The 144,179-nt window shown below is 42.8% G+C and overlaps 1 protein-coding gene, 1 long non-coding RNA gene and 1 pseudogene across 8 annotated transcripts; 2 read left to right on the plus strand and 1 right to left on the minus strand.

Annotated features, from left to right (window-relative positions):
* Positions 1–5,339: 5,339 nt before the first annotated feature.
* Positions 5,340–79,436, plus strand: LOC100733578 (carcinoembryonic antigen-related cell adhesion molecule 1-like). Of its 7 annotated transcripts, XM_063252827.1 has the most exons (17): positions 5,354–5,543; positions 6,554–6,913; positions 10,284–10,562; positions 11,049–11,303; positions 12,761–13,036; positions 22,490–22,768; positions 23,256–23,510; positions 24,963–25,238; positions 30,361–30,639; positions 31,112–31,366; positions 65,883–66,161; positions 66,660–66,914; positions 68,341–68,616; positions 75,047–75,164; positions 75,958–76,010; positions 76,654–76,685; positions 77,520–79,436. In XM_063252827.1, exons 1-17 carry the CDS (start codon positions 5,480–5,482, stop codon positions 77,637–77,639), a joined length of 3,711 nt encoding a protein of 1,236 aa, XP_063108897.1. In that variant the 5' UTR covers positions 5,354–5,479; the 3' UTR covers positions 77,640–79,436. The 7 variants fall into 7 exon arrangements, 5 of the variants coding, with proteins under 5 accessions (XP_013002288.1, XP_063108895.1, XP_063108897.1 ...); XR_010048638.1 differs by lacking the exons at positions 65,883–66,161; positions 66,660–66,914; positions 68,341–68,616; ... (2 more) ...; positions 76,654–76,685; positions 77,520–79,436 and adding exons at positions 32,826–33,107; positions 39,348–39,465; positions 39,724–39,784; positions 40,941–40,972; positions 41,779–43,736 and having other exon boundaries at positions 5,340–5,543; XM_013146834.2 differs by lacking the exons at positions 65,883–66,161; positions 66,660–66,914; positions 68,341–68,616; ... (2 more) ...; positions 76,654–76,685; positions 77,520–79,436 and adding exons at positions 32,826–33,107; positions 39,348–39,465; positions 40,941–40,972; positions 41,779–43,736 and having other exon boundaries at positions 5,340–5,543.
* LOC100733860 (male-specific lethal 3 homolog) lies at positions 44,232–46,790 on the plus strand (annotated as a pseudogene).
* Positions 79,437–86,407: 6,971 nt separating the features above from the next.
* LOC134476859 (uncharacterized) lies at positions 86,408–104,157 on the minus strand. Its single transcript, XR_010048642.1, has 7 exons — positions 103,114–104,157; positions 96,682–96,832; positions 95,115–95,162; positions 90,904–91,253; positions 90,426–90,551; positions 88,672–88,793; positions 86,408–88,419 (listed from the first exon to the last, which is right to left on the minus strand). It is a non-coding gene; the product is annotated as an uncharacterized LOC134476859 (long non-coding RNA).
* Positions 104,158–144,179: the final 40,022 nt, after the last annotated feature.

Here is a 144,179-nt window from a genome sequence, read left to right on the forward strand (position 1 = left end):
TTCACACTGTCTTGATATATTTGATGCTATAGTATACGAAGTTATATTCAAATATTTCAAAGAAAGAGAGACTCCATGGTAACTACTATTAAGTCAGGTTATTTTGTGGTGAAGCACTAGGTTGCTGAAATTGTCATGCTTTGACCTGTATTGTTATGTTGTTATGTCCTCTTTTATCTCAATCTCCCTTATTCATAAAAAATGTATTATTTATTTTTTATTATTTTTTAATTAAGGGAAAAAATCAAAAAATTAGCAGGATATATTATAGTAACTTTTTTTGATTTTCTATTAACTTGATTTGAAGCCCTGTATTACTCCCACTATCTTGTTTTGACTGATTAGACTCTGTTCCATTCTGTTTGATAGTATCTAGTTTGAGGGTATAGGCAACTACTTTGAAGGCAATAAGATTCACTATGATGCCCATTCTGGTTTGACTATTATCTTCTTTTGAAGTCCTGTAATGTTTCCAATGTTTAGGTTTTATTGGTCTTGTTCTGTACTGTTTGTTCAATTTTATTATACCTAATGATATAGGCAATTCACTTTAAGGAAGCAAGAGGCATTATGGTAACTATTGTTGATAACATTGTATTCTGTTTTTACATCATGTGCTATGTCTATCCTTTGTTTTGACTGACTGCTTTGGTTTGTCATATTTGGTTTTATTCTTTTCCAAAAAAATAAGTAATAAGAACTATGGGAGTAATAAAACCCAAAATGTATAAATCTTGTTGTAAAAAATAGAGGAAAAAAAGTGCTCTAAAGGATACAACTGCAAGGGTATTTAGGTATGTTAAGACAGATGACCATATTACTGAGTTGTTGGATCGCTGAACACAACTGTTTGCAGTCTCACTGTTTGAATGTCCACTTTGTATGCTTTAATCCTGTAACTTGAACAACTATTTTTAAGATGACAAATGTAATCTATTAACTAGTGATTTCTTACTGTTTTTTTTTTTTTTTTGTGGTAATTCTGTATTACTTGTACTCTTATACTGTTTTGGTTTTTTTCCTTTAAATAAAAAAAAATAGTATCCCATGTGGTAACATTGCCTTCACCACAGGCAACTTGGGGAAACACCCTAAGTGTCCCTAAATGAATGAATACCTAAGTAAATGTGACGCATAAATGCATTTAAATGTTAGTCATGAAAAACAAAGTTCCAATGCCAGCTCCAACATGGGGAAACCTGAAAAGAAGCAAGAACCAAAATGAAAGCACTTGGGAGGCTGAGGCAGGAGGATCGTCGCGAGTTCGAGACCAGCCTAGGCTACAAAGTGAGCTCAAGATCAGCCTGAAGTGCATAGCAAGACCCTGTCTCAATAAGACAAAAAAAAAAAAAAAAAAGAACCACAATGGCACCTGTTTAAATAGTTTAATTTATATGAAATACCTAGAATAGGGCAATTCCTAGAGGCAAATTCAGTAGCTTAGAGCCTACTATGGGCTGGGGGGGAAGGGGTGAGGAGTTACTTATTAATGGCTAGACTTCCAGTTCGGATATGAGAAATTCTGGGTATTGGAGCAATTGTTATAATCATGAATGTAGTTAGGGGCACTTATTTATATTCTTTTTTATTTTAAAGATAATAAAATTCAACAAAACAAGACAGAACAAAGCCAGTCAAGGCAAAGCAGAGAAACTGGTATAGAACTTCAGAGAAGTATACTGGGATAACAATAATAGCTACCATAGTATATTTCGTTATCTTCACTATAATGTCCATTCAATCAGATATAGAAAAATCAAACCAAAAACAGAACACTATAAGACAACTCAAAACTATTGAAGAGAGCAAATAATGCATATTGAATATTGAATAGAGGAAAATAATTAATTAGAACAAAGCAAAATAGTGAAAATTATATTGGACTTCAAAAACAAGATAGAAGGAAATCCTCCACAATTGCTATATTGCACCCTGTCATCCTCCCAAGAGATGTTCACATCTCTGGCCCCAGCTCAGCATAATCAACCAAACAATACAAGCATTTAGTTGCTTTATGAACCTTAGTAAATATCAACTCTGGTTGACCTCGAAACCATCCAGGGGTGCTTGATTCTTAGCCCATGCACTGGTAGGCTCACGGGAGACACTGACTTGTTCTCTTCCTGGAGTGCCTGCCGCTCACACTGCTTACCAGGAGAGCTGGCTCCTTGCTTTCTTGGTTGGTCCCCCAAGTTCCAGCATGGCTGATCCTCAGGAGATGCTGATGTGTTCTCTCCCTAGCATGCCTGGGGCTCACATCATTTACCAGGGAGGCTGCCTCATTGCATTCTACTTATATTCTTAAAATTTTTAAGACAGAACATTTTATCATCTATCATTTGCAGCAATTTTTCAAACTCTCTTCAAGGCCAGGTGGTATAACCTGTAATCCCAGCACTGTAGAAGGCCAAGGCAGGAGGACCCTTAAGTTGGAGCTGAGCCTAAGAAACATAGGGTAACTGTGTCTCAAAATTTAGAATGGGCTGGAGATACAGCTCAATGCAAAAGCTCTGGGTTCAATCTCTGGTACCACCCAATACTTTTTTAAAAACACTTACAAGGTGGCTAGGTGAGGTGGTGCACCCCATCAGCCACCACCGGAAGGCTGAGGCACAAGGATCACTGCAGTTTCCAGGTCAGCCTGAACAGCAGAGAAATGCTGTCTCAAAAGGACAAACAAAAAACAAAAACAATAATTCTCTTCAAATATTCAAATATTAATCTATACTTACAGTGTAGACCCTTCAGGTCCAAGGATTTAGAGACAGGGAAAGACTGAGGTGTTAGATCAGGTGACTGCGGGCAATGCCATCATGGGGGAAGGTTTCAGGGACCCCTGAAGGGGTCTTTATGTGCAAGGACTGAACCGCAGGGTAGGCCTGCCTAAGTCTTCGCTGGATGGCCGCTTCTTGCTGTCTTACTGTCTCTACTGTGTTCAGCCCTGATATGGGAGATGGCAGAAGTGTACAGCCTATGCAAACACCCCTGAAAACCCAGGGTCCTCAGACACGCAGGAAGGAGTAGGTGGGACATGGGAGGTTCCGGGCAGGGTTTCTGGGGCAAGGGATGGAAATCAGGCTGCATCTCCACCTCCTGAGTGCAAGCTAAGCTCACATTGAGGGAAGTCCGTTCCTGAGTGTGGACTGTGTGTTGCAGAGTTGCCCTAGAGGCCATGAGGAGACCTGCCACAGTGACTGCCCCATTACTCCTGATTCTTCCAGTTGATGGGAGACCGTGTGCCTGGGAAAATCTGCGGAAGATGCAGACTAGATGAGTCCACAGCAGCCCTGCCGAGGCCCACAGACACAGGTCCTAGTGAGACATCCTTTAAGGAAAGCAGCTTATAACCACTGCCCTTTGTGGTCACACTGGGACTTCTTAGCCCTAGGAGCCCAGCCAATGTGCCAAGAGTCTTCCCTTGCACAGTGATGGGCAGGAGACCTTGGCATTGGTCCACCAGTCCACGCCCCAACCTCCTCCAGCAAACTTCCTCCCCGAGTTCCTGGTGCCTGACTCAGAGGTCTCAGCCTGGAGCCTTCCTGAGGTCTGGGGCTGGGCACCTGTCTTTGCCTCTGGGAAGGCCAGGGTCACAGGAGTTTAGGGGAAAGCATTGAGCCCTCTAGTGACCCCACCCTTCCAGAGACAGAAAGAGGCCAGGGAGGGGAGAGGCAAAGTTGAGCTTGGGCAGAGGGCAGGTGCAGAGGATACAAGTGAAATGAGGGGAAGCGGCTGGGGTAAGTGGGCAAAGGGAAGAATGGGAAGAAGCGGGGTGAGGGGAGGATCTAGGTAGGCAGGGGAAGGGTGCGGGGCAGGGTTCAATTTCCACTGACACTTGTGACTGCTGATTTTTGTGGGGTTACCTGCACCTTGTGGGGTGTTTAGCAACAAGGAGGCTCTGCCCAGTAAGTGCCAGGAGCACTCCCTCCCTCAGGTGTGACAATCACAGCTGTCTCCAGACACTGCCAAATTCCCCTGGATGGCAAAACCCAGCCTGGCTCGGACTCACTAATGCCCTGCAGCCTGATGGGGGTGGGAGGGGAGATTATCTGACACCAGGAGTTCTAGACAAGGAGCATAGGGTGACCTCACTATTTTAGAAATCAATTGATTTTACTATGAATTTCAACAGAAATGTTAACCAGAGGAGCTTATGACTCTTGTACAGAAAAACAAAATTAGCTATTCATCTTTTCCTCTTTAAGAATTTACTTCAGTACTGCAGTAATAAAATAATATGCGACTCCCATAATGACTCACAGATTGATTTTATAGAATAAGCCCTGACAATATTGGTCATATGCCCTCTGACAAGTGTATCAAAAGAGCTTAATAGCTTAATAGCTTAGTAGAAGAAAAGTCTTTTAATATCCAGTGAGAGCCAGTATGAGCCTGGTCAGCATCCCTGCCACAGCCCCTGACACTGGCCACCAGTTCCCTCATGACCTCCATAGAGCAACATCAGCACACACAGTCCACACTCAGGAAAACAGTTCCTGGAAACTGAATTTAGCTTAGGCTTGGGAGCAGATGCAGGCTGATTGCCATCCCTGGTCAGGGGCACTTATGGGTGTCTCCTACATATCTGCTTTGTCCCAACCGCCCCTTCCTGGAATGCTGAGGTCCCATTAATGTCAAGAGTCTCAGCATGGCCCCTCATTCCTGGCAGCACCCGAGGATAAGAGAAGGTGTGAGCACAGGTGACTCAACAAGACAGAGGACAGAGGCAATGAAACTCACTCAGGGAGGATACGGGTCACACATCAGCACAGACTTGCAGAAAGGTTGCTGTCTCGGAAAACTGCCACCGAGCCGGTGTTGTCCACGGCCACTTACGGCGCCCACCACATGCCTTCCTCCCTAGGACAGGCAACTCATTTCCACCCCTGGCCACCCAGAACTTCAGCTCCCCTTGAAACATTTGATCAGAGACCAACTGGGGACACCAGAGATACAGGTCAAGTCCTCAACAGTCATCAATCAGCTGGCCCCTTTCTATTCCCTAGAGCCACCTCAGTTTCCTGTCTCTGGCACTAAATTCTACCTTCTCAGAGTGCACAAAACCCCAGAGAAGGACTGAGTGCCCAGGTGGATTTCTATGTGTCAAAGGGAAACACAACTCTGAATTTGTGAACCCCAGGAACTCCCTAAGATGTCAACATCCTCAAGGCCAGGACAGTGCAAAGGTCAGTGACAGAGTCCTCAATAGTCTTGGATTAAAAGTAATGTCTGTGGTAATGAAATTTCATACAGAAAAGGGAGAATTCACAGGGAAGGCAGAGCTCAGAGGGTAGGAGAGAGCCAGGCTTCCTAGACACAGACTCCACGCCCACATCACATGACCCTGGGATGTGCCCTTTCCCTGGGAAGAGGCTCAGCTCAGAGGGAGACAGCACAGCAGAGCTGACCCTCCTAAGCAGCCTGCTTGGGAGCCTGTGTTGAGCCAAATTTTTCTCCACAGACGGAGGACAGAGTCCAGACCATGGAGCGCCGCACAGCCACTTCCTACAGAGGATTTGTTCCCTGGCAGGGGCTCTTGCTTACAGGTGAGAGGGGACAGTCTCTGGGAGGCTATACCAGAGGGTGAACCCCTAAACACTGACTGGGTCTGCTGAGAAGCCAGGAGTCTGAGAGACAGAGGTTTCTGTTTGGAGCAGGAGGGGAGAGAACACAAAAGAGGATCAGAAGGCTGAGGAACAGGAAATGCATAGAGCATGGGTACTAAAAAGGGAGGAGGAAAAGCTCTACTTTTCTCTGTTATAAGTTAATCATCACTAGCCACGACATTTCTATTTTACTTGGAGACAGCGTCTCACTATGCAGTTCAGGCTGGTTTGAACGGTCTGTGTAGCCCAAGCTGGACTTGAACTCACATCCATCCCTGCCTCAGCCTCCCAAGTGCTAAGATTAAGGACATCTGCCACAAAATCTGTCAGGTCACTATATTTTGAATATTGATGACAACAACAAAGTCAGGGTGACTTCAAAGAAAAGCACACTGGGGTATGAAGGGTGAAACTGGCCAACAAACCCCTGTGTACGCAAGGCTCTGGGAGCCCTCACTCCTTCCCCCACGGTATCTGAGGTGTTCCACACCCTGGGCTCCAACAGAATCAGACAGCTCCCTGTGCTCAGCGAGCTCTTGTGCTAACGGGAAGAAAACCGATCAGGAAGGTCATCTAGTAGGGGAAGTCAGGTGTTGTCAAGAGCCACAGAGGGAAGAAAGCAGGAAAAGATGAGAAACTGAAGAACCAGATCCCTATGTGAGGGGTCAGGAAGGCCTCTCTGCAAGCTGCCCTGCATGTAAGAAGGACCTCAGGGCACCGAGTGGTGAGCCATGCAGACCCCTGGGGGAGAGTGCTCCAAACAGAGGGAATGACAAGTTCAGGGGCAAGGAAGGAGTGAAGTCCCATTGCTGACCTCAGCCTAGTAAGAGACACACGCGTGCCTGCAGCAGTCACACTAAGCAATGAAAACATCTCAGGACTCAGGGCTCCATCTCTCCATCCAATAGAGTTTCTACTTTGATGAATTTCTCTCTGTCTCTCTCTTCTAGCATCACTGTTGACCTTCTGGAGCCCACCCACCACTGCTCAACTGACTATTGAATCGGTGCCTTTCGATGCTGTTGAAGGGGCAGATGTTCTTCTAGTTGCCCACAATTTGCCAGAGAACGTTTTAGGCTATTCATGGTTCAAGGGGAATACGACTGCTTCTGACAATATGATTATACGGTATGTGACAAACAATAATATCAATGTAACAGGGAAGGCATACAGCAATCGAGAGACAATATACCGCAATGGATCCCTGCTGATCCAGAACGTCACTCTACAGGACTCAGGATTCTACACCCTACGAATCACAGATGAAACTTTAGACACTAAAGACACATATGGACAGTTCCACGTACACCGTAAGTTATTCTCAATGATTTGTGGGTGTGGGATGGGGTCAATCCACTTCCTGTACACACAAAACTGTCAGTCTCGGACAGTGCACACATACACACCCCCACCCCCACCATGTTACACCCTATGTTGGGCTTTGAACATAGAGTGCAGGACACATACAGTGCCAATGAACTTTGATAGACTGGAATCCTTTACCTGAATCTCCCTTGCAGAGGGAAGGAGAGTTGGATGGAGTAACCTGACCCAGGAAGAAACTCTCAGTCCAGCCCCCAAGTGGCCTCATTTTTACATGACCCTGAGTGACTCTGAGGAAGTCTTGTATCCCCTGCTTCAGACCTCTGTCCCAGGCTCCTCACTCCAAGTGGTCCTGGGCTTTATGCTCAGGTGAGACTTGGACCCACTGTTTAGGGATGATCGGGAACAATAACTGACTGGCTGTCTGAATCTCATAGTTTCTTCGAGCTGGTCCCTAGAGCAGCCAAGGCACAACCCCAAGAAACACATCTCAGTAAGGGGACCTGGCAGTTCTCTGACATGTGGCATAGATAGCACAGAGGGACAGGTGCCTTAGGCCACAGCTAAGGTAACTGACTCATGAGAACCCACAAGAGGCCCAGGTGCCCAAGGGGAAGAACAGAGGAGAATGAAACTTTTGGAAGTTCCGTGTTCACTGGGATCGGTTCCAATTTACTTTGTGTGGAGGCAAGTAATTACATGCTGCTCATTTAGGCAACTACTCTAGGCCAATGGCAGGTAACTGTGAGTATTTCAGATTAATTTACTGACAATGGGGCAAAACAGGTATCATTTCCTATGTATCATATATTAAGGAGAAAAAGGCACAAGAAAATACAGTTGCTGGACCAGGGTCACACACACCATGGATAGCAGCTCAGATGCATTATCCACTTGCATATAAACACAGCCCTGTCCTCTCTACCCTGGAAGGTTTAGTAAGTGTCTGTGAATCAGAGTGTAGTTACTGATTCATGTCTTTTATTCTTAATCATCACCAGCTCAGAGAGGGTCTCATTGGACCAATGAGATAAAATGTAGAATTAATAAATTTTTACTCTAGAATTAAATCACCTACTTCAATGTAATGTTTAAGGCTTCTTGCTCAGGAGACCAAAATAGCCTCCCTCACTAGACAAAGTCCTAACTTCCTGATGTGGTGAGGATCACTTCCCTGGAGTATAAAAGAAATTGCTTTGCTCTCTCACTTCCCATAAGACCATGAAGCCAACATGCTCAATTTATAGCCAATTCAATAGTTTTGAGATGAATGAGGGAAAAGAATAAGCAGTAAATGAGTGAATGACCTAGATCCTTTCAGAGCCTGGGACTTGCACGCAGCATCCTGAAAGGTTCTAGCCACGGTAGCTGCCTGTCCTGCTCACAGGCTGAGATACTTTTCCTCTTCCTCTGATCACCTGCTCCTCATGCCACCCCAGGTGCCACCTCACATAATGATGCTGGAGCTGCTGGGCTGGGGAAGCCTTACAAGAGTGCTCTGATTGGTTCTGACGTAGCAGAGGATCTCTTGGTCTCTGGTATCTGTGAAGTCACTGAAACTTCACTGCTCCCCGCCTTGGGCATTTCCGGCTATCTCAGCTCTATCCCTGTCCCTCATCTTCCTCCCCATCATTCAAGCCCTGCCCTGCTCAGCTTGCTGCATCCTTCATCCCAGGCTCATGGCTGATGATCCTGCTTCCTCTCACTAACACCTGGGGCCAGGCCCACCCTTCTGGACAACAGTAAAGGCCACAAACCAGTAATAGGAGCTCACCTTTTAAGGCTCTGTCATAAGGAAATGTTCCTAGCCATGTCTGAGCCTCCACTGTGCCCTGAACCGTGCCCTGCACTGGGGCTCTCTCCTTCTTTAGAACCAGTGGGTAGTATAGACCACAAGATAGGGCCTAGCATGTCGTCTGTCTATACTGACTCAGCCCGGGGGTCAGAGGCAGAGGGACAGAACTGCAAGGACCAAATCCCTAGGCTTGTTCCACCCATCTGACTCCTGACTCCATCCTGCTCCCCACGTGGGGCTCATACTCCTTCGAAGTCCCTCCCCCACCTGCTTCAGAGGATGCTGCCCTGACAAGCACTGTTTGAAAGGTTTGATGCCTGGGTCACTGACACTGCTTTCCCCATGAAAGTACAGTACCCATCACAGGTGGGTACTGTAGCACGGTAAGATGCATCGTCATATTCATTAGAATCTGTCTGATCTGGAAGAATTTAAAAAAAAACTTAGTGGGGATTCCTGGGGTCTTAAGAAAGGACAGAAAGATTTTACATGCCTAGTTGGACTCCTACCTACTTTGCCTCATTCTGAGAAGCAACTTGCTATAAAGTCTTCTAATGCTACTACTACCATGTGTCACATCTTGAAAGTTGCTATCATCCCTCATTTTATATTAGGGATTCCTCAGACTTCCACTCTTACTAGATCTGTTCTCCCAATAAGGCTCACGGGGCTCAACATCAAGGAGTAGCAGTTTCAAACTAGCCAGTTTGAAACTATCTGATAGGACCCAAAAAGTCTTTAGAGCTGGATCTAAGATCCTGTGGTTCTCCTAGAGAAATTTTTTTTCAGGAATTTGGCTTAGATTCATGGGTAGAAATAAAACTTTTCCCAGAGCAATAATTTAATATCTGAAATTTCTGTCCAAACATTTCAGAGCCCACAGGTTCCTCATCTTCCACCTGTAGTGGAAAGAGCAACACTAAACACCAAGGACAAGAAACTGATTCAGCTAACATTTGTCTGTCCCCCTCTAGATCATTCATTAGACTCAGGTTCATGTCAGCCATCATCAAATCCCTGAGAAGAATCCCGCCACATTTTTCCCTCAGCCTGAAACCAGTGCTCAATGCCAGGCTTGGTATTGCTCCTCTTGTGTGTGATTGCTGCATACAACCATCCTCAGTCCAGGCTGTGGGATCTTCTGTAGCTTTAACCTCAATGGCAGATCCCATCAGGAAACATCTCAAAAACAGCCTTGCAGAACAAAGCCTCACAGGAAACACCCAAAGCTGAGCAATGGAGGGAAGCAGCACACACATGACCCAAGGCAAACCAGGTGGCTGGTGGTGAGGACAGGAGAGGAACTAGGGCTCCATCCATGACCAAATATTGCAGCTTGGTTTCCACGTGAAAGGCCTGTGCTGTTCCCAGACAATATGTAGCTGGTCTCATGTCCTCTGAGTGCTCAGGTCCTCATGCACCTGCCTGTGAGATGCATTCCTGTCTGGTCCTTTAAAGACTCAAGTTGCCTAAGAAGTAAGACAGCTCCACTCTGGGGTGAAATGCCTTTGCCCAGATCAAAGGCACCACCTGAGGCAATCTTCTCTCTGTTTTCTGCACAGCAATCTTACCCAAACCCTACATCACAGTCAACAACTCCAGCCCTGTGGAGGGTGAAGAAGCCATCGCACTGACATGTGAACCCGAGACTCAGAACACAGCCTACCTGTGGTGGATAAATGGTCAGAGCCTTCAAGAAGGTGATAGGCTGAAACTATCTGATGGCAACAGGAGTCTCATTTTGTTGAATGTCATGAGGAATGACACAGGACCCTATGAGTGTGAAACCCGGAATCCAGTGAGTTTCAACCGAAGTGACCCAGCCTTCCTGAATATTTCCTGTAAGTAACTTATATTCTATGTGATCCCAACTAATCACCCAGTAAGCGGAGCCAGAGACAGAGCCAGCCCAGTCAGTCTCTCTGTCAAGTCCAGAAAACAGGTCTTACTCTTGGACACGGGCTTGCCACAGCATCCTGACCCTGCCATCCACACTGGCTGAACATTCACAGAGGACAGGGGCTCCAACTGTCTGCATAGATTCATTTTACCACTTGATATGTAAAAACAGGGTGATGACTCAGGCTCAAGCAGCACAGAGGGATATGACCGGGACATTTTTCTGTATACATAATGCTGTGGATGGAACCAGGGCCTGATGCACCCTAGGCAGGTGCTGAACCATGAAGCTTCACCCTCTCATCTGGTTGGGATGTTTTCATACCAAGGTTGTGACATGGCTCAGAAGGACACGTAGCATTCTACAAGCTAGGAACTTCCCTTTCCCTCTGATAAAGTCTTATTCAATGTTATTCTGTTTATTCCAGATGGTCCAGATGCTCCCATCATATCACCCCCAGAGTCATATTTCCGTCGAGGGACAAACCTCAGCCTCTCCTGCCATGCAGACTCTAACCCACCCGTACAGTATTCCTGGCTTGTCAACGGGAGCCTCCTGCAATCCACGCAGGAGCTTTCTATCCCAAACATCTCTGTAGATGATAGTGGATCTTACACCTGCCTCGTCTCTAACCCTGCCACTGGCCTCAATACGAGCACAGTCAAGGATATTACAGTCATTGGTAAGTGGATCATAGAGGGCCAGCACCAAGCTCTGGAATAGTGTTTTGGTTTTCTGGAAATAGTGGGAAAGAAATCACTTCCCAGCCTGTGTCCACAGATACAGGCAAATATCTATCCTCCCTGAGCATTCTGCCCCATCCTCGAGACTCTCCTCCCCTTGCCTGCCTGATTCCTCAAGGCTGAGCTGCGGTTCAACCTGGAATGGGTGACGGTTCTGCTCATAGAAGAAAGCCCCAGAGAGGGTAGAAATTCACAGAATCGGTGGGTAGCATTAAGGTCAAGGAGCTTCTTTCACTAACTCCTTCCTTCCATCATCTCTGTTTCTTTAACCTCCATGAGCTATAAGGAACCTAGAAGCTAAAAGAGCTTGGAAACATCTTTGCACTGTTTTTCTCCAATAAGAGGAGGAAATCCCTCTTGGACAGGGCACAGCGGCTCACAGCTCTGCTCCAGCTCTGTTCCAGTCTCACCCAGGGACTGGCTCTACCCTGACTCTCTCTGGGGTGGGACAGGACAGGTGGAAAATGGATCTGGGTGGCCTGTCCTTGGTCTGCTATATCATGTCCCCAGTGGACATCTGAAGCACCCAGATGGATAAGGAAATGAAAAAAATGTACCTTGGGACCAGTGCCTTTGAGCTGGGTCCTGGCTCTGAAGTCCCAGGTGTCGCACGCTGAGGACACAATTGCAGGTCGTGCACCATGGAGAGCAGGCAGTGTCGCATACTTGGAAACAGGGGAGCATCACTGTGGAGTCCTATATGGAGGGAAGGACAGGGCCAAGGGCTATATGTGCCCAGAAGGATGCCAGCCTTTTGTGAACACCATGACAATTTAACTCTGCTGATTTCCTTCACTGTGGTATTTATTCCACAGGTCAGGGAATAAAAGTTCTTTTCAAACTGAGATGTTCTTCAGACTGCAGGTAGCTCAGCTGTTACTATCACAGAAAGCACTGACATAACATCATGAAAAAGTCAGTGTGAGGCTATGATGGCTTTCTCTCATGAAAACCCAACCTGCCTTCCCTAGAGTGGTCTTTATTTTATTTCATCATTTACTGAGCCCAAGCTAGCTCTGCAGAGTCAACTGGCCCTTCTCCACTGTTCATTTTCACTTTCTCAAATTTAAAACAAGAAAGAAAAGGTGGATGGGAAAAATGCAAACTTCCATGGAGATTTCCAGACATGTTGCTTAATAACAGGTTACTAACATGGATCCTTCAAAGAGGTCTAGGGAAGCTGATGGGCCTCCCTGGGTGTGCTGGGTGCAGACTGAGGGATAGCCTGCTCCTTACTGTCACCTGAGCCAAGGCATGCACCATCTGGAGAGAGTCACAGCTGTCCTGTGAGTCACGGGACAGCACTCACAGTGGCCAGGAGTTGGCTGAATATCTGAGGGAAGGGCACAGCTAGGCGCCCCGCCCAGTCTCAGGCTATTCCTTCCTCTGTCCACAGCACCTGTGATGCAACCCTTCATCCAGGCCAGCAACACCATCATCACAGAAAATGATTCTGTGGTCCTCACCTGCCTCTCAAATGACACTGGCATCTCCATCCAGTGGATCATCAATAACCAGGATCTGCAGCTCTCAGAGGGGATGAAGCTGTCTGAGAAAGACAGCATACTCACCATCCACCCTGTCAAGATTGAGGATGCCGGGGAGTATCAGTGTGAGGTCTCCAACCCGGTCAGTTCCTACAGGAGCCACCCCCTCAGACTGGATGTTTTCCGTGAGTGACTTCTCCCCTCCTACTTCTTCTGGAGAGAATTTCTCACCCAGTAATATGCAAGATGGATAAAAGTCACAGGGAATGTATCAGTTGAGACACAAATGTAGTAAAAAGACTTGCAAATTGGTTCAGAGCTTTGGCTCTGACTCCAGTCACCCCCAGTCTTCACAGGGAGTTTGTTCCAGGAGCCCCACAGACACCAGCATCTGTGGATACTCTAATGCCTTATGTTCAAAAGTCACATTTACGTGTGACTGTGAGAATTCTCCCATATATTCTTTTTAGGTATATTTTTGGACTAGTATTCAAGCCTAGAGCATTCCAACCGAGCTACCTCCCTACACTTTTTTATTTCTCTCTTTTTTTGATATTTTTGGGTGTTGTTGTTGTTGTTGTTGTTGTTGTTGTTGTTTTTAGTATCAGGGATGGAACTCACAACTTGAAGCCTGCCAGGCAGGCACTGTGCTACTGAGTTGAATCCCCAGACTATTTCTTTAGCTTTTTCATTATCGTTGTTTATTTTGAGACAGTCTTATTAGGTCACTAAGTTGCCAAGATTGCTAAAAATCTTGTGATTTTTTGGCCTCAGCCCCACAGAATGCCAGCTCTATAGATAGAAGCCACCAGACTCAGTTCTCCACATACTTTAAATCACCACTAGATTATTTCCAATACCCAATACAATGTAAATAATTCTTGTGCTCCATTATTTAAACAATAATAACAAGAAAAGTATCTGTGCATTTTCCATGTGGACCCATTTTTTTCTGAGGAGTTTCAAACCTCAATAGTTACTCAAATCCATGGATGGCAGAAAGCCAACCATAATGAGTTTCTTATCCTGAGTTTGGCATTTGTTGTGTCACTTTGCAAAAGATTTTTTTTGGTCTATTATTCTGTAAACATTGCTTTTCTGTGTGGTAAAATATACGTAAGACTCATTATTTTAACCATTTTGAAATGCATGGTTTCTAACATTCCATACATTCATCTTGCTATGTGACATTGTCACTATCCATTTCCAGAACTTTTGCATCCTGCTACACTAACACTTTATACTCAGTATACAGCAACTCCCCATTCCACCACTGCCCCAACCTAGGGTAACCGCATCTAATACTGTGATAGTCTATAGTACGGATATACTGCTTTATGAGGTGTACCTCATTTGGCTTATTCATTCAACCATCAATAGAATTTAGTGTTGTTCCCATCTTTGGTTTGTTAATAATTCTACTATGAAAAAATATGCAAACATCTGCTCAAATACTTCATATCTTTCAGGTATATACCCACCTGTAGAATTATCAGATGAGAAACGTTTTGTTTGTTTTGTTTTGTTTTGTTTTGTTTTGTTTTGGTGAGGAAGCCCTATACTGACTTTCACAGTGACTGCCCCATTTCACAGTCCAAACTACCCACATGCACACAGTCCTGATTTCTCTACAGCCTCACAAACACTTGTGTTTTCATGAGAGATATCCTATTGTGTATTAGGTGGCTTTGATTTGCACTTCCCTAATAACTAATGACATGGTGAAACTTTTCATAGACTTACTGGTCATTTTTAGATCTTTTTGGAGAAATGGCTGCTCAAGCCTGTTGCCAATGTTTTACTTGGATTGTCTGGTGTTTTTTTTTTATTTTATTTAAGGAGAAAAAGAAAAAAAAAGAAAAAGTGTACAAGTTATACAGAATTTCAGAAAAAATAAACAGTAGGAAATCACTTGTTAATAGATTACATATTGTTATCTTAGAAATAGTTGTTCAAGTTACAAAATTAAAGCATATAAAGTAGACTTTCAAACAGTGAGACTGCAGACAGTTCTGTTCAATGATCCAACAAAACTCAGTAATATGGTTATCTATCTTATACATTTAAATATACATGTAGTTATATCCTTTAGAGCACTTTCTTTTCCTCTCTTTTGTACAATGACAATTACACATTTTGGTTTTTATTACTCCCACAGTTCTTGTTACTTTTTTTTGAAGAGAATAAAACCAAATGTGACGTAACAAAACAGAGTCAGTCAAATCAAAAGGATGGACATAACACATAATGTAAAAACAAAATACAAGGTGATCAACAATGGTTACCATACTGCCTCTTGCTATCCTAAAAAGAATTGCCTATAATAAAATTGAACAAAACAGTAAAGATCAAAACCAATAAAACCAAAACACTGGAGACATTACAGGACTTCATAAGAAGATAATAATCAACCAGAATGGGTGTCATAATGAATGTTACTGTCTTCACAGTTGTTGCCTATACTTTTGAACTTGGTACTATCAAGCAAAGCAGAATAGAGGAAAATCAGTCAAAACAAGATGGTGAGAGCAATACAGGGTTTCAAATCAAGCTAATAGGAAATTAAAGTGGGTTACTATAATATAACCTGCTATTTTTTATTTATTTTTCCCTTAATTAAAAAGATAAAAATAAAAAGGGAGATTGAGATAAAAGAGGGCATAACAACAAAACAGTGCATGTCAAAACATAACCATTTAAGCAAAATAGTGTTTCAACACAAGATATCCTGACATAAAAGTAGTTACCATAGTGTCTCTTTCCTTGAAATCTTTGAGTATAACTTCGTATACTGTAGCACCAAACATATCAAGACAATGCAAAACCATTCAAGAGAATGACAGTATTACAGTATTACAGAATCAACTAACAAAAAATGAACAATGGCTTCTGTATAATCTCCTTGTCTATAAAAGTTTTTGTTTATATCATCACATATAATAAAATCCAATAAGATACAATATGTTAAGACCAATGGAGACAGAAGAACAAAAGCTGGATGGGACTTCAAAACAAGATGATATTAAATCAGCATTAGCTATTATGATGTCTTGTTTTCTCCAAAATAGCTGCCATCCAACCTTCTCTGCCTCATTTCTGTTGAGCTCTTTTTCTGTCATTAGTTGTCAGATTGTCTTCTTCATTTTGCTTTCTGCTCCATTCATTGTGGCCTCTCTGCCACTGTTTCTGGAATCCTGATATTTTTCTTTTTATAGAATGTCCTGAGTATTCTCTGTAGAGTTGAATTGGTGGTTGCAAATTCCCCTAGTTCCTCTTTATCCTGAAAGCACCTTGCTTTTCCATCAATTTCTAGGGATAGTTGTGTAGGATACATCAATCTTGGCTGGAGGTTATTATCTTTCAAAGCTTGAATTATTTCCCCCCACACTCTTCGTGATTTGATGGTTTGTGCCGAGAAGTCTGCTGTAATTCTGATGGGTGTTCCCTTGTAAATGGTCTGTTTCTTATCTCTGATGGCTTTTAATATTCTTTTCTTATATTGGATTTCTGGAATTTTGATTATTATATGCCTGGGTATAGTTCTGTTTGGGTTGTAGGTGGCTGAGGTCTGTATGCCTCATACATCTGAGTATCTTTACCTTTTGCTAAATTAGGGAAATTCTCCTGGATTATTTCTGTGAATAGCTTTTGTAGTCCATTTGTTTGTTTCCCTACTTCTTCTTTTATGTCCTTAATTCTTAAGTTATAGATCATCTTATCATCTTCTAGCCTTTGTACTATTGCTGTTTGTTTTCTTGTTATTTTTAAGAAGTTTTTCATTTCATGCTCCCACCTTACAAATCTGCCCTTTAGTTCAGATAATCTATCCTTAGTTTCTTTCAAGCTGTTATGCCAGTTTTTGATAGAGTTTTTAGTTTCCTGGTAATCTCTTTGAACCTGCTTCATGTATTCTGTTTTCTCTATTTTCTCCATCAAGCAATTGTCCCCTTTTTTTCTGTTCTTCCATTCCATCATCTGTTTTTTCTTGGGTGGTGCTTAGCATTTCTCTATCCTTTTATATCTTGCTTTATTTCATTAAATTTCACTTTTGAACTCATCTGTGAGGCTCCGGAGATATCACTTTATGTCTATTGGTGCCGTGTCTGATATTGCATGTTTGTTTTTTGTCCTCATTCTCCTTTGCACTTACCTTTCCTGGATCAGTGTTCTCAGGATTGGGGACTGAGGACCCTTTCTTGTTGCTCCCTCTTCCCATACTTTTTGTTCCTTCCATACAAGCATATATGTAGGAGGCCCAGTTTTTTTCTTTGTGGGTTACAGTTTGTCTGAATCTGCCAGCTAGGTGTTCCCGTCCACTGCAGTATACTAGGGAGACACAGACCTAGGCAGTCTTTGCTGGGCCCGCCCCTCCAGGTCAACCTAGTGAAGGCTCCACTGCTAGGGTGCACCGTGAGGCACTGGGACCTGGTTTGGGCTAGCCTACTGGGTCTTAGTCAATGGCGTCGTCCAGGCCAAATGCTCCACACCAATCCTGCTTGAGAGGGGAATATGTGATTAAAGTCACTGCAGTGTCCTGTTCCAGCTAGTCTGCCCAGTCCCAGAATGTCCTCTGTTGGAGCCTCCCAGTCTGCAGAAGGGTTCCCCTTCCTCTCACTCACTGCAGGTCAATACAGGGCTCCCACCAGTCCCACTCTCAACTCCGTTCACCGATTCCCACTCTCAGACCTTTCTCACATCTCTCTCCCTGCTATGCCAATTATGATTTTCAGAGGCGCGGGTTCCAGCTTCCGCGCTGGGATTTTATCTGTTCTGGTTATAGCACTGGGATTGCATTTCCAGTTGGTTTCTCTCAACATAGTTCGCTCCTGGGTTGGCAGGGTATATCTCCCCTTGCTTAGGAGTCCTCACATTGCACCATTCCTGGATTCTAAGCTGGGTATCTCAGAGAGCCACTGTAGCTGCTGTTATCTATCCGCCAGGTTCTCCCCTGGTATTTTTCTTTTGTTAACCTGTAATAATTTTGTCATTTCATTTTTTGAGATAAGGTCTCATTATGAACTCCAGGCTGGCCTTGAACTTACAATAATCCTCTGCCTCAGACTCCGCAGTTCTAGGAGGACAACTAGCCACCAAGTTTGATAGTACTACAAACAGAGTTGTGTGATGTTTACAATGTGATTTTCTGTTATTTCTCCATGATGGAAAATGACTGAACCAATATGGTAATGCATCACACTCTTATCTATGATTTGTACAGGAAAATATTTGATAAGCTCTATGCTACTACTTTGAAACATACATTATCATATACTGTAACCAATCTGCTGTACAAAATATCTCAAAACATGTTCCTCTCGTCCATCTGAAACTTTGAAGCACTGACCAACTTCCCATTCACCTCCCCCACTACTGCCCAAACGCTCCCAGCCGTCACTCTGCTCTACATTTCATTATTTCAGTATGTTTTAGATTCCACATATGGGATAGCTCATGCATTATTTCTCTTCCTGGGTTTGCCTTAGTTCACTCAACCAGGTTTATCCATGCTACCGGAATCACAGACTCCCTTTTCCAGGCTCAACATATTCCACTGTGTGCACAGACCACATACTCTTTATTCCTTCATGCAAGATGGACACTTAGTTTGCATATTTCAGCATTGTAAATATTACTGCATTTAAACAGCAGTGTAGTTATGTCTCCAAAAGATGACTTCAAATGCTTTGTACATGTATCCAAATAACAGTTTCTGGGTCATAGGTAGATAACATCCTTGCACGCAAAGAAACTTCTAATCTTCATGAGGTACAACCTATCTATTTTTTTCTTAGTGCTGTTGCCTATGCTTTTGCTATAGAGCCAAGAAATCATAGCCCAGTCCAACATCATGAAGCTTTGCTCTGTATCTGCTGTTAAGAATAGTACAGGTTGCCGGGTGTGGTGGCGCGTGCCTGTAGTCCCAGCTACTCGAGAGGCTGAGGTGGGAGGATCGCTTGAGTCCAGGAGTTCTGGGCTGCAGTGCGCTATGCGGATCGGGTTTCCGCACTAAGTTCGGCATCAATATGGTGACCTCCCGGGAGCGGGGGACCACCAGGTTGCCTAAGGAGGGGTGAACCGGCCCAGGTCGAAAACGGAGCAGGTCAAAACTCCCGATCGCGCCTGTGAATAGCCACTGCACTCCAGCCTGGGCAATATAGTGAGACCCTGTCTCTTAAAAAAAAAATAAAATAAAATAAAGAATAGTACAGGTTGAGCTGTCACATTTAGGTGTTTGATCCTTTTGGAATTAATTGGCCTATATAATGTTAGGTAAAGATTCTGCTTCTTTCATTTGCATGGATATTCTGCTTTCTCAACATCTTTGTCAAAAAGAGAAAACCTTCCTTTCTGCATGGAACAGTACAATTCCTCATCAAAAATAGCTCGTGACTTATTCATTATGTTGTACAGGTAGCCATAGTGCTTCCACTTCACCCCTTGTAAATTTGGCTTTGAAAGTTGTGGCAGAACTTTTTTGTTTTTGTTTTTTCAAATATCCCTCATTACTTTCTCCCTTACTAACATATTTTAGGTAGGGGACTGTCTGTGTGATTAACTGAAAGCCTTCTTTTCTAGCATTCCTTTCCAAGACTCGGTTACTTGACTGATGTGGCTAATGAGGCCTTATGAGAAGTTGCTATATGGTGAAAGCTTGCTAAAATAGTGTTGACCCTGCCGGGCATGGTGGCACACCTGTAATCCCTAACACCCTGGCAGGCTGAAGCTAGAAGATCAGAAGTTTGAGACCAGCCTAGGCAACTTTTCGATTTAGGAGGCCCTGCAGTTTTATAAGTAAGCAATTTGTAAAGCCTAATATGTGATTTAATAGCTCAGTGGGAATTATTATGCATCATAAAAACTAATTCTTTCAGAACAGCTGAGATAGATACTTTTTCCCCTATTTAGGAGGATATAGATACTTATTTTCTCTTTTGCTTTTTATTAGTAAAGGTTATGGAGCAATTTTGTGCTAATGGAGTCACACTAATGAAGCATATTTTCAATATATTACCAAGGATGAGGCATTAGTTTAATTTTTGTAAAGCTCTTGTACAGAAAAGGCAATCCTTTTAAAAATTTCATTAGGTTTTTGGCATATACAAAGGATTTATTTATATTACTCTGCATCTCTTGTTTACCTTGAAATTATAATACACTTTTATGCCTTTCCTGTACATGACTGATGTTTCTTAATGAGTGAAAGAAACTAAAATAAACAGAATACTCAACAAAAAAAAAAATAGCTCGGATACTGGAGTACAGTTGAATAAACACAATAGCTTCTAGTATCCTTTAGCACAGCAGGATAACTAAATTAGACCGTGTTTACTTCTGCATTGCAAAATAAGTAGTAAAAACAATTTTCAATGTTCCCAACACAAGGCTGGATAAACGTTGAGGTGAAAGAGCTGCCACTTGCCCTGACCTGGTTGTCACACATTGTATACATGCAGTAAGTGCACATTGTACCCCACACTGAGGTGTTCTTCTTACAAAGCAATTGACATTTTTAAATACTTTAAAGTCATTTGGCCAATCATTGGAGCGTTCATTAGTGGGACTTGCAATGTGTTTAACTGATAATGTATGTTTATTCATGCTGGTAGCACACTGTTTGGATTACTGTAGATTTGTACTAAATTTTGAAATTAGGCAGTGTGAGTGCAAATTACCTCTTCACTTTGAGAGTCATCTTACATATTTGGGGTCTCTTGAGATTACACAGGAATTTTAGGATGCATTTTTCAATTTCTGCAAAAAGTATCCCTGGGTTTTCTTTGTTTAACTAATGGTATTTAAACTGAGGGACTTCACACTGAGCTACATCCCCAGCAACTACCATCATCCTCTATTTTACTCAGGGTCTCACAGAGTTGTTAAATTGCCTAAGCTCAGCTTAAATTTGTCATCATCCTGGTTCACCCTCCCACAGTGCTTGATTTACAGGATGCACCATGACAACCATCTGAAAATGTCACTGAGCTTTCCATAGCACTCACGTTGAATCTATAAATCATTTCCAGTAATATTTTCATCTTAACAACATTGAGTCTTCCAATACCTAAACACTGGTAAGGTATGGGGACACAAACCTGTAATCCCAGCACTTCCAGACAGGAATCAAAGCAACACCAACCTCAACTACACAGTAAGACCCTGATTCAAAAAAATAAAAAGAATAACATCCTTTTACACACTGTTTAATATTTTCAGCAGAGTTTTGTAGTTTTGTTGGTACAGGTCATTCAACTCCTTGATAACACTGAGTACTAAGGACTGAACACAGGGTCCTTTCGTTAAGGTAGATCACCAATGTTTTTGTTTTAGTTTTGTTTTGCTTTGGACACTGGCTGACAAGCACATTTTGAAGGGCTTGCTGCCTGGTTTCCCCATGAAGACACCATCATCACAGGCAGGTCCTTCAACACAGTGAAATGCACCAGCCATCAACATTTTCATTACTATCTGTCTGATCTGGAAGAATTTAATAAAACCCTAGAGGGGATCCCTTGGGTCAAAAAAAAGATAGAAAGATTTTACAGGCCTAGCTGGGCTCCTGCCTACTTTGCATCATTCCCAGAAGCAACTGAGAATATGGACTTCTAACGTTACTAATGCGATGTGCCACTTCTGGGAAGTTGCTATCATGCCTCCTTTTACACCAGAGATGCCTCCAAATTCCCCTCTGATTAGCTCTGTCCACCCAACAAGGGCACAGGGCTCCTCATCAGGGAATGGCCAGTTTCAAACTAGCTTCAAGAACTATCTGATGTGACCCAAAAAGTCTTCAGAACTTCATCTAAGAGCCTGTGGTTCTCCTAGACAAATACTTTGCTCGGGAATTGTGCTTAGATTCATGGGTAAAAATGAAATTTTTTCACAGAGCAGTAGTTTATTATCTGAAATTGTTGTTCAAATCTGTCAAACCCCACAGGATCTTAATCTTCCATCTCCAGTGGAAAGAGGGACATTAAACACCAAGGACAAGAAGTTGATTCACCTCTCTAAAATTTCTCTGTCCCTTTCTGACTCTCCGAAAACATTCATTAGACTTGTGCTCATGTCAGTCCCCATCAAACACCTGGAGAGAATCTCGCCACATTTTGCCCTCAGCCTTAACCTAAAGCTGAATGCCAGGCTTGGTATTGCTCTCCTTGTGTGTGATTTCTGCACACAACAATCCTCAGTCCGGTTGGTAGGGTCTTCTGTAGGTTTAAGCACACTGGCAGATCCCATCATGACCCAACTCAAGCACAGCCTTGCAAAACAAAGCCTCACAGGAAACACCCAAAGCTGAGCAGTGGAGGTCTCCGCAGCTAGCCGATCTCAGTTCACATAACACAAGGCCACCAGGTGGCTGGTGTCAAGGACAGGAGAGAAACTAGGGTTCGATCCATGCCAAAATACTGCAGCTTGCTTCCCACGTGAAAGGCCTGTGCTGTTCCAGTGACTATGTAGCTGGTCTCATGTCCCCTGAGTGCTCAGGTCCTCATGAGCTACCTGTGAGATACACTCCTGTTTGGTCCTTTAAGGACTCAAGTTTCCTGAGAGGAGAGAGAGCTCCAGTCTGGTGGAAAATGCCTTTGCCCAGATGAAAGGCACTACATGAGGCAATCTTCTCTCTGCTTTCTGCACAGGGATCCTACCCAAACCCTACATCACAGTCAACAACTCCAGCCCTCTGGAGGGTGAGGAAGCCGTAGCACTGACATGTGAACCCGAGACTCAGAACACAACCTACATGTGGTGGATAAATGGTCAGAGCCTTCAAGAAGGTGATAGGCTGAAACTGTCTGATGGCAACAGGAGTCTCATTTTACTGAATGTCACAAGGAATGACACAGGACCCTATGAGTGTGAAACCCGGAATCCAGTGGCTTTCAACCGAAGTGACCCAGTCTCCCTGAATATTTCCTGTGAGTAACTTGTATTCTACTGTGGTCCCAACTAATCACCCAGTATGGGGAGACAGAGACAGAGGCCAGCCCAGTCAGTCTCTCTGTCAAGTCCAGAAAACAGGTCTCACTCTTGGATGCTTGGGCTGGCCATAACATCCTGACCCTGCCTTCCATACTGGCTGAATACTCACAGAGGACAGGGGCTTCTCCTGTCTGCATAGATTCACTTTATCACCTGATGTGTAAAAATAGGGTGAGACTCAGGATCAGGCAACACAGAGGATAGGACCAGGATGTTTTTCTGTGTCCCTAGTACTGGTGATGGAACCAGGATCTGATGCACCCTACACAGGTGTTGAGCACCAGAGCTGCACACCTCATCTGGTTGGGATATATTCTTGTCAAGGTTGTGACATGCCTCAGAAGGATACTCAGCCTTATACAAGCCAGGAGCTTCCCCTTCCCTCAGATGAAGTCACGTATGGCTTTAATCTGTTTATTCCAGATGGCCCAGATGCTCCCATCATATCACCGCAAGAGTCACATTTCCGTCAAGGGACAAACCTCAGCCTCTCCTGCCACGCAGACTCCAACCCACCTGCACAGTATTTCTGGCTTGTCAACGGGAGCCTCCTGCAATCCACGCAGGAGCTCTCTATCCCTAACATCTCTGCAGATGATAGCGGATCTTACACCTGCCTCGTCTCTAACCCTGCCACTGGCCTCAATAGGAGCACAGTCAAGGATGTTACAGTCATTGGTAAGTGGATCATAGAGAGACAGAGCAAGCTCTGGAATAGTGTTTTGGTTGTCTGGAAGCAACAGGATAAAACTCACTTCCCAGCCTGTGTCCACAGACATAAGAAAATCTCCATCCTCCCTGAACATTCTGTCCCATCCCCAAGACTGTCCACCTCTTGCTTGTCTGACTCCTCATGGCTGAGCTGGAATTCAGCCTGGAATATGGAGAGGTGGTTCTGCTCATAGCAGAAAGCCCCATGAAGTGGATAGAGATTCACAGAATCGGTGGGTATCATTGAGCTCAAATAGAATCTTTCACTAATTAACTCCCTCCTTCTGTCATCTCTGTTTGTTAAACTCTTCCATGAGCAATAAGAAACCCACAGGGCGTGGAAACACCTTTGCACTGTTTTTCTCCAATGAGTGGCGGAAATCCCTCTTGGACAGGGCACAGCGGCTCACAGCTCTGCTCCAGCTCTGTTCCAGTCTCACCCAGGGACTGGCTCTACCCTGACTCTCTCTGGGGTGGGACAGGACAGGTGGAAAATGGATCTGGGTGGCCTTTCTTCGGTCTGCTATATCATATCCCCAGTGGACAACTGAAGCACCCAGGCAGGTAAGGAACTGAAAAAGTGTACTGCAGGACCAGTGTCTCTGAGCTGGGTCCTGGCTCTGAAGTCCCGGGTGTCTCACGCTGAGGACACAAGTGCAGGTCATGCACCATGGAGAGCAGGCAGTGTCGCATACTTGGAGACACGGGAGCATCACTGTGCAGTCCTGTATGGAGGGAAGGACAGGGTCAGGCTATACATACTCAGAATGATGACAGCCTTTTGAGAACACCATGATAATTTATCTCTGCTGATTTCCTTCACTGTCCACAGGTCAGGGAATAAAAGTCCTTTTCAAACTGAGATGTTCTTCAGGCTACAGGTGACTCAGGTTTTACTGTCACAGGAAACACTGGCCAAACATCCTACTAAAGTCAGTGGGAGGCTGTGGTTGCTTTCTCTCATGAAAACCCACCCTGCCTTCCCCAGACTGGTCTTTAGCTTGTTATTTCATCGATTACTCAGCCCAAGCTTGCTCTGCAGAGTCACCTTGCCCATCTCCACTGTTCACTTTTACTTTCTGAAATTTAAAACAAGAAAGAAAAGGTTAATGGGAAAAACTATTCAAACTTCCATGGAGATTTCCAGACATGTTTCCTAATAACAGGTTCCTAACATGGATCCTTCAGAGAGGTCTAGGGAAGCTGATGTGCCTCCCATGTGTGTGAGTTCAGAGGGAGGGAGAGCCTGCTCCTTACTGTCACCTGAGCCAAGGCATGCAACCTCTGGGGAAGGTCACAGCTGTCCTCCGAGTCACCATACAGCACTCACAGTGGCCCAGGGAGTTGGTTGAATATCAGAGGAAAGGGCACAGCTAAGTGCCAGGCCCAGGCTCAGTCTGTTCCCTCCTCTGTCCATAGCACCTGTGACAAAACCCTACATCCATGCCAGCAACACCATCATCACAGAAGATGATTCTGTGGTCCTCAACTGCCTCTCTAATGACACTGGCGTCTCCATCCAGTGGATCTTCAATAACCAGGATCTGCAGCTCTCAGAGGGGATGAATCTCTCCGAGAACAACAGCACCCTCACCATCGACCCTGTCAAGATTGAGGATGCCGGGCAGTATCAGTGTGAGGTCTCCAGCTCGGTCAGTTCCAACAGGAGCGACACCCTCTGGCTGCAAGTTTTCAGTGAGTGACTTCTCTCCTACTCTTCTGGAGAGAATTTCTCACCCAGTAATGTGCAACATGGATACAAGTCACAGGGAATGTATCAGTTGAGACACAAAAGTAGTAAAGGGACTTGCAAAATTGTTCAGAGCTTTGCCTCTGACCCCACAGTCATCCCTCAGTCTTCACAGGGAGTTTGTAACAGGGGCCCCACAGATACCAGTGTCTGTGGATACTCTCATGCCTTAATTTAAAAGTTTTTTTTAATTTAAGTTAAACTTAAGTTTTTTTAACACATTTGCATGTGACTGTGAGAATTCTCCCACATATTTTTCTTGTTTATTTTTAGGACTAGGATTTAAGCCTAGAGCCTTCCAACTGAGCTACCTTCCTACACTTTTTTATTTCTCTCTCTTTTGGGAGCTTGTTTGTTTGTTTGTTTGTTTGTTTTGTTATCAGGAATCCAACTCACAACCTGAAGCCTGCCAGGCAGGCACTGTGCTACTGAGCTGAATCCTGAGCCTATTTCTTTCTCTTTCTCTTTCTCTTTGTTTATTTTGAGACAATTTTATTAGGTTACTAAGTTTCCAAGACTGTGCTAAAAAGCTTGTGATTCTCCTGCCCCAGCCCCACAGAGTGCCAGGTCTACAGACATGAGCTTCCACACTCAGTTCCCTCATATACTTTAAATCATCGCTAGATTGTTTCCAACACTCAATACAATCTAAATAATTCTTGTGCTGCATTATTTAAACAATAATGACAAGAAAAGTGTCTGTACATTTTCCATGTGGTCCCATTTGTTTCTGAGGAGTTTCAAACCTCAATAGTTGCTCAAATCCACGGATGGCAGAAAGCCAACCATATTGATTTCCTTATCCTGAGTTTGGCATTTGCTGTGTCACTTTGCAAAAGATTTTTTGGTCTATTTTTTTGTAAGCATTGCTTTTCTATGTGGTAAAATATACATAAGACTTATTATTTTAACCATTTTGAAATGCACGGTTCCTCGAAATTCAGTACATCCATCTTGCTATGTAACATTGCCTACTATCCATTTCCAGAACTTTTTCATCCTACTACACTAACACTTTATACTCAGTTTACAATAACTCCCTATTCCACCACTTCCCCAGCCTCCAGTAATCCCTTTTAAGACAGTGATAGTCTACAGTATTGATATACTGCTTTATGGGGTGTGTCTCATTCGGCTTATTCATTCATACACCAATAGAATTTAGAGTTGTTCCCATGTTGATCTAATAATAACTATGCTATAAAAAAAATATGCCAACATCTGCTCAAATCCTTGACTTCAGTTCTTTCAGGTACATTCCCCTGCTGTCGAATTACCAAATGAGAAACATTTTTTTGGTGAGGAAGCCCTATACTGAGTTTCACAGTAACTGCCCCATTTCACAGTCCCACCTACCCATAGGCACACAGTCCAGAATTCTCTACAGCCTCACAAACACTCGTGTTTTCATGGAGGTATCCTATTTATTGTGTGTGAGGTGGTTTTGATTTGCACTTCCCTAGTAACTAATGACATTGTGAAACTTCGGATTCCCTTACTGGTCATTTTTATATCTTTTTGGAGAAATGGCTGCTCAAGCTGATTTTTTTACTTGGATTGTCTAGTGTTTTTTCTTGTTATTAAACTGGAATAGTTTGCCTTTTCATTTTATTTTTTGAGGTAAGGTCTCATTACATAGTCCAGGCTGGCCTTGACTCACAATGATCCTCTGCCTCAGCCTCCCCAGTGCTAGGATGACAACTAGCCACCAAGCTTGATCATACTACAACAAGATTTGTGTGATGTTTACAATGTGATTTTTTGATATTTCTCCACGATGCAAAATGACTGAACCAATATCATAATGCGTCACCCTCTTATTTATCATTTGTATAGGAAGATATTTGAAAAGCTCTGTGCTACTACTTTGAAACATACATTATCATATACTGTAATCAATCTGCTGTACAAAATATCTCAAAACATGTTCCTCTCGTCCATCTGAAACTTTGAAGCACCGTCCAACTTCCCATTCGCCTCTTGCCCTACTGCCCAATCGCTCCCAGCAGTCACTCTGCTCTTTATTTTATTATTTCAGTATGTTTTAGACTCCACGTATGGGTTAGCTCATGCATTATTTCTCTTCCTGGGTTTGCCTTAGTTCACTTAACCAGATTTATCCATGCTGCCGGAATCACAAACAGACTCCCTTTTCCAGGCTCAACATATTCCACTGTGTGCACAGACCACATCCTCTTTATTCCTTCATGCAAGATGGACACTTAGGTTGCATATTTCAGCATTGTAAATATTACTGCATTTAAACAGCAGTGTAGTTATCTCTCCAAAAGATGACTTCAAATGCTTTGTACATGTATCCAAATAACAGTTTCTGGGTCATAGGTAGATAACATCCTTGCACACACAGAAACTTCTAATCTTCGTGAGGTACAACCTATCTATTTTTTTCTTGGTGCTGTTGCCTATGCTTTTGTTATTAGAGCCAAGAAATCATTGCCCAGTCCAACATCATGAAGCTTTGCTCTGTATCTGCTGTTAAGAATAGTACAGGTTGAGCTGTCACATTTAGGTGTTTGATCCTTTTGGAATTAATTGGCCTATATAATGTTAGGTAAAGATTCTGCTTCTTTCATTTGCATGGATATTCTGCTTTCTCAACATCTTTGTCAAAAAAAGAAAACCTTCCTTTCTTCATGGAACAGTACTATTCCTCATCAAAAAAAGCTCAGATACTGGAGTACAGTTGAATAAACACAATAGCTTCTAGTATCCTGTAGCACAGCAGGATAACTAAGTTAGACCATGTTTACTTCTGTATTTCAAAATAAGTGGTAAAAATAATTTTGAATGTTTCCGACACAAAACTGGATAACGCTAATATTACGGAATTGCCACTTGCCCATATGGTTGTCACACCTAGCAAGTGCCATGTTGTACTCTACACATAACTGTGCTTACATGGAAATTAATATTTTTAAATACTTTAAAACCACTTGACTATATGGGAGCATTCATGTGTGGTCTTTTCATTCTGTTTCACTGATTATATATCTTTATTGATGCCTCTAGCACAACATTTTGACTACTGCAGCTTTGTACTAAATTTTGAAATCAGACAGCGTGAGTCCAAGTTCTTCTTTACTTTCAGAGTCATCTTATGTATTTGGAGTCTCTTGAGATTACACAGGAATTTTAGGATACATTTTTCAATTTCTGAAAGAAGTGTCCCTGCATTTTGTTTTATTAATGGTGGTTAAAATCAGAGCTTTCACACTGAGCTACATCCCCAGCAACTACTTCCATCATGCCCTTTTTTGCTCAGGATATCACTAATTTGCCAATTTTCCTGAGCTGGGCTTAAATTTGTGATCATCCTACCTAAGGCTCTCACAGTGCTAGATTTACAAGATGTACCATGACAACCATCTAAAAATGTCACTGAGCTTTCGATAACACTCACGTTGAATCTATAGATCATTTCTAGTAGTATTGTCATCTTACCAACATTGAGTCTTCCAATACCTAAACATAGATAAGCTATGAAGGCACAATCCTGTAATCCTAGCACTTCCATAGAGGAATCAAATGAGTGCAACACAAATTACAAGTAAGACCCAGATTGAAACAAAAAAAAGAATAAATTTCATTTATACATTGTTTAATATTTTCAACAAATTTTTGTAGTTTTGTTGGGTACAGGTCATTCAACTCCTTGATAAAACTGAGTATTAAGAACTCAACACACCTTTACATCAAGGTAGATCAACAGTGTTTTTGTTGTTTTTGTTTTGCTTTGGATGCTGGCTGACAAGCACATTTTGAAGGATTTGCTGCTTGGGTCACTCACACTGGTTTCCCCATGAAGACACCATCATCACAGGCAGGTCCTCCAACACAGTGAAATGCATCAGCCATCATCATTTTTGTTAGAATCTGTTTGATCTGGAAGAATTTAATAAAACCCTAGTGGGCATTCCTTGGGTCAAAAAAAAAAAGATAGAAAGATTTTACAGGCCTAGCTGGGCTCCTGCCTACTTTGCATCATTCCCAGAAGCAACTGGGAATATGGACTTCTAACGTTACTAATGTGATGTGCCACTTCTGGGAAGTTGCTATCATGCCTCCTTTTACACCAGGGATGCCTCCGACTTCCCCTCTGACTAGCTCTGTCCACCCAACAAGGGCACAGGGCTCCTCATCAGGGAGTGGCCAGTTTCAAACTAGCTTCAAGAACTATCTGACGTGATCCAAAAAGTCTTCAGACCTTCTTCTAAGAGCCTGTGGTTCTCCTAGACAAATACTTTGTTCAGGAATTGTGCTTAGATTCACGTGTAAAAATGAAATTTTTCCCAGAGCAATCATTTATTATCTGAAATTGTTGTTCAAATCTATCAAAGCCCACAGGATCTTAATCTTCCACCTCCAGTGGAAAGAGGAACATTAAACACCAAGGACAAGAAGTTGATTCAGCTTTCTAATGTTTGTCTGTCCCCCTCTCACTGTCCTAGATCATGCATTAGACTCATGTTCCTGTCAGTCACCATCAAACCCAGAGGGAGAATCTCCCCACGATTTGCCCTCAGCCTAAACCCAGAGCTGAATGTCAGGCTTGGTATTGCTCCCCTTGTGTGTGATTTCTGCACACAACCATCCTCAATCCGGGCTGTGTGGTCTGCAATATGTACAAGCCCAATGACAGATTTCATCATGGCCCAATTTGAGCACAGCCTTGCATACAAAGCCTCAAAGGAAACACCCAAGACTGATCAGTGGAGGTCTCTGCAGCTAGACAGTCTCAGTACACACATAACCCACGGCAAACCAGGTGGCTGCTGGTGAGGCCAGGAGAGGCACTAGGGGTCTATCCATGACCAAAGACTGTAGCATGGTTCCCACATGAAAGGCCTGTGCTGTTCCAGACAATATGTAGCTGGTCTCATGTCCTCTGAGTGCTCAGGTCCTCATGAGCTACCTGTGAGATGCATTCCTGTTTGGTCCTTTAAGGACTCAAGTTTCCTGAGAGGAGAGAGAGCTCCAGTCTGGTGGAAAATACCTTTGCCCAGATGAAAGGCACTACATGAGGCAATCTCTCTGCTTTCTGCACAGGGATCCTACCCAAACCCTACATCACAGTCAACAACTCCAGCCCTCTGGAGGGTGAGGAAGCCGTAGCACTGACATGTGAACCCGAGACTCAGGACACAACCTACCTGTGGTGGATAAATGGTCAGAGCCTTCAAGAAGGTGATAGGCTGAAACTGTCTGATGGCAACAGGAGTCTCATTTTACTGAATGTCACAAGGAATGACACAGGACCCTATGAGTGTGAAACCCAGAATCCAGTGGCTTTCAACCGAAGTGACCCAGTCTCCCTGAATATTTCCTGTGAGTAACTTGAGTTCTACTGTGGTCCCAACTAATCACTCAGTAAGGGGAGCCAGAGACAGAGGCCAGCCCAGTCAGTCTCTCTGTCAAGTCCACAAAACCGGCCTCACTCTTGGACACATGGGCGGGCCACACCATTCTGACCCTGCCATTCAGGCTGTCCTGACCTTTACCTTAGATAAGAAAGAGATGGGTTTCTCCTGCCTGTAGGGATTCACTCACCTAACCACCTGTTATCTACAACAGGGTGATGACTGAGGCTCAGCCTGCACAGAGAGATATGACCAGAACTTTTTTCTGTATACATACCACCAGGCATGGTACCAGGGCCTGATGAACCCACTGATCTGGTTGGGATGTTTTCATACCAAGATTGTGACATGGCTCAGAAGGATACTCAGCCTTCTTACAAGCCAGGAGGTTCCCCTTCCCTCTGATGAAGTCACGTATGGGTTTATTCTGTTTATTCCAGATGGCCCGGATATCCCCATCATATCACCCCCAGAGTCATATTTCCGTCAAGGGACAAACCTCAGCCTCTCCTGCCATGCAGACTCTAACCCACCCGTACAGTATTCCTGGCTTGTCAATGGGAGCCTCCTGCAATCCACGCAGGAGCTTTCTATCCCAAACATCTCTGCAGATGATAGCGGATCTTACACCTGCCTCGTCTCTAACCCTGCCACTGGCCTCAATAGGAGCACAGTCAAGGATGTTACAGTCATTGGTAAGTGGATCATAGAGAGACAGAGCAAGCTCTGGAATAGTGTTTTGGTTGTCTGGAAGCAGCGGGATGAAACTCACTTCCCAGCCTGTGTCCACAGACATAAGAAAATCTCCATCCTACCTGAGCATTTTGCCCCACCCCCGAGACTGTCCACCCCTTGCTTATCTGATTCCTCATGGCTGAGCTGGAATTCAGCCTGGAATATGGAGAGGTGGTTCTGCTCATAGCAGAAGGCCCCATGGAGTGGATAGAGATTCACAGAATCGGTGGGTATCTTTGAGCTCAAATAGTATCTTTCACTGACTGACTCCCTCCTTCTGTCATCTGTTTTCTTTAACCTCTTGCATGAGTTTTAAGGAATCCACAGGGCTTTGAAACACCTTTACACGGTTTTTCCCGATGAGAGGAGGAAATCCCTCCTATTTAGGACACCCTAGTTCCCAAATCTGCTCCAACTCTGTTCCAGTCTCACGCAGGGACTGACTCAGCCCTGACTCTCTCTGGGCTGAGACAGAACAGGTGGAAAAGTTGTCCGTGTGTCCTGTCCTCATTCTGCTATATCATGTCCCCAGTGTGCATCCGAGTCACCCCCAGGTAAGGAACTGAAAAAGTGCGTCTGGCACATGCCTCTGAGCTGGGCCCTGGCTCTGAAGTCCTGGCTGTCTGAGCTGAGGATACAAGTGCAGGTCGTGCACCAATGAAGAGCAGTGAGTGCTGCACACTGGAGCGCAGGAGCATCACTGTGCAGTCCTGCGTGGAAGGAAGGGCAGGGCCAAGGGCTACATTTGCAGAGAGTGATCCCAGCCTTCCTTGGATCCCGTGGCCATTTATCTCTGCTGATCTCCTTCACTGTAGTATTTATTCTACAGGTCAGGGAATAAAAGTCCTTTTCCAAACTGAGATGTTCTTCATAATGCAGGTGGCTCAGCTTTTACTGTCAAAGAGAGCACTGGGAAAACATCCTGCAAAAGTCAGTAGGAGGCTATGGTGGCTTTCCCTCATGAGAGCCCACCCTGCCTTCCCCAGGCTGGTCTTTATCTTGCTTTTTCTTCTTTTACTCAGCCCAAGCTTGCTCTGCAGAATCAGTCTCCCTACTCCCACCCTTCACTTTTACTTTCTGGAATTTAAAACAAGAAAGAAAAGGTCAATGGGAAAAAGTATTCAAACTTCCATGGAGATTTCCAGACATGTTTCCTAATAACAGGTTCCTGTCCTGGATCCTTCAGAGAGGTCTAGGGAAGCGGATGGGCCTCCCTGGGTGTGCTGGGTTGCGAGGGAGGGAGAGCCTGCTCCTTACTGTCACTGAGCCAAGGCATGCAACCTCTGTAGTAGGGTCAGGACTGTCCTCTGAGTCACTGGACAGCACTCACAGTGGCCCAGAGAGTTGATTGAGTATCAGAGGAAAAGGCACAGCTAGGCGCCCTGCTCAGGCTCAGGCTGTTCCCTCCTCTGTCCACAGCACCTGTGATGCAACCCTCCATCCAGGCCAGCAACACCACTGTCACAGAAGATGATTCTGTGGTCCTCACCTGCCTCTCAAATGACACTGACATCTATATCCAATGGATCTTCAGTAACCAGGGTCTGCAGCTCTCAGAGAGGATGAAGCTGTCCGAGAACAACAGCATCCTCACCATCTACCCTGTCAAGATTGAGGATGCCGGGGAGTATCAGTGTGAGGTCTCCAACCTGGTCAGTTCCAGAAAGAGTGAGCCCTTCAGGCTAAGTGTGACCATGACTGGTGAGTGGCTTCTCCTCTCCTACCTCTTCTGGAGAGTATTTCTCGCCCAGTAATGTGCAAGATGGATACAAGTCACAGGGAATGTATCAGTTGAGATACAAATATAGTAAAGAGACTTGCAAAGTGGTTAAGATCTTTGGGTCTGACTCCACAGTCACCCTCAGTCTTCACAGGGAGTTTGTTCCAGGAGCCCCACAGACACCACTACCTGAGGATACTCTAATGCCTTATGTTAAAGTGGGATAGCATTTACATGTGACTGTGAGAATTTTCCCACATATTTTTCTTTTTTGTTGTTGTTTCTTTTTACGACTAGGATTTAAGCCTAGAGCCTTCTAGCTGAGCTACCTCCCTACACTTTTTCATTTCTCTCTCCCTTTGGGGGGGGGGCATTGTTGTGGTCATTGTTGTTGTTTTTTTTTTGGTATCAGGGATTGAACTCACAACCTGAAGCCTGCCAGGCAAGGGCAGTACTTCTGAACTGAATACTCAGCCTATTTCTTTCTCTTTCTCTTTATCGTTGTTTATTTTGAGACAATCTTATTAGGTTACTAAGTTACCAAGACTGTGCTTTAGCACAGAATCTTGTGATTCTCTGGCCTCAGCCCCGCAGAGTGCCAGGTCTGCCAACATGAGCCACCACACTCAGTTCTCCCATATACTTTAAATCATCACTAGATTATTTCCAATACCCAATACAATGTAAGTAATTCTTGTACTGCATTATTTAAAGAATAATGACAAGAAAAGTTTCTGTACATTTTCCACGTGGACCCATTTTTTTCTGAGGAGTTTCAAACCTCAATAGTTGCTCAAATCCAGGGATGCAAGAAAGCCAACCATACTGAGTTTCTCATCCTAAGTTTGGCATTTGTTGTGTCACTTTGCAGAAGACTTTTTTCTTGTTCTATTTTTGTGTGAACTTTTCTTTGCGATGTGGTAAAATATACACAACACTTATTATTTTAACCACTTTGATATGCACAGTTCCTTGAATTTGGTACATTCATATTGTTATGTAACATTCCCACTACCCATTTCTGGAACTTTTTCATCTTACCACACTAACACTTTATACCCAGTATACAACAACTCCCCATTCCACCACTGCCCAGCCTCCAGTAACCCCTTTTAAGACAGTGATAGTCTATTGTAGGGATATACTGCTTTATGAGGTGTACCTCATTTGGCTTATTCATTCAACCATCAATAAAATTTAGGGTTGTTCCCATATTTGGCCTATTAATAATTCTGCTATGAAATAAATATGCTCAAATCTCTTATTTCAGTTCTTTAGATATATACCCAGCTGTAGAATTGCCAAATGAGAAAATAAATTTTTTTTGAGAAAGCCCTATACTGAGTTTCACAGTGACTGTCCCATTTCACATTCCCACCTACCCACTTGCACACAAGTCCCGATTTCTCTACAGCCTCACAGACACTCATGTTTTCATGAGAGATATCCTATTGGGTGTGAGGTGGTTTCGCTTTTAACCTCCCTAATAACTAATGGTATTGCACATCTTTTTATATGCTTATTGATCATTTTTATATCTTCTTTGCAGAAATGGCTGCTCAAACCTGCTAGTTACTTGGATTGTTTGGAGATTGTTGTGGTTGTTAAACTGTGATAGTCTTGCTTTGTCATTTTGTTTTTTAAGACAGGGTCTCCTTCAATATGTAACTTATCAACTGGTGATTTCTTACCTTTTATTTTTCTGTAATTCTGTATTATTTCTTCTTTTTATCTCCATGTATTTTTTTTTTACTTCTTTCTCTTTAAATTAAAAAAAACTAAAATAAAAAAGACAGGGTCTCATTATGTAGTCGGGCCAGCCTTGAACTCACAATGATCATCTGCCTCAGTCTTCCCAGTGCTAGGATGACAGGAATGTGCTCCAAGCTTGATTGCATAGAGAGACACATTCGTGTGATGTTTACAATGTGATTTTTTAATAGTTATCTATAATTTCTATGGTATTTGAAATATACTGTGTTAGTACTTTGAAATATACAGTATCATATACTAGGGCCAGGGATTTGGCTTGGCATCATTAACAACTGCCTGGCAAGTGCGAGGTTGAGAGCTCAATCCCTGGTTCCAAAAAAAAAGAAAAACGAGGAAGAGAAAAGAAAAAAATCCTATCATATACTGTAACCATTTCATTGTGAAATACATCTCAAAACACATTCCTCTTGTCCAGCTGAAACTTTGAACCCTTTGACCAACTTCCCATTCCCTCCTCCCCTACTCCCCAATCTCTTGCAGCCATTACTCTGCTCTTTATTTCAGTAAATTCGGTGTTTTTTGCATTCTACATATGAGCTAGATTACACACTATTTCTCTTCCTGTTCCTGGATTATTTCACTAAACCAGTGAAATATCCGTGCTGCCGGAATCACAGAAGAGCCTTCCTTTTCCAGGCTAAACAGTCTTGTCTTTATCTGCTCATCCACTAATGGACGCTTAGTTTCCATATCTCAGCATTGTAAAAATTACCATGTTTAAAACAGCAGATTAGTTATCTCTCCAAAAGATGATTTCAAATGCTTTATACACATATCCAAAAGAGGAATTTCTGGGTCATGGGTGGATAACATCCTTGCACGCACAGAAACTTCTAACCTTCATGAGGTCCAACTTATCTATTTTTTATTTAGTGTTGCTGCCCATGATTTTGCCGAGAAATTGTCACCCAATCCAACATCGTGAAGCTTTGTTCTGTATTTGCTGCTAAGAATTGCACAGTTTGAGCTGTTACATTTAGGTGGCCCATTTGGAATTAATTTACATATATAATGTTAGACAAAAGTTCTGCTTCTTTCATTTGCATGAATATTGAGGTTTCTGAATATCTCTGATGAAAAAAACCTTTGTCTCTGCATGGAACAGTACTAAAAGTCTCATCAAAAATAGCTTGGACACTGGAGTACAGTTGGATGGAAACAATAGCTTCTAGTATCCTGTAGCAGAGCAGGATCACTAAGTTAGATCATATTTAATTCTGTATTTCAAAATAAGGAGTAAGAATAATTTTGAATGTTCCCAACACAAAGCTGGATAAACGCTGAGGTGAAGGAGCCGCCACTTGCCCTGATCTGGTTGTCACACATTGTAGACATACAGTAAGTGCACATTGTACCCCATGCATGTATGTTCTTCTTACATGGCAATTGACATATCTAAGTAGTTTAAAGTCATGTGGCCATCCATGGGAGCATTCATTAGTGGGCTTTTCATTCTGTTTCACTGATTTTATACCTTTATTTGTGCTGATAGCACACTGTTTTGATTACTGTAGTTTTGTACTAAATTTTGAAATCAGGCAGTGTGAGTCCAAGTTAGTTCTTCACTTTCAGAGTCATTTTAAGTATTTGGGGTCTCTTGAGATTACATAGGAATTGAGGATGCATTTTTCAATTTCTGCAAAAAAGTGTCCCTGCATTTTGTTTTATTAATGGTGGTTGAAACTGGGGCCTTCACACTGAGCTACATCCTCAGCTACTACTACCATCATCCCCTTTTTTGCTCAGGGTCTCACTAATTTGCTAACTGGCCTGAGCTGGGCTTAAATTTGTGATCATCCTACCTCAGCCTCCCATAGTGCTAGATTTACAGGATGCATCATGACAACCAACTGAAAATGTCACTGGGCTTTCGATAGCACTCACACTGAATCCATTGATCATTTCCAGTAGTATTGTCATCTTAACATTGAGTCTTCCAATACCTAAACACAGGCAAGGTATAGTGGTGCGAACCTGTAATCCCAGTTCTTTAAGAAGGGAGTCAAGAAAAGGCCAACCCGAACTATATAGCAAGATCATGATTCAAAAAAAAAAAAGAATAACTTCCATTTATGTATTTTTTAATATTTTCAGCAAAGTTTTGTAAATTTGTTGAGTACAACTTTTTCACCTGCTTTAAAAAACAGATTGGTTTGCAGTACTGAAGACTGAACCCATGGCCTTTACACTGAGGTAGCTCACCAGTATTTTGATCATTGTTGTTTTTGTTTTGTTTCATTGAGTTAAAGTATTACCAAATTGCTAAATTGTCCAGGTTAGACTTGACTTTGTGATCCTTCTACCTCAGTTTTCTAGAACATTAGATTTATAGCCATGGACCACCATGGCCAACTTGAAGTTTACTTCTAAATACTTTATTATTATGGATGCTCTTATACATCAATTTTTTCTTAATTTCCTTTGATATTGCTCATGGTTAGTGTATAGAATACAACTGAATTTTCCATTTGATTTCATTAGTCTGTAATTGTTGAATTTGCTTATTAATGAAAGTAGTTTTGGTGTAGGATTTTCTATCGACAAGTTGTCATTTGGAAATGGAGATAAGTTTACTTCTTTCTAATTTGAAATCTTTCATTTCTTTTTCTTGCTTTGCTCTTGCTAGAGTGTCTAATTCTATACTGAACAGAAGTGAATGTAGCCCCCTGAATTGTTCCTAATCTTAGAAGGAAAACCTTCAGTCTTTCACCACTGAGTCTGATGTTAACTGTGGGTTTTTCATACATGGTCTTTTAGGTTTTTTTCTATTCCCAGTTGTGTTGTTCTTTTTGTTTCGTTTTGTTTGTTTTGTTTTGTTTTCCTGTACTGAGGATAGGACCCAAAGTGTGCTCTACCACTGAACTAAATTCCCAGCCCTTTTAATTTTTTTTTATTTTTATTTTAGAGAGGGTCTTGTTAAGTTGTCAGCAATAGCCTTGCATTTACAATCTTCCTGCTTCAGATTACAGGTATTTGCTATGGAATTTAGCCTGGTTTGAGCAGGGGGTTTTCTGTGTTTCTTTTTTTTTTTCCAAGAAAATGACTTGTAACAGTGCTTTTACTAATTCAGATCTATTCATATTTTTTTATTTCTTCACAATTCTTTGTATTTCTAGGAAACTCTCCACCCCACTTACGTTAACCAATGATTGTTATAAAATTATTCACAGCATTCTTCAAATATTTACTATTCTGAAGAACTGACAGTAATGTCTATTTCACTTCTAATTTTAGTAATTCGAATCTTCCTTTTCCTTAGATAATCAGATAAAAGTTGTCAGTTTTGTTCATCTTACTTGAAGAACCAACTTCTGGTATCATTGATTTTTGTAGACTATTTTTCTATTCTGTTTTATTTATCTTTATTCTGAGCTTTATTTCCTTCCTTCCACTAGGTTTCAATTTAGTTTATTCTTTTTCTATATCACTAATTCCTATTAGAGTATTAAATTGAAATCATGATTTTTAAATGTAGGCATCTACATCTATGAGTATCTTGCATATGATTCTCAATTTAGTTGAGCCTCAGATAACCCAACTACAAATTGTAATAAAAAAAAATACCTGCTTCGGGGTATTGTTCTAAATACTTCATGTAATAACCAACCCTTCAGGAAAATGCCACACATAGAGAAAAGGCCCCAGAAGTGTTATCTGCTATTACTACTGCAATTATTATGATTGAAATCAGACAGCCAGATATATTTCGTGTTAGCCATATGAAGGTAAGTAAGCTTTTCAGCAGTCTAAGCCCAGTGTGTCATCCATAAAACAGACATAATGACTACCTCACAGGGAGCCCGGGAGAACCCTCAGATCACAGTGCAGATCTCACCTGTGTGTAGAGGAAAGTGTGTAAACGGCAGCTTTAGACTGCAGTGCAGTTAGGCCTCAGAGAGTTTGTGTAAGACTGAGGGAGAGTTCTCAAGACAAAGTCTCCCAGCAGAGGAAAGCTGTGTCCAGCAGACCTGGGCTTCTTTATGCTCCTACTAACCACAGTGAGAAGCGAGGTCTCTATGCAAAGGAGGTGATGAATTCTGAGTGTGCTATAACCTGCGCCTGCTGTCAAGCAAGCCCTTGCCACAAGAGAGCTGATAAGCACATATTCGTGGCCAGCTCAAACAGAACCCTGTGAAAACAGATGGAACCACAAAGGATAGGAAGTTACAACATACAGAAATAACAATCAGCCTTCCTCATATTTCCAAAGCCTTCAGATACCTGCACAAAGGCCAGGATGGAATTGTGGGAAGATAAATCACCAGTGAGGGGATGCAGATTACAAAACCTGCAAATCACCTCACCGAAACCCTTTCCATAAGATGTGTACTTGTCGAAGGAAAAAATAGAGCTACATCATGTTAAGAACTGTGTCTCAAGACACCTCAATGCAAAGCAGTTTCAATTTCATTACCTTTTCTCTTTTCTTTCCATGGCCAATAATCCAGAAAAAGAAAGTTCTGGTCTCTCCGTGGGGGCCATTGTCGGCATCGTGATTGCAGCTGTAGCTGTGGTGGCTCTGATAGCCGGCCTGGCATATTTCCTGTTTTTCAGCAACACTGGCAGGTATGCTGTGCTTTCCACTTCTTCCATTTCCTCCAAGGCTCTCTGCCATGCTCGGGAGAGGGACAGCACTTTTACCCCTCCGTCTTGGGGCTGGATCTCTTTTTCACCTTCCTAAACGCCACTTCTCAGTCTTAAGTCCAGTGGGTCTTCCTGCTCCTGCCCTCGTGCTCCCTGTATTCCGCTGCCTCTTGGGTATGGTTTTCTCACCCCTGTATAGTTCGAGGAACAGAACCAGTTATGCTCCTCTATCCCCCCCAGTTAGGAAGCCAAGGTCCGAGAAGGTGGACAAATGAGGAAATGAAAGGAGCAGCAGGAGAAAGTAAGTGACTACTCTGTTGGCCACAGTAGCAGGAGGAGGGAGGAAGGGGGTTCAAGAGAAAGGAGAAACCACCAGAATCCCCTTGGACAATAAGCAAAATAAGGGGGAAGAAACAAACTCCTCCTATACAAACAAAATAGGAGGGGCCCGAAGGTAAGGGAGGCACAGAAGGGTCAGCAAAGACTAAATCTACGTGGTGGGGGATGTAGCTGAGCAGCAGCTTTTGGCTTGAATTTGACTTCAGCACCAGGAAAAAAGAAATGTAAATGTGGACATCTAGCAAACAGGAAGGGAGGAAGCAGGAACTGTGGGGAACTTGAAGAAAGAGGACTAAGAGGAAAAACAATTCATAAAATGAATTGACATCAAGGAGTGTCAAGGAATTATCTGCTAACATGTCCTTCCTAAGCCAGGGACCAAAGGTCCTGCACTTGGGAATAGCAGAATAGTGTCTGATATCTATTTAGAGCAAGAGACCAGCACAATCTCACAGAGCACAAACCCTCAGTCTCCCATTGCAGTAAATAAAGCCACTCACCCAGTGAGAACGGGTGTGTTCGACCATGTGCCCTACACTGGCAGAGAACCCTAGATTCACCAACTACGCTGCCCAGTCTGAATTGTTCTGCACTTGCCAGCCCTAAAATGACACATGTCCTTAAACCCTTCCTACTCACAAGAGTCCCCTGAGACATAGCCTGAGGAGAAGCTCACTCCACTGGACCTTTGCAAGCCATTTCATCACCTTTACTCCTTCCCTGTTGCCTCTATTATGCATGTGGGCCCTCTCCTTGGTGAGAATTTCCTTGGCTGGTGGGTGCTGTGGGTGCTATGGGCCTTCATTGGCCCTCCTTCCCTTGGAGCATGTTGCTAGGAAATACGTGTTGGGGGAGGGGATCGAGGCCTTACATACCAGTCGAAATCTTCAGAAGTGGCCTGAAGCCTCTTGTGACTCTATTCCTCACCCCTCATCTGGTTCTAATGCCCTCAGTCTGAGCCACAGATTCTGAGGGAAGCCAACTCCCTAAGTGATCATGGAGTTTGTCCCCTAGGCCCCCCCAGCAGCCACCATCTGCTACCTCCTCTGGCTAAATCCCAAAGCCATAAATCAGCTTTGTACTTCCATGGAGTTGTAATTCTGCTTTTGCTTCCCCAGGACCGGCCCCCTCTGATAACTTCCCTGACAAGGTAAGCACAGCCAGGCTCCCTGGCTGATTTTCTCATGGAAATGTTCCCGGAGAGAATGGGTTGTTCCCGAAGACACAGATGTGAGATCAAGTTTGGACCTAAGATCCTCAGTACAGCACCAAAGAAGGATTGGTTTATCACTTCCATGAGTCCACCTCACAGCAAGGATGTAGACTTTGGAATTACCCACACCGAGGCTGTGTGTAACTCTTAGCTGTGAAGACAGCTCTGTGACCCTTAACACATAACATCATCCTTTAATCCTCAGTTTTGTTCACAAGGAGATTAAAGTGTTGATATGAGATAACATGTGTTTACATCATAAGTATAATTTTACAGGGTGTGAACATTCACAAGATTATCACACACGTGAAAACAGCACCCAATCAAGACACTCTATGTCTACCCACCAAAAAGAATCTTTCCAGTCTCCTCACTACAAGACATGACCATGGTCCTAACAGCACACCCTTTAGGCACCTGTCTTCTTTCAGTCAGTGTTGTTTTATGAGATTTGCCCATGTTGCATGTGTCTGTGATTTGCTCCTTCTCACGGCTCTATTACCATATTCCACTGTATCACATCATCACCATAATTTATCCCTTCAAAGGGCCATTCAGCACCATGTCAGCAAGTAGAGAACAGCCCTTTTCCAAAGCTAAATGTTTCTAAGAGGTGACAGCACAGAGGTTGGAATCATGCCAGGCACAGTGAGGTTCCATGACAATACTTTAATTTGAGCTTAATTTAATTTAATTTAATTTAATTTAATTTAATTTAATTGAAGGATGCTTGTATTTTACAGGTGGATGAAATTGGATATTCTTTCCTGAGCTTCAATAACCTGCAAACAAAGCAACCAGCTTTACACTCCCCGGTCCCCACAGTATCAGAAACAGCATATTGAGAAGTGAAAAAGAACTGACCCAACCTATCCTGTCACAGCACTGCTAACCTACTCCATGGCCTCCCTGGAGATTTCTTTAAACTCTGAGCAAAAGGAAAACCAGCCCTCTATTCTGTTCTCCCACATGCAGCATCTCCTGGCTCAAGGGCTCCCTCCAATGTCAATAGATGAAAAAGTACATCAGGGAGTCTGTAGAGAACCCAACTTCATGGTCATTGGCAAAGCCAATTTTGGGAGACAGTTGCCAGCATTCCCTGCTGCCCCCTTTTCCCAGTCTAGGTTTGTTTGTTTGTTTGTTTGTTTTTTGTCTTTTTCTTTTTCTTTTTTATCGGTACCAGGGATCAAACTCATGACCACACACTTGCAAGGCAGGCACTTATTCTGCTGAGCTAAATCCCCAGCCCCTAGATTTGTTTTAAAGTTATTTATCCAGAGCATACGCACTTCTTCCTGTCCCATTCTGTCCTACCAGAATGTAACTTGAATTTGCCATCCTTTAAGGGTTTTTTCCTTTTCTAGTTAAGTGCATGTGCCAAAAAAAAAGAGAGAGAGAGAAAGTAAAATCAATAGTGACTTTTCCTTTCTCTCCAAATTCTCATGTGAACCTGCCATACTCAAGAAAGTCAGATATGGAACCAGTAGTGTCCTTGGTAATTCTATATTTTTGTCTCCTGTCACGGGGTCTAAACACCTTGCTGATTTGCTAGTATACCATCTAAGCCCTTTGGCAAGCCTATCAACAACTGGGGACATGATTTGCAAAGCCTCACAGGTAACTCCTAATGGAAAATGCAAAAGTGCACATATATCTTTAATAAGTAAGAGGGCTTTATTCAAGGAAGTGCCTGGAAAAGGGGAAACTGCAGCTTTACAAGGAAATTCAACTTTGAAGAGAGGCAATCTACTAGAAAATTAGGAAAAGGACAGAGTTACCCTTCATTCATTATTTAAAGTTATTGGTAAAGAATTCACAACTGGAGGCACGTGATCTTTCCCTTTTCTGAGACATTCTACCATTATAAATTGGGTAACTTCTTACTTCTGTAAAAAGAGTTATTTTTACTTATCTGTGTAAGCTGATCTGGCCACTTTGGTATATAGAAAGCCACCAAAATCCCCTTGGCCAGGAGCCTCTCGAGGCTTTCTTCTCAAAGAAAAAATAAGAAGAGGCTTTGCTCATTTATGGCAGAAACAGACCTGGCTCAGTTTCCAGCCACATCACACCAGCTGCCTTTCTATCCCTTGTTGCTGCCTGTCAGTTTTCTATGTGTCTGCCCTAGTGTCTCAGGAAACCTTGGCCTCTGCCAGGGTGTGTTGGAGCCCTGAAAAGTGGGAGCCCCTAAAGGGAACCACAGGCTCCTGCTGATGGCTTTGTTTACAACCTGGGAAACTGCATGGTGCTGATGCCCCTTAGGAATCAGGACCACAAGAGGCTGTGTGGGCATGAGGGTTACCCTACCCTGGTTTTCCTTATCGGCCTCTGAAAGTTACCTTTTCTCTCAAGGGCTCTATGAGTCCAAATGGGACTTAGAATAAAAACGGAGAAGAGAAGGAAGGCAAATGTACTCCACAAGGAGCCTTTCGCAAAGACGAAACATCTTTGGGGCTGTACAGAAAGGTTTTATTTGATGTTCACTGATCGCGTGCTATGCCTAACAGGTCTCCTCTAAGAGAATTCACTGGGAGTTCTCCTACTCAGGTACCTCTTCCAGGGATTTCTAGCCCTGACACTGACTGTGTACACTTTCCCTCCTCCAAGCTGTGCTGAATTATTTAATTTAGCCTGGCTAAAGCCACTTCTGATTCTTTGTAAAATTTTCTCTATATTTATAATAAAAATATATATCAGACATCGATATGCTGCTTCATGTTAACACTGCATTAGACAGTGTCTTCCTTACAGATAAAAGAAAAAATGGCTTAGTGAGGAGTCAAAGGAAGCCCAGTTTGAAATCTGTAGGTATGGATGCAGAGATCAGAGAATTGACTAAATCCGTTTGCACCTCCACTGCCACAGTGAGGGCAGCTGGGAGGAACCTGCTGGAAGGAACTGCTTGTCTTCCTCTGGGAAAGAAGGTGACTTAAAAGTGAGAGACTTCTTAGCCTCTTCATGAGGGGCGGAAACACCTCCCACACAGGTGACTAGTGAAGCAGAGGCAGCCACACAACTGTCGCTCTCAAGCATCTCCACAGATGGTCCTGTGGAGTCTCCAGTACCCTTCCACGTCTCCCTCCTTATGAGTTCCCGTGTTGTGCCCTCTTAATTATCCTGAACAGCTTTCATTTATTCCACTTTAACCTATTGTCTCATTTTCAACTCCTGGAAGCAGCTGAAATGTGGGTGATGTCTTTTCCTGCTTCATCCCCTGTTTCTCCTGACCTAAGACCCTAGAAGCAGAAAAAAGTAAGTCTCCATCCCTTGATCAAACTCAGAGGTAGTTTCATGCTTTCACATCATCTAAGTCCACAGGTAACCTTCCTTTCTGGGGCTTCTCCCTGCAACCTAAATATTCCTCCTCACACCACAGCCAGGGCCAGGCCCTTCAGGTCTCCCTCCACCCTGCCCTCCCCTGGGCTTCACAGCCCTCCCTGCGGGGGGCTCCTTCATCTACTTCCTACTGCTTCCCTGAACTCCTGGCTGCCACGTCCAAATGCAGTCTACACAACTCCTGTAAACCGGCTTCCCCTCGGCTCACTCCTTTATCTGAGTGACTCCCCCGAAGATCTAAAACAGTGGTGGCCAACCCATAGCACAGGTGTTTTTTTCTTTTAAAACAAAAGAGAATAATGCATGAGGTGATCTTTCCAAATTAAATTCATAGCATTCAGGTTTAATTGCAGTGTTGGTGCTTTTCCATACATAAATGGGCTTGAGGTTGCAGTTGGGCACTGGTCTCTAAGACATTTGCCATCACTGATCTAAAATGTCCCCAAAAGGCACAGGTGTTCAGCAGAGGGTGGAGCTTTGGGAAACGTGTTGGATTATGAAAGCTCTGACTTCATGTGGATCAGTGTATAAATAAGTTCAGAAACTGAGTGGGTTCACTAGGGGAGGTGTGTAATTGGATAGAGAAGGTCATTAGGAGCATGGCTTTGAACATTACATGTTGTCCTGGCCCCTTCTTTTCTGGCTCCTTCATTCTCTCCCTTTCTGGCTGCTGAGGGAAGAACAGCTCTTCCCTGCCACACTCCTCCATTTCTGCCTTTCTGCTTCCAGCCAGCTGTTAGGAAATGCTTAGGAAACTGTAGCATGAAGCACAGGTGACATGGAGAAAAACAAAAAGTTGTTGGAAGAGCATGCAGTGTGATGGATGTGAGATAAACTCTTCTGCCAGTCGCAGAGACATAATCCAAAAAAATTGTTGAAAAATTGCTGAACTTTCAAGGACTGACAGTAGCAAATGTTGAGTGCTGCTGGAAATAAAAATGGACAACCACACTATAAAACAGTTTGGAATGCCACTGTGCTCTCTCTGGCTTCAGTGGCCTGCTCTCACCCTGGAGCATATTTTTCTTCCTACCTTTAGCAAATGTAAACCCTCGCTTTAAAAAAAGTGTGACAGTTTTCTTATAAAGTTACAGATATACATCTATAATCTCACAAACCCCCTCCTATATACCCAAGAGAAATTGAGACATATATCCACATGAAGAGTGATGTATGAATGTTTACAGCACCATTAATTTATAAATAAAAAAGAATAGAAATAATCCAAATGTCTACTGGCAGATGAATGAATAAACTAATTGTGGTGTGGACACAAGATGGACACTAACCTGCAATGAAAGGGCCAATTGCAGCTCAGGAACTGCAAACAAAAAAAATAAGAAAGAAATGGAAGAAAGAATAATAACTGTAGACATCCCTGAAGTTCTAAGGAGACAACCTGAAGATGATGGTTACAACACTAACAGGAGGAAGCGGTTAGTGAACTCCCATGCAGGCCCACATGCTAACTCCTTTGCAGTCCTGTGGGAAGCATTTTGCCATCAGTGCAGCCTTGTCAGCCAAGGAGAGGCCTTGGCTCCAGCACACAGAGGCGGGTGCCAATGTGAACACACATTATATTATGGCAGGAAACAATGTTGCCCTGAGTAAGGAGGTGGTGGGTGGGCTGAGGGTAACCTTGGATCACACTCTCCCATTGCTCCTTCTCGTCCCATATGAACAGGCACCATATAAACAGGTGACTTCAATTAAGCCTTTTGTTTCAATTAAGCAAAGTGCCACAAACACTGATAGCAGCCAGGAAGGGCTCTCTCTCAACCAGCATTTGTTGACTCCATCCACACTGCAGTCCACAGACTGTGATGAGCCTGCACCTTCAAGAGGCGAAACACCAAGCCAGAAGCACTGCAATCCCTGAGGTGGTCCCCGTGTCATAGCACCCACTGGCACAGGCTGTCCTAGAGCAGCGCCTGGCCCCAGCCCATGTGCGCACAGCAGGACACACCAGCCAACAAGCCCAGGCTGTGCCTGCATCTGGAAAAGAAGACGCCTGTGAACAGCAGATCACCTTCCTGCACCCCTAATGAGGAAGGGAGGGCTGTGTTTGCTGGCTTTGAATGGAGAAATGAAATACAGGAGGTGTTCTCCTAGAAGCTTGTACCTGACAATTGTACCCTCATAAGTCATGACATATGTGGATATATGTTTATATATCCACCCTCTTACATTTATGGTGCACAGCATTTGCTACAATTGCTTATAAAACTTCCAGAAATTCTGGGAAAGGCATCCTTTTCTGAGAAGTATCCCAAGACTTTACTGAGGCACTTGAATCTTCCCACGGTTCTTAGCAGAATACCATGCCTACCTCTTTCCAAAGACAGCCTATGTCACTGCCTGCAGGGGGCGCTGTGGCCTCAAGAGCCTCAGGGCCGCTGGTTACAGCCTGGTGGTACTGTAGGACTGCTGCTCTGCTGGCACCCAGGATTCAGAATTCACAAATCTCAGGCCTGCCCGGGGGCCTCCAGCAGAGGTGGGCTCTGTGATTTTTGATTTGTCCACATATTGTAGCATTTCTGTTAAGAATTACTTTCTGGGTTCCCAAATGTTCTCTGACTTAACTCTTGCTATTGCACAGGACATTTGTGATGACAGGCAATGCATTTATCATGAAATGCCCACAACATGGGCTATCCTGGTTGTCACTGAAATTCTTACTGAGAATCATAGTGTTTAGTTAGTTGTTAGCATAAAAGTATTTTTGAGATAGCATCTGGCCAGTTGAGGCTGGCCTTGAATTCATTGCAGCCCAGACTGGCTTCGAACACAGGGCAACCCTCCTTCCTCAGCCTCCCAAGTGCTGGGATTGCACATATGCATCAGCACACCTCGCTAAACAAAACCCTTTTGCAGCCTGTTTTCGTTCTTGTGGTGAGGATGAATGACTCTGTGCAATCTATTTTAGTTTGTACATGGAAACCACCAGGAAATCCCAAAGTCTTCTAGAAGCCATTGCTATCAATGGAAAAGAAAAAGTGCAGCTGTACATTTAGATTCCCTCTATGAAATGTTATTTTCAGCACTTAATGTAGCATTGCCTGTCTTGTTTAAGATTTTATAGTCATACTTTGTTGAGTAACGTCATGGTTCACTTTCTAGAAAATGTTATTTTTGGTGATCTAAATAAAAAATATTTCTGTTTGAAAAAACAAATAAATAAACAAAAGGAAAAATAGAGTCCTGCCCTTGGACCCCAGATGTCTAGCGTGGAGGAGAGGTTACTTCCATGCCCACCCACCCACTCACCCTCAGGGACACCCCCCACACACCTGCTAGACCTAATATTGCTGTTGATCTTCTGCTGCCACTCCTCCTCCCAGAATCTTAGACTGCAGTGAATTGGCTGTGCTGGTGAATGGGAGACTCAGTGGCCCCCTGTCCAGACAGGAGAACTCAGTGGGCTTCCGTCAGTGTGGTGAGTTTGCCCCTAGACATAAGGTCTTCATTGGGTAGAAAGGATCAGTGGTGGGGTTCCTCCCAGCTATAGGACTTTGGCGAGCTTTGGCAAGAGTGTGGGTGAATACTTCCTCCATACAGAGAACATCAAGTGGGTTCAGGGGGTGACAATAAGGCCTCCCTCAACCTGGAGAGAATTAAAAGGGCTTATGAGTCACCCAGTGATACAGTAGGTTCCCAGCCAAGACAAACACTACAGATAGGGAGATCTGGTGACCTGGAACAACCTAAAGACATAGTAACAGTGGAAACTAAGGGTTGACTTACATCAATACTCCTAGGTTAGTCAGCCTAGGAAAAATATAGGACTCACCCAACAGGCCCTGCAGGAAGAATTCAGATGAATGGCTCTCCTCTTCACTATGGTACCCAGCAATTGGACAAACATCAACCATACAGTAGGACCCTAAGTTACACTACCAATACTTGAGACTAGTGGGATTGAAAGACCAAATATTAGACCAAAAGGTGAAAATGACAAAACAAAAAAGCAAAATGCAATCTCAGACATCTAGACCATCAGGAACAAGTATAGGAAACATTGAAATAGAGGACTTTAAAAGTCATACATCTGAAATCCATGAAATAATAGCAAGTGAAGTAAAGAAACAAATCCTTGAGGCTATAGAGGAAATCAAATTAGAAATAGTTTCTCATGTAAAGACAGAAATGACAACCTTAATAAAGGAGTTGCATAGCATAGCTAGAGACACATAGATTTTTTTAAAAAGTACAGAAGCATGAGAATCTGATTGAAATATTGAATGAACAATGTAGAAAACAAGCAGAATGCATGAAACAAATTCAAAGAGACATCCAACAAAGAACAGTTCTATTGAAAACTGACAAAACTGTTTAAATGAAGCTGAGGATAGAATTTCAGACCTTGAGCACAGTCACAGCTAGCAATCATGAAAGGATAGAAACTTTTAAAATAACAAAGCAGCGGACTTCCAGGAGAACATGGCAGACAAATAACAGCAGCCACAGAGGCTCTCTGAGATTACCAGCTTAGAATCCAGGAGCGGTGCCATGTGAGGAGTCCTAAGCGAGGGGAGATACACCCTGCTGACCCAGGAATGAACTAAGCTGAGAGAAACCAACTAGAAATGCAATCCTGATGCTATAACAGGAACAGATAAAATCTCACCGCTGAAGCTGGATCCCGTGCCATTGGAAGCCGCAATTTGAATTTCCTGCTGACACTACTGCATCCCAATCGGCATGGCAGGGAGACAGACGCACAAAAGCTCTGAGAGCAGTAATCAGTGAACCAAACAGCATTGAGAGCAGGACTGGCAGGGAGCCCTGCATCATCCTGCGGTGAGTGAGAGAAATGGGGACCCTTTCATAGACTAGGAGGCTGCAACAGAGGACATTCTAGGAACAGGCAGACTAGCCGGAACAGGGCCCTGCAGTGACTTTAGTCACATATTCCCCTCTCAAGTGGGATTGGTGGGGAGCGCTTGGCCTGGTGACTCTGCTGACTAAGACCCAGTAGGCTAGGCTAAATCAGGTCCCTGCGTCTGGCGGTGCACCCTAGCGGTGAAGCCTTCACTAGGTTGATCTGGAGGGATGGGCCCAGCAGAGGCTGCCCAGATCTGTGTCTCCCTAGTACACTGCAGTGGGTGGGAACACCTAGTCAGCAAATTCAAACAAACTGTAACAGACAAAGAGAAAAGAAAACTGGGCCTCCTACATACGCTTGTATGGAAGGAACAAAAAGTATGGGGAGAGGGAGCAATAAGAAAGGGTCCTCAGTCCCCAATCCTGAGAACACTGATCCAGGAAAGGTAAGTGCAAAGGAGAATGAGGACAGAAAACATGCAATATCAGACACGGCACCAATAGACCGGTATCTCCGGAGCCTCATAGATGAGTTCAAAAATGAAGCCTTTAATGAAATAAAGCAAGAAATAAGTAGAATAGTTAGAGAAATGCTAAGCACCGCCCAAGAAAAAACAGATGGTGCAATGGAAGAACAGGAAAAAAAGGGGAGAATTGTTTGACAGAGAAAATAGAGAAAACATAGAATACGTGAAGCAGGTTCAAAGAGATTACCAGGAAACTAAAAACTCTATTGAAAGCTGGCATAACAGCTTGAAAGAAACTAAGGATAGATTATCTGAACTAAAGGGCAGATTTGTAAGGTGGGAGCATGAAATGAAAAACTTCTTTAAAATAACAAGAAAAACAGCAATAATACAAAGGCTAGAAGATGATAAGATGATCTATAACTTAAGAATTAAGAACATAAAAGAAGAAGTAGGGACACAAACAAATGAACTACAAAAGCTATTCACAGAAATAATCCAGGAGAATTTCCCTAATTTAGCAAAAGGTAAAGATACTCAGATGTATGAGGCATACAGGACCCCAGCCACCTACAACACAAACAGAGCTACACCCAGGCATATAATAATCAAAATTCCAGAAATCCAATATAAGAACAAATATTAAAAGCCATCAGAGACAAGAAACAGATCACTTACAAGGGAACACCCATCAGAATTACAGCAGACTTCTCAGCACAAACCATCAAATCACAAAGAGCGTGGGGGAAAATAATTCAAGCTTTGAAAGATAATAATCTCCAGCCAAGATTGATATATCCGGCACAACTATACCTGGCAATTGATGGAAAAACAAGGTGCTCCCAGGATAAAGAGGAACTAGGGGAATATGCAACCACCAATCCAGCTCTACAGAGAATACTGCAGGATATTCTAAAAAAGAAAAATACGAAGAATCCAGAAATAGTGGCAGAGAGGCCACAATGAATGGAACAGAAAACAAAATGAAGAAGACAAACTGACAACTAACGACAGAAAAAGAGCTCAACAGAAATAAGGCAGAGAAAGTTGAGGGTAGGAACACCCAATTTGGAGAAAACAAGACATCATAATAGGTAGTGCTGATTTAATATCCTCTTGTTTTGAAGTCCCATCAAGCTTTTATTCTTCTGTCTCCATCTGTTTCACCTGTTGTATCTTATTGGATTTTATTATATGTGATAATATAAATAAAAACTTTTATAGACAAGGAGATTATACAGAAACCACTGTTTAAATGGCTGTGTTTTGACATGCGCTGTTTTGTTGTTATGCCCTCTTTTTTATCTCAATCTCCTTTTTATTATCTACTTTTTCATTTTTATCCTCTTAATAAGGGAAAAATAAATAAAAAATAGCAGGATATATTATAGTAACCCACTTTGATTTCCTATTAACTTGATTTGAAACCCTGTATTGCTCTCATCATCTTGTTTTGACTGATTTTCCTCTATTCTGCTATGCTTGATAGTACCAAGTTTGAAAGTATAGGCAACAACTATGAAGACAATAAGATTCATTATGACGCCCATTCTGGTTGACTATTATCTTTTTTTGAAATCCACTAATGTCTCCAATGTTTTGGTTTTATTGGTCTTATTCTTTACTGTTTTGTTCAATTTATTATAACTGATGATATAGGCAATTCTTTTTAAGATAACAAGAGGCATTATGGTAACCATTGTTGATCACCTTGTATTTTGTTTTTATATTATGTATTATGTCCATCCTTTTGATTTGACTGACTCTGTCCTGTTATGTCACATTTGGTTTTACTTTCTTCAAAAAAAAAAGTAATAAGAACTTTAGAAGTAATAAAAACCAAAATGTGTAATTGTCATTGTACAAAAGAAAGGAAAAGAAAGTGCTCTAAAAGATATAACTGCATATATATTTAAGTGTATAAGATAGATAACCATATTACTGAGTTTTGTTGGATCATTGAACAGAACTGTTTGCAGTCTCACTGTTTGAAAGTCCCCTCTATATGCTTTAATTTTGTAACTTGAACAACTATTTCTGAGATGACAATATGTAATTAACTAGTGATTTCCTACTGTTTAGTTTTTTCTGAAATTCTGTATAACTTGTACCCTTTTTCTGTTTTTTTCTTTTTTCTCCTTAAATAAAATTTTAAAAAAATAACAAAGCAGCATGAAATGACAATTCAGCAGCTTCAAGATGATGCCAAGCGAAACAATATCAGACTAATAGGCATTAATGAAGATGCAGGAGTCAATGCAAATGACATATGCAAACCATTCACAGAAGTAAGAGCAGAAAATTTCCCAAGTAGGCAAAAAAAATCTGATATACAGATAAGTGAGGCATATATAATTCCAAACAGTCACAACCAACATAAATCTAAACCCAGACATATAATTAAGATCGCAGACATACAGCTAAAAACAAAATACTAAAAGCTGTTAAAGAAGACTCAACTCGGGGCTGGGGATTTAGCTCAGCGGCATAAGTGCCTCCCTTGCAAGTAGGCAGTCGTGAGTTCAATTCCTGGTACCGATAAAAAGCAAAAAGACAAAAAAAAAAAAAAAAGAAGACACAAATCATGTATCAAGCAAAGCCCATTAGAATTACAGCACACTTTTCAACACAAACCCTCAAGTTAAAATGAGCTTGGAATGAAGCATTTCAGACACTGAAAAAAACAACTTTCAACCCAGATTGATGTATCCAGCAAAACTTTCTTTCAAATTTAATGGAAAAACAAGATACTTTCATGACAAAGAATGACTAAAGAAATTCATGTCCACCAAACAACCCTAGAAAGAGCGCTGAAAGACATACTAGATAGAGATAAAAATGACCACAATTTCCAGAACAACAACAGAAAGAAACCACCAGAAAGAGCACACAATTAAACAGGAGAGGAAAGCAGAAAACCAACAGCAGAAGCATAACATGACCAAGTTGAGTCAGTACATATCAGTTATAACCATCAATGTAAATGGCCTTCAATTCACCTATTAAAAGAAATAGATTGACAGAATGGATCAAGAAACACAGTCCAACAATATGCTGTATACAAGAAACACATCTGACTCAGAAAGAAACTCATAGATTAAAAATCAAAGGATGGAAAATAGCATTCCATGCAACAGGAATCCAGAAAAAAGCAGGGGGAGTTATTCTGTTTGCAGACAATGTGAACTTCAAACCAAAAATGATCAAAATAAAGAAAGAAAGTCACCACATACTTGTCAGGGAAATAATTCAAGAGGAAGAGCTAACAATTATAAATATACATGCACCACATACAGAAGCACCAACTCATATATAAGGCAAATAGTAATGGATATGAAAAACCAAATACACAAGAACACAATTGTAATAGGAGAACTTAATATCTCATTGTCACAAAGAGATAGATCAACTAGACAAAAAGTCAGCAAAGAAATAACAGAATTGAATCAAACCTGTGGGCAAATGAACTTAGTAGATTTTTACAGAATGTTCCACTCAACCACATCAGAATATACATTCTCTAAGCTGCTCATGGGACATTCTCCAAGACAGACATATATTAGCCCATAAAACATTCTTAAGTAAATGCAAAGAGATTGAAATTATTCCATGCATATTATCTGACCATAGTGCACTGAAATCAGAAATTAATAACAAAAGAAATTGTAAAACCTGCATAAATGCATGGAAGTTAAATAACAACCTTCTGAACAATCAGTGGGTTACAGGTGAAATTAAAGAACAAATTAAGCAATATCTACCATTCAATGAAAATGTGGATACAGCATACCAAAACTTGTGGGACACAATGAAGTGGTCCTAAGAGAGCAATATATAGCAATAAATTGTCATATCAAGATATTGGAATGAGCACAAATAAACAGCTTAATGTTACATCTCAAGCTTCTAGAAAAAGAAGAGCAAGTCCAACACAAAGCACATTGAAGAGAGGAAATTGTAAAGATCAGAGCAGAAATTAACACAACTGAAACAAATACAAAGAATTAATGAATCAAAGAGCTGGTTTTTTAGAGAATAAACAACATTGATAAACCTCTAAGCAGAAAGAAAAACTCAAATCCATGCAATGAGGTCTGAGAAGAGAGAAATTACTACAGATCCCATAGAAATGCAAAAGATCTTGAATACTATCATGGTTTATGTTGGTGGCCCCCAGGCCTCATGAGTTTGCATTGTGCATTTGTGATTGGTTCATTGTATAGTGCTTGGATTGATGGTATCAGTGCTACACCCACATAGGGGTGGAGCCAGGATGTAATATAACGGCAGGAAAAAGGTGTGTCCTGCTCTTTTGCCGGTTTTCACCTTGCTGTTTGCAGCTGCCATGAACTGTGGTCCCGCCATCCTAGCCTGCCTTGGAGCCAACTAAGTATAGACTGAAACCTCCAAAAACCGTAAGAAATAAACCTTTCCTTTCCCAACTCTGGGCTTCAGATATTTTGTCTCAGCAATGAGTAAAAAGTAACTAAAACAAATACCTACTTTGAAAATCTCTTCTCATAGAGGAAGTAAAACAAAGAGGAAATTGACAGACTTCTAGAAATCTATGAATGACCAAAGCTCAACCAAGAAGATGTAACAATTTTGAATAACCCAATATCAGCTATTGAAATTGAAAGTGTGATTAAAAATTTACCAAAAGAAAAAGCCCAGGTCCTGATGGATTCACAGTTGAATTCTACAAGAAATTTAGAGAAGACTTGATACGTATATTCCTTAAACTCTTCAATGAAATTGAAAGGGAAGTAATCCCCCCCCCAACTCATTCCAGGAGATAAGTATTGCTCTGATACCAAAACGAGAAGAAGACCCAACCCAAAAGGAGAACTTTAGGTCAAACTCACTAATGAAATTGATGCAAAGATTCTCAATAAAATATTAGCAAATAGAATGCAACAAGTCATAAAAAAGATTATACATCTGACCAAGTGGGATTTATGCCAGGAATGCAGGAATGGTTTAACATGCACAAATCAATAAATATGATGCACCACATCAACAGAGCCAAAAACAAAAACCACATGTTCATCTCAATAGACACAGAAAAAACTTTTGATAAAACTCAACACTTGTTCATGATAAAAAAAAAACCCTACAGAAACTCAGAATAGATGGTATCTACCTCAATCTGATAAAAGCCATCTATGACAAACCAACAGCCAACATTATACTAAATGGACAAAAACTGAAAGCTTCCACATTCTAAAATCAGGAACAACACAAGGATTCCACTATCACCATTCTTACTCAATATAGTTCTGGAAATATTAGCCAGCGCAATCAGACAAGAGAGAGAAATAAAAGAAATAAGGATAAGAAAGGAAGAAGTTAAATTATCACTATTTACATATGACATGATACTCTACATAGAAGATGCAAAAAAAACTCCATTAAAAAGATTACTAGAGGTAATAAGCAAATTCAGCAGTGTAGCCAGATACAAAGTCAACACAAAAATCAATAGCATTCTTGTACATATAAACAAAAAATTCACTGAGAGAAATTATGGAAATATCGCCTTTCACAATAGCATCTAAAAAAAGAAATACTTAGGAATCAACTTAACCAAGAATGTAAAAGACCTATATTCTGAAAACTATGTAATTCTTTAAAAGGCAGTTGAAGAGGATATTAGAAAAGAGAAAGATATTCTTTGCTCTTGGTTAGGAAGAACCAACATTGTGAAAATGGCCATACTCCCAAAACTGTTATACAGATTTAATGCAATCCCAATCAAAATACCATTAACACACCTTACCGATCTAGAGAAAACACTCCTAAAATTCATTTGAAAACAGAAGAAACATATAATACCAAAGTCAAGGCAAGAGGCATCTCAATTCCTGACTTGAAATTATAATACAAAGCTACAGTGATAAAATCAGCATGGTACTGGCAAATAAAGAGACCTGAGGATCAATGAAACAGATTAGAAGATGCAAACACAACTACAAAGACACTCATCTACCTTATATTTGACAAAGGGGCTAAATATGTTCACTGGAAGAAGGATAGCCTCTTCTCATGTTGGAAAAATTGGCTTTCCACATGCCAAAGACTGAAATTAGACCCATGCCTATCACTAAGCACTATACTAAAGTCAAAATGGATCGAAGATCTAAATATTAAAACAGAAACACTAAATCCTACTGGAATATAAGGTAGGTAGAAATCTTGGAGACATAGGAGTAGGCAGAGAATTCATGAACACATAGGAAATACTTCAAAGCATCAACAACTGGAATCTCATATTATTAAAAAAAGTTTTGTACTTCAAAAGTGCTGTACTTCACAACAAAGTGAAAAGAAAACCCACAGAATAGGAAAGAGTTTTAGCCAGCCAGCCCTCAAACAAAGGACTTATATCCAGAACATAAAAATAATTGAAAAACATCAAGCCCCCCAAATTCAAAGACCCTCTCCAAAAGTGGGCAGCTGAGATGAGCATATATTACTCAGATGAAGAAATACAAATGCCAAATAAATACATGAAGAAATGTTCACCATCACTGGTCATTCAAGAAATGCAAATTAAAACAGCATTGAGATTCTATCTCACTCTAGAAAGAATGGCTGACAGCAAGAAGTCAACTGCTAACAAATGTTGGTGAGGTGGGGGGAAAAGAACACTGCTCCACTGTTGGTGGGAGTGTAGACTGGTGCAACCACCATGGAAATCAGTATGGAGATTCCTCAAAAAACTAGGATTGGAAGTTCCATTCAATCCAGCTATTCTTTTCCTGGGTATTTTCCCAGAAAAACTGACAAGGTCATATTACAGTGATATATTTGCACCCATGTTCATAGCAGCACAATTTGTAATAGCTAAATCTTGGAAACAACCAAAATGCCCATCAACCTCAGAGTGGATAAAAAATATGTGGTATTTTCATGCAAGGGAATATTAGTCAGCTATAAAAAGGATGACCTTGAGGCTTTTATAAATAAATGGAGACAACTTGAGACTATCCTCATAGGTGAAATAAATCAGACTCATATTTGTAAATATAACATTGTCTCTCTAGGGTAAAAAATAATAAAAACTGAAGGAATAATAAGATCCAAAATGTATAATAGATATTGTAATAATGAAAGGGGAGGAAAATGATCTAAAGGATATAACTGAATGTATAAGTGTGTAAGATAGATAACCATACTAAGTTTTTGTTGGTTTATGAACATAATGGTTTGCACTGTCAGTGTTTGAATGTCTACTTTTTATGATTTGATTTTGTAACTTGAACAACTATTTCTAAGCTGACATTATATAATTTATCAATTAGTGTTTTCTTAGTGTTTCTTTTAATTCCGTAATATTCCTATCCTTTTTTATGTTTTGCTTTTTTCCCCTAAATAAAAAAAGAAAAGAAAAACAGATACACTGTATTTTATCAAGACTAAGAATTTTTTATTAAAGAATAAGGTCAAGAAAGTAAAGAGTCATCTACAGAATGGTAGAAAATATTTGGAAATCATAGATATAATAAACATTTCTTGTATATAATATACAAAGATCTAATCAAACTCAGACACAAAAGCCCTAATTTACAACTGAGAAAAGAAACAAAATAGTCATATTTCCAAAGCACATGCATAAATAGGCAACAAGCATATGAAAAGATGCTCAATATAAAGACTCGTTATGGGAATGCAAATGGAAACCATTCCATACCTACTACTCACTACCGTAACTGTTTAACAGGAAGTTAAATAAGGAAGGTGGGGGAAACTGCACAGAAACTGGAAGCCTCCCACATTCCTTAAGGGAACAGGAAAAGCAGCAGCCACTGTAGAAAACAGAGCTCGCTGTGAGGTGACGTGGACAGCACACCCAGCAGGTGTGTGCTGGGAGAATGAATCAAGGATTCAAATAGTTTCCTGCATGGTAACACTGCCCACAGCAGCCTTCACCACAGGCAACTTGAGGAAGCACCCTGAGTATCCCTAAATGGATGAATACCTAAATAAATGTGGTGCATAAATGCACTAGAATGTTAGCCATGAAAAACAAAGTTCCAATGCCAGCTCCAACATGGGGAAACCTGAAAAGAGGCAAGAACCACAATGGCACCTGTTTAAAGAGTTTAATTTATATGAAATGCCTAGAATAGGACAATTCCTAGAGGCAAATTCAGTAGCGTAGAGCCTACCATGGGCTGGGGGAGAAGGGGTGAGGAGTTACTCATTAATGGCTAGACTTCCAGTTCAGGTATGAGAAATGCTGGGTATCGTAGCAATTGTTGTTAACATGAATGTAATTAGGGAATTTATTTATATTCTTAAAATGTTGAAGACAGCACATTTTTTTCATCTATCATTGACAGCGATTTTTCAAAATCTCTGCAGGGCTGGGTAGCACACACCTGTTATCCCAACCCTGAAGAAGGTTAGAGCAGGAGGATCTCAAGCTTGAGTTGAGCCTAGGAAAAGTGAAGTAACCATGTTTCAGAATTTAGAATGGGCTGGGGATGTAACTCAGTGCAAAACCTCTGGGCCCAATCTCCAGTACCATCCAATAAACATATTTAAGAAAGATGTACAAAACACATCCAAGATGGCCAGGTAAGGAGGTGCATGCCTGTCATGCCCTCACCTGGGAGGCTGAGGCACGAGGATCACTGCAGGCCCCAGGCCAGCCTGAACTGCATAGAGAAATGCTGTCTCAAAAGGACAAACAAGGAACAAAATGAATAAAAACGCATCCTCCTCAAATACTCAACTACTAATCTATACTTACAATATAGACCCTTCAGGTCCAAAGATTTAGAGACAAGAAGGACTGAGGTAAGAAGGTCAGGTGGCTGTGGGCAATGTCATCTGTGGGGTAAGATTTCAGGGACACTTTCAATCTTTATGTGCATGGACTGAACTATAGGTTAGGCCTGCCTATGTCCTCCCTTGATGGTGCCTCTCTGATTCTGCTGTGGTCACCCATCCCCTTACACTATGGGTCATTGCAGAAGTGTGCAGGCTGCATGAACACCCCTGAAAACCCAGGGTCCTCAGACATGCAGGAAGGAGTAGGCAGGACATGAGAGGTTCCTGGCAGGGTTTCTGGGGCAAGGGATGGAAATCAGGCTGCATCTCCACCTCCTGAGTGCAAGCCACACTCACATTCAGGGAAGTCCTTTCCTGAGTGTGAACCATGTGTTACAGAGCTGCCCCAGAGGCCATGAGGAAACCTGCCCCAGCAACTGCCACATCACTCCTGACTCTTCCATGTCGTGGGAAACCCTGTGCCTGGGAGAATCTGCAGAAGGTCCAGTCTGGACAAGTCCATAGCAGCTCTGCCAAGGCACAGACACAGGTCCCAGTGAGACAGCCTTTCAGGACTCACAGTCATTGTTCCCGGTGGACACATGAGGACTTCTGTGACCTATCACTCAAGCCATTGTACCAAGAGCCTTCACTTCCACAGTGATGCACACACTGGCATCGGTCTTGCACCACCAGTCCATGCCACTACCTCCTCCAGGGAGCTTCCTCTCTGGATCCCTGGCAACTGACCCAGAGGCTTCACCCTGGAGACTTTGTGAGGACTGGCACTGGGCAGCTGCCTTTGGCTCTGAGAAGGCCAGAATCATAGGAACTTAGGGAAGAGTACTGAGCCTTTTAGTGGATGCATCCTCCTAAAGGTACAAAAGGATCAGGGAGGGGAGAGATGAAGCTGGGCTTGGACAAAGGGCAGGTGCAGAGGGTGCAAGTGAGATGAGGGGGGTGGGGCTGGGGTAGGAGGGCAAGGGGAAGAATGGGAAGAAGTGGGGTGAGGGGAGGATCTAGGTAGGCAGGGGGAGGGTACACGGCAGGGTTCAATTTCCACTGACATTTGGGGCTGCTCATCCTTGTGGGGTTACCTGCGCCTTGTGGGGCGTTTACCAACATCAGGAGATTCTGCCCAGTAAGTGCCAGGAGCTGACAATCACAGCTGTCACCAGACACTGCCAAATGCCCACGGAGGGCAAAACCCAGCCTGGTTCAGACTCACTGATGCCCTGAAGCCTAATGGGGTAGCGTGGGGGGCAATTACCTGACACCAGGAGTTCTAGACCAGGCACATACGATGACCTCACTATTTTAGGAATCAATCAATCTTTCTATGGATTTCAACAAAAATACGGAGGCATCTATGACTCTTATACGGAAAACAACATTAGCTATTCACCATTTCCTCTTTAAGAACTTACTGCAGTGCTACAGTAATAAAATGACATGGGAGCTGCATAAAGATTTACAAATGAATCAGATTGATTGTGAGAATAATTGCTGACAATTGGTCACATGATCTCTGATAAGTGTATCAAAATAGCTTAATAGTGGAAGAAGAGTCTTTCAACATCCAGTGAGAGCCAGTTGTAGCCTGGTCAGCCTCTTTGCTGCAGCCCCTGACACTTGCCATGAGTCCCCTCATGACCTCCAGGGGGCAACATCAGCATACACAGTCCACTCTCAGGAAAACAGATTCTGAAAAGTGAATTTACCTTACACTTGGGAGCAGATGCAGGCTGATTGCCATCCCTGGCCCCAAGGGCACTTCTGGGTCCCTCCCACATGTCTGCCTGGTCCCAACCTCTCCTTCCTGGAACTCTGAGGACCCATTTATGTCAAGAGCTTCAGCATGGCCCCTTATTCCTGGCAGCACTCTTGGGGTCAGAAAGGTGTGAGCACAGGTGACTCAGCAGGCCAAAGGACAGAGGGCTAACAACTCACTCAGAGAGGATACGGGTCACAACTCAGCACAGACTTGTAGAGAGGGGCGCTGTCTCAGAAATCTGCCAATGAGGCCCATGTTGCCCACAGCCACGTACCTGCCCCACCACCACACTCCTTCCTCCCCAGGACATGCGGGTCATTTCCATCCCTGCCCACCCAGAACTTAGCTCCTCCTGAAACATCTGATCAGAGACCAACTGGGGACACCAGAGATACAGGGAAAGGCCCCCCACCAGTCATCACTAAGCTAACCCCTTCTTATCCCCTAGAGCCATCTCAGTCACCTGTTTCCTGGCAGTACATTCCACCTTCCCAGAGTGCACAAAAACCCAGGGAAGGACTGAGTGCCCAGTTAGCTGCTTTTCCATGTTCCAAAGGTAAACACAGCTCTGCATTGGGAATCCCAGGAACTCCCTGGGGTGTTGGCATCCTCAAGGCCAGGATAGTGCAGAGGCCAGTAAGGAGCTGAACAAGTTCTTGTCTTGGGTGACAGAGTCCTCAACAGTTTTGTACTCAAAGTGAGGTCTGTGGTAATAAAATTTCATACAAAAAAGCGGGAATACACAGGAAAGGCAGGACCCAGAGGGTAGGAGAGAGCCAAGCTTAGACACAGACTCCACCCCCCACATCACATGACCCTGGGGCGTGCCCTGGGAAGAGACTCAGCTCAAAGGGAGGAAGCACAGCAGAGCTGACCCTCCTGGGCAGCCTGCTTGGGAGCCTGTGTGGAGCCAAAGGTCTTCTCCCCAGACGGAGGACAAAGCAGGCAGCAGAGACCATGGAGCCACGCACAACCACTTCCCACAGAGGATTTGTTCCCTGGCAGGAGCTCCTGCTTACAGGTGAGAGGGGACAGTCCCTGGGAGGCTATACCAGAGGGTGAATCCCTAAACACTGACTGGGTCCACTGAAAACAGGAGTCTGAGATGACAGAGGTTTCTGTTTGGAGCAGGAGGGAAGCAAACACAAAAGAGGATCAGAAGGCTGAGGAACAGGAAACTCGCAGTGCATGGGTACTAAAAAGGGAGGAGGAAAAGCTCCATTTGTCTCTAAGTTAATCATCACTGTCCAGGACATTTGTTCTTTTCCTAGAGAAAGGGTCTCGCTATGCAGTTCACGCAGGCTTTGCACTGTCCACGTCGCCCAAACTGGACTTTAACTTACAGAGATACCTGCCTTAGCCTCAAAGGCTGGCATTAAGGACACCTTCCACTAGGCCACTAAATTTGAAAGTTGATGTCAACAACAAAGTCAGGGTGACTCCAAAGAAAATCACACCTGGGGTACAAAGTGTTGTGCTCACCCATGCCCCCAGAAACTGCAAACAAACCCCTGTGCACACAGGGCTCTCAGAGCCATCGCTCATTCAATCCTGGGTATCTGAGGCTGTGCCAGACCCTGGGCTCCAGCAGAATCAGACAGCTCCCTGTGCTCACCCAGCTCTTGTCCTAGAGGGACGAAAACTGATCAAAAAGGACATCTAGCAGGGGAAGTCAGGTGTTGACAAGAGCCACAGAGGGAAGAAAGCAGGAAAAGGTAAGAAATCAAAGAACCAGATCCCTATGTGAGGGGTCAGGAAAGGTGTCCCCCAAGGCTGCCCTGAACATGAGCAGGGCCTGAGGACGGTGAGCAGTGAGCCATGCAGACCCCTGGGGGAGAGTGCTCCAAACAGAGGGAATGACAAGTTCAGGGGCAGGGAAGGAATGAAGTCCCACTGCTGACCTCAGCCTAGTAAGAGACACACGCGTGCCTGCAGCAGTCACACTAAGCAGTGAAAACATCTGAGGACTCAGGGCTCCATCTCTCCATCCAATAGAGTTTCTACTTTGATGAATTTCTCTGTCTCTCTCTTCTAGCATCACTTTTGGCCTTCTGGAGCCCACCCACCACTGCCCAACTGACTATTGAATCGGTGCCTTTCGATGCTGTTGAAGGGGCAGATGTTCTTCTACTTGCCCACAATTTGCCAGAGAACACTGTAGGCTATTCATGGTTCAAGGGGAATACGACTGCTCCTAACAGTATGATTATACGATATGTGACAACCAATAATGTCACTGTACCAGGGAAAGCATACAGCGGTCGAGAGACAATATACCGCAATGGATCCCTGCTGATCCAGAACGTCACTCTACAGGACTCAGGATTCTACACCCTACGAATCACAGATGAAACTTTAGACAATAAAGACACATATGGACAGTTCCACGTACACCGTAAGTTATTCTCAATGATCTGTGGGTGTGGGATGGGGTCAATCCACCCTCTGTACACACAAAACTGTCAGACTCGGACAGTGCACACATACACACCCCCACCCCCACCATGTTACACCCTATGTTGGGCTTTGAGCATAGAGTGCAGGACACATGCAGTGCCAATGAACTTTGATAGACTGGAATCCTTTACCTGAATCTCCCTTGCAGAGGGAAGGAGAGTTGGATGGAATAATTTGACCCAGAGAGAAACTCTCAGTCCAGCCCCCAAGTGACCTCATTTTTACATGACCCTGAGTGACTCTGAGGAAGTCTTGCATCCCCTGCTTCAGACCTCTGTCCCAGGCTCCTCACTCCAAGTGGTCCTGGGGAGCTTGTGCTCAGGGTGTTTAGGGATGATGGGGAGCAATAACTCACTGCCTGTCTGAATCTCATAGTTTCCTAGAGCAGCCAATGCACAACACCCAGAGACACATCTCAGTAGGGGCACCTGGGCAGTTAGCTCTCCTGACACAGGAGCACAGATGGACAGGTGCCTTAGGACACAGCTAAACTGACTAACGCATTGGAATCCAAATGAAGTTCAGTGTGCCCAAGGGGAAGAACAGAGGAGAATGAGACTCGGGGAAGTCCTGTTCACTAGGAACTGTTCTAATTCATTGTACAAGAAATACATGCTGTTTATTTAGGCAACTACTATATGCTAATGTTGGATAATTATGAGTATTTCAGATTACTTTACCAACAACACAACAAACCGGATACCATTTCCTGTGTACCCTGTAACAGGGAGATGAAGGCACAACAAAATACAGTTGCTGGGTCAGAGTCACACACACAATGGATAGCACCTCTTTATCTACCTGCATATAAACTCAGCCCTGTCTTCTCTACCCTGGAAGATTTATTAGGTGTCTGAACCAGAGTCCAGTTATTGATTCATGTTTTTTAATCTTAGGCCTCAGTATCTCAGAGAGGGTCTGGTTAGACCAATGAGATCAAATGTAGAGTTAATCAATTTTTACTCTAGAATTAAATCATCTGCTTCAATGCAAGGTTTAGGGCTCCGTGCTCAGGAAACCAACCCCCAGTATCCCTCACTAGATTTAAAGTCCTAACTCCCTGATGTATTGGTGATCAGTTCCCTGGAGTATGCAAGAGATGCCTTTGCTCTTTTATTTCCCACAAGACCATGAAACCAACATGCTCAATTTATAGCCAATTAAATAGTTTTGTGAAAAATGAGGGAAAGAATAAGCAGTGAATGAATGAAAGACTTACACCCTTTCAGAGACTGGAATTTGCACACAGCATCCTGAAAGGTTCTAGCCACAGTAGCTGCCTGTCCTGCTCACAGGCTGAGATACTCTTTTTCTTCCTCTGATCCACCCCAGGAACTGCTGGGCTGGGGAAAGCCTTACAGGAGTGCTCTGATTGGTTCTGACATAGCCAAAGGTGTTATGGTCTCTGGGGATTGTGAAGTTGCTGAAACTGCACTGCTCTCTGCCATGGGCATTTCCAGCTATCTCAGCTCTTTCCCTGTCCCTCATCTTCCTCCCCATCATTTCAGCCCTGCTGTGCACAGCTTGCTGCATCCTTTCCTCCCAGGCTAATGGATGATGATCCTGCTTCCTCTCACTAACAACTGGGGCCAGGCCCACACTCCCAGAAAACAGTAAAGGCCACAGAAATCAGTCATATCAGCTGTCCCTTTAAGGCTCTGTCATAAGGCAATGTCCCCTGCTGTGGCTGAGCCTCCACTGTGCCCTGCTCTGGGGCTCTCTCCTTCCATAGTGCCAGTGGGTAGCATAGGCCACAAGATAGGGCCAAGCATATCCTGCTGTCTGTGCTGACTCAGCCTGAGTCAGAGGCAGAGGGACAGACCCACAAGGCCCAAAGCCCAGGCTTGTTCCACCCATCTGACTCCTGACTCTATCCTGCGCCCCATATGGGGCCCACATCCCTTCAGAGTTCCCCGCCACCTCCTCCAGAGGATGCTGCCCTAAGAAGCACATTTTGAAGGGTTTGCTACCTGGGTCACTCATACTGGTTTCCCCATGAAGACACCATCGTCACAGGCGGGTCCTCCAACACAGTGAGATGCATCAGCCATCATCATTTTAGTTAGTCTCTGTCTGATCTGGAAGAATTTAATAAAACCCTAGTGGGAATTCCTGGGGTGAAAAGAAAAGACAGAAAAATTTTACATGCCCAGTTTGGCTCCTGCCTACTGTACCTCATTCCCAGGAAGTAACTGGGAATAAGGACTTCTAACGTTACTAATGTGATGTGTCACTTCTTGGAAGTTGCTATCATCCATCATTTTATATTAGGGATGCCTCAGATGTCCCCTATGTCCATCCAGTAAGGTTCACAGGGCTCCTCATCAGAGAGTGGCAGTTTCAAACTAGCATCAAGAACTATCTAATATGACCCAAAAAGTCTTCAGAGTTTGATCTAAGATCCTGTGGTTCTCCGAGAGAAATATTTTTTTCAGGAATTTGGCTTAGCTACGTGGGTAGAAATAAAACTTTTCCCAGAACAATAATTTAATATCTGAAATTGCTGTCCAAACCTTTCAGAGCCCACAGGTTCCTCATCTTCAACCTGTAGTAGAAAGAGCAACACTAAACACCAAGGACAAGCAACTGATTCAGCTTTCTAAAGTTGCCTGTTACTCTCTCACTCTCCGAGATCATTCATTAGACTCATGCTCATGTCAGTCACTATCAAATCCTTACGGAGAATGTCCCCACATTATGGCCTCAGGCTGACCCCCAGCTGAATGCCAGGCTTAGTGTTGCTCTAATTGTGTGTGATTTCTTCATACAACCATGCTCAGTCCAGGTTTAAGCTCAGTGGCAGATCCCATTATGACCTATCTGAAGCACAGCCTTGCATACAAAGCCTCAAAGGAAACACCCAAGACCGATCAGTGGAGGTCTCTGCAGCTAGAGGGTCTCAGTACACACATAACCCACGGCAAACCAGGTGGCTGCTGGTGAGGCCAGGAGAGACACTAGGGGTCTATCCATGACCAAATACTGTAGCGTGGTTCCCACATGAAAAGCGTATGCTATTCCAGACAATATGTAGCTGGTCTCATGTCCCCTGAGTGCTCAGGTCCTCATGCACCTGCCTGTGAGATGCATTCCTGTCTGGTCCTTTAAGGACTTAAGTTGCCTGAGAGGTAAGACAGCTCCACTCTGGGGCGAAATGCCTTTGCCCAGATCAAAGGCACCACGTCAGGCAATCTTCTCTCTGTTTTCTGCACAGCGATCTTATCCAAACCCTACATCACAGTCAACAACTCCAGCCCTCTGGAGGGTGAGGAAGCCGTAGCACTGACATGTGAACCCGAGACTCAGAACACAACCTACCTGTGGTGGATAAATGGTCAGAGCCTTCAAGAAGGTGATAGGCTGAAACTGTCTGATGGCAACAGGAGTCTCATTTTACTGAATGTCACAAGGAATGACACAGGACCCTATGAGTGTGAAACCCGGAATCCAGTGGCTTTCAACCGAAGTGACCCAGTCTCCCTGAATATTTCCTGTGAGTAACTTGTATTCTGCTGTGGTCCCAACTAATCACACGGTAACTGGGGCCAGAGGCAGAGGCCAGCCCAGTCACCCTCTCTCTCAAGTTCAGAAAACAGGCCTCACTCTGGGACACTTGGGCTGGCCATATCATCCTGATCATGCCACCCAGGCAGGCCTGACCTTCAGCCCAGAACAGGAGATGGACTTCTCCTGTCCACAGAGATTCACCTAACCACCTGTTATCTAAAAACAGCAGGATAACAAAGGCTAAGTCAGCAGAGTAGGATATGACCAGGACTTTTTTTCTGTGTACATAGTACTGGGGATGGAACCAGGGCCTAATGCATCCTAGGCAGGTGCTAAGCCATGTAGCTGCACCCCCTCGTCTGGTTGGGATGTTTTAACACCAAGGTTGTGGCATGGCTCAGAAGGATACTCAGCCTTCTTACAAGCCTGGGGCTTCCTCTTCCCTCTAATGAAGTCACATGTGGCTTTATTCTGTTCACTCCAGATGGCCCGGATGCCCCCATCATATCGCCCCCAGAGTCACATTTCCGTCAAGGGACAAACCTCAGCCTCTCCTGCCATGCAGACTCTAACCCACCTGCACAGTATTCTTGGCTTGTCAATGGGAGCCTCTTGCAATCCACACAGGAGCTCTCTATCCCTAACATCTCTGCAGATGATAGTGGATCTTACACCTGCCTCGTCTCTAACCCTGCCACTGGCCTCAATAGCAGCACAGTCAAGAATATTACAGTCATTGGTAAGTGGGCCCTGGACAGACAGCACCAAGCTCTAGAGTTTTGATTTTCTGGAAATAGTGGGAAACTAGTCATTCCCAGCCTGTGTCCTCAGACACAAGCAAATCTCTGTCTCTGTTCTCCCTGAGCATTATGTCCCATCCCTGAGACTCTCCCTTCCTTTCTTGCCTGACTTCTCATGGCTGAGCTGGAGTTCAGCCTGAACTGAGAGACAGCTCTCCTCATTGCAGAAAGACCCACGGAGTGCGCAGAGATTCAGAGAATCAGCGGGTCATTGAGGCCAAGTAGCTGCTTTCACTGACTAACTCCCTCCTTCTGTCAACTCTGTTTTCCTTAACTTCTTCCAGGAGTTATAAGGACCCCCTAGGGCTTGGAAACACCTTTGCACTGTTTTTCTCCAATGAGTGGAGGAAATCCATCTTGGACAGGGCACAGCGGCTCAGAGCTCGGCCCCAGCTCTGTTCCAGTCTCATGCAGGGACTAGCTCTGCCCTTACTTTCTCTGGGGTGGGACAGGACTGGTGGACTAGGTGTCTGGGTTACCTGTCCTCATTCTGCTAATCATGTCCCCAGTGGGCATCTGAGACTTCCCAGCATGCAATGAAATGAAAAATGCACCTCTGGCAGATGTCTCTGAGTCCTGGCTCTGAAGTCCCAGCTGTCTGAGGCTGAGAATGCACCTGTAGGTGATGCACCGTGGAGAGCAGTGCTTCCCTGTGCAGTCCTGCATGGAGGGAAGGGCGGGGCCAGAGGGCTACATTTGCAGAGAGAATGATGCCAGCCTTTAATGAACACTGTGACCATTTATCTCTGCTGATTTCCTTTTCTGTGGTATTTAATCCACAGGTCAGGGATTAAAAGTCTTTTTCAAACTGAGATATTCTTCAGGCTACAGGTGGCTCAGCTTTTACTGTCATAGAAAGCACTGGCCAAACATCATGCAGAAGTCAATAGGAGGTTATTGTGGCTTTCTCACATGATAGCCCACCCTGCCTTCCCCAGGCTGGTCTTTATCTTGCTATTTCCTCTTTTACTCAGTCCATGCTTGCTCTCCAGAGACAGTCCCCTCCCACACTTTACTTTGACTTTCTCGAATGAAAAAAAAAGAAAGAAAAGGTCAGTGAGAAAAAATATTCGGCCTTCCAGTCAGATTTCTGAACAGGTGGGCTAATAACAGATTTCTAGCGTGGATCCTTCAGAGAGGTCTAGGGAAGCTGATGGGCCTCCCCTGGTGTGCTGGGTTCAGAGGGAGGGATAGCCTGCTCCTTACTGTTACTTTATTCAAGGCATGCAACCTCTGTCGGGGTTCAGGGCTGTCCTCCAAATCACTTCACAGACTCACTGTGGCCCAGAGACTTGGCTGAATATCTGAGAAGAGAACACGGCTAGTCCCCAGGCCCACACTCAGTTGGTTCTCCTTTGTCCACAGAGCCAGTGTCGCCACCCTCTATCCAGGCCAGCAACACCACTGTCACAGAAGATGATTCTGTGGTCCTCACCTGCCTCTCAAATGATACTGGCATCTCCATCCAATGGATCTTCAATAACCAAGATCTGCAGCTCTCAGAGAGGATGAAACTGTCTGAGGAAGACAGCATCCTCACCATTGACCCTGTCAAGAGCCAGGATGCCGGGCAGTATCAGTGTGAGGTCTCCAATCCTGTCAGTTCCAACAGGAGCGATGCCCTCTGGCTGGATGTTTTCCGTGAGTGACTTCTCCTCTCCTACCTCTTCTGGGGAGAATTTCTCTCCCAGTAACTTGCAAGATGGATACAAGTCACAGGGAATGTATCAGTTGAGACACAAAGGTAGTAAAGGGACTTGCAAAGTGGTTAAGAGCTTTGGCTCTGACTCCACAGTCACCTCCAGTCTTCACAGGGAGTTTGTTCCAGGAGTCCCACAGACACCAGTACCTGTGGATACTCTAATGCCTAATGTTAAAGTGGGGTAGCATTTGCATGTGACTGTGAGAATTCTCCCATATACTTTTGTTTGATTGGTTGGTTGGTTGTTTTGTAGTACTACAAGTTAAACCTAGGGCCTTCTTAGTGGACTACATCCTTTCTTCCTTTCTTTCTTTCTTTTTTTTTTTTTTTTGTTTGTTTGTTTGTTTGGTACTTGGGATCAAACTCACAACACTGTGCTGCTGAGCTGCATCCCCAGCCTATTTCTTTTTCTTTTATTTGAGACAGTCTTAGTAGGTTACTACGTTGCCAAGACTCTGCTCAAACTTGTGATCCTCCTGCCTCAACTTCACAGAATACCAGGTCTATCAACATGAGCCAGCACACTCATTCTCCCATATACTTTAAATCATTGCTAGATTATTTCCAACACAATGGGAACAATTCTTGTGCTGCATTATTTAAAGAATAATGACAAGAAAAATGTCCATACATTTTCCATTTGGACTCATTTTTTTCTGAAGATTTTCAAACCTCAATAGTTACTTAAATCCACAGATACGAGAAAGCCAACCATACTGAGTTTCTTATACTGAGTTTGGCATTGATTGCCACCTTGCAATAGATTTGTTTTTAGTCTGTTTTTCTGTTAATGTTTCTTTGCTTTATTGTAAAATATGCACAAGACTTATTATTTTAACCATTTGAAATTGCATAGTTCCTTGACCTCCAGTACATTCATCTAGCTATGTAACATTCCCACTATCCATTTCCGGAACTTTTTCATCTTACCACACTAACACTTTATACTCAGTGTACTACAACTCCCCATTCCACCACCGCCCAGCCTCCGGTAACCCCCTTCTCTCTGTCTGTATGTATTTGTCTTCTAAACCTCCCACAGAAGGAGGATTACACAATATGTGTTCTTTTGTGTCTGGTTTAATTCACTTAATATAATGTCTTTAAGGCTTATCCATTTTGTAATATGTACCAGAAGTTTGTTCCTTTTTTATTTTTTAAGACAGTGAAAATCTATTGTGTGGATATACTGCTTTATGGGGTATGCTTTATGCTTTACCTCATTTGGCTTATTCATTCATCCATCAGTAGACTTCAGGGTTATTCCCATGTTTGGTCTATTAATAATTCTGCTAATAAATAAATATGCAAATATCTGCTCAAATCCTTGATTTAGTTCTTTTAGGTACATACCCAGCTGTAGAATTCCCAAATGAGAAACATTTTTTTAGGAAGTCCTATACTGACTTTCACAGTGCCTGCCCCATTTCACATTCCCACCTACCCACATGCACACAAGTCCCGATTTCTCTACATCCTCAGAAAGACTCATCTTTTTATGAGAGATAGCCTGTTCGGTGTGAGGTGGTTTTTATTTGCACTTGCTTAATAACTAACTAACATATTTTTTTGTATGCTTACTGGGACTTTCCTATCTTCTTAGGGGAAATGATTGCTCAAGTCTTTTGCTTAGTTTTTACTTGGATTGTTTGGGGATTGTTGTTGATGTTAAAGTGTAATCGTTTTCTTTTGTCATTTTAGTTTTTGAGACAAGGTCTCATTACTAGTCAGGCCCTGCTTGACCTCACTGTGCATCCCAGGCTGGCCTTGAACTCACAGTGATCCTCTGCCTCAGCATCCCCAGTGCTAGGACGACAGGCATGTGCCACCAAGCTTGATCATAGTAGAAAAACATTTTTGTGATGTTCACAATGTTTTGTGAATGTAAATTTTGAGATCAGGAAGTGTGAGTTGTTTTATATTTGTCTGTGATGCAAAATGATTGAACCAAAATAATTATCCATCACCCCTCTTACCTATCATTTGTATGCTAAGATATTTGAAATATACTGTGTCAGTACTTTGAAATATATATTATCATATACTGTAACCATTGCACTGTAAAATACATCTCAAAACATGTTCCTCTTGTCCATCTGAAACTTTGAACCCTTTGACCAACTTCCATTCGCCTCCTGCCCTATTGCCCAATCTCTCTCAGCCATCACTCTGCTCTTTATTTCAATAACTTCAGTGTTTTTTAGATTCCACATATGGGTGAGATCATGCATTATTTCTCTTTCTGGGCCTGGCTTATTTTACTTAACCAGGTTTATCCATGTTGCTGAAATCACAGAAAAGCCTTCCTTTTCCAGGCTAAACAGTCTTCCACTGTGTACACAGACATTGTCTTTATCTGTTCATCCACTAAGGAATGCTTAGTTTCCATATCTCAGCATTGTAAATATTATGTTTAAAACAGGAGTTTAGTTATCACTCCAAAGATCATTCAAGTGCTTTGCACATATATCCAAAGGAGGAATTTCTGGGTTACAGGTGGAGAAAAACCTCTCACGCATAGAAACTTCTTCATGAGGTCCAACTTGTCTATTGTTTTCTTAGTATTGTTGCCTATGTTTTTATCAGAACCAAGAAATCATTGCAAATCCCATATCACAAAAGTTTTCTGTGTATTTGGTGCTGAGAATTTTACAGGTTTAGCTATTACATTTAGGCATTTGGCCCATTTGGAATTAATTTTCCTATATAATGTCAGGTAAAGATTCAGCTTCTTTCATTTGCATGGAGATTCAGCTTTCTCAACATCTTTGTCCTAAAAACATTCCTTTCTGCATGGAACAGTACTGGAATCCTCATCAAAAATAGTTTGGCCACAGCAGTGCAGTTGGATGGAAAGAATCGTTTCTAGTATTCTGTAGCACAGCAGAATAACTATGTTTGACAGTGCTTAATTCTGTATTTCAAAATAAGTAGCAAAGACAATTTTGAGTGTTCCCTACACAATCCATGATAAACATTGAGGTGATGGAGCTGCCATGTGCCCTGACCTGGTTGTCACACACTGTATACATACATTAAATGACATGTTTTATCCCATGCATATGTGTTCTTCTTACATGGCAATTAACATTTTTAAATAGTTTAAAATCATTTGGCCATCCATGGGAGCATTTGTTTGTGGGATTTTTATTCTGTTTCACTGATTATATACCTTTATTCATGCCAGGAGCACACTGTTTTGATTACTGTAGCTTTGTACTGAATTTTGAAATCAGGCAGTGTGAGTCAAATTTTATTCTTCACTTCAGTCATCTTAAATATTTGGGGTCTCTTGAGATAACATAGGAATTTGAGGATGGTTTTTTCTATTTCTGCAAAATATTTCCCTGGGTTTTGTTTTATTAATGGTAGTTAAAACTAAGGCCTTCACACTGAACTACATCCCCAGCTACTGCTACCACCACCCACTTTTTTGTTCAGGGTCTTATTAATTTGCTAAATTGCCTGAGCTGGGCTTAAATTTGTGATCATCCTGCCTCAGTCTCCCAGGGTTCTTGGATTACATGATGCACCATGACAACTACCTGAAAATGCCACTGAGATTTTGATAGGAGTGGCATGAATCTATAGATCATTGGGGTAGCACTGTCACCTTAATCATATGAAGTCTTCCAATACCTAATCACAGGCAATTTATGGTGATGCAAACCTATAATCCCAGCACTTCAAGAAGGAAGTCAAGAAGAGGCCAACCCGAACTACATAGCAAGACCTTATTTCAAAAAAATGATAGAATAACTTCCCATTTATGTACTTTACAATATTTTCAGCAAAATTTTATAGTTTTGTTGCATACAAGTCTTGCACCTCCTTGATGAAACTGATTGGTTTGCAGTACTGAGGATTTAACTCAGGGCCTTTATGCTGAGCTAGATCACCAATGTTTTTATTGCTGTTGTTCTTATTTTGTTTTGTTAAGATAGAGTATTGCTAAATTGCTAAATTATCCAGGATACACTTGAATTTATGATCCTCCTACCTCAGATTTCTAGAGTGTTAGGTTTATAGCCTTAGACCACCACAGCCAACTTGACGTTTACTTCTAAGTACTTTATTATTTTGGAGGCTCTTATAAATGAGTTTTTTTCTTAATTTGCTTTTATATTGCTCATGTTTAGTGTATAGAAATACAACTGAGTTTTCCATTTGATTTCATTAGTCTGTAAATGTTGAATTGGTTCATTAATGAAAATAGTTTTGGAGTAGGCTTTTCTATCTACAAGTTGTTGTCATTTGGAAATGGAGATAAGTTTACTTCTTTCTAATTTGGATGTCTTTTATTTCTTTTTCTTGCCTTGCTCTTGCTAGAGTGGCTAATTCTACACTGAACAGAAGTGAATGTAGGCCCCTGTATTGTTCTTAATCTTAGAGGAAAATTTTTCAGCCTTTCACCAGTGGGTCTGATGTTAACTGTGGGCTTTTAGTTTTCTTTCTGTTCCCAGTTGTGTTGTTCTTTGTGTTTCATTATGTTTCTTTTGTTTTGTTTTCCTGTACTGATGATAGAACCCAAAGGGTATCTAACACTGAACTAAATTCCAGCTGTTTTAATTTTTTTTTAGACAGGGTCTTGCTAAGTTGTCAGTATTAGCCTTGAATATACAATCTTTCTGCTTCAGCTTCCATAGTAGTGAGATTACAAGTGTTTGCTATGGTACCTAGCCTAGTTTGAGTTAATTTCTTTTTTGTTTGTTTGTTTTCTTTTTTTGCATGAATTTTAACAAATGCTTTTACAGATTCATATGTATTCATATGTTCTATTTCTCCACGATTCTTCGTGCTTCTAGGAAATTGCTCATTCCACCTGTGTAAACCAATGATTGCTATAAAGTTATTCACAGTACTCTTAAAATATTTATTATTCTTGGGGCTAGGGATTTAGCTCAGTGGCATAAGCGCCTGCCTTGCAAGCAGGCAGTCGTGAGTTCGATCCCTGGTACTGATTAAAACAAAAAAGACAAAAAAAAAAAATTTATTAGTCTGAAAAACTGATAATAATGTCTAATTCACTTATAGTCTTTTTTTTTTTTTTTTTTTTTTTTTTTGTCTTTTTCCTTTTTATCGGTACTGGGGATCGAACTCACGACTGCCTGCTTTACAAGGCAGGCGCTTATGCCGTTGAGCCCCAGCCTCCCACTTATAGTTTTAGTAATTAGAAACTTCTTTTTCCTTAGTTAATTCAGTTTAAATTTTTCAGTTTTGCTTATCATTTTTGAAGAACCAACTTCTACTTTCATCGACTTTTGTCAACTATTTTTGCATTCTGTTTTATTTATCTTTATCCAGAGCTTTATTTCCTTCCACTAATTTTCAGTTTAGCTTATTGCTTTTGTATTTTCTTAACTCCAATTACATTATTAAATTGAGATCATGATATTTAAATGTAAGCATCTACAGCTATGAATATCTTGCATATGATTCTTAATTTATATGACCCTCGGATAACCCAACTGTAAATCTTAATAAAAGTACCTGTTTCAGGGTTTGTACGAAATATTTCATGTAATAACAACCCTTCAGGAAAATGCCACACATAGAGAAAAGGCCCCAGAAGTGTTATCTGCTATTACTACTGCAATTATTATGATTGAAATCAGACAGCCAGATATATTTCGTGTTAGCCATAAGAAGGTAAGTAAGCTTTTCAGCAGTCTAAACCCAGTGTGTCATCCATAAAACAGACATAATGTCTACCTCACAGGGAGCCCGGGAGAACCCTCAGATCACAGTGCAGATCTCACCTATGTGTAGAGGAAAGTGTGTAAATGGCAGCTTTAGACTGCAGTGCAGTTAGGCCTCAGAGAGTTTGTGTAAGACTGATGGAGAGTTAGCAAGACAAAGTCTCCCAGGAGAGGAAAGCTGTGTCCTGCAGATCTGGGCTTCTTTATGCCCCTGCTAACTGCTGTGGGAAGCGTGGTCTCTATGCAAAGGAGGTGATGAATTCTGCATGTGCTATAACCTGCGCCTGCTGTCAAGTAAGCCCTTGCCACAAGAGAGCTGATAGGCACATATTCATGGCCAGCTCAAAAAGAACCCTGTGAAAACAGATGGAACCACAAACGATAGGAAGTTACAACATACAGAAATAGCAATCAGCCTTCCTCACATTTCTGAAGCCTTCAGATACCTGCACAAAGGCCTGGATGGAATTGTGGGAAGGTAAATCACCAATAAGGGGGGCGGATTACAAGGCCTGCCAGTCACCTCACTTCAAGGCTTTCAACAACACATGTACTCCTCGAAGGAATACATAGAGCTACATCATGTTTAGCATTGTGTCAAGACACCCCAATGCAAAGCAGTTTCAGTTTCATTACCTTTTCTCTTTTCTTTCCATGGCCAATAATCCAGAAAAAGAAAGTTCTGGTCTCTCCGTGGGGGCCATTGTCGGCATCGTGATTGCAGCTGTAGCTGTGGTGGCTCTGATAGCCGGCCTGGCATATTTCCTGTTTTTCAGAAAGACTGGCAGGTATGCTGTGCTTTCCACTTCTTCCATTTCCTCCAAGGCTCTCTGCCATGCTCGGGAGAGGGACAGCACTTTTATCCCTCCGTCTTGGGGCTGGATCTCTTTTTCACCTTCCTAAACGCCACTTCTCAGTCTTAAGTCCAGTGGGTCTTCCTGCTCCTGCCCTCATGCTCCCTGTATTCCGCTGCCTCTTGGGAGTGGTTTTTCTCATCCCTGTATAGCTTCAAGGAACAGAACCAGTTATGTTCCTCTATCCCCCCAGTCAGGAAGCCAAGGTCCAAGAAGGTGGACAAATGAGGAAATGAAAGGAGCAGCAGGGGAAAGTAAGTGACTACTCTGTTGGCCACAGTAGCAGGAGGAGGGAGGAAGGGGGTTCAAGAGAAAGGAGAAACCACCAGAATCCCCTTGGACAATAAGCAAAATAAGGGGGACGAAACAAACTCCACCTATACAAACAAAATAGGAGGGGCCCGAAGGAAAGGGAGGCACAGAAGGGTCAGCAAAGACTAAATCTACGTGGTGGGGGATGTAGCTGAGCAGCAGCTTTTGGCTTGAATTTGACTCTAGCACCAGGAAAAAAGAAATGTAAATGTGGACATCTAGCAAACAGGAAGGGAGGAAGCAGGAACTGTGGGGAGCTTGAAGAAAGAGGACTAAGACGAAAAACAATGCCAACCATAAAATGAATTGACATCGAAGAGTGTCAAGGAATTATCTGCTAACATGTCCTTCCTAAGCCAGGGACCAAAGGTCCTGCACTTGGGAATAGCAGTCACAGTGTCTGATATCTGTTTAGGGCAAGCGACCAGCATGATCTCACAGAGCACAAACCCTCAGTCTCCAATCACAGTAAGTAAAGCCACTCACCCTGTCAGAATGGGTATATTCGACCATGTGCCCTACCCTAGCAGAGAACCCTAGATTCACCAACTACACTGCCCAGTCTCAGTTGTGCTGCACTTCCCAGCCCTTAGTTGACAGAGGTCCTTAAACCCTTCCTAGTCACAAGAGTCCCCTGAGACACAGTCTGGGGAGAAGCTCACTCCACCTGAGCTAGGCAGGCACCAGGAGCCATTTCTGCACCTTTACTCCTTCCCTGTTGCCTCTATTACGGATGTGGGCCCTCTCCTCGGTGAGACTTTCCTTGGCTCGTGGGTGCTCTGGGTGCTATGGGCCCTCACTGCCCATCCTTGCCACTGAAGCATATTACTAAGAAACACATGGTTGGGGAGACGATCGAGGCCTGGCGTATCAGTCGAACTCTTCAGAGGTGGCTTGAGGCCTCCTGTGTCTTCACTCCCATCCCTCATCTGGTTCTAAAGCCCTCGATCTGAGCCACAGATTCTGAGGGAAGCAAATTTCCTAAGTGATCATGCGGTTCATATCCCGGGCCCCCCAACAGCCACCATCTGCTACCTCCTCCAGCTAAATCATAAGGCCTTAACCAGCTTTGCACTTCCACAGAGGGGTAACTCTGCTTTTGCTTCCCCAGGTCTGGGCCCCTCTGATAACTCTCCTGACAAGGTAAGCACAGCCACACTCCCTGGCTCATTTTCTCGTGGAAATTTTCCCAGGGAGAATGGGTTGCTCCTGAAGACGCAGATGTGAGATCAAGTTGGGGCCTAAGTTCCTCGATATAGCAGTGAAGAATGATTGGTTAATCACTTCCAGGAGTCCACCTCACAGCAAGGATGTGGACTTTGGAATTATCCACATCGAGGCTGTGTGTAACTATTACTTGTGTGGGCCAGTATATCTGTGACCCTTAAAACATATCATCTCTTTAATCCTCAGTTTTGTTCACAGGAGAGTAAAGTGATCATATGTGATAATGTGTGCATCATAAGTTCTCAGGGTGTGAACTTTCACACATGAAAACATCACCCCAATCAAGACACTATATGTCTACTCACCAAAAAAGTCTTTTTTTTTTCCTTTGTCTTTTTTGGTACCAGGGATCCAACTCACGACCGCACACTTGCAAGGCAGGCGCTTATGCCGCTGAGCTAAATCCCTAGTCCTTCCAGTCACTTCCCTACAAGCCATGACCACGATCCTAACAGCAAACCCTTGTAGGCACCCGTGTTCTTTCAGTCAGTGTTGTTTTATGAGATTCACCCATGTTGCGTATGTCTGTGGTTTGTTCCTCCTCACTGCTATTACCATATTCCACTGTATCCCATCATCACCATAATTTATCCCTTCAAAGGACCGTTCAGCACCATGTCAGCAAGCAGAGAACTGCCCTTTCCCAAAGCTAAATGTTTCAAAGAGGTGTCAGCGTGGTGGTTGGAATCATGACAACCACAATGAGATTCCGTGATAATAATTTAATTGAAGGCTGCTTGTACTTTACAGGTGGATGAAATTGCATATTCTTCCCTGAGCTTCGATAATCTGCAACCAAAACAACCAATTTCAGACTCGCCGGTTCCCACAGTACCAGAAACAGTTTATTCAGAAGTGAAAAAAAAGTGACTCAACCTATGCTGTCACAGCACTGCTGACCGACTCCATGGCCTCCCTAGAGATTTCTTTACACTGGGAGGAAAAGGAAAAGCAGCCCCCTACTCTGTCCTGACACATGCAGCACCTACAGGCTGCAAGGCCTCCCTCCAATGTCAATAAATGAAAAGGTACATCGGGGACTCTGTAGGGAAGTCCACTTCATGGTCACTGAAAGCTGGCAGAGCCAATTTTGGGCAAGAGTTGCCAGAACTTCCTTGGCTCTCCTTGTCCCATACTAGATTTATTTTATAGTTATTTATTCATAGCATACTCATTTCTTCCTATCCCATTTCTGTCCTGTCAGGGTGTAACTTTAATTTGCCATCATTTGAGGGTTATTTCCCTTTCCACTTAAGTGCATGTGCCAAAAGAAAAAAAAGAGAGAGAGAAAGTAAAATCAATAATGGCTTTCCTTTCTCTCCAAATTCTCATGTGAACCTGCCATACTCAAGAAAGTCAAATATGCAACTAATAGTGCCCTGGGAAATACTGTATTATTATCTCCTGTCACGGGGTCTAAACTCCTTGCTGATTTGCTAGAATATCACCTAAGCCTTATGGCAAGCCCATCTCCAGAGAATCCACTAAAAACAACTAGGGACATGATTTGCAAGTACTCCCAATGGAAAATGCAAGAGTGCACATACATCCTTAACACCTAAGAGGGCTTTATTCAAGGAAGTGCCTGGAAAAGAGGAAACTACAGCTTTATGAGGGAATTCAACTTTGAAAAAATGCCATCTGCTGGGAACTCGGAAGAAGAACAGAGTTGTCCTTCATTATTTAAAATCATTGGTAAAGAATTCACAACTAGAGGCATGTGATCTCTGCATTAGTGTTACTTAGCATTAATTTTCCCCTATTCTGAGACATTCTATGACTTTAAATTTTGTAACTGCTTACTTCACTGAAAAGGGTTATTTTTACTTAGCTATGTAAGCTGATCTGGCTGCTTTGGTATATAGGAAGCCACCAAATATCCCTCAGGCCCCCTTGGCCCAGAGCCTCTCAAGGCTTTTTTATCAAAGGCTTCAAGAAAAAATAAAAAGAAGTTTTGCTCGTTCATGCCAGACACGGACCTGGTTAGGTTTCCAACCACGTCAGACCAGCTGCCTTTCCCCTCCATGTTGCCTCCTGTGCATTCTCTACCTGTCTGCCCTAGTGTCTCAGGAAACCGTGGCCTCTGCCAGGGTGTGTTTGAGCCTTGCAAAGTGGGAGCTCCCTAAAGGGAACCATAGGCTCCTACTGATGGATTTGTTTACAACCTGGGAAACTGCACTGGTGCTGATGCCCCTTAGGAATGAGGATCACAAGAGGCCATGAGGGTGTAGGGGTTACCCGACCCTGGTTTTTCTGATCAGCCTCTGAAACTTACCTTTTCTCCCATGGGCTCTATGAGTCCCAGTGGGACTTAAAATAAAAAGGGACAAGAGAAGGAAGGCAAATGTCCTCTACAAGGAGCCTTTTCGTACACAGATGAAACATCTTTAGGGCTGGAGAGAAAGGTTTAATTGAAGGCTTATTTGAAGGTTTATTTGATGTTCACTGTTCCATCACATGCTATGCCTAACAGGTCCACTCTAAGAGAATTCATTGGGAGTTCTCCAACTCAGGTACCTCTTCCAGGGATTTCTAGCCCTGACGCTGACTGTGGACTTTCCCTCCTCTGTCTGTGCTGGATTATTTAATTTAGCCTGGCTAAAGCCACTTCTGATTCTTTGTAAAATTTTCTCTATATTTATAATAAAAATATATATCAGACATCGATATGCTGCTTCATGTTAACACTGCATTAGACAGTGTCTTCCTTACAGATAAAAGAAAAAATGGCTCAGTGAGGAGTCAAAGGAAGCCCAGTTTGAAATCTGTAGGTATGGATGCAGAGATCAGAGAATTAGCTAAATCCATTTGCACCTCCACTGCCACAGTGAGGGCAGCTGGGAGGAGCCTGCTGGAAGGAACTGCTTGTCTTCCTCTGGGAAAGAAGGTGACTTAAAAGTGAGAGACTTCTTAGCCTCTTCATGAGGGGCGGAAACACCTCCCACACAGGTGACTAGTGAAGCAGAGGCAGCCACACAACTGTCGCTCTCAAGCATCTCCACAGATGGTCCTGTGGAGTCTCCAGCACCCTTCACGTCTCCCTCCTTATGAGTTCCCGTGTTGTGCCCTCTTAATTATCCTGAACAGCTTTCATTTATTCCACTTTAACCTATTGTCTCATTTTCAACTCTTGGAAGCAGCTGAAATGTGTGTGATGTCTTTTCCTGCCTCATCCCCTGTTTCTCCTGACCTAAGACCCTAGAAGCAGAAAAAAGTAAGTCTCCATCCCTTGATCAAACTCAGAGGTAGTTTCATGCTTTCACATCATCTAAGTCCACAGGTAACCTTCCTTTCTGGGGCTTCTCCCTGCAACCTAAATATTCCTCCTCACACCACAGCCAGGGCCAGGCCCTTCAGGTCTCCCTCCACCCTGCCCTCCCCTGGGCTTCACAGCCCTCCCTGCGGGGGGCTCCTTCATCTACTTCCTACTGCTTCCCTGAACTCCTGGCTGCCATGTCCAAATGCAGTCTACACAACTCCTGTAAACTGGCTCCCCTCGGCTCACTCCTTTCTCTGAGTGACTCCCCCAAAGTCTCCCAGCCCTGCTCTGTGGTCCTCACATTCAACACAGCATCTCCCCAAACCACGTCGATTCTAAGGTCTCTCAGCTGTGTCATTCTCTCCATTCCCACAACCTAACTGCACCAGGCTTTCAGAACTGTGGGAGAACTGGGCTTCTTTCCCCAGCCTTTCCACAGAAGTCTTCCTACATACCGCTGCCCCGTTACCTTCCTAAAAGCTGGTTCACTTCCTACTGAAGCTTCGACCTTGGCCTGTAAGTTCAGATCTCTTTAATCTTTCCTACTTCCCTCTCTACCACTCCCTAGTATAATCCCTCCACTCTAGTTCCATCTGTCTCCTACAAATCCCTGCTTGGCCTAAAGATTAATGCTGTTATAGATTGATATGAAACAGTGATGGCAAAACCATACCACAAGAGTTTTTTTTTTTTTAAGCAAAAGATATTAACACATTAGTTGATTTTTCTGAATTAAAAACATTCAGCTTTAACTGCAGTGTTGGTGCTTTGTAATACATAACAGAAGTGATCTTGGGGTAGTGGGTAGACACTCATCTATAAGGCATTTGCTACCACTGACCTAAAATGTCCCCAAAAAGCACAGGTGTTCAGTGAAGAGTAGGGCTTTTGGAAACGTAATTGGATCATGAAGACTCCGACTTCATGTGGATCAGGATATAGATAAGTTCGGAAGCTGAGTGGGTTCGCTAGGGGAGGTGTGAATTGGATACACCAGGTCATTAGGAGCATGGCTTTGAACATTACATGTGGTCCTGGCTCCTTCCTTTCTGTCTCCGTCATTCTTTCTCTTTCTGGCTGCAGTGAGAGGAGCAGCTCTTCCCTGCCACACCCCTCCATTTCTGCCTTTCTGCTTCCAGCCAGCTGTTAGGAAATGCCTACGAAACTGTGGCCTGAAGCACAGGTGACATTGAGAAAAACAACATGTAGCTGGAAGAACATTCAGGGTGATGGTGTGAGATAAGTAATCTATCCTGCCAGTCACAGAGAGGTACTCAAGGAGAAATGGATGGCAAGTGGCTAAACTTGAAAAGACTGACAGTAGCTGTGTTGCAAGGTGGCGAATAACTAGTGCTCTCATATATTGCTGCTGGAAATAAAAGTGGGACAACCACGCTACAGAACAGGTTGGGAGGTCACTGTGCCCTCTCTGGCTTCAGTGGCCTGCTGTCACCCTGGAGCATATTTCTCTTCCTACCTTTAGCAAATGTAAACCTCGTTTTTAAAAAGTGTGACAGTTTCCTTATAAAGTTAAAAGATACACATCTATAATCTCACAATCCCATTTTTACATATACAAGAGAAATGAAAACATATATCCAAATGAAGTCATATCTGAATGTTTATAGCACCATTATTCATAAACAAATAATAGAAATAATCCAAGTATCTACTGACAGATGAATGAATAAACTAATTGTGGTGTGGACACAGCATAGAACACTAACCTGCTTGAAAGGGTTTAAATTACTTGCTAAACAGAATAGATGAATCTTGCTTGGTCCAGGAGTTTAAGGCCCCCAAGGCAGCACAGCAGGACTCCATCTAAAAAGGACTTGAAAATGTCATTTGTAAAGCAGGCCAGACACAATAGGAGCTGTACCATATGATATCATTGAAATGAAGACCAAGAATAAGCAATTCTAATTAGTGGTGCTAAAAATTCCCCAGGGTTTGCTGTGGAAGTTGACTCTATAGGTGCTCAAAGGAATTTGGGGGCCATGGAAGCATTCCACATCACAATTCATGTGGTGATTCCATAGGATTATACAGTTACCAGTAATCATATTGTGAAGACGGCAGTTACCGCTCCATGCCGCTGTGTCCCCACCTGGTCTTTCCCAGTGCACACACCCCTGCTGTCTCTCTGTGTATCCAAGGGTCCCCTTCTTTACAAGAGTACTAGTGAGGTGCCTTATTTAACTTACCACCCCTCATCTCCAAAGATAGTCATATTCTGAGGTAGCAGGGGTTAGAGTTTCAACATGAGAATTTGAACACACATTCATGACAGAACTCAGTTCATGACTACTCAGCCTGTTACAAAAACAAAGGGCAGTTGGGGCTGGGGATTTAGCTCAGCAGCATAAGCGCCTGACTTGCAAGGAGGTAGTCATGAGTTCGATCCCCGGTACCAATAAAAACGAAAAAGACCAAAAAAAAAAAAAAAATGGGTAGTTATGGAGAGCAATAACTCCTCGCCTATAAATGTCTGAAAAAAAAAAAAAAAATATATATATATATATATCAAGCCTTTAGCAATGCTCATAGGCACTGATAGTAGCTACCACTTAACATTAAAAGTTCTCTGAGGTTGAAAGCCATCTTGAGAAATTAAACAAAATCAGCCAGGTAAAAACAAAACAAAATCAGCCAAGAAAAAAATGAAAATGAAACAATAAATCTGATGCTGACAAAAGAAAAAAGATAGCAAATACAAATAGGGCCAAGGATGTAGATCAGTGTGAAAGCCCTCAGTTTAATCCTTAGTACTGCAGGGAGTGGGGAAAAAACAGCCAGAACTTTTTATAGATTTCCAGTGATTTATTCATTCAGCAAACGTTTATTAAAGACTTAACATACAACAAATACTAAGTGTTGAAGAGAATAAGAAGAGATCCTAGATTCAAATGATTCTATTATTTAAAAAAGAAAAAGGAAGAAAGGACAAAGACAGGAACCAAAGAGGAAGGAAGAAAAGGAAAAGGGAAGGAAGGACAATATGAAATAACTGCAGCAATTTGATCACTGACTGGATATTTCACGATTTAAGAACTGATTGTGTGATAATGGTGCTGTGTTTATGCTTTCCACAGGGCCCCTCCATTTTAAGAGTACAACTCAAACAGTCTGGTGAGTAAGATTTGTTACCAAAAAGTCCAGACTTCCAGAGGGTTTACAAGTCAGCAGGCAGAGTGCATGACACAAGATTGGACCAAAATGATCACTGTCGAATTTGGGGGATGAGTGCTTATAAATGTGTTCTATTACAAGCTCTATTCTTATAGTTATGTTAAATTTTCCAAAAAAAAATAAATAACTCCTGGTCTCTAGAAGCTCACAGCACAAGGAGGCAAGCATTCCAGTAATTAGAGCATGATGGAGTTAAAATACACACAAAGTGCCAGGCGAGCTTCAAGGAGAGAGAAGGAGCCAGAGGAGATGTCACAGAGCAGGCCTCCTTGGACGTCCCCCTTTAAAGACAAGTGACAAGCAGAGGGGAAGCAGCAGCACCTCTGCTCCCTCTGGGGCTCACTCAAGGCCACAGGCGGGGACCTCAGGAGGGCTCTGTGCGATGCCTCTGCACCTCAGATGTTTCACTGTAGGACAGGGACAGGGACCACTGTCATATATGCTTCATCAGGTTGGAGTCACCGGTCAGGAACTTAATCTACGTGAAAGGGCTGAGGAGACCCTGAGTGACTCCACAATAAATGTTAACCACTGGAAACGGTCGCTGTATCCTGGCCCACTGGACAGTACCACAGTACCACAGAAATCTCAACTAATTTCCATTTGCTATGTCTCTCCTTCTCGTTTTCTTGCTAGACTGCAAACTTGTAGAGATCGTATCTTATTTATCTCTGTATCCCCAGGACCTAGAGTAAGGTGAGGCCCATTAGGGCCTTGACCAAGCGACTCCTCTTCCAGGTGGTAGGGAAGGATGCTGATGTCCCCTAACACTACTCCCCCTTTACCTCCCCACGTTACACCCTCCATCCATGCAATCCTTGGGGTTCCATCAGCTTCCTCCCTTGCCTGTGCCTTCTCCCTGACTCAGTACCAGAGACACTCATTCACTCATGGTGCTTTGTGCTCCCCTCCCTGGCAGGGGTCCTAACACGTCCTTCCTCCCTCCTCCCTGTCTAAACAACCTCTGCATCGCTTAATCTGTAACTTAGGGAGGCTGAATTTCCAGATCATGGGCCTCAAACCCTTTTGTGAGAAACAGAAATCTCTGGAAATGACAAAAGCAGGAAAGATGGTGAGCAGAGCATGCAGCCTCTACATGTGGGGGGGGGGATCCTACTGTCGCATTTGTACAATCAGCTAACACCTCACTCCAGAGCTTTGGGAGTTCAGAAATGGCTGGGGGGGGGGGTGAGTAAGGGCACCGCTTTCTATGAATGATTGCTTTACAAACGTCCAGGTTTCTTTTCCTCTATCAGATGTCCTCGTGTCCCCCAAGAGTGATTCAGACAGAAAGAGATTATAAAGATCAAAACCCTGAGAACAGAGCAAATACAAAACGGCGGACAGCTAGAGACGATAAAGACAAAACAGAAAGAGTGGACTCTGGGTACAACGTGCCCTCTGCCCTGAACCTCAGTCTGCGGCTGGAAGCTGATCCTGCTTTTCCCAAAGAGTGGGGGATTACGGGTAGATCATTAACTGACGGCTCAGGAGCAAAGAAAGAATGGAGATCTAAGAAGGACCTCTTTTCCTGCCCCTTCTGCCCAGGACTCCTCTGAGAGACAGTTCAAGGCTGTACACTCAGCCCAGCTTCCAGGCTTCCTTATTGTGGAAGGGGTGGGGGAGGGGCTTCAAAGCAGAAAAAGGGACAATGACAGAGCACAGAAAAGGGCCGCTAGCTCGCTGGCTCCCGCAGTTAAAGGTCAAGGCCTTGCGCAGCTGGCCAGGCTCCCTTCAGCCCCTGGGCTGTGTGTAGCCTGAGCCTTGCCCCATACTTGGAGCACCACCAAAATGGTGTTTTCCCTGCTTGAGGCCACAGCGAGAAAGAAAAGAACTAGGAACAGAAAGGTCAGTAAATACCGAGGAGGAAGAAGAGGCACCTTGAAATACTGAACTGTGATGACAAGCGAAACTGGCTTTCTTAGAGACCTCAAACTGGTTTTGAAAGTAACTCTACAGAGTAAACAGCCAACATATGTTGAGTATTGTCACCCTTTGAAATAAGTACATGTTTATTCCCAGGACAACTACTTTTGGGGTGCCCATATTTATCCGGATATGACCTATTTATGAAAGGAACTCTATACCCATGACTTTCATTATTGATTCATTCATGACCAAGAAACAGTGCAGCTCTCCCGAAGGGAGCTTTCCTGTGAGACTCCACCGGCCAGCCCTGCTTGGTGCAAGGGAGTAGGGGTGGGGTGGAGATGGGTAGAAACAGACACTGAATTGTTCCACTTCCATTTAAATCTAAGTTTTACTGCCCTTACTACTCAACATGGGAGAATTAGGCTTTGCTCATTCATGGTTACTGTCCATCAGGCAGAGAAACTTGATTAATGCCAATTCTTTAAAGAACCAGCTCTGTAACCTGGACATGGTAGCACACACCTGGAATCCCAGCCCTTTCGAGGCTGAGGTAGGAGGGTCACCGTGGGTTTGACAGCAACCCAGGCTACATAGTGAGTTCATGGTCAGCCTGAACTACGGAGAAAGAGTGTTTCAAAAAAAACAGTTATAAAATTGCTTATAATTAAATTAGCAAATTAAGAGCAGGAAGTAGCCAGACATAGTAATCCCAGCACTCTGGGAGGTGGAAGGAGGAGGATAAAAAGTTCAAGCCCAGCCTGGGCAAATTAGCAACTTTACAAAGCCTTGTCTCAAAAAAATTTTTAAAAACATTTTAAAGGGTCTAGGGACATAACTCAGTGCAAAGGCCCTGGGTTTAATCTCCTGCTCTGGGGAAAGAAAAAAAAGCAAAAAGTATTTCGTGTTTGTGAGATTATTCTCTAAAATTGAGCAGTCTCTGTTACTAAGAACCATAGCTCCCAGACTCAGGAGACTGAAGCAGGAGAATTGCTGTGAGTTCAAGGCCAGCCTGGGCTATATAGTGAAACACTGTCTGAAAAAAAGAAAGAAAGAAAGAAAGAAAGAAAGAAAGAAAAAAAGAAAGAAAGAAAGAAAGAAAGAAAGAAAGAAAGAAAGAAAGATAGAAAGAAAGAAAGAAAGAAGGAAAGAAAGAAAGAAAGAAAGAAAAAGAAAGAAAGAAAGAGAAGGAAAGAAAGAAAGAGAAAGAGAGAGAGAAAGAAAGAAAGAAAGAAAAAGAAAGAAACTTAAGACCTCAGCACAGTACAGAGAATATACACTCGAGAGAAAAGGAACATACTTCAATCAAACTACATGGTGAGTGTTTAATTTTTTTTAATTTATTACACTGAGAAACATATTGCCATTAATCCCCTTCACTTCAAACATACTTATCATTCATGCCACTTTCTGAAGCGGTTCTGGAAGTCTTCTCTCATGAGGGTCTTTACAAGATAAATTAAAAAAAGAAAAAGAAACAGCAAACGCTGCTTCCAAGTGTCACCCGAAAGGCGGCAGGATCATAAAACCATTACGGTATCCTCATTCGCCTTCTTCTTCTGATCTGGTACCATGTGACCTCCGGCTCTTCCCAAAGTCAAAGGTAAACATTTTGAATCCATTCTGGCTATGGAGACAGCCACCACAGGAAGATACTCCCAGAAGAGGACTCCTGGGACTAGTTCCAAAACAGCAAGAGTGAGGGGGTGAAAGCAAGGGGGAGCATTTTGGAGTCAGGGTGAGTGGCAATGGCCATTGACACTGAGGGATGGAAACAGCAGACAAGAGGGCAAAGGAAACTGAAAGGAAATGCCCGGGGAGGCAGGAGAGAAGCCCGCAGACCAGGGACAGAGCAGCCACCCTGGGGCGGAGCAGCGGCACAGTGTCAGGTGCTCTGTGACAGTCTGTGCAACAAGAGTTACAAGGGCTGGCTGCACAACAGAGGGAAGAAACCCCCTCTGGGTGCTGAGGAGCAGGTGGGAGGTAGGCAGGTGAGACAGTGACCGCAAACTCTCCTAAGGAGTTGGTCTATAAACAGGAAAAGAGTGACATGATGGGAGCCAGTAGAAGCAGACTTCAGGAAACGGACAATTTTAATATGAGATAGATTTAAATACATTAAAATATTTAAATAGATGCAGGAGATCATAGTTTCTGTGACAGCCATGATCTTACTTCTAAACACACCCCTCCTTCTTACAAGAAGTCTAGAAGGAAAGATCTATAGGAAAACATGTTACGGGCAAGACATTTAAGGCCAAGCTGGACATGATGGTGCATGCCTATAGCCTCAGCATTTGGGAGGCTGAGGCAGGGAGAGTGGTGTAACTTCAAGGCCAGCCCGGAATACATAGCAAAACTCTGTCTCAAAAAGCAAAACAAGGGGCTGGAGGTTTAGCTCAGTGGCATAAGCACCCGCCTTGCAAGCAGGTGGTCGTGAGTTCAATCCCCGGTACCGATAAAAATGAAAAAGACAAAAAAAAAAAAAAAAAAAGCAAAACAAAACAAAGAAAGCTATCTGAAACCAGATCAGCCAGCTTTATTGCAGTCCTGACTAACCAACATCTCCTCACACGGGGCACTTCTACACCTCCATTAGAATCTGCTCTCTTATCCGGGCTTTTCTCTACTTGTAGCTACATAGCATGTTAAACCTACTGACTTTCTTACCATCGTTTAAACAGCCTACATTCTTCTTTCAATACGACAGGTACCTGCTAAGTTATAGAAACCCAGTGGAGACGTACAGTTGTTGTGGTTTCTCGTATCAGCACGAGAATGTCCCTCGTTGCTTCCGTGACTGTGCCTTTGGTTATTGTTTTCATTCTAGAGGAACCCGTGGTTTCAGAGATGGAAAAGGGAACCATCCATCAAAGCAGTAAACACATAGGGTGCCGACACAAGGGCTCCCCAGGGGAGCTCTCTCGCCTGCACTTTGGACAGTTACTCTAAAGTATCACCCTGCTTCCTGACACTTTATTAAGGTGCTTTGATTTTTTTTTTTTTCTGGTGCCGGAAATTGAACTCACGACCTTGTGCTTGCCAGACAGGCGCTGTGCCGCTGAGCCATATCGCCAGCCTCTACTTTGTACTTCATCCAGCTCATTTAGCAAATGATTCCGAGAACCTCAAGAGCTTTCAACTCTACACTAATTGCTCATCCTGGTAAACTGTGTTCCCGTCATCTCCGAGCTGTGATTACCTTACTAACTGGAGTGCTCTGATGAGGCAGGGCTGGGGAGAAGATGCAAAAGCAGGGAAAATCAAGGCCTAACTGAACAAGGCATGTCTCAGCTAGATGTCACAGTGGAAGGCTAAAGTCCCACGGGCCTGAAAGTTGGAAAGCGGGGAAAGCAAAGGTCAGATAAAAAAGGGTTCAGGAGATGAAAAGGTAAACATAACTTTTACAGTGTGCCTCACTGGAATGCAGAAGCAGGAATAGTAGGTGACAGTCTCTTCCTGTCTCTGGAATATTTCTAAAATCCAGAACCTGAGTTTTTAATCAGGGTTCTTGAGAGAAACAGAACCAATAGAGAGTGGTGTGTTTATATAGAAGAGATGTGTTGCAAGGAATTGTCTCACCTGATCATGGGGGCTAGTGAGTCTCAAAGTCTTTTCAGGGTGAGTCAGCAACTAGAGACCCCGGAGGGCCAGGGATGTAGTTCCAGTCTGAAGGTCAGCAGGCTCAAGATGCAGGAAGAGATCTGTTTTGGTTTCAGTCCAAAGGCAGGGGAAAAAAAGAACAATACAGATCTCAGTTCAAAGGCAGTCAGGCAGGAGAAACTCTCTTACTTGGGGAAGACTTGATTATTGTTCTGTTCAAGCCTTCAACTGATTGGATGAGGCCCACTCATGTGAAACATTGCATTCTTTACTCAGTGTTACACATTTCAATGTGATTGTCATCCAAAACTACCCTCATACAAATACCCAGAATAATGTTTGACCACAAAGCTGGACACCCCATGGGCGACTCAAGATAACATATATAATAACAATTGCATTAACTTAGTAATAAAGTTGAGCCAGATCTTTCAACATTTATAAGACCCTGTGCTAGATATGAGAAACTATAGAATATTCATATCTAAATTATGTATGATTCCTTCCTTTTACCTAGACTAAGAATGATAATCCATATGCAGTAGTAGCTGTTACGTTTATGTCTAGATGTCCCCCAAAGTGTCATGCAGTCGTAGATGGGGCTCCTTCAGAGGTGACTGAATCTAGAGTATGCAATGCTGGGATTAATGGCATGTGATTACTAAATCAGTCCACTGGTTTGGCACTGCCCCAATCCCAGTAGCCTAGATAGAGTATAAGAGGGGCAGAAAGATATTGTTACGGTCCCTTCTTGCTTTTATCACCTTGTGAGCACCATGAACTGTTTTGCTTCTGCAATGCCCCTCTGCCATGAAAATATGTCTTGGAGCCAAGGGATTATGGACTGAAACCTCTACAAACAGTCCCCCCGCTTTAACTCTGGGTGTTGGGAATTTTGTCTCAGCAATAAGAGAAAAATAACTAGGTTGCTAGGAATTAGCATTAAATACCACACAGGGAACCACAAATTTAACTATTTGGAGTACAGAGATCATTTCTTCCACAGGGCTTCATGGACAGAGTAGCATGTCATCAGGGAATGGATGGATGATAATAATGGCATAAGACAGAAGGATATTCCTAATGAAGAAAAGAATTTAAAAGACAAAAAAAAAGGAAAATACAGGATATCATGAAGCTTAACTGCTGTTTAAAGTGTTAAAAGCATATTAGAGTGATACATGCATACCCATATTCACAGCAGCACAATTCACAACAGATAAATCTTAGAAGTGGCCTATGATAAGCAGATAAAGAAAATGAGAAGCAGGGCATGGTGGTGCAGTCCTGTAATTCTAGCACTCAGGAAGCCGAGGCAGAAGGAACGTTGCAAGTTCGAGACCAGCCTTGCCTACAAAGTGAGCCCCAAGTGAGCCTGAACTGCAGAGAGACCCTGTCTCAAAAAGACAAGAAAAGAAAAGGTGGTATTTACATACAATGAAATACTACTCCGCCATACAGAAGGACAGACTTGATACATTGGTAGGAAAATGAATACACCTAAACTTGTTAAGTGAAAATTAGACACTTATATGAGAATGCTAAATACAAATGAAGAGCAAAAAAAAAGGTTAGATAATAGAAAATAGGGAGATACTTCTCAAATAGGAGGAGGATCAAGAGGTGGAGGGTGAAGGAGGGAAGGGAAGGCAAAGGGATGAAAATGGGACTAAGATGTGTCATTCACATGCACCAACTCAACACAAGGATTGAAAACATTATGCACCACAGACCTGTACCTAGCAAAGGAAGGAGCGCTCCTCCTTGGACCGGCGGAAGGAGCCAGCAGTGTTCAGGGAACCTGTGCACAGTGCGCAGTGCGTCAGGGCTGTGAAGATGGATGGGCTCCTCCTCTGGCTCTGTGGCAATAAAGAAGAAACAGCAGGCTGTGGTTAGATTTCTGGAAACCAGCAGGATAGCGTGTAAGGAGGTGGACATCGCAATGTCAGACGAACAGGGGAGACGGATGTACAGAAACATCCCCCTTGAAAAGACGCCTGCTCGGGGAAGCCACTGCCACCTCAGATATTACTGGAGACCGATATTGTGGGGATTCTGACAGCTTTTTTGAATCAGAGGAGAGCAGCACAGTATTTTCGTTCTTTAGGCCTGAAACCAAGGATGGCATCAAACGCCTAGAGGGGAAAAGTGGAGGGTGACTTACATGCATTTGGAACAACACCTCCCGGTACTCAGCACACAGCTACTTACCGGATGCATCACTGTGACAAAAGCTCCGTGCTCTGTCTGTCACTTCACTTCCATGGCAACGGTGTCTTGGAAGATGTGGGTGTAATGGCGTTGCATGATTGCTTTAAACCGAATCAGGATTTTGGGGATTTTTTTCTTATTTTCATATTGCCCTCCAGTGACCTCACGTGAAAGTACTGTTACCCATTGTAGGGATGCTTCTTTTAATAGCTGATATTTAAGTAGGGGCACCGTCAGGAAGAAAATGCTGGATCTGCCTATGTTGCAGCAGGCAACAGTACTGTATAAACTCACTTCTTTGTGAGATTCCTGAACTGCGACCTTGACATCACCTGCCAGGCTAGTAGAATCTGAAGGAGAAAGGAAAAAAGCAATAATGATTGGAAAAGACCACTGAAGATTTTTGCTGCCGAGCCACACTGCTTTATAACTGCATTTGTTCTAAACTTTACTTTTTTATTGGAAACTCCTATCCCCGTGAATCCTGTAAACTCCTACACATTTCCAGAAGTCATTGCTGTGATATAAAATCATTGCCACCAAGTTACAGAAATGAAAATAATTGCTATTTTGGAAAGAAAAAAAGGAAGGAGATCAAGAGATAGAGGGAAGACAGAAGGGAAAGGAGGATTTAAAAAAGGAATTCAAGTGTATTAGGCACATGTACCAACTCCACATAAGAAATGTAAACATGATGTACCACAAACATGTACTGAGAAAAAAGATTTTCAGTGTCTGAGAAGGAATAGAGTCATTTGTATAATAGTGAGTAGAAAAAATAATCCAGAAAGCCCTGATTCCCCCAACGGGCCTTTCTAAGAACCCACAAACTACTTGGCATGGGGCACACATCTGTAATCCAGCATTCTGGGAGGCTGAGGCAGGAGGACTGCAAATTTGAGCTCACTTTGGGAAACTTACTAACTTAGCAATGTTTTGCCTCAAAATGAAAAATAAAAAATAGCTAAGGATGTAACTCAGGGCAATGTAACTGGGTTCAGTGTCCAGTACTGCAAAAAAAGAAAATAAAAGTGGGGGGGGGGGACCATACAAACTGTAGCCAGAACTTCTCTGAAACTATTTCAATTGAAGTAGTAAATATTTCCAAAATATAACTTTACTTCTCATTTTTCTAACTTCTCCTAGCTTCTAAACGTCTTCTCCTTCTCAGGCCTAAGATATGCCCATAACTCTGTTAGGCTACAAATTTAAAAGATTGCTGAGGGGTGATCTGAGCACCTCACCAACTTTATGTCAAGTCCAAAACAATGGATTTCCAACTCAGGAAGCAAATATCTATCATTACCTACTACACGTCATGCACTACTATAGATTCAGGGAATACAAAAACAAGTAAAAATACATTTCCTGCCATAAAGGAATCTACTGTCAGCCAGGCATGATGGCACATACTTATAATCTCAGCACTCAGGAGGTTGAGGCAGGAGGATCGTCATGAGTTCAAGTCCAGTGTGGGCTACTTACTGAGTTCAAAACCAGCCTGTACTACACAGTGAGACTCTGATTCAAAAAAATAAAATAAAATAAAACGATGGTTAACACTACCTCCCTCACAAGACTATGAGGTGATTTTTGGGTTTTGTCTTTGTTTTGGTTTTGGTTTTGTTTTTGGAAATACTGGAAATTGAACACACAGCTTTTGTACTAAGCTACATGCCCAATCCTTTTCAAAAAAATTTTTGAAAAATTCACTAGGTCCCTAAATTGTCCAAGCTGGACACGAACTTGTGACCCTCTCCTGACCTGGTCTCCCACAGCACTGGGATTATAGGATGCACCACAACTGCCAGCTGACAACAAGCTTCCCACAGGCCACCATGTGTTTATTCCCATTCATTCACTCGCTTGGTCCCTTAATATAGTGCTTAGCAGTTAGGAAGCCAGAAGCTTATTAAGTGGCTAATGAATGAATCGTAACAAACATTTATTAAAATCCGTATGTGACACACATACAAAAGCTTTCAGTATAATCAATATTTATTGCATGCCTATGGTATAAGTACAATCTTGCCAGATACTAAAAAATCAAAAATCAGAAAGCAAAACAAAGTTTCTATCTTTACACTGTTTTCAGAGGAGTGTGGGAAATTAGATCTGTACTCAGATAAAGAGCAAGGCACAGGGCCCAGGATATAACACCTGCCTGGCAAGCGCAAGGTTGTGAGTTCGATTCCTGGTATCAAAAGGAAAAAAAAAAAAAAACCACAAGGCCCAGTGACAACGTAACTGGCACTGTTGAGGTCCCGGGCCCGGGCAATGTTCTGATCATGGCAGAGTGGGCCCAGCAGCGCTGGAAGCTTCAGATTCAAGAGCAGCCAAAGTCCATCTTTGACCAACACATTGTCCTCCGCTAATGGGAATCGAATTCAAAATGACTAGAAAGAAACGAGGCCAACAACTGGAAAGAACTGACCAAGTTTGCTGGATTTTTGTTTTAATACCCTGTTGCTTTAACTGACTTTTCTTGGAAGACTCACAAATGGAAGCAAAAACATGCTTAGCATTTTTTTTTCTTGTTGATGTATTCATAGAGGCATTTTTAAAAAGCACACATCTCGTCACCCTTTCTCACTTTTATTAATAAAATGAAATCTGCCTGTAAATTATCTTGAAGTCTTTTTCCTGGAACAAGCACTTTTCTTTTCAGTTTAACCTGATTTTCAAGATGATTTTCGGCGGGGGGGGGGGTGTTTGTGGGAGAAGGGAGGGACAGAGGGAAAGTGCTTGATACAAATTTTCTCCTGTCACTCTACTAAACCAACTTTTGTAAATAGACCTTACTCTCTATTTTCAAATTTCGTTAATATTTTCCAGTGCAGCCAGCCTCAGCATAGTGCTGAGTTACCCAGATGACTTTTGCACTGCCGGTATTAACTAGGCATCTGTGCCCTATGACTGGATTCCATGGTAAATTGAATCTGAAATGCCTGGGGGCTCATCATGCAGACTCTTTGCATATACTGCCATGTCTGACATAATGCATCCTAGAACAAATAAGCTATTTAGTAGTTTTCTCTAATGACTCGGTGTGTATGATCTTCCTCATCTTCTTTTAGGACAAATTCTAAGGGCTTGGACACTTGCAAGCAGGAAATTGTCTTTCAAATCCAAGTCTGCCTAGCTTGATGACATACACGTGTGGGTCAGCATTTCTAGTCGTGCTAGGAAGCAGCTGTTTGAGCTCTACTGTGTACAGCTTTGAATGAGAACAGGGTTCTGGATGCCTGTCTCTAAAAAGCATAACAGTTATTGGAGCCAGGCATGGTTGTGCATGCCTATAATCCCAGCACTCTGCAGGCTGAGGCAGGAGGATCACAAGTTCAGACTAGTCTGGGCTACATAGTGAGTTCAAGGCCAGCCTGAACTGCATAGAGAGATCTGATTCAAAAAAAAAAAACACAGTTATTGGATAACTGGCATTTTTTTCTCTGACCTCTTTAGATGTAACATTAAAAATAATTTTTAAGGTAGGGGAAACAAAGATCATTATGTATACACAAAATGTATCGATAAACTTAATTAATTTTAAAAAAATAGTAATTTGTTAAACAAAAAATAGTACAAAGGGCCAAGGATGACTAAAGCTACATTACCCAGTTCCTAGCTTGCTCATCCCACCAGCATAGTTACACTGGTCTAGATAAGGAGAGTCATCTCCACTTAGTTCAGCCAGGATGACTGTTCCCAATAACAGCTGACAACCAGAATGAGAGAAGAAAAACTACAAATGAATTTTGTAAAGAGATAGAACTTTTTAATAACTGCAGCCTAACCAGAGGATTCTCCATGGGTAACCATGTCCTGAGGTCTGAACTTCCTCAAACTACACATCTGGTTCCTCGGACCCTTAGTTTATTCCCAATGAGTTTGGCCTAATTCACTTTTCACACCCATTCTCTACACCCTGGGCAATGTTTGTAAACTCAGCAGGTCCTTTTTTCAAAAAAAATTTTAATACTTTTTTTATTTTTTATTTTTATTTTTTGGAGGTCGGGATTAAACCCAGAGCCTTATGCATGCTAGGCAATCACTCCACCACTGAGCTGTCCTTTCAGCACCCCTAACCCAGTCCGGAGCTATTGACCACTGGAGAGGGGGCCATTCTTCTAGCCCCTGATTCTGCAGCAGCTCTACACGGAAACCGACTTAATTTTGAGACCCTGAAATTTCTCCCACTGACTGAAATTCACCTTTTCTCCTTTTTCTTGTCTTGTCTCTTTCTTCTTTCCTTCTTTTTTCTATTTTAAAATGAAAAAAGAAAAAACAATCATACAAAATTTCAAAACAAAATAATGAGGTTAACACTATTAACTATATGTTGCATAATTTTATCTTGAAAGTAGTTGTTCAGATTATAAGATATAGCCATGAAAGATGATCAATCAAATAATGTTTGATGAACTGAGATTAGTAGTATAGTTATCTATCTCATATATATATATATATATATATATATATATATATAATCTTGTCCCTTCTTTCTTTTCTCCCTTTCCCTTATCCCAGTTATTCTTTCCTTTGGAGCAGATTCTTTTCCTTTCAACTTCCTCAATATCTACTATACATTTTGGGTCTTATTTACTCTTTCAGTTTTTTACACTAGGGAGACATTACAATATTTACACATGTGAGTCTGATTTATTTCACCTATAAGTATAGTCTCAAGTTGCATCCTTTACTTATAAAAGCCTCAAGTTTATACCTCTTTATAACTGAGTAGTACTCCATGGTATAAAAATACCACATCTTTTTTTTTATCCATTCCTCAGTTGATGGGCATCTGCTTTGTTTCCAAGATTTAACTATTACAAATTGTGCTGCTATAAACATGGGTGCACATACATCAATGTGGTATGATGTTTTCAGTTCTTCTGGAAAAGTAACCAGAAGGAGAATAGCTGGATTGAATGGGACCTCCAATCCTCATTTTTTGAGGAATCTCCACACTAATTTCCACAGTGGTTGTACCAGTCTACACTGTGTGTGTGTGTGTGTGTGTGTGTGTGTGTGTGTGTGTGTGCGCGCGCGTGCATGTGCTGGAGATCAAACCCAGGGCCTGTGCATGCTAGACAAGCACTCTGTCATTAAATTATTCACTCAACTCCACACTGAAGGTCTTATTTCTTTTTGATTTTACTTTTCTGGAATATCCACTGCATCTTTGACTGATCTTTGTCAAATATAGTTCTACCCTTAAGGATATCTTCTCACTTTTTACCAAAGGCAACATCTGAACCAATCTCCTACAACAGATCCCATCGTCCCTACATGTTCCTCCCAATCACATTGGCCAAAACTGAGGAAAACAACTTCATTTTCCATGTCAAAATCCCTTATCCATCTCCTTTACCAGGGAGAATACAAATCATGATGATGAGTAAGCAAAGACTTGGCAAATATATTGTGGACACCTCATTGACCAAATTTTCTATTTGTTTTCAGAAATAAGCCTAGGGAAAAAATTAAAAATGCAAAATACACTTGATGCAAAACAATATTTACAAGAGGAAAACATGGAAACAATCCGGATGTCCAATGATAAGAAAATTATTGAATCTTCTACTACAAGTTGAACATCACTAAAACTGGAAATCTGAAATATTCCAAAGTGCAAACTTTTCGAGTGTCCTTAGGATGTCAAAGTAGAAAATTACATCAGGCTGGGGATATAGCCCAGCAGCCAGTGCCTGCCTGGTAAGCATGAGGTCCTGAGTTCAATTCCTAGTTCAAAAAAAGAAAGAAAATTTTATACCTGACCTCATGTGGCAGACTGAAGTCAAAACTTTGGTGCACAGCGTCCTCTATGCACAGAGGGAGAGCACAGCCCGGTGTCGTCTTGGCGCGGCAACCACTCAGAAGTCTTTTTTCTGATCCTACACATCTGCTCATGGGCTGAGTCTGCTCTTTTCTAAAGGAGACAGAGCTGTGAATCCATCTATCCAGCTTTTTGTCAGGGTGTCATATGAAATAGAGTTGGAAAAACAGAAGTTGGCTGGAGCTAGAGCTCAGTGGTAGAGTGCTTTACCTAGTGTGTGCTAGGACCTGGGCGCCATATGCATTATCACACACACAAAAGAACTGGATTTATTTCAACAAGAAAGGAAAACCTGTGAATCTCTGATTTATGGTACTAGTTCTGGGAGAACATAGTGGCTAGATAACAGCAGTTACGAAGGCTCTCTGAGATACCCCGCTTAGAATCCAGGAATGGGGCAGTGAAAGGAGTCTTAAGCATGGGGAGATATACCCTGCCAAAACAGGAATGATCTAAGCTGAGAGAAACCAACTGGAAATGCAATCCCGGTGCTATAACCGGAACAGATAAAATCTCAGCACATAAGCTAGAACCCGCACCTCTGGAAATCATGATTTGAATTCCCCTGCTGCCGTGGGTGTGTCCAAATCAGCACGGCAGAGGGAGAGACGCATGAAAGCTCTGAGAGCGAGAATCGGTGAATGGAGTTGAGAGCAGGACTGGCAGGGAGCCCTGCATTGACCTGCGGTGAGTGAGTGGAACGGGGACCCTTCCATAGAGTAGGAGGCTCCAGCAAAGGACATTCTGGGACTGGGCAGACTAGCTGGAACAGGACGCTGCAGTAACTTTAGTCACATATTCCCCTGTCAAGCGGGATTGGTGCGGAGTGCTTGGCCTGGTGACACCACTGACTAAGACCCAGTAGGCTAGCCCAAACCAGGTCCCAGTGCCTGGTGGTACACCCTAGCAGTGAAGCCTTCGGTAGGTTGACTTGGAGGGACAGGCCCAGTATAGGCTTCCCAGGTCTGTGTCTCCCTAGTACACTGCAGTGGGCGGGAACACCTAGCTGGCAGATTCAAACAAACTGTAACTGACAACGAAAAAAACTGGGCCTCCTATATACGCTTGTATGGAAGGAACAAAAAGTATGGGAAGAGGGAGCCACAAGAAAGGGTCCTCAGTCCCCAATTCTGAGAACACTGATCCAGGAAAGGTAAGTGCAAAGGAGGACAGAAAACATGCAATATCAGACATGGCACCAATAGACATAAAGAGATATCTCCGGAGCCTCATAGACAAGTTCAAAAGAAGTATTTAAAGAAATAAAGCAAGATATAAGTAGAACAGTTAGAGAAATGCTAAATACCACCCAAGAAAAAACAGATGGTGGAATGGAAGAACAGAAAAAAAGGGGAGATTGTTTGATGGAGAAAATAGAGAAAACAGAATACATGAAGCAGGTTCAAAGAGATTACCAGGAAACTAAAAACTCTATTGAAAGCTGGCATAACAGCTTGAAAGAAACTAAGGATAGGTTATCTGAACTGAGGACAGATTTGTAATGTGGGAGCATGAAATGAAAAACTTCTTAAAAATAACAAGAAAACAAACAGCAATAATACAAAGGCTAGAAGATGATAAGACGATCTATAACTTAAGAATTAAGAACATAAAAGAAGAAGTAGAGACACAAACAAATGGACTATAAAAGCTATTCACAGAAATAATCCAGGAGAATTTCCCTAATTTAGCAAAAGGTAAAGATACTCAGATGTATGAGGCATACAGGACCCCAGCCACCTACAACCCAAACAGAGCTACACCCAGGCATATAATAATCAAAATTCCAGAAATCCAATATAAGAAAAGAATATTAAAAGCCATCAGAGATAAGAAACAGATCACTTACAAGGGAACACCCATCAGAATTACAGCAGGCTTCTCGGCACAAACTATCAAATCACAAAGAGCATGGGGGGAAATAATTCAAGCTTTGAAAGATAATAACCTCCAGCCAAGATTGATATATCCTGCACAACTGTTCCTAGAAATTGATGGAAAAACAAGGTGCTTCCAGGATAAAGAGGAACTAGGGGAATTTGCAACCACCAATTCAACTCTACAGAGAATACTGCATATATTCTAAAAAAGGAAAATACCAACATTCCAGAAACAGTGGCAGAGAGGCCACAATGAATGGAGCAGAAAGCAAAATGAAGAAGGCAAACTGACAACAAATGACAGAAAAAGATCTCAACAGAAATGAGGCAGAGAAGGTTGGATGGTAGGAACAGCCATTTTGGAGAAAACAAGACATCATAATAGCTAGTGCTGATTTAGTATCATCTTGTTTTGAAGTCCCATCAAGCTTTTATTCTTGTGTCTCCATCAGTCTTAACATGTTGTATCTTATTGGATTTTATCATATGTGATAATATAAACAAAAACTTTTATAGCCAAGGAGATTATACAGAAACCATTGTTCCTTTTCTGATAGTTGGTTCTAAATACCCTGTAATACTGTCATTCTCTTGAATGGTTTTACATTGTCTTGATATGTTTGGTGCTACAGTGTATGAAGTTAAACTCAAAGATTTCAAGGAAAGAGACACTATGGTAACTACTTCTATGTCAGGATATCTTGTGTTGAAACACTATTTTGTTTAAATTGTTATGCTTTGACCTGCGCTGTTTTGTTGTTATGCCCTCTTTTATCTCAATCTCCTTTTTTTAAGTATTTATTTTTCTATTTGTATCCTTTTTTATTTATTTGTATCTTTTTAATTAAGGGAAAAATAAATGAAAAATAGCAGGATATATTATAGTAACCCACTTTGATGTCCTATTAACTTGATTTGAAACCCTGTATTGCCCTCACTATTTTGTTTTGACTGATTTTCCCCTATTCTGCTTTGCTTGATAGTACCAAGTTCGAAAGTATAGGCAAAACTGTGAAGACAATAAGATTCATTATGACGCCCATTCCAGTTAACTATTATCTTCTTTTAAAGTCCTGTAATGTCTCCAGTGTTTTGGTTTTATTCTTTACTGTTTTGTTCAATTTTATTATAACTGATGATATAGGCAATTCTTTTTAAGATAGCAAGAGGCAGTATGGTAACCATTGTTGATCACCTTGTATTTTGTTTTTATATTATTATGTCCATCCTTTTGATTCGACTGACTCTGTTCTGTTATGTCACATTTGGTTTTACTCTCTTCAAAAAAAAATAATAAGAACTGTGGGAGTAATAAAACCCAAAATGTGTAATTGTCAATGTACAAAAGAAAAGAAAAGAAAGTACTCTAAAGGATATAACTGCATGTATATTTAAGTGTATAAGATAGATAACCATATTACTGAGTTTTGTTGGATCATTGAACAGAACTGTTTGCAGTCTCACTGTTAGAATGTCTACTTTATAAGCTTTAATTTTGTAACTTGAACAACTATTTCTAAGATGACAATATATGATCTATTAACTAGTGATTTCCTACTGTTTATTCTTTCTGAAATTCTATATAGCTTGTACCCTTTTTTGGTTTTTTTTTTCTTTTTCTCCTTAAATAAAATTTAAAAAAAAAAACTTTGGTGCACAACACAGTTTGTTCAGAATAACCTTCCTCTCAGAAACCTCCACCTCGGCCTTTTCTACACATACCCAGCTTCCCCCACACAAGCATGCTTATCAATAAAATGGCCAGACATGGTGGTACACACCTGTAATCTCAGTACTTGGGAGGTTGAGGCAAGAGGATTTCTGTAAAGTCAAGGTCAGACTGGACTACATAGTGAATTCAAGACCAGCTTGAACTATATAGACCCTGTCTTAAACAAGGAGAAATAAAATGACACTTCTTCAGGCCTAACACAGTAACAGCAGGTACCCAATAGTACTCCTAAATGAGGGTTTTCACTTATTCTCTGATGTGTAAAGATATTACTGAAAATGTCAGAAAAAAGGTCTGCAGGTACTCCCATGGGTGACAGCAAGAGAACAAAGAGGAATTGTTTATGTTAACTTATATCACAGAAGATTAAGCAGCTGAAGAAACTGGACAGTGTTTAAGTGTTAAATCTCTTAACACAGGGTGTGGTCAGAGGAACTGCCATATGTGATGTGAATAAAAAGAAGGACAAACTGTTGAAATGCTGTGTCTAAAGGGATGAGCAGAAGTGTTATGGCTTATGTCTAGAGGTCCCCCCCAACCTCATGCAGCCTCAGAGGGGGCTTTTTCAGAGGTGGCTGGATCTATTGCACAATGCTGGGACTAAGGATGTGTGATTGCTAAATCATTTCAGTGATTTCTTCGGCATTTCTCTAACCTCAGTAGCCTAGATAGAGCACAAAAGGGGCAGAAAGATGCTGTTAAGGCCCTGTTAGTCGCTTTTGCTACCCTGTGGGCACCATGAATGGGATGCCCTTCTGCCAAGCCATCCTGCCATAGAGTCAGCCAACTACAGACTGAAACCTCAGCAAATCTAAATCAACTAAATAAACCTTTCTCCCTTTAACTTTGGGTGTCAGGAATATTGTCTCAGCAACAAGAGGAAAGTAACTAAGAAGTTAATGCAAAATTGAAAAACACAGCAAAAAGCTAAAAATAAAGACCTCACTTGTGTGTTGAGTGGATCCATCAGCAATGATACTCTGACCATGAACAAGCAAAGATCTATCATGATGAGCTGAAATTCAAGGGAATTGTGAATATTTAATAGGATGATTGCAAAAATTTAAGAAAACATGACAACCAACAAAGATTTGTAGTGACAAAGCATCTGCTGATTATGAGGCAGCAGAGAAATTCATGGACAGGTTTGCCAATGTCATTGGTGATGAAAACCTGACACCAGAATGAGTCTAGAATGACAGATGCAATATCACCAGTTGGGCATTTTTGTCCCAGAAAGACACTGACTGCAACTAGAGAGACACTGACCACAGGAATCAACTCATTTCCTGCTTGCCAGAGTATAATTTGGGGGTTAAGGTCCTTAACCCTTAACCTTTAACCTCAAAGATTATCACAAAATATCTAGCTTCTATTTCTATTTTCTTTTTTTTTTTATTTTAAAGAGGGTAAAACTAAACAGAACAAAGCAGATCAGAAGAAAATAATGTGACACAGATTTCCAAGCAAGACAATGGGAGATCTACAGTGCCTACCATATCTTGTTTTCTTCTAAATAGTTGTCTATATCTTCACACAAAATGAATTCATACAAAACAAAATATAAAATAATCAGAACAGAGTAATGAAGGCATTATAGGCCTTCAAAATCAGACAATAGGAAAATCAACAATGGCTGCCACAATGTTTCTTATTCTCTTCAAAATAGCTGTTCATACCTTCATGTATGTTGAAATTAAACAATACAAAACAGACTAAAACCACTGTGAACAAAGAATAGAAGCATTATTGGATTCACATTATGATGATACAAAATTAGCAATGGATACCATAATGTGTTTTTCTTCAAAATAGCTGTTCATTTCATCATACATAATATAATTGATTCTCATAAACTGTTTAGGAGAAGTTCGAGGCATGTATACAAGCTTCTACATGTATACCTATCCTTTCTGCATTAGAGGGAAAAACAAAACAAATTACTAGAAAAACAAGAAACAAAAAAGGAAAACAAGTAACAATAGCAAAGAGCCCAAAACAATGATGATACAGGCCTTCAAAACGAGGTGGTAGGAACATAACTAAAGGTATTATTTTATACAGTGATCTTCAAGAGTTCCTTAGATCACCAGATGCAAACATGCACAACTGTTCCAGTGCTACGAGTGTTAACTGTTTTGTTCCAAGAACTTATAGAATTTGTAGCACAATCAACTTAGCTATCCTGTGTTTATACAAATTTAGATATTTTTCTTTTCCCTTCCTTTTTCTTTTTCCTCTTTTTTTTACCCTTTCACCAGATTTATTGAGGATTTTGTGTCTTAGATATTCTTAGCATTTCTTTTTTTTTTTTTTTTTTGTCTTTTTCGTTTTTATCGGTACCAGGGATCAAACTCACAACTGCCTGCTTGCAAGGCAGGCGCTTATGCCGCTGAGCTAAATCCCCAGCCCCATTTCTTAGCATTTCTTACGCTAGAGAGACAATATGATATTTACACATGTGAGTTTGTTTCACCTATGAGTTTGGTATTAAGTTGCATCCAAGTACTTATAAATATCTCAACGTGATCATTTCTTATAGCTGAGTAGCACTCCATTGTATAAAAAATCACATATTTTTTATCCATTTCTCAGTTGACAGGCAGTTATGTTTTTTTCCAAGATCTGGCTATTACAAATTGTGCTGCTATATATCACTGTGATGTGATGTTTTCCATTCTTTTGGGAATATACCCAGACATAAAATAGCTGGGTCAAATGGGACTTTCAATCCCAGTTTTTTGAAGAACCTCCAGACTGACCTCCACAGTGGTTGCACCAGTCTACACTCCCACCAACAGTGCAGAAGAGTTCCCTTTTTCTTCACAGCCTCTCCAACATTTGTTGTTAGTAGATTTCTTGATCCTGGCCATTCTTTCTGGAATGAGATAGAATCTCAGTGTGGTTTTAACTTGTATTTCTCTAATGATCAGTGATGCTGATCATTTTTTGATGTATTTATTTGCCATTCGTATTTCTTCATCTGAGAACTGTGTCTTCAACGCAGATGCCCATTTTTGGATTGGGTCTTTGAATTTCAGGGAACTTATTTTTTTAAATTCTTTATATGCTCTAGAAAGATGACTTATGTCTGAGGGGCAGTTGACTAAGATTTTTTCAAACTTCTTGAGTTTCCTTTTTACTCTGTTAGAGATTTCTTTTGACGTGCAAAAACTTTTTAATAAGACAAGATCCCAGTTATTGATTCTGGGAAGTATTTCCTATGTGATTTGATTTTTGTTCAAGAATTCTCTGCCTATCCCTATGTCTTCAAGATTTCTACCTAATTTGTCTTCCAGCAGATTTAGTGTGTATGTGTTAATATATAGCCATTTTGACTTCTGTCTAGTATGTTGTGATAGGCATGGGTCTAGTAGGTATGTCATCTGCAAATAATGATAATTTAACTTCTTCTTTTCCTATCCTTACTCCTTTTATTTCTCTCTCTTGTTTCATTGCTCTGGCTAGTATTTCCAGCACTATATTTAATAGGATAAATGTTGATAATGGACATTTTTGTCTTGTTCCTGATTTTAGGGTAAATGCTTTCAGTTTGGGGCTATTTAACATGATGCTGGCTATTGGTTTGTCATAGATGGTTTTTGTAAGATTGAGGTAAAGACCATCTATTCCAATTTTCTGTAAGATTCTTACCATGAATGAGTGTTGGACCTTATCAAAAGCTTTTCCTGCATCTATGGAAATGATCATGTGCTTATTTTGGCTTTATTGATATGGCAGATTACATTTATTGATTTGCATGTATTGAACCATCCCTGCATTCCTGTGATGAATCTTACTTGGTCATAGTATATAATCTTCTTGATGATTACTGCATTCTGCTTGCCAGTATTTTATTGAGAATTGTTGCATCTATGTTCATTAGGGAGATTGGCCTGTAGTTCTCTTTTTTGCTTGGATCTTTCTCTGGTTTTGATATTAGAATAATACTTGCTTCCAGGAATGAGTTAGGAAGAATTGCTTCCCTTTCAGTTTCATTGAGTGGTTTGAGGAGTATTGGAATTAAATCTTCTTTGATTTGGGCTACCGAGTGAGTTCAAGGAGACTGACCTGCATTGTGAGACTTGTCTCAGAAAAAAAAAGTTCCAAGAGGTGTTTTTATATCTTATTTTCACATTGAAAACTAGTCTCAAGGAGTGTTCATGTAGAGTTAAATGAATGCCAGCAGTGAGCTGTAGTTTATTTTTTTCAAGTAAGAACTGGGTTAAAGACACCAAAGACAAAATAACTATGCTGGGGTATGCCAGTCCTGCAAGCAAATGTTAGTGTAAACTCTCTGTGACAGGCAAAAGCTTGTGTCCTTTTTTAAAAGAATTAATTTCTTACTGTTCTGCTAACCAAAATCCATGGATCACCAAGAACTTCTCTGATTGCCACTGGTATTGCAGGGAACTTTCATTATTCTTTGACAACTTCAGTGTTTTGCTCATTCTATAGTTAAAATTCTCATCAAAACTAATGTTTAAAACATGTTCTTTCCCCTAACGCAACTTCACTAACTCAGCCATGTAACCACAACATCCTTAGATCAATAAAGAATAAACATGAAAGCACTTCCTCAAGCGGCAGCTAGAGCACCACCAAAGAGGCTATGCGAGCTGTTTTCCAGACCTGAACACAGCTCTACAGGTGTGGAGCCGCTGGCCTGCACTTAGGCTCGGCAATGACGACACACAGGTGGTAACTTTGAAGGGTTTCCTGCAGCCAGATGAGGCTGACAAGAAGCATGTGACTCTACCCTCCCGTCTCCTGGGACAGCGAGGGGGGTGTGATTTTGCCAACAGCTGTCATGGCCCTCCTTCACTTTCATTCACTCATCCTCTGCACCCTCCTTGCCAACATGGAATGGGGCAACTTGCCTCAATGTCCTCCCTGTTACTTAGAGGCCACTCTCCTCAGGGCTGCTCTGACAGGAGGTGCAGTCCCCGTCAGCTTAGTCCCCTCCCCAGCTCCAAATGCTCTACATGCTCCCACTACTTTGAAGAAATGGCCAAGATTAGGGAGGGAAGGAGCTCAATCCATTGTTAACACCCCTACCCTCGCCCACCCCAGTGAACAGCGATGGATGTAGGCAGGCCTCCTAAAGATTCCCTGGTTTGTGCTCCACCGTTTTTCTGGGAGACCACAGCTATCAAAGGCCCCCCATCTCCTCAAAATTGCACTGAGCGGCTGTCATAGCAGCCGACATCATCTGGGATGCTCCACACCCCCACCACCAGACAATTTGAGTTTCAAATGAGAAGAAGAAATGAGTTTGGACCAATCAGTAGACTAGGATCTTGAGTTTAGACTGTATGGGCCAATCAGCAGGGTCAAGTCTGGGCCAATCACAGGCCTGCTCTGGCTGTGGAAGAAGCACTTCTCTTACACTCCTCAGAGGGCTCCCTTTGGTGTACACACCCACCCTGGGTTGCCATATTCAAACAGATCCTTGCTCAGAGAATCCTGTAAATCTGCTCATACTTTATTTCTCAAGTAGCATGGGCTTGAAGGTCCTGTAAATCTACTCAAGATATCTTGAGTAGGCTGAGCAGAGTAGTCCCTTTAAAAGAAAGACCTGCAGGAGACCAAGAAATAGAGGGAGGGAATAAAAGGGTGGGAGAAGAGGGCTTGAAAAATTAGGATGTGTTACGTGTGTGGACCAACTGCCCATGATGAATGTAGTCATCAGCAAAATTGTGCTAATTTTTAAAAATAGATTTAAAATTAAAAGAAAGAGCTGTAAACACTAATGGTTGGTAGCCTTAAAGAGATCCAGAGACCAGCAGCCAGCAAAGATTAGCAACAGAGGCCAGCAACTGGCTGCATCAGCTGACAGTATTTGGCACTAACTGGGATCAGGGCCACTAGCAGACTGCACGTTGTCATGATTTCTATCTGATTCAAACACAAGAACCACCAAGTGGCAACAGAGTGAAGAGCTGTCAGATTTCCTTACATAGGCTGGAAAAAAGCACCACTGTCTGTCAGGAAGCTGGAAGAGGTGGATATTGAAGACGTTTTTAACATCAGTAACAAGGCTTCTGGACTGGGCCATAGCTCAGTGATACAGCACCTGCCTCGTATGCATGAGGCAATGGGTTCAATTCTCAACACTGCCAATAATAAGAAGAATAACAATAACAATGGCTCTATACAGTAAAAGATAAATGATAGGAGACAGGAAGACAGATCTTTTGAGAATGGGAAGGGGATCGAGAGGTGGAGGCGGGCCAGGGATATCGCTAAATGTACAACACCTGTATGGCAAGAGCAAGGTGCTGAGTTTGATTCCTAGCACAAAAAAAAAAAAAAAAAAAAAAGACCTGTGAGCAAGCCGGTGTGCAGGCTGGGAGAGAAGAACACCCCTCCACACCCCCATAAGCAACTACCTGATTCACAGGAACTATATTATTTAACTAACTTTGCAAGCCTAAAGCCAGAAGTCTGAGCAACTATGTAGAGGACAACAATATGCAATATAGCAACTACTGCAGATTGCCTACTGCCAAAAAAAGAGGGGGAAAGAAGGACACAAAGAATAAGATGTGTTATGTGCCAACTCCCCACAATGAATGTAATCATTATGTACAGTATACAAAACTAATAAAAATTAAAACTAAAAAAAGTTTTAAAGGAGCCAATAGCTGGATGTGACAGTACATCCCTGGAATTCCAGCACTTGGGAGGCTGAGACAGGAGAATCACCATGAGTTCAAGGCCAGCCTAAACTAGATAGTGAGATCATGGTGATGTACACCTGTAGTTCTAGTACCAGGAGTCTGATGTAAGAGGATCACCATGAGCTCAAAAGCAGCCTGGGCTATATCGTGGGCTCAAGACAAGTCTGCCATACATAGTGGGACCCTATCTCAAAAAGAAAAAAAGTAAGCTATGGACAAAATAAATAACAATCACCTTAGCTTTTCTTTCCCCATCAACTGAATATTGGTCCAGATTGATCAATCTCCAGATTTGTCATGTTTTTTTCCTGAAGGTTGCTGGCCCAAGACCAGTTTTTCATTTCTGGGGAAAAGTTCAGTCATCCATGATTCTCTTAATTGGTTTAGATAAATCCTTTAAGAGAAATTTAAAAATTAAAAACATAAACTGTGTGTGGTGTGCGCACCTGCAATCTCAGCACTTAGAAGACTGAGGCAAGAGGATCACTGCAAGTCTGAGGCCAGCCTGAACTACGCAGTGAGTTCAAGGCCAGCCTGCACTACGCAGTGAGTTCAAGGCCAGCCTGCACTACGTAGTGAGTTCAAGGCCAGCCTGAACCACGTGTCTCAAAAAACAAAAATGAAATACACACACAAAGTAATAAGGCCCCAATTTCTTATTCATTGACCAATAATGAAATAGCCAAAATGGTTCTGAATCAAGATGATTAAGATAGAAATGACAGTGAAGGTGGCATTACTGTCACTGAAGGAAAAGAGGCCACAGATGACACAGTAAATGTGGGGTGAGCTTACTGAAGGACTAGAGGAGCATACACTCACAGCAGCAAGCAGTGTATAAAATCAAAGGGAAACCTGGAAGACAAAAATGTCAGTGACACAGATGACTCTGGGGGAAACACTGGAAAGCCATAGAGCAGAATGTCCTCTCACGCTTACCAGGCACACAGCCTCATGCCTCCCCCACTTCTGATATGGTCCTTCACCGTGTCTTTTAAAAAACATCAATCAGACTGTGTATGGTGGCTCATGCTTGTAATCCCAGCACTTGAGAAGCTGAGGCAGGAGGATCATCATGAGTTTGAGGGCGATCTGGTCTATATGGAGACCCTGTCTCCAAAAACAATGAAAAAAACAGATAAATCGAAACATAGCGTCATAGATGGAAACTGACAGCAGCCACTGTCACCAGACTTTAGCAACAGATATTGGCCTCTTGATGAGGCCACTATGCGGATGACCTACCCTCAGCACATTATTTTTTTTTACTGTATTCCCGATATGGCATATTTTTAGTGTTAAGTACCTATGTATGCAAAAGCATAAGAAAAAGACTGCTCATCAGTAATATAAATTGAAAGCCAGAAATAATGATGCCAAATAATCCCTCCACATGGGTGGCTCAGATAGTGATACTTTTGCTTTCTGATGGTTCAATATATATAAGCTTTGTTTTTCATATAAAATTCTTAAAAATATTGTGTAAACTTTCAGGTTACCTGGATAAGGCACATATAGAATGTAAATTAATTTCATGTTTAGACTTCTGTCTCATCTCCAGGATATCTCCTTATATATATATGCAAATATCCTAGTTCAGGAAAAAAAAAGTTGAAATCTGAAACACTTTTAGTCTTAAGCATTTCAGAAACAGACACATAACCCATAACATAATGTTATGCAGTCATTTTTTAAATGTTTGTCAAAACTTTAATAATATGAGAAAATAGTGGAAATTAGTATATAAAGTTATACACATGATATAATTTCAATAAATATAAATAAGCAAAGGATAAAGTTTAAGTATATCTGTCTCCAAGTGGTGAGATTAGGGAAATTTTCCTCTACCTTACAAAATTTTAGAATAAACACATATCACTTGTATAATCAGCAAGATTTTTTATAAATGTACATGTTCCTCAGTTCAAAAGTGCTTAATGTATACTGGACACTTCATAAATGTATTGAATTAACTACTTAATGAAAGAAGAAACCAACCATTTCCTGCCTCAAGAATATGAAGCAAAGACAAATTATTTGCCTACAGAGCACAGAATCCTCAATTTGAAAGACTCTGAGAAGTCACATCCTCCCCTCTTTCCTAAAATGAAGATAGCACCTGCCCAACCTCACCTTGAAGATTCTGTTGAGAAGAGAGATAATATTGGTGAAATTATTTGGTAAATTGGAAAACCCTAATAAAAGAATTTGTCGACCAGACACCGTGGCACATGGTAATGTTATTACATTAGCATTTTTTAGCTTATTAGTTTTCTCAGTTTATTAGCAATTCCTTTTAGTCCATTAGCTTTGTGTGCAGTACGTAGTGTTTGCATTCCTTGTGGGAAGCTGATGCATCTACATAAAATGTCTTAATTCCTTTCTCCATCCCACTTCCCCTTCCCTCCCCACCCACCCATTCCATGCTGCCCTTCCTTAAAGGCTGGGGGTGTAGCTCAGTGGCAGAGCGCCCATGAGCTCAAGCCCATTACCGCAAAATACAAACCAAACTCAATTAGGTTGGGAATGTAGTTGAGCGGGACAGTGTTTGCCTTCCCTGTGAAGGACTCTGGGTTCCACCCTTAGCACTTGGCAGCAGCATTGTTGTTGTCATTCTTTTTTTTCCTGGAACAGCTTTTTCCCTGGAACAGTTTACCAATTACCCCTCTGCTCCAGGTGCCCAAAGGGTCTCTGAAGGGGTATCCTACAGAACTCAAAGGATCTCAAATCACAATGTCAAACTACCTACACACAAAGTAAAGAGCCTTCCTCAACTAACAGCTTTTACAGTAGTAAGAGGTTTCACATCTGAGATTGCCCTGGCTTCCTAAATAATACCTCTGCCTCTGGTTTCTCCCCTTCAAACCAATTCTGCATTTTATCATTAAAAAAATCTGCCAGTATCTTAGAGACATATTTTAGAGAAAACGTTCTACGATCACACTGTCCAAACCTCTTTCCAAATGATGGGTCTAAGACTCAGAGAGCTTAAAAGAATAAGTCACCAACCAAGACCAAGCATTAATATCATTCCTCTCCTCAAAAACTGGATGTAGCTGGGTGTGGTGGCACACACCCATGAGGCCAGCATTCTAGGAGGCTGAAACAGGAGGATAAAGATTTCTAGCCCATTCTGGACAATTCAGTGAGACCTTGCCTCAAAATTAAAAATGCAAAAGGCCTGAGAATGTTGTCCAAGAAGAACACCCAGGGTTCAACCGCCAGTCCCACAAACAACCAGACACACAAAAAAATTCCTGATATATTCTAAACTCCTTAGAATGGGATAAGCCCCTCACAATCGGCCCCAGTCTTCCTGTTAACCTTTATCTCCTTCTCTTCTCCCCCACAGCTCCTGGGTCCCATCCTGGTTTCCCAAGCTGCTAAACTGATTGCTCCTGTTGGCCTCATTGTGATGCCCCCGATGTGCTCCTCCACCTTCCTCTCCAACCTCTGCACACGCTGTGGGGTTCACTTGGGTTCCACCTTGAACCCCCAAAGCTGTCACTGCTTGTGACACAGGTTGGTCAGTATTCTTCTCTTGCCTTCCCAATACTGATTTACATCTGTCTTATCACCTCGCACCCTATCTAGAGTACAAGCCACCTCCTCACATGAAGAGATCGTGCTCTGTATGACTCCACAGTCCAAGGATGCCCAGCCATGACTGTGAACACCACTGCAATGTGTAAATGCTGTGTGAGGAACTGTGTGTGTGTGTGTGTGTGTGTGTGTGTGTGTGTGTGTGTGTGTTAGTTCACTTGATCTTCACAGTTTTCTCACAAACGAGAAATCTGAGACTCAGCGAAGATGAATAAACTGTCTGGGTCACACAAGTAAAAAGAGGCAGACACAACATGGGAATCCAGGTCCCTCAGACTTTAGAAGACCTTTAGCCACCAACCAGGCGACCTAACACAGCCAGAGCCATGAATGGGGCTGATGAGCCGGAAACTCACTGACTGACCAACCATTCCTCAGGGCCAGGCAGGAGGCCAAGGTACACAGACAAGGAGAACAGAATAAGCTTCACGTTGGCTCACTCTGCAGCCTACATCCAGATGTCCCCAGATACCTGCGGGGTCCCCTTGGCTTCCTGGCATCGACCCTTCATCTCTGCCAGTTTAGGCACCAATCCCATTCAGTTCCACAGGTAGCTTATCTGAAATTCCTGACCGGACCAGGTAAAATGTTAAGAAATACGAAGTTCGATTCTCTGAAGCAAGGAGTCAGAAGAGTGATTCCTGAGCAACTGGTTTGCAGAGAGGGAGCCCCTCCCCACAGCCACCAAGTTTCACCTTCTGTGTTTTTCTTTCGGGACCTGTCAGGCAACTTTGGGATCTGTGGAACAGCGTTTCTGCCAATGAGCCCCGTCTAATAAAGCTGGGCTGGCAGAAGTCCTGACACCATGCAAACTCCAGGTCAGCGGGAGGCCGAATCTCTCTCCTGCCTCTCCCTACCGAGGGCCACATCTTCCATGTGCTGCATAGGAGTCCATCTGGGAAAGCAAGCTTCTCTACTCTGGTAGTCTAGCTATTACCATCACTGAGTGACTGCTGAGTGACAAGCAATATACCCGGCACCTTAAATGTTTTCCTCAGGTAATCCTTGTCAACCTACGTGCACCAAATGGTTCAACATAATATACAGGACACAGGCTCCAGGGCGGGTCAAGCTGTACATGGTCAGAATCCCAACTCCACCACTTAGGAGTAACAGTAACACAGGTTAATTTAATTTCTCTGTGCCTCAGTTTTCTCATCTGAAAAAAAAATGACAACTACAACTCACCCACAGGGTGACTGATGTTTAGCTAGACTTTATTGGACTAGGTAATATCACTTATCTAATCTCTTGGCCTAGTCACTCTGTCTTTATATTAAGACCCGATCTCCAACCATCTCCAAGACCCGATGTGTTTCCAGCCATAGTTAAATTGTGTTTTCATCCTATGCCTTAACTCCCTTGAGGGCTTAGTGCCATCTGTCTGTCCATAATATTTTTATTTAGCTTAGTTGTCTACAACAGTACCTGACCTCTAAAGAGGACTGGCTAAGGGTTCAACTCAGCTATTACATTGGGCAGATGGCTATCATCTCCATTGTTCAGCCTTAGGAACTGAGGCTCAGCTTAAGTCACCCGTCCCAAGTCACACAGTTAATCAACGGCAAATTAGATTTAAATCCAAGTTCAGTCTGCTAGATTCCAAGCTTGGATTCTCCCCTCCGCAGGCTGAACCGTACTTAGAGTGGTGAGGCTGATCCTAGAGGGACAGCAGGACCCAGGTTGGGACCGAGCCCCCAAGGTCGTCCCTGAGGAGCCAGAATGTGTTGGGCCCACATTTTCTGTACTAAGAATGTGAGATCTGGAAATTTTCCACTCACCCTCCCCGCAGAGTTTTTGGACAAGAGACATCAGGCTAACATGGAACTCAAAGGGAAAAGAAGTCACGACAGGGCGTCAGGAAGCCTCAGGATAGAAGAAAACAGGGAGAGGTGCCAGCCTGCACCTCAGCACCTTGGTGTGGTGGAGGAGATGTGGCACAGTGGTGAGCCTCAGAAGCAAACCTGGCACCAGTTTGAGCATTTTTTTTTTTTTTTGGTCCGTATTTCTCTCTACCCCACCCTCAGCTATTGCCCAATATCCTGGTCTGAATCAGAGTAAGGTAATTGTAGATCCATGGAGACAGCGCCACAAAGCCCAAAGTGCCCAGCCATTCCTTTGCTAATGCTGCCTCCTGCTAATTTCTAGTAATACCTAACACCACCAGGGACAAGCAGAGGAACAATGGTGCGTGCCATGTCCTCCACATCACCTACCGCAGCATTTCCTAAGGAGCCCCCGTCACTGTGCTCCTGAGACTCAGACAGTGGCAGCTGCCGCTCTTCCGGCTCACAACGCCTGGCTGGATCTCAGAATTCCCAAAGGCTTCCCAGTAAGACAGAGCCGGTGCTGGGGGAATTAGCGCCCTTCTCTCTTCTTCTCCCTCTTTCTCCCTCTCCCTCTTCTTCTCATTCTCCCTCTTTCCTTGTTCAAGAAAAGACAAACTGAGGTTGGAGATTTAGTCAGTGGTAGGACATTTGCCTAGCACAAATAAGACCCTGAGTTTGATCCCCTAAGAAAGAAGAAAGAAAGGAAGGAAGAAAGGGAGGGAGGAAAAGAGGGAGAAAGGAAGGAAGGAGGAAGATGCATGAATTATTTACTGGCAGCTAAATGTACAGGACATAGAAACAAAGGGAAAAAACAGGCTTCCAATAAAAGATGCCCAACTACTCCAACAGGGTGACAATTTCAGCTTAATACGCTAAGGTGATAACGACCTCTACTCAACATAAATTTTATATGTGCAGTTCCTCATAGACCCAGCTTGATTCTTTCCTAATGTCTCCTCTGGAGTTGTACTTGACTTTATTACCAGTTTTCAACTGAATCCATTAGAAAATGGGACGATTTTGCTTTTGGTCCTTTGCCAGGGTTCACTTGACTCCAAAAGTCTTGTGAAAAAGGACTAAGGTTGTGCCTCAGTGGAAGACCACACCCTCAGCATGTGGGAGCCCATGTCCAATCTCCAGTACATGGAGAAGGAGAAGGAAGAGGAGCAAAAGAGGCAGAAGAGTCAGAGTCAAGCACACACTACACGGGTGAAAAAAAAGAAGAGAAACCTGTGTGTGTGTGTGTGTGTGTGTGTGTGTGTGGCAGTCTTGAGAGTTGGAGCTAAGGCTTCACGCATGCTGGACAAGTGCTCCACCACTGATTTGCGTCACCAGCCTCAGTTAAACAACTTTTAAAGGGCAGAATGCCTACAAATCAGTTGAAAACAAACCATAATCCGACCAGTCTCCTACTCGTCAATTTTGTTCCTAATCTTCCCAGAACAGAACGATACCTGTGCCCCAGAAACTCTCAAATCTGCCAGGTCCTACTTAACAGATCCGAGGGCTAAATAATCAACATCTGATTTCTGAGACCTGACCTCAGAAAGGTTGGGATTATCTCAATTTCTACCTCCCCAGCTCCTTATATAAACTAACACAACTCTCAAACAAGGTGGATTTCAGGATAGATTAAGGAAACCTCTAACATTTTCTCGGCCTCTGATGCCACAAGCTACTGGTGTATCATACGACAAACAGAAACAGAGTATTCAGTTCCTGAATCACTTCCTCTCTGTGTCACCTGCCACTGAGTGTGAGCCAGCATGAACCTTAATCACATTTTCAGAGTCACATGTGCGTACCCAGAAATACAACATGCACTCGGGAACTGGGGATGTACCTTGGTGGTAGAGTGCTTGCCTGGCCCTGAGTTCAATCTCCAGTACAAAAGGAAGAAAGCAAGCAAAATAGAAAGAAAGAAAGAAAGAAAGAAAGAAAGAAAGAAAGAAAGAAAGAAAGAAAGAAAGAAAGAAAGAAAGAAAGAAAGAAAGAAAGAAAGAAAGAAAGAAAGAAAGAGAGAAAGAAAAATACACTCACGCACATTCATAAGCACCCACCCTAAACTTCTAAATGTCAGGGTATCACCTGGTGCTACAGGAATTTGCAAACAATGCTAATCAATCCATAAGAATATAACCACCCAGGTGGATGTGGTGATTTCAAATTCCAATACTCCAGGAGGCTGAGGCAAGAAAAGCACAAGTTCAAGCCCAATCTGGCCAATTTAGTGCCAATCAGTGCTTTACTGAAACATTGCATCAAAATTTAAAACCGTAAAAAGGCTGGAGATACAGCTCAGTGTGAAAGCCTGGGTTCAATCCTCAGTACCACCAAGAAATAAAAATTTTAAAAAAATACATAGCCACCCGTAATTTTACCATCTATGAACGCTGGGAGCTAAAGCATACACATGTATCTTTCTGCACCCCATGGGTTTCATCAAGCTTTGTGGAGAAAGGGGAAATATGAAATAGTGCTCTTATGGCTATGGAAAGAATTTCCTGCTGCTTGTTTTGTGGAACCGCAGGCAGGAAACAGCCAGGAGATTCATCAAAACAATCATAACCCACCCTAGAAGCTAGTGGCTGTGATCAGAGGTGGGCTGCAAATGAAGTGAGGACGGGCAGAAGAGCCAAGTCAGTGCCAAACATGAGAAGTCCACGCACTGGCAGGGAACCTGCACTCCAGACTCTCCTTCCCCAGGGCCGGGCGAGTACTCCTGGCCATACCTGTTCCCACCCACAGTCATAATCTGACCAATGGGAAGCAGCTGTTCAGGAAGAGTCCCAAAGAAAATTCTCAACCCACTTCTTGTGGAAAAACAGGCATGCCTGACCCCCCCAAAAATACATTCAGGCCTTTGCTGCACCTGTGCCTGCTACTAATCACAGAATTGAAACTCGAGAGCTAAAAGGAACTTGAAAGATTAACCCAGTCAAATCCACCAATATAACGATAAGGAAACTCAAGTGTGGAGGGGATGGGTGGCTCTGGGTACGGTCACAGAGGAAGCTGTGAGCTAAACTGACACAGAAGCAACCGGGTCTGCTCATTTCCAGCGCCAGGCCTCTCCTCATTTCTGGGTCTCCCTGGAGCGGGAAAGTGACCGTCCCAGATGAAACCCTACTGCTCCTTCAAACCCCTGGTGGGGAGGTGGGGAGAGAAAGACGCATTCCAGCCTGCTCAGGTGCATGGCCTGGTGCAGGCCCCTGGGGAGTAGCCAGAGAAAAGACAGGACACACAGAGACCCTGCCGCTGGGTAGGATCTCTGCTTTACATTGCAGGCTGGCATCCAGCAAGGCAGCTCTGAAAAGCAGCTAACCCTCCTGCGAGGCTCCATCTCCACCCAGGGGGCCCAGGGAGGCAACCCCAAAAAGAGCCATGGCTGACTCCTCCCCTCCCGTGCTCATCTGCCACTGGGCACCAAACCACACGGAGATCTCCTCGCCTCTCCTCCCCCACACCTGTCCCCACATGGGTTGTGAAGTCTCCCACCCAGGATGGGCAGAGAAGCGAAACTTCCTCCCCAGAGAAGAAGTGGGTAGAGAGAGGCTAGGAGGAAGGGGCATGCAAATGAAGGGTGCAAAGAAAGTGTGCCTCAAAACGGCTCCTCTGGCATTAGAGCCCACAGAATCTCTCCACACTTGGTGTCCCTACCCCAGCCAACCCCACAAAAGTCCAGAGGAAGTAACAGTATAGACTGCGTTACTGACTTCGCACTGGAAAAAGACCTGAGCCGTGATGACCAGAAAAGGCAAAAGCCCACTTCCTTCCAGAGCCCACACAGCCAGCCGACCGCTCAAACACCCGTTTCTGAGAAACTCTTCTTCTAGCCGGCTCAAGGCAAGACCCACAGATCACGGTTCTCAACAAACATTTCCAACAAACAATTCCAACACAAACAATCCAAGGAGCCCTGGGGAGAAGTCCTACCTTATTACTGGCCACAGTTCTCCCACGGTTGACCTTGAAGTCCTCCCAGAACCCTTTGGGCTCCTGAGCATCCTATTTATGTCGCATTTTAAGGTGACACAAAGGTAGAATGTACTGAACTGCTGAGTTATTTAAAAGTCCCCCTGGACCAGAGATTTAGCTCAGCAACATAAGCGCCTGCCTGGCAAGTGCAAGGTCCTGAGTTCGAACCCTGATATAAATAAATAAATAAGAAAATAAAAGTCCCCCTGGCAGCACAGCTTCAAATCCTGGCTGTAGCACACATACACACTGTGAATCTCTGAGCAAATGACTAAACCTTGTTCCTTCATGTATAAAATGGGACTAAGTCCCTGGTCATTGCCATGAGGATCAGCTGAGGTAATAAAGAGCTTAGCACATTGTCAGGTGTGTGCTAAGCACGCACTATTTGTCGCTTATTAATACTTTATATTGTAACAAGTACAGATAAAATTCACTGCTATCGAGAGCTGAAGAGGCCAAGTAATTTTTTTAATTGTAAAACGGAAAAAGAATAGAAACAGTGATATAGGATTTCAAAACAACGGAATAGGAGAGTAACAATGGTTAATATTTTGCATATTGTTATCTTCAAGGTAGTTGCTCAGATTAAGAGATATAGGCATGAAAGAATGACCAAACAATAATTTTTGAGCTGTCGAGAGCTTCTGAGAGATTTCCAGATGGAGCGGCCCAGTTTTCAGCGTAGTCTTCATAAGCAGGCGCTTGCTTCTCCTTTACCTTCCTGGTCTGACCCTTCCCTCTTCTGACCCAAGCACACAGTGTTCTCAAATGAGCCTCACATTTACATTGGACTTTTTATGGCTCCTAATCATGTTAAAAATGTTTTATAGTGTGCTTTAACCTGCCAGTCTTCCTCATTTCTGTTTTGTTTGTTTGTGGTGCCAGGAATTAAACTCAGGACTTTGCGTGTGCCAGGCCGGTTTTTAAGCGGCTGAGCTGTATCCCTGGCCCCAGTCTCCCTTGTTATCTTTCTCCAAAAGTCCTTTCTTTTCCCTCCTTTCTGCCTTTTCCCTCATCGGTTCCTGGGCCCCATTTTCTAACACTTACTGGTCATTAACATGAGACACCCCCACCAGGCTAAGACTACCCGACCAAAACCCTGAAAAATCACCCAAACTCCAGAGCGAAAATGTGGAGGGAGGAGCACCCAGCGTATTCCTTGTACTGGAAGGAGTCAGGCATGCAGTTCCCACAGCCAAGACCCTGTGCGCTCGCCTTCTCTCCTCCTGAGCTCCACGGCCCCCGACTCTGCCTCAGCCTCCAGGGGCTTCAGCTGTGTTCTCCCGGCTGGCCCTGAGGTAGTTCCACCTGGATGACCCTCAGGTGTCTCACCTGAACATAAGAAATGAGTGGAGCATTCCAGTCCCTGACCCTCAGCCTCACCTAGACCCAAAGACATGGGATTCACCCCGCAGCCCAAACTAGACACAACTCAGGGCCACCTTCAGGCCGCTCCCCACAACCCTGTCCTCTGGGTCACTCACAGAAACCTGCCACTTCTCAGGTGACCCTGACACCCCTACGCTCTCAAGTGCACTGACCTCTCAGATCACATCTGAGTCTCTCGGGTCAGCTCTCCACAGACGCAGTTCTCCCAACGAACCAGCTGCCAGAGCCTGTGTCCCAAAAAGGACCTGCCCAGGCCACTTCCCTGCTAGTGATTCCCCGTTCAGGAGTCCAAACTCCTAAAGATAGGAGTCAAGAGTCTCCCAATCCGCAAGTCCCCCTTCCTAATTACCAAAGAGCCCCAGAATAAGACATGGCCAAAAGCATCCCCTGCCAGTCCACAAGCGTAAAGGCCACCTGAGAGCATCATCCTCAGACCATGATACCTGAGGGTTTGTCCCAATACATTTATCTGAGCCCAAAAGGGGATGATGCAGGTTTCACCAAGGAAGAGCAAAGAATGTTCACACAGGCTGACGGCCTGAGGTCATTTAGATACCTCTCATTCTGCGGAAAGGCACAACTAAGGCTCAGAGAAGGAAATCGACTCATGGAAGATCAGAGCTCAGTCACCAGCCCCGGGACACAAATCTTGGCCCATAATCCTGCCTCTTCTGCCAACAGGACTACAAGACTCTCTCAACAACAGATTGGGGATTCCCACAAACCTCTCCTTTTGCTGGCCACAATTAGGGACACCCCACCCTCACAAGCTTGTAGACTTTGAGATGACTTGGAAGGAATGGGAAGGCATGAGCTTTGGCACCAGTTCAGGGTGGAACTCCAGGAACTGAACACAAGGGTTTTTGACTATGAAAAAAAAAATAGGCTCATTGTCTTAGTGGGTGAAGCCAAACTCTAGCAGGAGCTAAGAAATCAGTCTCTTTGTGACTAGAGAGGAAGACTTGGCCGTAAACAGTAGGAGGAAGACAGGGGAAAGGAACATACATACACTTTAAGAAAATAGAGTTTCAAGAGCTCTTATCCTTGAGTTTGCTTTTTCACACAGTGCTCTGCACCCCTCCAGGCCTAGGCAGGCTGGGAAAAGGCGGGGCTTCCTGGAGGCTGGAGGAATCCCAAAGAGACTGAGTGGCTCCATTATAAGGCCATTAGAGCAAGGAGTCACTGTCAACTCCCTGAGTGCTAATGAAAGGAAAATGAAACAAACAGGCAACTCAGAGCAGCTATGTGCCCACCTCTCCACAAAGAAAACAAACTCTCTGGTAGAATGCAAGGGACCGGGCTAGACACTCGGGCACTGCCCACTTCAGGGCTACAAGAAACACCAGGAAGGGAAAGGCGGAAGAGGTAAAGCCTTAAACGACAAAAAGTCACAAGAGCATTCTCCTCTGCCACCAAATCTGAAGCTACTTGCTAATCCACGCAGCCGCAATGTCTCAGTTCACCCATTAGAAGTTGCCCCACACGTTCCTTAATGGCTAGAATTGTTTCTTTGCGTTTGAGCCATTCAAGGACAAACATCTCAGCTCATCCCCAGGACAAGGTCCTCCCTTTTTACCTTTGCACAAACTGTCCCTTTTTGTCCCATTCCCTTGCCTCCTTCAGCCTGAACTTAAATCCATCCTTAAACTCAAGCCGCCTGCTGTCAGGAGGTCTCCGAGGGGTTCCCAAGGTACAATGAAAAATGACACAAAGCAAAATACTGCTGTTTAGAACATTACAATATAACGGGTTTTTTTCCAGTCCTAGGGAATAAATCCAGGACCTCTAATTTTTTTCTTTGAAAATTAATATACAAAGTATGAAAATGAAAATAACTATCTCTCGTCTGCTTCCCACCCATTATCCAGACTTAGTCATGGTTTAACATTTATTTCTTTGTCTGTCTTTCTGTGTGGCTTTCTGTAACCTCTTGGAAAGCAGAGATCAGCGACATTTTTCTCCAGTTCTTACAGCTGTAGAAGTCAGAAGTCAGGAATCAAAAATGGGTCTCTTTGGGTTCAAAGAGAGGCCTGGGAAGGACAGTAAATCCTACATGTTTGAAGGGCAAATCCATCTGACTTTGCCTGATCCAGCCAGCTCTTAGAGGCTCCCAAATTTCTTGGCCAGTGGAGTCTTTTGCATCGTCCCTGGCTCTCTTGCACTCCCTGATTGATAAGGACCCTTGTGGTAACACTGGGCCCATCCAGATAAGCCAAGTTAGTCTCCCCATGCTAAGATCCTAACTTCCTCACATTTGAAAAGTCCTTTTCATCAAATAGGGTAACACTCCAGGAGCTGGAAGGTGGACATTTTGGGGAGACTAGATTCTATGTAACACAGGCACCTTTTCTTTAAATAAACTTTACCCACAACAAAAACTCTCTCTGCCTTCCTTCTCTTTCACTCATCTGTTACAGAAGCAGGAAGACAAACTTCAAGGTAACAAACTCACGAGCCCCTCCACCTGCTTCAGCCTCAGATCTCATCCATAACACACTGGATAGCTCACTGCACCAGGAAATGGCAGTAAAGAGCAAATTAAAACATGCAAAGCTAGTAAGTGGTCAGTGCCCAGTCCGCATCATTCCGATCTTTTCCTTTTGCCCTCCCGCTCCCTCTCGTTCCGGTCCATTTTCTCCCTCTCTTTGCTCCTCAGTGACTGAGTCTGACCCACCGTTAGCAAAGAAGGTCGCGCTGCCCATTCTCCTGGGATTCTGCTCGAATGTTCTTGTGGAGGAATCTGCTGTCTACGCAAGGCGGCCCACTGTATTTATACGGGAGATGTCTGGTTTAAAAATTAAGTCCCGTTTCATGTTCACATAAAACTTACATGTCCTTCCTATTAATTCTACACACAAGGGCCAGTTATGCCCTTCATTCATTTCCTTATTAGGTCCTTCTTCAATCTGTCTCTTTTTACCTTATGAATAAAGGAAGGGCAGAGAAAAACATAATGACCTGGGGCACACAAGGGAATTCCCTTAGCAAGGCAAATGCTGTTTGCAAAACGAGCTGACCTCCTGCGAAGCCAAACGATTCTAGGACACGTGCTTAGACTCCCAGCAGACTGTAACTGTGACAGAGGCCACATTCCCTCTGGGTACCCCTGCTGGTGCAGAAGGCATTTTTATAGAATGTTGTACATGAATTGTCCCCCACCCCGTCCTTCTATTATAAATAGCTAAGTTAAATAGCAATATTACAGGTAGCCAGACAGCACTGGAACCTCAAAGTAGTCGATGCAGAAGAGAAGAACACAGGACAACTCGAGCTGGAGGCGCGTGCACTGACGGCCAGGCCTGAAGATACAGATGGAACTACCAGGCCTACAAGGGATAAACAATAATGAAGGAGGGTGACCAGGACCATTTCTTCCCAAAAAACATCCGTGTTCTTTTCTTGTACACCTGCCACATGACTTGCTTCCCTTCTGGATCAATGTTACCTAAGCAACTGTAATCGTATTGGTTAATCATAATTTTGTCCTGCATCCTACCCATACGTGATTCCCCCCGCCTTGTGATTCTGCTATCTAAAGCATGTTCTATAAGGCGGAGTCTGCAGCAACCCACGGTCTAGGTCTCTCTCGGGAGCCACCTCCCCTTCAGTAAAATGTCCTACCCTTAACCTCTGCTGTTTCTCAGAACACATTCTTTGACTTTAGGGACCACGAACTCAGTGCCTCAGATATCCAGCAGATGGGGAGCCACATTTTATTTCCCATATGTCATTTGGAGCCTGATATCACTTCTACTCCTATAATATAAGCCACTCTCAACCCTCTTCAACTCCAGGCGGCCCCCCAGGACCCTAGCCACAGAACACCTCCCTATTCCCGTACCCCAGATGGTACCCGAATTATAAGAGCTCCCACCTACTCAGTATGGACTGGGCGCCAGTTACTGTCCACAGGACTGTACTGTAGCTAGCGTCCTCCCCCCAAAATTCTGAGGGTAGCATCCCCATTTTTAAAGACAAAACTCAAAGCAGAGGCAGAAGTGAAGCAATAATGTACCCAATATGGCACAATTCCATCACTTAACCTCCTGCCACTCTGTGGGCAGGGGTGTGCTAAGATTTCTGAGGTCTCCAACACGAAATCCACTTCTCAGAATGATTTTTGCACCCTCTGCTTCCAGGACTTGACAGCTTTCCTCGTTTTCTGTCTCATCTTTCACAGACACACCCCTTCACAGAGCTCCAAAACCTCTTTTAGGAAAAGGCAGGGTCAGGTTCCTGGTCCTCATAAAAAGTCACTTTTACTGAACTGTCGACTATTTGTACAGCCATTCTCTAGCTATAAAAGGGGTACGCCATGGAAAGAATGTGTAATGAGAAGGAAGTAGAAAGAGGGAGAGTCCCTGGAATGGTCCCAAACAGGAGGAGACTCCACACCAGAAGCGCTAATAAAACACACCCAGGGTCTGTGGCCTTTGAACAATGGCCACCCCGCCTAAGTCTTTCTGTGCCTCTTGGCATCGACTTCCTTCTCACGGTACCTCCAGCCTTGTGTTCACACACCATAGCGAGGCCTGGGCTCTGAGGCCAGACAGAGCCCCGAGCCGAGCCCCAGGGGTGAGGAGACAGGAAAGGGAGGGCAGCGTGTAGCCACACCAGTGTGACTCACCTGGGAGGGAGTGGGCTTGTGAAGGGTGACAGGCAGGACTCCTTCGCTAAGGACACGCACCTCCTCGATCATGCCCACCCGAAAGCAATGAAGTGGGTGAGAAGGCATCACAGCCGTCTTCTTACACCCACCGTCCCGCCCTTCTGCCTGTTTTGAGTCATTCTTCCAGTCCACGGCCATGCCCCTCTGAACGCGCCCGATCTGTCTGAGTCATTCTTCCATCCATAGATCATTCACTTACTGAGTTGTGCTGGGGGGACCTCAGTTGGATCCCTTACAGTCAGTCCTGAGCTTTCTATTCAGTTCAAGAGGAGCTGTATCCACATTGAGAAACAAATTTGTTTAAAGAATCTGCAGGGAGGTGGAATTAGAAATAAACTAAAGGACTGCGGGGAATGTTTGAAAAGCTTCTCCACCACCCATGTTACCTTTGGAGCCAGTGAACTACAGGAATGAAGATGAAGGAACTTGCTGTGTGCTGGGGCCCTCACACTCACACCTCCTCTAACCCTCACCCGAACCTTTGGGATAAGTACTGTCATCCCCGCCACCCGAGAAATCAATTAATTTATACCTTATCTCAAACTAGGAAACTCGACTCACCTTTCTGAATCAAACGATCTTGTGTTCACACCATGGTGCCTACCAGAATGCAAGAAAAGGAGCAGCGATGGCTTCTAATTCTAGAAATAATGGTACAAGGCTTCAGGGAAGAGACAGGATCTGAAATGGGCCACAGCACAAAGATGGATTTGGGAGGCAGAACAAAAAAGCAAGTGCGTGCTGGAGAGGAAGAAGGAAACGGGAAATCACAAGAAACGGGAACATAAGATGACGGTCAGGCCTTCTGTGTGGAGTAGGGTTATTCTCCAGGGGCTTCGAATGGCAGCCTACAAAATATGGTGAGATCCTGAAAGAATGGCCAAGATCAAGAAAACCAACAACAACAAATGTTGGAGAGGCTGTGGGGAAAAAGGAACTCTCCTGCACTGTTGGGTAGGAGTGTAGACTGGTGCAACCATTGTGGAGGTCAGTCTGGAGATTTCTCAGAAAGCTGGGACTGGAAGCCCCATTTGACCCAGCTATTCCACTTCTAGGCATATTCCCAGAAGAACTGAAAGCATCATACCACAGTGATATATGTGCACCTATGTTTATAGCAGCAGAATTTGTAATTGACAGATGTTGGAAACAACCCAAGTGTCCATCAACTGAGGAATGGATAAAAAAGTTGTGGTATTTCTATACAATGGAGTATTATTCAGCTATAAAGAAGGATCACATTGAGATATTTATCAATAAATGGGTGCAGCTTGAGACCATACTCATAAGTGAAATAAATCAAACTCACATGTATAAATACCAAATAGTTTCCCTAGTGTAAGAAATGATAAGAATACATAAAAGTATGTGGTAATCATGATTCCCAGTCATATTGGTTTGAAGCCATATAATGTTTTCACTCATTAATTGGAATGGTTTTAATCTGGGTTGTTCGATTTTATTGTCTGTGATAGTACGAATAGCTATTCTGAAGAAAACAAGACATCATAATAGCTAGTGCTGATTTAATATCATCTTGTTTTAAAGTCCCATCAAGCTGTTGTTTGTCTGTTTCCATTGGTTTTAACATGTTGTATCTTATTATATTTTACTATATGCAATAGTATAAACAAAATTTTTATAGGCAAAGAGATAATATAGAAACTGTTGTTCATTTTCTGTTAGCTGGTTCTAAATACCCTGTAATTCTTTCATTCTCTTGAATGGATTCACACTGTCTTGTTTGATGCTATAGTATACGAAGTTATACTCAGATATTTCAAGGAAAGTGACACTATGGTGACTACTATTATGTCAGGTTATCTGGTGGTGAAACACAATGATGCTTAAATTGTTCAGTTCTGACCTGTGTTGTTCTGTTGCTATGTCCTCTTTTATCTCAATCTCCCCCTTTTTTTCCTTTTTTTTTTTAATTTATTTTTTATTTTTTTAATTAAGGGAAAACTAAATTTAAAAATAGTGGAATATATTATAGTAACTTTTTTATTTTCCTATTAACCTGATTTGAACCCCTGTATTGCTCTCCCCATCTTGTTCTGATTTTACTATATTCTGTTTTGTTTGATAGTATCAAGTTTGAAGGTATAGGCAACCGCTTTGAAGGCAATAAGATTTACTATGATGCCCATTATGGTTTGACTATTATCTTCTTTTGAAGTCCTGTAAGGTCTCCAATGTAGGTTTTATTAGTCTTGTTCTGTACTGTTTTGTTCAATTCTATTATACCTGATGATATAGGCAATTCTTTTTAAGATAGCAAGAGGCATAATGGTAACCATTGTTGATCACCTGGTATTCTGTTTTTGCATCATGTACTATGTCCATTCTTCTATTCTAACTGACTCTGTTTTGCTTTGTCACATTTGGGTTTTTTTTCTCTTCAAAAAAAAGAGTTATAAGAACTGTGGGAGTAATAAAACTCAAAAAGTGTAATTGTTATTGTACAAAAGAGAGGAAAAGAAAGTGAGCTAAAGGATATAACTGCAAGTGTATTTAAGTGTGTAGGATAGAAAACCATATTACTGAATTTTTGTTGGATCATTGAACAGAACTGTCTGCAATCTCACTGTATGAATGTCCACTTTGTATGCTTTAATTTTGTGATTTGGACAACTGTTTCTAAGATGACAATATGTAATCTATTAACTAGTGATTTCTTATTGTATATTTTTTTCTTGAAATTCTGTAGTACTTGTATCCTTTTACTGCTTTGCTTTGTTTTGTTTTTCTCTTTAAATAAAAAAAAGAGAAATATGGTGAGAGAGTACCTGGGAAGCCTCAAGGAGCACAGACAGTTAACTAAACCGCCCTTGCAGAAAGATTGCTGAGAGTGTTAGGCAAATCGCTACTTGGGGAAGTGGGTCTTAACTTTGGCAACTCTGCAGAATTAACTGGCAACTTGCTTGCTTTTTTTTCCTCCAATGATACATCTTTAAATAATTTAGACTCTCATAAGTGTTTTAAACTGGTCACGACAACACATACCTGTAATCCCAGCACTCTGGGGGCCAGAGGCAGGAGTGTCACAAGGTCAAGCCCAGCCCAGGCAATTTAGCAGTTTATCAATACCCTATTTCAAAATTAAAAACTAAATTAGGCTTGGCAAAAGAGTTAAAAACATCACATGTCAGTGATACTTGTATAGCCATGTTTATTATTGTATAATTCATAATGGTAAATCTTTTTCATTATTGTTGTTGCTTGTTTTTCCAGACATGGTGTTACTATGTAGTTCAGACTAGCTTTGAACTCACCACATGCCACAGGGCTAGCCTTTAAACTCACAGCAACCCTCCTGCCTCAGCTTCCTAAGGGTTGGGATTATAGTCATGCTCTACCATGCCTGGCTAATATTTAAATCTTGTAAGTGGCCTATATGCCCATCCACAGAAGAACATATAAAGAGAATGTAGTATTTATGCACAATGAAGTACTCCTCTGCCATAAAGAAGGATAAATTTGAACCATTTCTGGAAAATGGATTTCACATGAGACCATAATGTTAAATGAAATAAATCAGACACATGAGTTTAAACATTGTATGGCTTCTCTTACCTAAGAAATCCAAAGTATTAAATTAAAGTTCAAAATAGAAGACAGATAACAAGAAACAAGGGAGATAGATCTTCTGCAAATGGGAAGGAGACCAAGGGATAGAAAGAGAGAGAAAGGAGAGGGTGTAAAAAGAATTAGGATGTGGCCAGGTGTGGGAGCACACACTTGTAATCCCAGGATTTGGAAAGCCGAGGCAGGAGGATCACCATGAGTTCAAGGCCAGCCTAGGCTACAGAAGCAAGTTCAAAACCAGCCTGAATTACATAATGAGACCTTCTCAAAAAAAGACTTCACATGTGATGTGTATGTGCACCAACTCCACACAATGAGTTTGATCATTGGGCGCTGCAAACATAATAATAAAAATAAAAATTTTAGAAAGAAATGAGGATTAGAGACTTCCGGGAGAACATGAGAGATAGATAGCAGCAGCTACGAAAGCTCTCTGACATACCCCACTTAGAATCCAGGAATGGGGTGGTGCGAGGAATCCTAAGCAAGGGGAGATACACCCTGCTGACCCAGGAACGAACTAAGCTAAGAGAAACCAACTGGAAATGCAATCCCAGTGCTATAACAGGAACAGATAAAATCTCAGCACTGAAGCTGGAAACCTTGCCATTGGAAGCCACGATTTGAATTTCCTGCTGCCACTGCTGCGTCCAAATTGGCACAGGAGGGAGAGAGATGCCCGAAAGCTCTGAGAGTGGGAATCGGCAGACAGAGTTAAGAACAGGACTGGCAGGGAGCCCTGCATCGACCTGCGGTGAGTGAGTGGAACGGGGATCCTTCTATAGAGTAGGAGGCTTCAGCAAAGGACATACTGGACCAGGCAGACTTGCCAGAACAGGACACTGCAGTGACTTTAGTCGCATATTCCCCTCTCAAGCGGGATTGGTGGGGAGTGCCTGGCCTGGGTGATGCCACTAAGACCCAGTTGGCTAGCCCAAACCAGGTCCCAGTGCCTGGTGGTACACCCTAGCAGTGAAGCCTTCGGTAGGTTGACCTGGAGGGGCAGGCCCAGCAGAGGCTGCCCAGGTCTGTGTCTCCCTAGTACACTGCAGTGGGCAGGAACACCTAGCTGGCGCAACTCAAACAAACTACAACAGACAAAGAGAAAAAAACTGGGGCTCCTATTTTCGTTTGTATGGAAGGAACAAAAAGCATGGGAAGAGGAAGCCACAAGAAAGGGTCCTCAGTCCCCAATCGTGAAAAACACTGATCCAGGAAAGGGAAATGCAAAGGAGGACAGAAAACATGCAATATCAGACATGGCACCAACAGACAGAAAGTGGTATCTCCAGAGCCTCATAGACAAGTTCAAAAGAAGTATTTAAAGAAATAAAGCAAGATATAAGTAGAACAGTTAGAGAAATGCTAAGCACCGCCCAAGAAAAAACAGATGGAATGGAAGAACAGAAAAAAAGGGGAGAATTGTTTGATGGAGAAAATAGAGAAAACATAGAATATGTGAAGCAGGTTCAAAGAGATTACCAGAAAACTAAAAACTCTATTGAAAGCTGGCATAACAGCTTGAAAGAAACTAAGGATAGATTATCTGAACTGGAGGGCAGATTTGTAATATGGGAGCATGAAATGAAAAACTTCTTAAAAATAACAAGAAAACAAACAGCAATAATACAAAGGCTAGAAGATGATAAGACGATCTATAACTTAAGAATTAAGAACATAAAAGAAGAAGTAGGGATACAAACAAATGGACTATAAAAGCTATTCACAGAAATAATCCAGGAGAATTTCCCTAATTTAGCAAAAGGTGAAGATACTCAGATGTATGAGGCATACAGGACCCCAGCCACCTACAACCCAAACAGAACAACACCCAGGCATATAATAATCTAAATTCCAGAAATCCAATATAAGAACAGAATATTAAAAGCTGTCAGAGACAAGAAACAGATCACTTACAAGGAAACACCCATCAGAATTACAGCAGACTTCTCGGCACAAACCATCAAATCACGAAGAGCATGGGGGGAAATAATTCAAGCTTTGAAAGATAATAACCTCCAGCCAAGATTGATACATCCTGCACAACTGTCCCTAGAAATTGATGGAAAAACAAGGTGCTTCCAGGATAAAGAGGAACTAGGAGAATTTGCAAACACCAATTCAACTCTACAGAGAATACTGCATATATTCTAAAAAAGGAAAATACCAAGATTCCAGAAACAGTGGCAGAGAGGCCACAATGAATGGAGCAGAAAGCAAAATGAAGAAGACAAACTGACAACAAACAACAGAAAAAGATCTCAAAAGAAATGAGGCAGAGAAGGTTGGATGGTAGAAACAGCTTTTTGGAGAAAACAAGACATTATAATAGCTAGTGCTGATTTAGTATCATCTTGTTTTGAAGTCCCATCAAGCTTTTATTCTTCTGTCTCCATCGGTTTCACCTGTTGTATCTTATTGGATTTTATCACTTGTGAAAATATAAGCAAAAACTTTTATAGACAAGGAGATTATACATAAACCATTGTTTATTTTCTGATAGTTGGTTCTAAATACCCTGTAATACTGTCATTCTCTTGAATGGTTTTACATTGTCTTGAGATGTTTGGTGCTACAGTACATGAAGTTATACTAAAAGATTTCAAGGAAAGAGACACTATGGTAACTACTTTTATGTCAGGATATCTTGTGTTGAAACACTATTTTGCTTAAATGGTTATGCTTTGACCTGCGCTGTTTTGTTGTTATGCCCTCTTTTATCTCAATCTCCTTTTCTTAATTATTTATTTTTTTATTTGTATCTTTTTAATTAAGGGAAAAATAAATAAAAAATAGCAGGATACATTATAGTAACTCACTTTGATTTCCTATTAACTTGATTTGAAACCCTGTATTGCCCTCACCATCTTATTTTGACTGATTTTCCTCTATTCTGCTTTGTTTGATAGTACCAAGTTCGAAAGTATAGGCAACAACTGTGAAGACAATAAGATTCAGTATGACGCCCATTCCAGTTGACTGTTATCTTCTTTTAAAGTCCTGTAATGTCTCCAGTGTTTTGGTTTTATTCTTTACTGTTTTGTTCAATTTTTATTATAACTGATGATATAGGCAATTCTTTTAAAGATAGCAAGAGGCAGTATGGTAACCATTGTTGATCACCTAGTATTTTGTTTTTACATTATCTATTATGTCCATCCTTTTGATTTGACTGACTCTGTTCTGTTATGTCACATTTGGTTTACTCTCTTCAAAAAAAAAGTAATAAGAACTGTGGGAGTAATAAAACCCAAAATGTGTAATTGTCATTGTACAAAAGAAAAGAAAAGAAAGTGCTCTAAAGGATATAACTGATGTATATTTAAGTGTATAAGATAGATGACCATATTACTGAGTTTTGTTGGATCATTGAACAGAACTGTTTGCAGTCTCACTGTTTGAAAGCAAAACTTTATATGCTTTAATTTTGTAACTTGAACAAGTATTTCTAAGATGACAATATGTGATCTATTAACTAGTGATTTCCTACTGTTTATTCTTTCTAAAATTCTGTATAACTTGTACCCTTTTTCTGTTTTTTTTTTTCTCCTTAAATAAAATTAAAAAAAAAAAAAAAGAAATGTGGACCAAGCAAGACTAGGTGAGACCAGGGTACGTGGAGACTCTCTGTCCTCTCATTGCAACTCTTGTGTGAGTCTAACATTATTCCAGAATTAAAACTGTATTTTAAAAAAGATTCAACCGGGGCTGGAGATTTAGCTCAGCGGCATAAGCGCCTGCCTTGTAAGCAGGCAGTCGTGAGTTCGATCCCTGGTACCGATAAAAAGGAAAAAGACAAAAAAAAAAAAAAAAAAAAGATTCGACCGAACAGTGCTCTGCTGGAAGATGTCCCGCGTCCTTCTTGCGTGCAAGGCGGTGCTGGGTCTGAACTCAGGACTCCCGCATGCTAGGCAAGTGCTCTACCACCCCAGTCCAGTGCATTACACTTTGTTTACCCGAAAATGAATATCTGAGTTGGTTTCACATTTTGGCTATTATAATAAATCTTCTGTGAAAATTCTTGTTAGAAAAAAAAAATGGGCTTGCAATGTAGCTTAGTATAAAGGGCCTGTATTCAAACACGAATGCCACAAAAGAAAGTGTTTCAGAAATAGAATTTGCATATGCTCTTCAATCAGTTTCCGCCAGCATTAATGCTTTAGATATGCACAGCACAATCATCAAAAGCAGTCCTTTGTTACTGATACTGTACAAGAAACCAGTCCACTGACCGTATTCCATCTGCTTTCCTGCTAGTGCTTTTATTTTTTTTTTTTTTTTTTTTTTTGAGACAAGGTCTTGCACAATCCAGGCTGCCCTCAAACTCACAGCAACCCTCCTGCCTCAGCTTCCCAAATCCTGGGATTACAAGCATTCACCACCACACTTGGCTTTGTTTTAATGTCCCTTTTTTGAACAAGGATCCAACATAGACCCAGACATTGCATTTAGTTGTTTTACATTCCTTTATCTCTTGTAAAGTCTTTTATGTTTTGTTTTGATTTGATTTGATGATTTTTTTTGCCTTTGTTTTGTTTTCCCCACGGCTGAAGACTAAACCCAGATCCTCACCTGTGCTGGACAAGCGCTGCTGACTACTGATCAACACTCTCAATCCCTTAATCTTTATAATCTGGGATGATTCCTCGGGATATTTTGTTTGGTTTGGTTTGGTTTGGTTTGGTTTTCATGATCTTAACGTTCTTGAAAAGTGTTGGCCAGTTTTGCAGAATGTTCTTCAGTCAGGGTTTAACAACCAGGCATGGTGGCACACACCTGTAATCCCAGCTCCCTGGGAGACTGAGGCAGGGGGTTTACCAATTAGAGCCCACCTGGGCAACTCAGTGACTTGGCAAGATCCTACTTCAAAACAACAATACAACAGAGCTGGGAAATAGCTGTGTGTGAAGGCCCTGGGTTTGATCCCCAGCGAAGCCTTTAAAAAACAGACTTATCTGGTATTTCCTCATGATGAGACTCAGGATATAGCCACGACAGGAAAACCACAGAGACGAAGCTAGGCCTTCCCAGCCCACCACGCAGGAGGTCAGTGCTACCGGAGGCCCCCAGTTACTGGGCATGTTAACTCTGAGCGCTCAGAGGTGCTCCACTGCAGAGCGGCTGGTCCTTGGATGCACTTTTAAACCACCACTACTGCGCTGACCATAGTCCAGTCAAATCGGACCATGTGGGGGTCAGACACAGGCTGCGTGGGCGCTGAGGTTCCGGTGAGTGATTCTAACCAGGATCCAGGACCGGAAGCCAAGAGTGAAGATTAGGATCCTGGAAGCCAGCAAGGAAGCCATTCCTTGTGGGCTTCATTTTGTCTTTTCAAAGAGATCTAGTTCCGGGCACAAATAAATAATGTGAATTTTAGGGGCTGGGGATTTAGCTCAGCGGCATAAGCACCTGCCTTGCAAGCAGGCGGTCGTGAGTTGGATCCCCGGTACCGATTAAAAAAAAAAAATCCTACCAGCAATAATGTGAATTTGGCACAGAGCCACCGCAGGAGAGAAGGAAGGGCAAAAATCCCTGGGTATGGAAAGGATGGGGACGCCGATTCTAGCCTCGGGAGAGTGGAGCACTCAGGCTTCCTGCTCTGCGCTCTGACCAGCCCTCAGGGCGCTGCAGAGCATGGGATTTTACTACCAAAAGCCTGACATGAGCTCCCAGCTACCGCTGACAAGAAGAGAACTATAAATTGTGCGTGATATAAACGTCGGCCCACACATGCAAACACACACATTCCTGGGTGTACAGGTCAGCGGGCCGGGGCGGGGGCCACCTCCCTTAACACCGCTGGCCTCCTCCCCAGTGATCTTGGGTGGTTTGGGCTTGGTTTTTTTTTTTTTCACTTTATCTCTTCTGAAGCAAGAGGGTGAGGATCCTGTTGTAAATTCATGAAATAGGAAAGTGTGCACATCGCCGGCCACCAGGATGTCAGAGCAATAAGATACTGTGCTCAGCTTCCTTAGCCTGTCAACCTGGGATGCCCATAAAGAGGCAGGTGGCGGCGGGGCGTGTGGCGACACGCAAAAGGAAACACCAGTGTAACCCACATCCAGAGGGCCCCAAGGTACCCAGCACCAAGTGGGAGAGAGAGGGGGCAGCTCTAACACAAAGTCCCAAAACAAATTTTAATTAACTCAATGGTCCCTCAATGACCACACAGCCAGCATCCCCAGGTCTCTCTGTGGGCCCTCTCGAGAGGGCTGGCTGGTAAACAAACGCTCATACACTGGCTGGAATAACTCATGGAAGCACAGAGTCCTCAGGTCAGGAGTGGCCAGCAAAGCTTTGGTGAAAGGCTTGGGTTAAACCTCGGGGAAAGAGGCGAGGAGGGACGGGACACCAGGGAATAAGGCGGCAAGCACCTGTGCACGCACCTTGGGAAGGCGGTCTCGGGAGTGAAAGGGGGTTTGTGTGTTGTTTCGCTTCCTCCTCTCACCCAGCACTCAGGATTATTTCACAGAAGGGCACCGGCCCCCACAGGGTGTGAAGCAGCCTCCTCCGCTGCTCCTGGGGCTGCTGTGTATGTGCTCCTGCAGCGTGGACCTGGTACCTGTTCTGTCAAGTTGCAGCTGAGGAGACGCAGGTGATCACAATGGCCAACAAAAACTTCAAGGAAGGAGTTTAGTCTAAGAAGGAGAAGATGGGCCGGGCATTTAGCTCAGCAGTGCAAGCGCCTGCCTGGCAAGCATAAGGTTGTGGGTTTGATCCCAGGTACCAAAAATAAGTAAATAAATGTACAATGAGGGTGATATTAATCTGAAGGTGGCATTCATGGGATGGTTCTGTGGTGAGGCATGAGAGGCTGAGGCAGGAGGATCTCTATGAGTTCAAGGCCAACTTGGGCTACAAAGAGAGTTCAAGGCCAGTGAAACTCTGCACCATAAAAGACCAAAAAAAATTAAAAGGCAGATGCCACTTAGCAACCAACGAATACCTAGTGTGAATGACAGTTTTGTGGAGGAGGAAGATTCTGATTTGAGGAATCAATGGATTAATTCAGCTAGTCAGTGGAAACAGTCACACCTGCGCAGTCAGAAATGGGAAATGAAGATACAGTTGAGATGTCCCTAAAAAGGGAACCTGAAACAACTTTACTCCAGAGCTCCTACAGACCAAGAATGCGCCCCAGTTAGAAAACCACAGCTTGGCTGGGCATAACGGTGCACATCTGTAATCTCAACATTCAGGAGGCCGAAGCAGGAGGATCACTACAAGTTTAAGGCCAGCCTATATTACCTCGTGAGTTCAAGACCAGCCTGAACTACACAGGGAAATCCCATCTAAAAAGAAATTTTTTTTAAGCCCACAGTTTGGTTGCAACACATCCTGACTACTGCAGTACACTTTTCACTATTGTTTGGTTTTCCTCTCCCCCATATAAAGTATCTGGCATATGTGCAAAGCATACTGCATATGTTAACTAAATGGCTAAAAAGATGATCTACCGACATCCAGGGAGGTGGGATGGAAAGCAGACTGGCTCTGGGCCAACAAGCCCCTTGGCCGTCAGCCGCAGGCTCAGGCAGCTCACTGCTGCGTTCAGCAGGTTCCTTCACCCCCACTCCCTTCACAAAAAAGAACAGAAGAATCTTTGTGTACCTTGTTTGACTGGAAAATTTTAATATTTTGCATTTATCATTGTAAAACCAAGGACGATTTTATAACCTTTTGATAGGGCCATTTGTTTTTAAGTTGCAGAAATTGCTCATTCAGAAAAGATAGAAGGCCAGGCGCCATGTTGCATGCCTGTAATCCCAGCACTCAGGAGGCTGAGGCAGGAGGACTGTTACAAGTTCAAGACCAGCCTGAGTTATAAAGTGAGCTCAAGGCCAGCCTGAATGGCATAGCAACAATCTGTCTCAAAAGATTAAAAAAAGAAAGAAAGAAAGAAAAAGAAAAACATAGAATCCTAAATAATTTTCCCCTTAAGTCAAGTGTCTTGTTTAAATAAACTTCTTTTTAAAAAGTGATAAAATTTTCCAAAGTCGGGGCTGGATCTGAAGTTAAACACTAGCTGCATTTAGTCGAGGGGCCCATTCCATTGCGGCCACCACTGAGGAAGGACTGAGCCCAGTGGAACAGGAAGAAGTGGGGTGACCTCTGTGAAATCAGACAGTTAGAAAATGAGGAAGTTAGGTAAGCTTGCTAAGGTGGGACCACATATTGTAGGACCACGAAAACGAGACAGAGATTTCTGAGCTTGACCCAGGAATTACAAAAGAGTCACTGAAGGTTTTGAGGAAAGGAGGAACCGAATGGTACCTTGAGCATAGACCAGTGGGGATGGTGAAATGGAAGTTCGGAGCTCTCAAACTACCCACAATGCGAGGGCCCCAGGATGCAGTGCAGTGAACGTCGGACTAAGCATCAGAAACCCTGGGTTTCAATGCGTAAGTCCTGGGATACGGTTCTCTCTTCACTCATAAGTCAGGGCAGTGAGAATGAATCTCTCAATGGCCTCTAAAACTTTGCAACTCAACAGTGTTGTCCAGCACCTGGCAGCCACACAGAATCTCAGCCTGGAGCTCCCGTGGTGTGCATCTGGAGTCCCAGCCACTTCAGATCTGTGACAAGAAGATTAGTTGAGCCCAGGAATTGAGGGGCAGCCTGGACAATATAGACAGACTCCATCTCTTTAAAAAAAAAAACCAAAAAATAAAAAAACAAGAGGAAAAACCCAGAAAGGTAGAAGCTTGGGCCTCATCAGAATTACAATCTGTACTTACACAAGACCTTTGCAAAGTGTGCAAGTACATTGAAGTTTGGCAAGCATTTCTCCAAAGTTTCTTCCAGTTCTAAAATGCACTTATTGCAAATTCACTTCAATCTGTCTCTCCATAAGAGAATAAGAAAAAGAAAAAAACTGTGTCTCTTCTGTTCACTTGTGTCCACACCCTATCCTAGACTTGCCCATGCATTCTTAGAAAATGTCAGTGAGGCGGTGCTGCCACCTTGTGACCATGATTGGTAAATGCACTTGACCATTACTGTATTACAGCTCTCCCTAGTAAAGGACCGGGAAGGACTGAAAGGAGTGTGTGCACAGTTCATAGTCAATACCAGCAAGGCAGTGCTGCCACCTTGTGACCATGATTGGTAAATGCACTTGACCATGACTGTATTACTGCTCTCCCTAGTAAAAGACGGGGCAGGGCAGAAAGCAGTGTATGCGCAGTTCATAGTCAATACCAGCAAGGCAGTGCTGCCACCTTGTGACCATGATTAATAAATGCATTTAACCTTCAATGTTCGCAGTAAAGGACCAGGAGCAGAATGAAGTCCAAAAGAGAGGCGGGAGGAGGGTAAAGTCCAAAGCAGAAGCACAGCATACACAGTGATAGCTCAGCATGCACCCTCTGAAGTTATCTTCCAACGGGATGTTTATACTGCCAGATAAGAAGTGTATTATCGGTGGAAAACCTGAGCTCCACACCAAACCCTGCCTTTGTAACAGTGGAAATCACTGGGACAGCTATTTTTTAATTTTTTTTTATTTTAAAGGGAATAAAAACAAACAAAATAAAAGAGAATAAGGCAAATCAAAACAAAACAATGAAAGCAATACAGTACTTCAAAACATAACAGGAAATCAATAATGGCTACAACTTTTATCTTCAAGATAGCTGCCCATGATATCAGACATAATAAAATCAAGTAAAACAAAACAGAATAAAACTTTACAAAACAATGAAAATGATACAGCTACCACCTTCCTTTTACTCTTTTCTAGTTGGGTTTTTAGTTTTGTTTGTTTGCTTGGTTTTTGGTTTTGTTTGGGGGGGTTGTTTTTTGGGGGGGGTTTTGTGGGGTTTTTTTTTTTTGCACTAGGGATCAAACTGATGACCGTACACCTACCAGAGCAGGTGCTCATGCCATGGAGCTAACTCCCCACCTTCCCTTTTTAGACGTTTCCTCCCTTTTCACTTTTACAGTGTCTTTTGTACATTTTGGATCCCACTAACTCCTTCAGCTTTTTACACTAAGAAAGAAACACAACGTCCACTTGTGTGAGTTCAAACCATTTCACCCATGAGCATGACTGCAAGTTGCCTCCACTTACTACAAGAGCCTCAAGAGTATCCTTCTTTATAGCTGAGTAGCTTTCTATGGTATAGAAATGCGTATCTTCCTTATGTACTCTACAGCTGATGGGCAAGCTACCATTGTTTTTTTTTTTTTTTCTGATTCCCTGTTATATGCAACATTGTTTTCTCTCCTTTGACTTTCAGACTATGAGTTTCCTTTTGAGTTAAATGTTTGTTTGTATACAGCATATTGATGGATCGTGTTTCTTGCTCCACTCTGCCTGTGTTTATTTTTGTTGGTGAAGTGATGCCTTCTGCGTTAATGGTTACAGTCAGATGCCCTGGCTTGTCTCTGCCATGCTATCTTCCTGCCTTTGGTGGCCTACTTTTTCCCTCTGTTCAGTTGCCTGCCTACTCAGTGACCCCTCTCTGCTGCAGTTCCTGGAACGATGGTCATCTTTATCTCTCTCTAGAATATTCTTCAGTACTCTATAGGATTGGTTTGGTGGTTAGGAATTCCTTCAGTTGTTCTTTGCCATGGAAGTATCTCTTCTGGGAGGGAGTGCCAACAATCAAACTCAGGACCTTGCACTTGCCACTGAGCTATATCCCTGGCCCCACATGGAAGTATCTTATTTCTCCATTAACTTTGATAGTTTTTCAGGGTACACCAATCTAGGTTAGAAGTTGTTTTCTTTCAGGACTTGAAATATTGTCACTTCAAGCTCTTCTTGACTTGATGGTCTGTATTGAGAAGTCTGTTATGGTTCTGATGAGTTTCCCTATATAGGTGATCTGTTTCTTTTCTCTAATAGCTTTTTTGGGTCTTTTTTGAGAGACGGTCTTGCAATGCAGTTTAGGTTGGACTTGAGTTCATTTTGTAGCCCAGGTTGGCCTCAAACTTGCAACAATCCTCCTGCCTCAGCCTCCTGAGTCCTAGGATTGCCTGGGCACCACCTTGCCTGGCTCTCTACCAGCTTTTAATGTCTTGTTCTTGTGCTGAATTTCTGAGATCTTGATTATTATACATCTGGCTATAGATTTATTTTGGTTATGGCCAGTTGAAATTCTATATGCCTCACTCATCTATATGCCTGGTTCTTTTCCCATGCTTGGTGAGTTCTCTGCTATTACTTCTGTAAATAGTCTTTTTATCTCATTTGTGTTCACTGCTTCTTTTGCTTACACCTATCAACCATAAATTATTTTTCGTTGTATCATCTTGCAGCCATTGAAATGTTTCCTGGTTCCCTTATTATTTTTAAGTGATCTTTCCTTCCACAATTGCCGACTGCCATCCTGTTTTCGAGGCCTGAAAGTTATCTTCAGTTTCTTTCAAGCAGTTTTACTAGCTTTCAGTGGAGTTTTTGACTTCCTGGATATCTCTTTGAGTTCGTTTCATGTATTCCAATTCTTCCCTATATTGCTCATCCAAGGTCTGCCTTGTTTTCTTTTTTTTTTTTTTTTTTTTTTTTTTTTTAATTTTTATTTAAGGAGAAAAGAAAAGAAAAAAAAAACAGTGAAGGGTACAAGTTATACAGATTTACAGAAGAAAAAAATGCGCAGTAGGAAATCACTAGTTAATAGATTACATATTGCCATCTTAGAAATAATTGTTCAAGTCACAGAATTAAAGTTTGTAGAGTGGACATTCCAGCAATGATACTGCAAACAGTTCTGTTCAATGATCCATTAGAACTCTGTGATATCATTTTCTGTCTTATACATTTAAATATACATGCAGTTATATAGTTTAGAGCATTTTCTTTTCCTCTCTTTTGTACAGTGACTATTACACATTTTGGGTTTCATTGCTCCCACTGTTCTTATTGCTTTTTTGGAAGAGAGTAAAACCAAATGTGACATAACAGAACAGAATCGGTCAAGTCAAAAGGGTGGATATAATAGATAATATAAAAACATAATACAAGGTGATCAACAATGGTTACCCTAATGCCTCCCGCTATTTCTAATAGAATTGCCTAAATTATTAGTTGTAATACTATTGAACAAAACCGTAAAGGATAAAACCGACAAAACCAAAACATTGGAGATATTGTAGGTCTTCAAAAGTAGATAGAAGTCAACGAGAATGGGCGTTATAATGAATCTCATTATCTTCTCAGCTGATGCCTAAACTTTCGAACCTGATACTATTCAGCAAAACAGAATAGAGGAACCTCAGTCAAAAACAAGATGGTGAGAGTAATACAGGGCTTCAAATCGAGAAAATAGAAAGTCAAAGTGGGTTACTATATTATATCCTGCTATATTTTTCCCTTTAATTAAATGGATAACAATAAAAAAGTATATAATGGAGTGGAGATTGAGAAAAAGAAAAAGAGGGCATAACAGCGAAACAGGGCAGATCAAAACATAACCTTTTAAGCAGAATAGTGTTTCACCACCAGATATTTCCGACTTAAAAATAGTTACCATATTGACTCCCTCCCTGAAGTCCTTGAGTACAACTTCATATACTGTAGCATTAAGTATATCAAAACAATGTAAAACCATTTAAGAGAATGACAGCATTATAGAGTATTTGGAATTGACTAACAGAAAATGAACAATGGTCTCTGTATAATCTCCTTGTCTTTAAAAGGTTTTTGCTTATACTAACGTACATAACAAAATCCAATAAGATACAACCTGGTTAGACCATTGGAGACAGAAGAACAAAAGCTAGATGAGACTTCAAAACAAGATGGTACTGAATCAGCATTACCTATTAAGATGTCATTTTCTCAAAAATAGCTGTTCCTATCATCCAATCTTCTCTGTCTCATTTCTGTTGAGCTCTTTTTCTGTCAGTAGCTGTCAGTTTGTCTTCTTCATTTTGTTCTCTGCTCCATTTGTTGTGGCCTCCCTGCCACTATTTCTGGGTTCTTTGTATTTTTCTTTTTTTAGAATATCCTGCAATACTTTCTGTAGAGTTGAATTGGTGGTTGCAAATTCCCCCAGTTCCTCTTTATCCTGGAAGCACCTCGTTTTTCCATCAATTTCCAGGGACAGTTGTGCAGGATATCTCAATCTTGGCTGGAGATTATTATCTTTCAAAGCTTGAATTATTTCCCCCCATGCTCTTCGTGATTTGATGGTTTGTGAAGAGAAATCTGCTGTAATTCTGATGGGTGTTCCTTTGTAAGTGATCCGTTTCTTGTCTCTTACAGCTTTTAATATTCTGTTCTTGTATTGAATTTCTGGGATTTTTATTATTATATGCCTGGGTGTTTCTCTGTTAGGGTTGTAGGTAGCTGGGGTCCTGTATGCCTCATACAGCTGAGTATCTTTCCCTTTTGCTAAATTAGGAAAATTCTCCTGGATTATTTCTGTGAGTAGCTTTTGTAATTCACTTGTTTGTGTCCCTACTTCTTCTTCTATGTTCTTAATCCTTAAGTGGTGGCTCCTCTTATCATCTTCTTGTCTTTGTATTATTGCTGTTTGTTTCTTTGTTATTTTTAAGAAGTTTTTCATTTCATTCTCCCATATTTCAAGTCTGCCCTCCAGTTCAGATAGTCTGTCCTTAGTTTCTTTTAAGCTGTTATGCCAGTCTTGTATAGACTTATTAATTTCTTGATAGTCCCTTTGAACCTGCTTCACATACTCAATGCTTTCTCTGTTTTCTCCATCAAGCAATTCTCCCCTCTTTTTCTGTTCTTCCATTCCACCATCTGTTTTTTCCTGGGTGGTGTTTAGCATTTCTCTAACTATTCTGCATACTTCTAGTTTCAGATCATTGATAACTTCATTCCTGAATTGGTCTATGAGGCTCTCAATATGGTGCTTAATGTATGCTGGTGCGGCGTCCATTATTGCCTGTTTCTCAGGATTGGGGGCCGAGGAGCTTTTTTTGTTGCTTCCCTTCCCCATATTTTTTGTTCCTTATAAAATGCAATCTTACAAAGGAGGCCCGGCTTCCCTGCCTGTCAGCCACAGCCTGATCAAATTGCGCTGGCTAGTTGTTCCCGCCCACCGCTGCGCACCAGGGAGTCGGAGGAGGCAGCCTACGCGGAAGTCAGTCGCTCCTCCGGGCCATCGTCCGGCTCTGGGATCTGGGTTAGGCTAGTCTAGCCTAGAGAGTCCGCCAGCAGCGTCACTCAGGCCAGGCACTTTTCTCCAATCCCGTCCGAGAGGGGAATGGCGCCCAGAGAGATCTCCGCCAGAGTCAAACTGTGGTGGGGGGTCAGATTCTCACTCACCTCGCCACCAGTCAGTTTTCGTGTACACCTCTGTCCGTCCTTTTTTTTTCGACTCCGTTCTCCCGTTCCCAGAGCTCGGCGCTCGCAGAGCTCGGCGCGTCTCTCCTTGCTGAGCCGCTGTGGAGATAGCCGGCCGCCGCACGGCGGGAAATCCAAACCGGTTTCCGATGGCGCGGAGTCGAGCCTCCACACCGAGATTTTTCTGTTCCTATTTTAGCGCCAGGACTGTATTCCAAGTTGGATTCTCTCAGCCCAGTTCGTTCCTGAGTCAGCAGAGCATATCTCTACTGATTCGTGTCTCCCTAGTCCGCATTATTTCTGGCCTCTGAGCCGAACCTTTCAGAGAGCCTCTGGTAGTTGCTGTTGTCTGTCCGCCATGTTCTCTGGTCTCCTGCCTTGTTTTCTTGTGCTCCTCTTTTTTCTATCCATGTCCACTTTAGATATGCTCAACCACCCTTTCATTATGTTTGTGATTTCTTCTTTTACTCGAGATATTATTTCTGACCTGATTTGTGTTACAGCTTCATGAAGTTGTTTCTTTACTTCAGTTGCCATCATTCCAGAATTTTCAAGTGTATAACTTCTGATTTCTTCCAGGTCTGTGTCTCTTGGACTTGTTCTCTGTGAGCTGGAGGCCAGATACTGCCTTTTGCTGTTTTTGTCTTGACATTTTCCTGGGTTTCTCCAGACAAGCCAGTGCCCAGGCATTTTCTGCACTGCTGCCTGTTCATGGTGTAGGGGAACAGGCCAGGCGCCTGGTGTCTCTGGCCCAGGTTCCTGAGGAGGTGGTGGGGTACAGGGATGGCTTTTCCAGACCCACATGGCTATACCCACGTAGGTTTCCCAGTGGCTGGTGGACACACGGGCAGGGCTGGCTGCTGCTTCTCCTGGCCCATGCTGGTGACCCTGTGACAGCTATTTTCACACAGCCCTTAGCTGAACTCTGTCAGTAAACATGTAGTTTTCAGAGGAAACTTGCTTTACTGTGGCAGTTTTTTTTGTATCCTGAGCCAAACTGTCTGATACATACCAGTAACCCTACCCCTACTCCCTATAGGTGTCATGAGTCTAATGCTTAGACTCATGCTTGGTTATACATAAGTCTAATGCTTTTGTATACAGCTTTTCAAATACTTATAACCGCCATCATGCACCACCCCACCCCACCACCCCTGCACTTCCCCTCATGCATCTTCCAAATAACAGAATCCGAAGCCACACATTCTCCCTTCACTTCCTGCATGTGAAGTGCGGCAACGCCCCAGGAAACTCAGAATTCTAGGAGTGTTACAGGCACAGTCACAGAACCACAGGACGACTCATCTCCCCACACTGGCCCTATGCCCTTGTCTAGAAATCCAAATACCACATCTGCCGATTTGGGGATATCACTTTTTCCTACCTGTGCTGCTGCTCAGTCATCCCATGCCTGTGGAGGTGTATAATTTTGTTTTGTTTTGTTCTTAATCCCATCTTATTTCTTAAGAAATATTTATCACAGCCAGGCAAGGTGGCACACACCTGTAATCTCAGCACTAGGAAGGCTGAAGCAGAAAGATAGTGAACTTTCAACCAGCCTAGGCTACGGTGGAAGACCCTGCCTAAATTTAAAAAAGAAAGGAAGGAAGAAGGGATATTTAATATGTTAGGAACTGTACACTAGAGCGACAAAGACAGATAGGACCTGGCCACACATACCCAGACACACACTCAGAGCTCCAGGGTCTGGGGGAAACCCAGTTCAGAGCTGTGTGATGGTAGATGCCATAATCTCAGGACTCAAGAGGCTGAGGCAGGAGGATCACTGCAAGTTAAAAAAAAAAGTTAGACCACTATAGCAGAGTGAGAAAATACTGTGATAGATGTCACCACTGCCCATCTCATCCATCACCTCTGAAAAGTCTTCCACTCTTGGTTCCCTTGGCTCAATTTTCCTCATACCAAGTTCAAAATGACATAAGAGAATGTACATGTCCTAGATGGTCCCTTGGCAGTCACGGCTGGATTGGGCATTTCCTTCTAGCAGCTCAGGGTGGCCATGGGAGCCCACATCATTTGAATGTGCACTCTCTCTCACCTACAAGGCCTCAGCACATTTGCATGTGCAGCAGCCAGATAGCTTCACACAGACAGAACGCCCAGCAGGAACTTGTGTCTGGCTCCTGTGACTTTCAGGCTCAATGACTGATGGCACAGACCTAATCATAAACCCTCCCAGAACCTTAACTTCCACTTCTGCAAAGGGGGACAGGTGTGACGTGCCTCAGAGGCAGCACCCAGCCTTATTCTTTGTGGCATCCACCATCCAGCAAATACCAGGCACACATCAGGCAATCCGGTGTTCGACGAATTTATGTGTGAAGAAAAGACTGCGATCAGAGCAACCCGAAGCTTGGAAGCCAGTAGCAAGTACTTTTGACTGCCTGCCAAGCACACTGTAGAATGCAGAGAGCAAATGACCACGGGAGAGTGTTTTCTCCTTATGTCCCCTTTCCCCTCTCTGGAGGAGGCCTTTTGCAAGTCGCAGAGACTCTTGACACAAATAATGTTTCCGACACTGGCTAGGAGAAGCTGTCAATATTAACCAAAGAAAGTCCACTTGTCTTAATGGTGTCGTATATCAAAGAACCCGAAAAACCCAAAGCTCTCTCCTGTGATACACCCCACCCAAGTCCACAGAGGGGAAACCCAGAGCGAAACACTTCCTGCCAGTGCGCTGGGGAGCAGAGGTAAACAGATGGGGGAGCCCAGAGGAAATGCTCGGCGTGGAGGAACAGACAACTTGATGAGGAAAGTACAGCGCCCCCTGCTGGGCTCCCGGTGTACACATACCCATGTACCCATGAAGGTTCCCGCTTCTAACAAGCTGTACTTCCACACACAGCCCACCATATAGGCCAGTTACAGGATTACAAAACTATCGCTCAATTCAATAAATATTTGCAGAGTACTCTCTAGTACCAGACCGTGCATTTGTCCTGAGAGTACAAAACTCAGCAATCAACAGGCCCTGCCTTCCAAGATCCAGTTAGCTCTGGCTTATCATACACCCTTCTGCCCTCCACCAAGCCAGATTCCACCACACCTGGGAGACCGAGCTCCACCACCATCTACCCCAGAGATCCCTCCCAGTCCTCAGCTACCTCTGAATGCTGGCTCCACCTCTCTCTGTCGGATTTCTGGTGAATGCCATCTCCCTGGTTAGGCTTAAGCATCCTGAGAATAGAGAGCATTTTAAGAATTTTCCAGAAAGAAGCCAAACCAAAACCCAGGCCAAGTGACAGCTTCCACTTGAGAACAGTTTCCATCTCTTGGCACAATTCTCCAGTGTGGCAAGAGGCAGTGACGGTTTGAAAGCTGAGAGGGTAGGGAATAATCTAACAATAATTTAAGAGGGGTTGATCAATACCTTGTCTTTTCCCTGCTGTTAGGGAAACAAAGTCTTACCTAACCTTTTCTCAGGCTGCCCAGAGGCTTTCAGAAAGGACTCCTTTGGTACCCACCCCTTCAGCCCTCACAGCATCACCCAGCACTCAGACTCAGCCTCTCCCCTTTTTTAGCACATTCCTAAAATCTCCAGGATAGACACCAAGTTTCCCATAACTGTCATTTGGATCTTGAATGTTCCCAAAAGCCTTATATCCCTTGAGTCCAACTGGAAGTATAGAACCCACGACGACTCATGCAAGTCTATTTGGATCTGCACTGGGAAGGACCAAAGGTCAGTGGTGGAAGCCAGAAGGTCTGCGCCAACAAGATGAAGAATCTGTGCCAGTAGGTTGAGGGTTCTGCGCTGAAGCCAGGACGCAATGCTCAAAGGACCAAGGCTCCCCCTAAAACTACCACA

Source organism: Cavia porcellus, unplaced genomic scaffold (assembly GCF_034190915.1).
Source record: "Cavia porcellus strain 051 isolate PalLab524CR breed Dunkin Hartley unplaced genomic scaffold, mCavPor4.1 scaffold_7, whole genome shotgun sequence".
In the NCBI taxonomy this organism is placed as follows: domain Eukaryota; kingdom Metazoa; phylum Chordata; class Mammalia; order Rodentia; family Caviidae; genus Cavia; species Cavia porcellus.

Excerpts from the sequence above, each read along its gene's own strand:
- LOC100733578 (XM_063252827.1), top strand. The coding sequence starts at position 5,480 with ATGGAGCGCCGCACAGCCACTTCCTACAGAGGATTTGTTCCCTGGCAG. Across the intron at positions 22,769-23,255 it reads AGTCTCCCTGAATATTTCCT|ATGGCCCAGATGCTCCCATC; the intron begins GTGAGTAACTTG and ends TGTTTATTCCAG. Across the intron at positions 30,640-31,111 it reads AGTCTCCCTGAATATTTCCT|ATGGCCCGGATATCCCCATC; the intron begins GTGAGTAACTTG and ends TGTTTATTCCAG.